We start from the raw sequence: 140,892 nt of genomic DNA, 5'->3' as shown, positions 1-140,892 counted from the left end.
TTGGGAACCGCTTGCGTAGCCCCACACACCTGGGGGCTGCAGGCATTCCTGCTGCCTTCAGCCTCAAAACCACCCTTTCCCACTTGGCCCCGCGCCAGGCACAAAAATGGCCATATGTCTGGAGATTGGTCCCACGCCCAAAGAGCCAGCAGGGAAAACTATGCCTTCTTCTAAAGCTCTTTGGGAACCGCTTGCGTAGCCCCACAGACCTGGGGGCTGCAGGCTTTCCTGGGGCCTTCAGCCTCAAAACCACCCTTTCCCACTTGGCGCCGCACCAGGCACAAAAATGGCCATATGTCTGGAGATTGGTCCCACGCCCAAAGAGCCAGCAGGGAAAACTATGCCTTGTTCTAAAGCTCTTTGGGCACCGCTTGCATAGCCCCACACACCTGCGGGCTGCAGGCTTTCCTGCTGCCTTCAGCCTCAAAACCACCCTTTCCCACTTGGCGCCGCGCCAGGCACAAAAATGGCCATATGGCTGGAGACTGGTCCCACGCCCAAAGAGCCAGCAGGGAAAACTATGCCTTGTTCTAAAGCTCTTTGGGAACCGCTTGCGTAGCCCCACACACCTGGGGGCTGCAGGCCTTCCTGCTGCCTTCAGCCTCAAAACCACCCTTTCCCACTTGGCGCCGCACCAGGCACAAAAATGGCCATATGTCTGGAGACTGGTCCCACGCCCAAAGAGCCAGCAGGGAAAACTATGCCTTCTTCTAAAGCTCTTTGGGAACCGCTTGCGTAGCCCCACAGACCTGGGGGCTGCAGGCTTTCCTGCTGCCTTCAGCCTCAAAACCACCCTTTCCCACTTGGCGCCGCGCCAGGCACAAAAATGGCCATATGTCTGGAGATTGGTCCCACGCCCAAAGAGCCAGCAGGGAAAACTATGCCTTGTTCTAAAGCTCTTTGGGAACCGCTTGCGTAGCCCCACACACCTGGGGGCTGCAGGCTTTCCTGCTGCCTTCAGCCTCAAAATCGCCCTGTCCCACTTGGCGTCGCTCCAGGCACAAAAATGGCCATATGGCTGGAGATGGGTCCCACGCCCAAAGAGCCAGCAGGGAAAACTATGCCTTCTTCTAAAGCTCTTTGGGAACCGCTTGCGTAGCCCCACAGACCTGGGGGCTGCAGGCTTTCCTGCTGCCTTCAGCCTCAAAACCACCCTTTCCCACTTGGCGTCGCTCCAGGCACAAAAATGGCCATATGGCTGGAGATGGGTCCCACGCCCAAAGAGCCAGCAGGGAAAACTATGCCTTCTTCTAAAGCTCTTTGGGAACCGCTTGCATAGCCCCACACACCTGGGGGCTGCAGGCTTTCCTGCTGCCTTCAGCCTCAAAACCACCCTTTCCCACTTGGCGCCGCGCCAGGCACAAAAATGGCCATATGTCTGGAGATTGGTCCCACGCCCAAAGAGCCAGCAGGGAAAACTATGCCTTGTTCTAAAGCTCTTTGGGAACCGCTTGCGTAGCCCCACACACCTGGGGGCTGCAGGCATTCCTGCTGCCTTCAGCCTCACAACCACCCTTTCCCACTTGGCGCCGCGCCAGGCACAAAAATGGCCATATGTCTGGAGACTGGTCCCACGCCCAAAGAGCCAGCAGGGAAAACTATGCCTTCTTCTAAAGCTCTTTGGGAACCGCTTGCGTAGCCCCACAGACCTAGGGACTGCAGGCTTTCCCGCTGCCTTCAGCCTCAAAACCACCCTTTCCCACTTGGCGCCGCGCCAGGCACAAAAATGGCCATATGTCTGGAGATTGGTCCCACGCCCAAAGAGCCAGCAGGGAAAACTATGCCTTGTTCTAAAGCTCTTTGGGAACCGCTTGCGTAGCCCCACACACCTGGGGGCTGCAGGCTTTCCTGCTGCCTTCAGCCTCAAAACCACCCTTTCCCACTTGGCGCCGCGCCAGGCACAAAAATGGCCATATGTCTGGAGATTGGTCCCACGCCCAAAGAGCCAGCAGGGAAAACTATGCCTTGTTCTAAAGCTCTTTGGGAACCGCTTGCGTAGCCCCACACACCTGGGGGCTGCAGGCCTTCCTGCTGCCTTCAGCCTCAAAACCACCCTTTCCCAATTGGCGCCGCACCAGGCACAAAAATGGCCATATGTCTGGAGACTGGTCCCACGCCCAAAGAGCCAGCAGGGAAAACTATGCCTTCTTCTAAAGCTCTTTGGGAACCGCTTGCGTAGCCCCACACACCTGGGGGCTGCAGGCTTTCCTGCTGCCTTCAGCCTCAAAACCGCCCTGTCCCACTTGGCGTCGCTCCAGGCACAAAAATGGCCATATGTCTGGAGATTGGTCCCACGCCCAAAGAGCCAGCAGGGAAAACTATGCCTTGTTCTAAAGCTCTTTGGGAACCGCTTGCGTAGCCCCACACACCTGGGGGGTTCAGGCTTTCCTGCTGCCTTCAGCCTCAAAACCACCCTTTCCCACTTGGCGCCGTGCCAGGCACAAAAATGGCCATATGTCTGGAGACTGGTCCCACGCCCAAAGAGCCAGCAGTGAAAACTATGCCTTCTTCTAAAGCTCTTTGGGAACCGCTTGCGTAGCCCCACACACCTGGGGGCTGCAGGCTTTCCTGCTGCCTTCAGCCTCAAAACCGCCCTGTCCCACTTGGTGTCGCTCCAGGCACAAAAATGGCCATATGTCTGGAGATTGGTCCCACGCCCAAAGAGCCAGCAGGGAAAACTATGCCTTGTTCTAAAGCTCTTTGGGAACCGCTTGCGTAGCCCCACACACCTGGGGGCTGCAGGCTTTCCTGCTGCCTTCAGCCACAAAACCACCCTTTCCCACTTGGCGCCGTGCCAGGCACAAAAATGGCCATATGTCTGGAGACTGGTCCCACGCCCAAAGAGCCAGCAGTGAAAACTATGCCTTCTTCTAAAGCTCTTTGGGAACCGCTTGCGTAGCCCCACACACCTGGGGGCTGCAGGCTTTCCTGCTGCCTTCAGCCTCAAAACCGCCCTGTCCCACTTGGTGTCGCTCCAGGCACGAAAATGGCCATATGTCTGGAGATGGGTCCCACGCCCAAAGAGCCAGCAGGGAAAACTATGCCTTGTTCTAAAGCTCTTTGGGAACCGCTTGCGTAGCCCCACAGACCTGGGGGCTGCAGGCTTTCCCGCTGCCTTCAGCCTCAAAACCACCCTTTCCCACTTGGCGCCGCGCCAGGCACAAAAATGGCCATATGTCTGGAGACTGGTCCCACGCCCAAAGAGCCAGCAGGGAAAACTATGCCTTGTTCTAAAGCTCTTTGGGAACCGCTTGCGTAGCCCCACAGACCTACGGGCTGCAGGCCTTCCTGCTGCCTTCAGCCTCAAACCCACCCTTTTTCACTTGGCGCCGCGTCAGGCACAAAAATGGCCATATGGCTGGAGATTGGTCCCACGCCCAAAGAGCCAGCAGGGAAAACTATGCCTTGTTCTAAAGCTCTTTGGGAACCGCTTGCGTAGCCCCACAGACCTGGGGGCTGCAGGCTTTCCCGCTGCCTTCAGCCTCAAAACCACCCTTTCCCACTTGGCGCAGCGCCAGGCACAAAAATGGCCATATGTCTGGAGACTGGTCCCACGCCCAAAGAGCCAGCAGGGAAAACTATGCCTTGTTCTAAAGCTCTTTGGGAACCGCTTGCGTAGCCCCACAGACCTACGGGATGCAGGCTTTCCTGCTGCCTTCAGCCTCAAACCCACCCTTTTTCACTTGGCCCCGCGCCAGGCACAAAAATGGCCATATGTCTGGAGATTGGTCCCACGCCCAAAGAGCCTTCAGGGAAAACTATGCCTTGTTCTAAAGCTCTTTGGGAACCGCTTGCGTAGCCCCACACACCTGGGGGCTGCAGGCTTTCCTGCTGCCTTCAGCCTCAAAACCACCCTTTCCCACTTGGCGCCGTGCCAGGCACAAAAATGGCCATATGTCTGGAGACTGGTCCCACGCCCAAAGAGCCAGCAGTGAAAACTATGCCTTCTTCTAAAGCTCTTTGGGAACCGCTTGCGTAGCCCCACACACCTGGGGGCTGCAGGCTTTCCTGCTGCCTTCAGCCTCAAAACCGCCCTGTCCCACTTGGTGTCGCTCCAGGCACAAAAATGGCCATATGGCTGGAGATTGGTCCCACGCCCAAAGAGCCAGCAGGGAAAACTATGCCTTGTTCTAAAGCTCTTTGGGAACCGCTTGCGTAGCCCCACACACCTGGGGGCTGCAGGCTTTCCTGCTGCCTTCAGCCACAAAACCACCCTTTCCCACTTGGCGCCGTGCCAGGCACAAAAATGGCCATATGTCTGGAGACTGGTCCCACGCCCAAAGAGCCAGCAGTGAAAACTATGCCTTCTTCTAAAGCTCTTTGGGAACCGCTTGCGTAGCCCCACACACCTGGGGGCTGCAGGCTTTCCTGCTGCCTTCAGCCTCAAAACCGCCCTGTCCCACTTGGTGTCGCTCCAGGCACGAAAATGGCCATATGTCTGGAGATGGGTCCCACGCCCAAAGAGCCAGCAGGGAAAACTATGCCTTGTTCTAAAGCTCTTTGGGAACCGCTTGCGTAGCCCCACAGACCTGGGGGCTGCAGGCTTTCCTGCTGCCTTCAGCCTCAAAACCACCCTTTCCCACTTGGCGCCGCGCCAGGCACAAAAATGGCCATATGTCTGGAGACTGGTCCCACGCCCAAAGAGCCAGCAGGGAAAACTATGCCTTGTTCTAAAGCTCTTTGGGAACCGCTTGCGTAGCCCCACAGACCTACGGGCTGCAGGCCTTCCTGCTGCCTTCAGCCTCAAACCCACCCTTTTTCACTTGGCGCCGCGTCAGGCACAAAAATGGCCATATGGCTGGAGATTGGTCCCACGCCCAAAGAGCCAGCAGGGAAAACTATGCCTTGTTCTAAAGCTCTTTGGGAACCGCTTGCGTAGCCCCACAGACCTGGGGGCTGCAGGCTTTCCCGCTGCCTTCAGGCTCAAAACCACCCTTTCCCACTTGGCGCAGCGCCAGGCACAAAAATGGCCATATGTCTGGAGACTGGTCCCACGCCCAAAGAGCCAGCAGGGAAAACTATGCCTTGTTCTAAAGCTCTTTGGGAACCTCTTGCGTAGCCCCACAGACCTACGGGATGCAGGCTTTCCTGCTGCCTTCAGCCTCAAACCCACCCTTTTTCACTTGGCCCCGCGCCAGGCACAAAAATGGCCATATGTCTGGAGATTGGTCCCACGCCCAAAGAGCCTTCAGGGAAAACTATGCCTTCTTCTAAAGCTCTTTGGGAACCGCTTGCGTAGCCCCACACACCTGGGGGCTGCAGGCTTTCCTGCTGCCTTCAGCCTCAAAACCGCCCTGTCCCACTTGGCGTCGCTCCAGGCACAGAAATGGCCATATGTCTGGAGATTGGTCCCACGCCCAAAGAGCCAGCAGGGAAAACTATGCCTTGTTCTAAAGCTCTTTGGGAACCGCTTGCGTAGCCCCACACACCTGCGGGCTGCAGGCTTTCCTGCTGCCTTCAGCCTCAAAACCACCCTTTCCCACTTGGCGCCGCGCCAGGCACAAAAACGGCCATATGTCTGGAGACTGGTCCCACGCCCAAAGAGCCAGCAGGGAAAACTATGCCTTGTTCTAAAGCTCTTTGGGAACCGCTTGCGTAGCCCCACAGACCTGGGGGCTGCAGGCTTTCCCGCTGCCTTCAGGCTCACAACCACCCTTTCCCACTTGGCGCAGCGCCAGGCACAAAAATGGCCATACGGCTGGAGATTGGTCCCACGCCCAAAGAGCCAGCAGGGAAAACTATGCCTTGTTCTAAAGCTCTTTGGGAACCGCTTGCGTAGCCCCACAGACCTGGGGGCTGCAGGCTTTCCTGCTGCCTTCAGCCTCAAAACCGCCCTGTCCCACTTGGCGTCGCTCCAGGCCCAAAAATGGCCATATGTCTGGAGATTGGTCCCACGCCCAAAGAGCCAGCAGGGAAAACTATGCCTTGTTCTAAAGCTCTTTGGGAACCGCTTGCGTAGCCCCACAGACCTGGGGGCTGCAGGCTTTCCTGCTGCCTTCAGCCTCAAAACCACCCTTTCCCACTTGGCGCCGCACCAGGCACAAAAATGGCCATATGTCTGGAGATGGGTCAAACGCCCAAAGAGCCAGTAGGGAAAACTATGCCTTGTTCTAAAGCTCTTTGGGAACCGCTTGCGTAGCCCCACACACCTGGGGGCTGCAGGCTTTCCTGCTGCCTTCACCCTCAAAACCACCCTTTCCCACTTGGCGCCGCGCCAGGCACAAAAATGGCCATATGTCTGGAGACTGGTCCCACGCCCAAAGAGCCAGCAGGGAAAACTATGCCTTGTTCTAAAGCTCTTTGGGAACCGCTTGCGTAGCCCCACAGACCTACGGGATGCAGGCCTTCCTGCTGCCTTCAGCCTCAAAACCACCCTTTTTCACTTGGCGCCGCGCCAGGCACAAAAATGGCCATATGTCTGGAGATTGGTCCCATGCCCAAAGAGCCAGCAGGGAAAACTATGCCTTGTTCTAAAGCTCTTTGGGAACCGGTTGCATAGCCCCACAGACCTGGGGGCTGCAGGCTTTCCTGCTGCCTTCAGCCTCAAAACCGCCCTGTCCCACTTGGCGTCGCTCCAGGCACAGAAATGGCCATATGTCTGGAGATTGGTCCCACGCCCAAAGAGCCAGCAGGAAAAACTATGCCTTGTTCTAAAGCTCTTTGGGAACCGCTTGCGTAGCCCCACAGACCTGGGGGCTGCAGGCTTTCCTGCTGCCTTCAGCCTCAAAACCACCCTTTCCCACTTGGTGCCGCGCCAGGCACAAAAATGGCCATATGTCTGGAGACTGGTCCCACGCCCAAAGAGCCAGCAGTGAAAACTATGCCTTCTTCTAAAGCTCTTTGGGAACCGCTTGCGTAGCCCCACACACCTGGGGGCTGCAGGCTTTCCTGCTGCCTTCAGCCTCAAAACCGCCCTGTCCCACTTGGTGTCGCTCCAGGCACGAAAATGGCCATATGTCTGGAGATGGGTCCCACGCCCAAAGAGCCAGCAGGGAAAACTATGCCTTGTTCTAAAGCTCTTTGGGAACCGCTTGCGTAGCCCCACACACCTGGGGGCTGCAGGCTTTCCCGCTGCCTTCAACCTCAAAACCACCCTTTCCCACTTGGCGCCGCGCCAGGCACAAAAATGGCCATATGTCTGGTGATGGGTCCCACGCCCAAAGAGCCAGCAGGGAAAACTATGCCTTGTTCTAAAGCTCTTTGGGAACCGCTTGCGTAGCCCCACAGACCTACGGGATGCAGGCTTTCCTGCTGCCTTCAGCCTCAAACCCACCCTTTTTCACTTGGCCCCGCGCCAGGCACAAAAATGGCCATATGTCTGGAGATTGGTCCCACGCCCAAAGAGCCTTCAGGGAAAACTATGCCTTGTTCTAAAGCTCTTTGGGAACCGCTTGCGTAGCCCCACACACCTGGGGGCTGCAGGCTTTCCTGCTGCCTTCAGCCTCAAAACCACCCTTTCCCACTTGGCGCCGTGCCAGGCACAAAAATGGCCATATGTCTGGAGACTGGTCCCACGCCCAAAGAGCCAGCAGTGAAAACTATGCCTTCTTCTAAAGCTCTTTGGGAACCGCTTGCGTAGCCCCACACACCTGGGGGCTGCAGGCTTTCCTGCTGCCTTCAGCCTCAAAACCGCCCTGTCCCACTTGGTGTCGCTCCAGGCACAAAAATGGCCATATGGCTGGAGATTGGTCCCACGCCCAAAGAGCCAGCAGGGAAAACTATGCCTTGTTCTAAAGCTCTTTGGGAACCGCTTGCGTAGCCCCACACACCTGGGGGCTGCAGGCTTTCCTGCTGCCTTCAGCCACAAAACCACCCTTTCCCACTTGGCGCCGTGCCAGGCACAAAAATGGCCATATGTCTGGAGACTGGTCCCACGCCCAAAGAGCCAGCAGTGAAAACTATGCCTTCTTCTAAAGCTCTTTGGGAACCGCTTGCGTAGCCCCACACACCTGGGGGCTGCAGGCTTTCCTGCTGCCTTCAGCCTCAAAACCGCCCTGTCCCACTTGGTGTCGCTCCAGGCACGAAAATGGCCATATGTCTGGAGATGGGTCCCACGCCCAAAGAGCCAGCAGGGAAAACTATGCCTTGTTCTAAAGCTCTTTGGGAACCGCTTGCGTAGCCCCACAGACCTGGGGGCTGCAGGCTTTCCCGCTGCCTTCAGCCTCAAAACCACCCTTTCCCACTTGGCGCCGCGCCAGGCACAAAAATGGCCATATGTCTGGAGACTGGTCCCACGCCCAAAGAGCCAGCAGGGAAAACTATGCCTTGTTCTAAAGCTCTTTGGGAACCGCTTGCGTAGCCCCACAGACCTACGGGCTGCAGGCCTTCCTGCTGCCTTCAGCCTCAAACCCACCCTTTTTCACTTGGCGCCGCGTCAGGCACAAAAATGGCCATATGGCTGGAGATTGGTCCCACGCCCAAAGAGCCAGCAGGGAAAACTATGCCTTGTTCTAAAGCTCTTTGGGAACCGCTTGCGTAGCCCCACAGACCTGGGGGCTGCAGGCTTTCCCGCTGCCTTCAGGCTCAAAACCACCCTTTCCCACTTGGCGCAGCGCCAGGCACAAAAATGGCCATATGTCTGGAGACTGGTCCCACGCCCAAAGAGCCAGCAGGGAAAACTATGCCTTGTTCTAAAGCTCTTTGGGAACCGCTTGCGTAGCCCCACAGACCTACGGGATGCAGGCTTTCCTGCTGCCTTCAGCCTCAAACCCACCCTTTTTCACTTGGCCCCGCGCCAGGCACAAAAATGGCCATATGTCTGGAGATTGGTCCCACGCCCAAAGAGCCTTCAGGGAAAACTATGCCTTCTTCTAAAGCTCTTTGGGAACCGCTTGCGTAGCCCCACACACCTGGGGGCTGCAGGCTTTCCTGCTGCCTTCAGCCTCAAAACCGCCCTGTCCCACTTGGCGTCGCTCCAGGCACAGAAATGGCCATATGTCTGGAGATTGGTCCCACGCCCAAAGAGCCAGCAGGGAAAACTATGCCTTGTTCTAAAGCTCTTTGGGAACCGCTTGCGTAGCCCCACACACCTGCGGGCTGCAGGCTTTCCTGCTGCCTTCAGCCTCAAAACCACCCTTTCCCACTTGGCGCCGCGCCAGGCACAAAAACGGCCATATGTCTGGAGACTGGTCCCACGCCCAAAGAGCCAGCAGGGAAAACTATGCCTTGTTCTAAAGCTCTTTGGGAACCGCTTGCGTAGCCCCACAGACCTGGGGGCTGCAGGCTTTCCCGCTGCCTTCAGGCTCACAACCACCCTTTCCCACTTGGCGCAGCGCCAGGCACAAAAATGGCCATACGGCTGGAGATTGGTCCCACGCCCAAAGAGCCAGCAGGGAAAACTATGCCTTGTTCTAAAGCTCTTTGGGAACCGCTTGCGTAGCCCCACAGACCTGGGGGCTGCAGGCTTTCCTGCTGCCTTCAGCCTCAAAACCGCCCTGTCCCACTTGGCGTCGCTCCAGGCCCAAAAATGGCCATATGTCTGGAGATTGGTCCCACGCCCAAAGAGCCAGCAGGGAAAACTATGCCTTGTTCTAAAGCTCTTTGGGAACCGCTTGCGTAGCCCCACAGACCTGGGGGCTGCAGGCTTTCCTGCTGCCTTCAGCCTCAAAACCACCCTTTCCCACTTGGCGCCGCACCAGGCACAAAAATGGCCATATGTCTGGAGATGGGTCAAACGCCCAAAGAGCCAGTAGGGAAAACTATGCCTTGTTCTAAAGCTCTTTGGGAACCGCTTGCGTAGCCCCACACACCTGGGGGCTGCAGGCTTTCCTGCTGCCTTCACCCTCAAAACCACCCTTTCCCACTTGGCGCCGCGCCAGGCACAAAAATGGCCATATGTCTGGAGACTGGTCCCACGCCCAAAGAGCCAGCAGGGAAAACTATGCCTTGTTCTAAAGCTCTTTGGGAACCGCTTGCGTAGCCCCACAGACCTACGGGATGCAGGCCTTCCTGCTGCCTTCAGCCTCAAAACCACCCTTTTTCACTTGGCGCCGCGCCAGGCACAAAAATGGCCATATGTCTGGAGATTGGTCCCATGCCCAAAGAGCCAGCAGGGAAAACTATGCCTTGTTCTAAAGCTCTTTGGGAACCGGTTGCATAGCCCCACAGACCTGGGGGCTGCAGGCTTTCCTGCTGCCTTCAGCCTCAAAACCGCCCTGTCCCACTTGGCGTCGCTCCAGGCACAGAAATGGCCATATGTCTGGAGATTGGTCCCACGCCCAAAGAGCCAGCAGGAAAAACTATGCCTTGTTCTAAAGCTCTTTGGGAACCGCTTGCGTAGCCCCACAGACCTGGGGGCTGCAGGCTTTCCTGCTGCCTTCAGCCTCAAAACCACCCTTTCCCACTTGGTGCCGCGCCAGGCACAAAAATGGCCATATGTCTGGAGACTGGTCCCACGCCCAAAGAGCCAGCAGTGAAAACTATGCCTTCTTCTAAAGCTCTTTGGGAACCGCTTGCGTAGCCCCACACACCTGGGGGCTGCAGGCTTTCCTGCTGCCTTCAGCCTCAAAACCGCCCTGTCCCACTTGGTGTCGCTCCAGGCACGAAAATGGCCATATGTCTGGAGATGGGTCCCACGCCCAAAGAGCCAGCAGGGAAAACTATGCCTTGTTCTAAAGCTCTTTGGGAACCGCTTGCGTAGCCCCACAGACCTGGGGGCTGCAGGCTTTCCCGCTGCCTTCAGCCTCAAAACCACCCTTTCCCACTTGGCGCCGCGCCAGGCACAAAAATGGCCATATGTCTGGAGACTGGTCCCACGCCCAAAGAGCCAGCAGGGAAAACTATGCCTTGTTCTAAAGCTCTTTGGGAACCGCTTGCGTAGCCCCACAGACCTGGGGGCTGCAGGCCTTCCTGCTGCCTTCAGCCTCAAACCCACCCTTTTTCACTTGGCGCCGCGTCAGGCACAAAAATGGCCATATGGCTGGAGATTGGTCCCACGCCCAAAGAGCCAGCAGGGAAAACTATGCCTTGTTCTAAAGCTCTTTGGGAACCGCTTGCGTAGCCCCACAGACCTGGGGGCTGCAGGCTTTCCCGCTGCCTTCAGGCTCAAAACCACCCTTTCCCACTTGGCGCAGCGCCAGGCACAAAAATGGCCATATGTCTGGAGACTGGTCCCACGCCCAAAGAGCCAGCAGGGAAAACTATGCCTTGTTCTAAAGCTCTTTGGGAACCGCTTGCGTAGCCCCACAGACCTACGGGATGCAGGCTTTCCTGCTGCCTTCAGCCTCAAACCCACCCTTTTTCACTTGGCCCCGCGCCAGGCACAAAAATGGCCATATGTCTGGAGATTGGTCCCATGCCCAAAGAGCCTTCAGGGAAAACTATGCCTTGTTCTAAAGCTCTTTGGGAACCGCTTGCGTAGCCCCACACACCTGGGGGCTGCAGGCTTTCCTGCTGCCTTCAGCCTCAAAACCGCCCTGTCCCACTTGGCGTCGCTCCAGGCACAGAAATGGCCATATGTCTGGAGATTGGTCCCACGCCCAAAGAGCCAGCAGGGAAAACTATGCCTTGTTCTAAAGCTCTTTGGGAACCGCTTGCGTAGCCCCACACACCTGGGGGCTGCAGGCTTTCCTGCTGCCTTCAGCCTCAAAACCGCCCTGTCCCACTTGGCGTCGCTCCAGGCCCAAAAATGGCCATATGTCTGGAGATTGGTCCCACGCCCAAAGAGCCAGCAGGGAAAACTATGCCTTGTTCTAAAGCTCTTTGGGAACCGCTTGCGTAGCCCCACAGACCTGGGGGCTGCAGGCTTTCCTGCTGCCTTCAGCCTCAAAACCACCCTTTCCCACTTGGCGCCGCACCAGGCACAAAAATGGCCATATGTCTGGAGATGGGTCAAACGCCCAAAGAGCCAGTAGGGAAAACTATGCCTTGTTCTAAAGCTCTTTGGGAACCGCTTGCGTAGCCCCACACACCTGGGGGCTGCAGGCTTTCCTGCTGCCTTCACCCTCAAAACCACCCTTTCCCACTTGGCGCCGCGCCAGGCACAAAAATGGCCATATGTCTGGAGACTGGTCCCACGCCCAAAGAGCCAGCAGGGAAAACTATGCCTTGTTCTAAAGCTCTTTGGGAACCGCTTGCGTAGCCCCACAGACCTACGGGATGCAGGCCTTCCTGCTGCCTTCAGCCTCAAAACCACCCTTTTTCACTTGGCGCCGCGCCAGGCACAAAAATGGCCATATGTCTGGAGATTGGTCCCATGCCCAAAGAGCCAGCAGGGAAAACTATGCCTTGTTCTAAAGCTCTTTGGGAACCGGTTGCATAGCCCCACAGACCTGGGGGCTGCAGGCTTTCCTGCTGCCTTCAGCCTCAAAACCGCCCTGTCCCACTTGGCGTCGCTCCAGGCACAGAAATGGCCATATGTCTGGAGATTGGTCCCACGCCCAAAGAGCCAGCAGGAAAAACTATGCCTTGTTCTAAAGCTCTTTGGGAACCGCTTGCGTAGCCCCACAGACCTGGGGGCTGCAGGCTTTCCTGCTGCCTTCAGCCTCAAAACCACCCTTTCCCACTTGGTGCCGCGCCAGGCACAAAAATGGCCATATGTCTGGAGACTGGTCCCACGCCCAAAGAGCCAGCAGGGAAAACTATGCCTTGTTCTAAAGCTCTTTGGGAACCGCTTGCGTAGCCCCACAGACCTGGGGGCTGCAGGCTTTCCTGCTGCCTTCAGCCTCAAAACCACCCTTTCCCACTTGGCGCCGCACCAGGCACAAAAATGGCCATATGTCTGGAGATGGGTCAAACGCCCAAAGAGCCAGTAGGGAAAACTATGCCTTGTTCTAAAGCTCTTTGGGAACCGCTTGCGTAGCCCCACAGACCTGGGGGCTGCAGGCTTTCCTGCTGCCTTCAGCCTCAAAACCACCCTTTCCCACTTGGCGCCGCGCCAGGCACAAAAATGGCCATATGTCTGGAGATGGGTCCCACGCCCAAAGAGCCAGCAGGGAAAACTATGCCTTGTTCTAAAGCTCTTTGGGAACCGCTTGCGTAGCCCCACACATCTGCAGGCTGCAGGCTTTCCTGCTGCCTTCAGCCTCAAAACCACCCTTTCCCACTTGGCGCCGCGTCAGGCACAAAAATGGCCATATGTCTGGAGATTGGTGCCACGCCCAAAGAGCCAGCAGGGAAAACTATGCCTTGTTCTAAAGCTCTTTAGGAACCGCTTGCGTAGCCCCACAGACCTGGGGGCTGCAGGCCTTCCTGCTGCCTTCAGCCTCAAAACCACCCTTTCCCACTTGGCGCCGCGCCAGGCACAAAAATGGCCATATGTCTGGAGACTGGTCCCACGGCCAAAGAGCCAGCAGGGAAAACTATGCCTTCTTCTAAAGCTCTTTGGGAACCGCTTGCGTAGCCCCACACACCTGGGGGCTGCAGGCTTTCCCGCTGCCTTCAGCCTCAAAACCACCCTTTCCCACTTGGCGCCGCGCCAGGCACAAAAATGGCCATATGTCTGGAGATTGGTCCCACGCCCAAAGAGCCAGCAGGGAAAACTATGCCTTGTTCTAAAGCTCTTTGGGAACCACTTGCGTAGCCCCACACACCTGGGGGCTGCAGGCTTTCCTGCTGCCTTCAGCCTCAAAACCACCCTTTCCCACTTGGCACCGCGCCAGGCACAAAAATGGCCATATGTCTGGAGACTGGTCCCACGCCCAAAGAGCCAGCAGGGAAAACTATGCCTTCTTCTAAAGCCCTTTGGGAACCGCTTGCGTAGCCCCACAGACCTGGGGGCTGCAGGCTTTCCTGCTGCCTTCAGCCTCAAAACCACCCTTTCCCAATTGGCGTCGCTCCAGTCACAAAAATGGCCATATGTCTGGAGATGGGTCCCATGCCCAAAGAGCCAGCAGGGAAAACTATGCCTTGTTCTAAAGCTCTTTGGGAACCGCTTGCGTAGCTCCGCAGACCTGGGGGCTGCAGGCTTTCCTGCTGCCTTCAGCCTCAAAACTGCCCTGTCCCACTTGGCGTTGCTCCAGGCTCAAAAATGGCCATATGTCTGGAGACTGGTCCCACGCCCAAAGAGCCAGTAGGGAAAACTATGCCTTGTTCTAAAGCTCTTTGGGAACCGCTTGCGTAGCCCCACAGACCTGGGGGCTGCAGGCTTTCCTGCTGCCTTCAGCCTCAAAACCACCCTTTCCCACTTGGCGTTGCTCCAGGCTCAAAAATGGCCATATGTCTGGAGACTGGTCCCACGCCCAAAGAGCCAGCAGGGAAAACTATGCCTTGTTCTAAAGCTCTTTGGGAACCGCTTGCGTAGCCCCACACACCTGGGGGCTGCAGGCTTTCCTGCTGCCTTCAGCCTTAAAACCACCCTTTCCCACTTGGCGCCGCGCCAGGCCCAAAAATGGCCATATGTCTGGAGACTGGTCCCACGCCCAAAGAGCCATCAGGGAAAACTATGCCTTCTTCTAAAGCTCTTTGGGAACCGCTTGCATAGCCCCACACACCTGGGGGCTGCAGGCTTTCCTGCTGCCTTCAGCCTCAAAACCACCCTTTCCCACTTGGCCCCGCGCCAGTCACAAAAATGGCCATATGTCTGGAGATTGGTCCCACGCCCAAAGAGCCAGCAGGGAAAACTATGCCTTCTACTAAAGCTCTTTGGGAACCGCTTGCGTAGCCCCACAGACCTGGGGGCTGCAGGCTTTCCTGCTGCCTTCAGCCTCAAAACCACCCTTTCCCACTTGGCGCCACGCCAGGCACAAAAATGGCCCTATGTCTGGAGACTGGTCCCACGCCCAAAGAGCCAGCAGGGAAAACTATGCCTTGTTCTAAAGCTCTTTGGGAACCGCTTGCGTAGCCCCACACACCTGGGGGCTGCAGGCCTTCCTGCTGCCTTCAGCCTCAAAACCACCCTTTCCCACTTGGCGCCGCGTCAGGCACAAAAATGGCCATATGTCTGGAGATTGGTCCCACGCCCAAAGAGCCAGGAGGGAAAACTATGCCTTGTTCTAAAGCTCTTTGGGAACCGCTTGCGTAGCCCCACACACCTGCGGGCTGCAGGCTTTCCTGCTGCCTTCAGCCTCAAAACCACCCTTTCCCACTTGGCGCCGCACCAGGCACAAAAATGGCCATATGTCTGAAGATGGGTCCCACGCCCAAAGAGCCAGCAGGGAAAACTATGCCTTCTTCTAAAGCTCTTTGGGAACCGCTTGCGTAGCCCCACACACCTGGGGGCTGCAGGCTTTCCTGCTGCCTTCAGCCTCAAAACCACCCTTTCCCACTTGGCGCCGCGCCAGGCACAAAAATGGCCATATGTCTGGTGAAGGGTCCCACGCCCAAAGAGCCAGCAGGGAAAACTATGCCTTCTACTAAAGCTCTTTGGGAACCGCTTGCGTAGCCCCACACACCTGCGGGCTGCAGGCTTTCCTGCTGCCTTCAGCCTCAAAACCACCCTTTTTCACTTGGCGCCGCGCCAGGCACAAAAATGGCCATATGTCTGGAGACTGGTCCCATGCCCAAAGAGCCAGCAGGGAAAACTATGCCTTGTTCTAAAGCTCTTTGGGAACCGCTTGCGTAGCCCCACACACCTGCGGGCTGCAGGCTTTCCTGCTGCCTTCAGCCTCAAAACCACCCTTTCCCACTTGGCGCCGCGTCAGGCACAAAAATGGCCATATGTCTGGAGATTGGTCCCACGCCCAAAGAGCCAGCAGGGAAAACTATGCCTTGTTCTAAAGCTCTTTGGGAACCGCTTGCGTAGCCCCACACACCTGCGGGCTGCAGGCTTTCCTGCTGCCTTCAGCCTCAAAACCACCCTTTCCCACTTGGCGTCGTTCCAGGCACAAAAATGGCCATATGTCTGAAGATGGGTCCCACGCCCAAAGAGCCAGCAGGGAAAACTATGCCTTGTTCTAAAGCTCTTTGGGAACCGCTTGCGTAGCCCCACACACCTGGGGGCTGCAGGCTTTCCCGCTGCCTTCAACCTCAAAACCACCCTTTCCCACTTGGCGCCGCGCCAGGCACAAAAATGGCCATATGTCTGGTGATGGGTCCCACGCCCAAAGAGCCAGCAGGGAAAACTATGCCTTCTACTAAAGCTCTTTGGGAACCTCTTGCGTAGCCCCACACACCTGGGGGCTGCAGGCCTTCCTGCTGCCTTCAGCCTCAAAACCACCCTTTCCCACTTGGCGCCGCGTCAGGCACAAAAATGGCCATATGTCTGGAGATTGGTCCCACGCCCAAAGAGCCAGCAGGGAAAACTATGCCTTGTTCTAAAGCTCTTTGGGAACCGCTTGCGTAGCCCCACACACCTGCGGGCTGCAGGCTTTCCTGCTGCCTTCAGCCTCAAAACCACCCTTTCCCACTTGGCGTCGTTCCAGGCACAAAAATGGCCATATGTCTGAAGATGGGTCCCACGCCCAAAGAGCCAGCAGGGAAAACTATGCCTTGTTCTAAAGCTCTTTGGGAACCGCTTGCGTAGCCCCACACACCTGGGGGCTGCAGGCCTTCCTGCTGCCTTCAGCCTCAAAACCACCCTTTCCCACTTGGCGCCGCGCCAGGCACAAAAATGGCCATATGTCTGGAGACTTGTCCCACGCCCAAAGAGCCAGCAGGGAAAACTATGCCTTGTTCTAAAGCTCTTTGGGAACCGCTTGCATAGCCCCACACACCTGGGGGCTGCAGGCTTTCCTGCTGCCTTCAGCCTCAAAACCGCCCTGTCCCACTTGGTGTCGCTCCAGGCACGAAAATGGCCATATGTCTGGTGATGGGTCCCACGCCCAAAGAGCCAGCAGGGAAAACTATGCCTTGTTCTAAAGCTCTTTGGGAACCGCTTGCGTAGCCCCACACACCTGGGGGCTGCAGGCTTTCCTGCTGCCTTCAGCCTCAAAACCACCCTTTCCCACTTGGCGCCGCGCCAGGCACAAAAATGGCCATATGTCTGGAGACTGGTCCCACGCCCAAAGAGCCAGCAGGGAAAACTATGCCTTGTTCTAAAGCTCTTTGGGAACCGCTTGCATAGCCCCACACACCTGCGGGCTGCAGGCCTTCCTGCTGCCTTCAGCCTCAAAACCACCCTTTCCCACTTGGCGCCGCGCCAGGCACAAAAATGGCCATATGTCTGGAGATTGGTCCCACGCCCAAAGAGCCAGCAGGGAAAACTATGCCTTGTTCTAAAGCTCTTTGGGAACCGCTTGCGTAGCCCCACACACCTGCGGGCTGCAGGCTTTCCTGCTGCCTTCAGCCTCAAAACCACCCTTTCCCACTTGGCGCCGCGCCAGGCACAAAAGTGGCCATATGTCTGGAGACTGGTCCCACGCCCAAAGAGCCAGCAGGGAAAACTATGCCTTGTTCTAAAGCTCTTTGGGAACCGCTTGCGTAGCCCCACACACCTGGGGGCTGCAGGCCTTCCTGCTGCCTTCAGCCTCAACACCACCCTTTCCCACTTGGCGCCGCACCAGGCACAAAAATGGCCATATGTCTGGAGACTGGTCCCACGCCCAAAGAGCCAGCAGGGAAAACTATGCCTTGTTCTAAAGCTCTTTGGGAACCGCTTGCGTAGCCCCACACACCTGCGGGCTGCAGGCTTTCCTGCTGCCTTCAGCCTCAAAACCACCCTTTCCCACTTGGCGTCGTTCCAGGCACAAAAATGGCCATATGTCTGAAGATGGGTCCCACGCCCAAAGAGCCAGCAGGGAAAACTATGCCTTGTTCTAAAGCTCTTTGGGAACCGCTTGCGTAGCCCCACACACCTGGGGGCTGCAGGCTTTCCCGCTGCCTTCAACCTCAAAACCACCCTTTCCCACTTGGCGCCGCGCCAGGCACAAAAATGGCCATATGTCTGGTGATGGGTCCCACGCCCAAAGAGCCAGCAGGGAAAACTATGCCTTCTACTAAAGCTCTTTGGGAACCGCTTGCGTAGCCCCACAGACCTGGGGGCTGCAGGCTTTCCTGCTGCCTTCAGCCTCAAAACCACCCTTTCCCACTTGGCGCCACGCCAGGCACAAAAATGGCCCTATGTCTGGAGACTGGTCCCACGCCCAAAGAGCCAGCAGGGAAAACTATGCCTTGTTGTAAAGCTCTTTGGGAACCGCTTGCGTAGCCCCACACACCTGGGGGCTGCAGGCCTTCCTGCTGCCTTCAGCCTCAAAACCACCCTTTCCCACTTGGCGCCGCGTCAGGCACAAAAATGGCCATATGTCTGGAGATTGGTCCCACGCCCAAAGAGCCAGGAGGGAAAACTATGCCTTGTTCTAAAGCTCTTTGGGAACCGCTTGCGTAGCCCCACACACCTGCGGGCTGCAGGCTTTCCTGCTGCCTTCAGCCTCAAAACCACCCTTTCCCACTTGGCGCCGCACCAGGCACAAAAATGGCCATATGTCTGAAGATGGGTCCCACGCCCAAAGAGCCAGCAGGGAAAACTATGCCTTCTTCTAAAGCTCTTTGGGAACCGCTTGCGTAGCCCCACACACCTGGGGGCTGCAGGCTTTCCTGCTGCCTTCAGCCTCAAAACCACCCTTTCCCACTTGGCGCCGCGCCAGGCACAAAAATGGCCATATGTCTGGTGAAGGGTCCCACGCCCAAAGAGCCAGCAGGGAAAACTATGCCTTCTACTAAAGCTCTTTGGGAACCGCTTGCGTAGCCCCACACACCTGCGGGCTGCAGGCTTTCCTGCTGCCTTCAGCCTCAAAACCACCCTTTTTCACTTGGCGCCGCGCCAGGCACAAAAATGGCCATATGTCTGGAGACTGGTCCCATGCCCAAAGAGCCAGCAGGGAAAACTATGCCTTGTTCTAAAGCTCTTTGGGAACCGCTTGCGTAGCCCCACACACCTGCGGGCTGCAGGCTTTCCTGCTGCCTTCAGCCTCAAAACCACCCTTTCCCACTTGGCGCCGCGTCAGGCACAAAAATGGCCATATGTCTGGAGATTGGTCCCACGCCCAAAGAGCCAGCAGGGAAAACTATGCCTTGTTCTAAAGCTCTTTGGGAACCGCTTGCGTAGCCCCCCACACCTGCGGGCTGCAGGCTTTCCTGCTGCCTTCAGCCTCAAAACCACCCTTTCCCACTTGGCGTCGTTCCAGGCACAAAAATGGCCATATGTCTGAAGATGGGTCCCACGCCCAAAGAGCCAGCAGGGAAAACTATGCCTTGTTCTAAAGCTCTTTGGGAACCGCTTGCGTAGCCCCACACACCTGGGGGCTGCAGGCTTTCCCGCTGCCTTCAACCTCAAAACCACCCTTTCCCACTTGGCGCCGCGCCAGGCACAAAAATGGCCATATGTCTGGTGATGGGTCCCACGCCCAAAGAGCCAGCAGGGAAAACTATGCCTTCTACTAAAGCTCTTTGGGAACCTCTTGCGTAGCCCCACACACCTGGGGGCTGCAGGCCTTCCTGCTGCCTTCAGCCTCAAAACCACCCTTTCCCACTTGGCGCCGCGTCAGGCACAAAAATGGCCATATGTCTGGAGATTGGTCCCACGCCCAAAGAGCCAGCAGGGAAAACTATGCCTTGTTCTAAAGCTCTTTGGGAACCGCTTGCGTAGCCCCACACACCTGCGGGCTGCAGGCTTTCCTGCTGCCTTCAGCCTCAAAACCACCCTTTCCCACTTGGCGTCGTTCCAGGCACAAAAATGGCCATATGTCTGAAGATGGGTCCCACGCCCAAAGAGCCAGCAGGGAAAACTATGCCTTGTTCTAAAGCTCTTTGGGAACCGCTTGCGTAGCCCCACACACCTGGGGGCTGCAGGCCTTCCTGCTGCCTTCAGCCTCAAAACCACCCTTTCCCACTTGGCGCCGCGCCAGGCACAAAAATGGCCATATGTCTGGAGACTTGTCCCACGCCCAAAGAGCCAGCAGGGAAAACTATGCCTTGTTCTAAAGCTCTTTGGGAACCGCTTGCATAGCCCCACACACCTGGGGGCTGCAGGCTTTCCTGCTGCCTTCAGCCTCAAAACCGCCCTGTCCCACTTGGTGTCGCTCCAGGCACGAAAATGGCCATATGTCTGGTGATGGGTCCCACGCCCAAAGAGCCAGCAGGGAAAACTATGCCTTGTTCTAAAGCTCTTTGGGAACCGCTTGCGTAGCCCCACACACCTGGGGGCTGCAGGCTTTCCTGCTGCCTTCAGCCTCAAAACCACCCTTTCCCACTTGGCGCCGCGCCAGGCACAAAAATGGCCATATGTCTGGAGACTGGTCCCACGCCCAAAGAGCCAGCAGGGAAAACTATGCCTTGTTCTAAAGCTCTTTGGGAACCGCTTGCATAGCCCCACACACCTGCGGGCTGCAGGCCTTCCTGCTGCCTTCAGCCTCAAAACCACCCTTTCCCACTTGGCGCCGCGCCAGGCACAAAAATGGCCATATGTCTGGAGATTGGTCCCACGCCCAAAGAGCCAGCAGGGAAAACTATGCCTTGTTCTAAAGCTCTTTGGGAACCGCTTGCGTAGCCCCACACACCTGCGGGCTGCAGGCTTTCCTGCTGCCTTCAGCCTCAAAACCACCCTTTCCCACTTGGCGCCGCGCCAGGCACAAAAGTGGCCATATGTCTGGAGACTGGTCCCACGCCCAAAGAGCCAGCAGGGAAAACTATGCCTTGTTCTAAAGCTCTTTGGGAACCGCTTGCGTAGCCCCACACACCTGGGGGCTGCAGGCCTTCCTGCTGCCTTCAGCCTCAACACCACCCTTTCCCACTTGGCGCCGCACCAGGCACAAAAATGGCCATATGTCTGGAGACTGGTCCCACGCCCAAAGAGCCAGCAGGGAAAACTATGCCTTGTTCTAAAGCTCTTTGGGAACCGCTTGCGTAGCCCCACACACCTGCGGGCTGCAGGCTTTCCTGCTGCCTTCAGCCTCAAAACCACCCTTTCCCACTTGGCGTCGTTCCAGGCACAAAAATGGCCATATGTCTGAAGATGGGTCCCACGCCCAAAGAGCCAGCAGGGAAAACTATGCCTTGTTCTAAAGCTCTTTGGGAACCGCTTGCGTAGCCCCACACACCTGGGGGCTGCAGGCTTTCCCGCTGCCTTCAACCTCAAAACCACCCTTTCCCACTTGGCGCCGCGCCAGGCACAAAAATGGCCATATGTCTGGTGATGGGTCCCACGCCCAAAGAGCCAGCAGGGAAAACTATGCCTTCTACTAAAGCTCTTTGGGAACCGCTTGCGTAGCCCCACAGACCTGGGGGCTGCAGGCTTTCCTGCTGCCTTCAGCCTCAAAACCACCCTTTCCCACTTGGCGCCGCGCCAGGCACAAAAATGGCCATATGTCTGGAGACTGGTCCCACGCCCAAAGAGCCAGTAGGGAAAACTATGCCTTGTTCTAAAGCTCTTTGGGAACCGCTTGCATAGCCCCACACACCTGGGGGCTGCAGGCCTTCCTGCTGCCTTCAGCCTCAAAACCACCCTTTCCCACTTGGCGCCGCGTCAGGCACAAAAATGGCCATATGTCTGGAGATTGGTCCCACGCCCAAAGAGCCAGCAGGGAAAACTATGCCTTGTTCTAAAGCTCTTTGGGAACCGCTTGCGTAGCCCCACACACCTGCGGGCTGCAGGCTTTCCTGCTGCCTTCAGCCTCAAAACCACCCTTTCCCACTTGGCGTCGTTCCAGGCACAAAAATGGCCATATGTCTGAAGATGGGTCCCACGCCCAAAGAGCCAGCAGGGAAAACTATGCCTTGTTCTAAAGCTCTTTGGGAACCGCTTGCGTAGCCCCACACACCTGGGGGCTGCAGGCCTTCCTGCTGCCTTCAGCCTCAAAACCACCCTTTCCCACTTGGCGCCGCGCCAGGCACAAAAATGGCCATATGTCTGGAGACTTGTCCCACGCCCAAAGAGCCAGCAGGGAAAACTATGCCTTGTTCTAAAGCTCTTTGGGAACCGCTTGCATAGCCCCACACACCTGGGGGCTGCAGGCTTTCCTGCTGCCTTCAGCCTCAAAACCGCCCTGTCCCACTTGGTGTCGCTCCAGGCACGAAAATGGCCATATGTCTGGAGATGGGTCCCACGCCCAAAGAGCCAGCAGGGAAAACTATGCCTTGTTCTAAAGCTCTTTGGGAACCGCTTGCGTAGCCCCACACACCTGGGGGCTGCAGGCTTTCCCGCTGCCTTCAACCTCAAAACCACCCTTTCCCACTTGGCGCCGCGCCAGGCACAAAAATGGCCATATGTCTGGTGATGGGTCCCACGCCCAAAGAGCCAGCAGGGAAAACTATGCCTTCTACTAAAGCTCTTTGGGAACCGCTTGCGTAGCCCCACACACCTGGGGGCTGCAGGCTTTCCTGCTGCCTTCAGCCTCAAAACCACCCTTTCCCACTTGGCGCCGCGCCAGGCACAAAAATGGCCATATGTCTGGAGACTGGTCCCACGCCCAAAGAGCCAGCAGGGAAAACTATGCCTTGTTCTAAAGCTCTTTGGGAACCGCTTGCATAGCCCCACACACCTGCGGGCTGCAGGCCTTCCTGCTGCCTTCAGCCTCAAAACCACCCTTTCCCACTTGGCGCCGCGCCAGGCACAAAAATGGCCATATGTCTGGAGATTGGTCCCACGCCCAAAGAGCCAGCAGGGAAAACTATGCCTTGTTCTAAAGCTCTTTGGGAACCGCTTGCGTAGCCCCACACACCTGCGGGCTGCAGGCTTTCCTGCTGCCTTCAGCCTCAAAACCACCCTTTCCCACTTGGCGCCGCGCCAGGCACAAAAGTGGCCATATGTCTGGAGACTGGTCCCACGCCCAAAGAGCCAGCAGGGGAAACTATGCCTTGTTCTAAAGCTCTTTGGGAACCGCTTGCGTAGCCCCACACACCTGGGGGCTGCAGGCCTTCCTGCTGCCTTCAGCCTCAACACCACCCTTTCCCACTTGGCGCCGCACCAGGCACAAAAATGGCCATATGTCTGGAGACTGGTCCCACGCCCAAAGAGCCAGCAGGGAAAACTATGCCTTGTTCTAAAGCTCTTTGGGAACCGCTTGCGTAGCCCCACACACCTGGGGGCTGCAGGCTTTCCTGCTGCCTTCAGCCTCAAAACCGCCCTGTCCCACTTGGTGTCGCTCCAGGCACGAAAATGGCCATATGTCTGGAGATGGGTCCCACGCCCAAAGAGCCAGCAGGGAAAACTATGCCTTGTTCTAAAGCTCTTTGGGAACCGCTTGCGTAGCCCCACACACCTGGGGGCTGCAGGCTTTCCCGCTGCCTACAGCCTCAAAACCACCCTTTCCCACTTGGCGCCGCGCCAGGCACAAAAATGGCCATATGTCTGGTGATGGGTCCCACGCCCAAAGAGCCAGCAGGGAAAACTATGCCTTGTTCTAAAGCTCTTTGGGAACCGCTTGCGTAGCCCCACACACCTGCGGGCTGCAGGCTTTCCTGCTGCCTTCAGCCTCAAAACCACCCTTTCCCACTTGGCGCCGCGCCAGGCACAAAAATGGCCATATGTCTGGAGACTGGTCCCATGCCCAAAGAGCCAGCAGGGAAAACTATGCCTTGTTCTAAAGCTCTTTGGGAACCGCTTGCGTAGCCCCACACACCTGGGGGCTGCAGGCCTTCCTGCTGCCTTCAGCCTCAAACCCACCCTTTCCCACTTGGCGCCGCGTCAGGCACAAAAATGGCCATATGTCTGGAGATTGGTCCCACGCCCAAAGAGCCAGCAGGGAAAACTATGCCTTGTTCTAAAGCTCTTTGGGAACCGCTTGCGTAGCCCCACACACCTGGGGGCTGCAGGCTTTCCCGCTGCCTTCAGCCTCAAAACCACCCTTTCCCACTTGGCGCCGCGCCAGGCACAAAAATGGCCATATGTCTGGAGACTGGTCCCACGCCCAAAGAGCCAGCAGGGAAAACTATGCCTTGTTCTAAAGCTCTTTGGGAACCGCTTGCGTAGCCCCACAGACCTGGGGGCTGCAGGCTTTCCTGCTGCCTTCAGCCTCAAAACCACCCTTTCCGACTTGGTGCAGCGCCAGGCACAAAAATGGCCATATGTCTGGAGATGGGTCCCACGCCCAAAGAGCCAGCAGGGAAAACTATGCCTTGTTCTAAAGCTCTTTGGGAACCGCTTGCGTAGCCCCACAGACCTGGGGGCTGCAGGCTTTCCCGCTGCCTACAGCCTCAAAACCACCCTTTCCCACTTGGCGCCGTGCCAGGCTCAAAAATGGCCATATGTCTGGAGATTCGTCCCCCGCCCAAAGAGCCAGCAGGGAAAACTATGCCTTGTTCTAAAGCTCTTTGGGAACCGCTTGCGTAGCCCCACACACCTGGGGGCTGCAGGCATTCCTGCTGCCTTCAGCCTCAAAACCACCCTTTCCCACTTGGCCCCGCGCCAGGCACAAAAATGGCCATATGTCTGGAGATTGGTCCCACGCCCAAAGAGCCAGCAGGGAAAACTATGCCTTCTTCTAAAGCTCTTTGGGAACCGCTTGCGTAGCCCCACAGACCTGGGGGCTGCAGGCTTTCCTGCTGCCTTCAGCCTCAAAACCACCCTTTCCCACTTGGCGCCGCGCCAGGCACAAAAATGGCCATATGTCTGGAGATTGGTCCCACGCCCAAACAGCCAGCAGGGAAAACTATGCCTTGTTCTAAAGCTCTTTGGGAACCGCTTGCGTAGCCCCACAGACCTGGGGGCTGCAGGCTTTCCTGCTGCCTTCAGCCTCAAAACCACCCTTTCCCACTTGGCGCCGCGCCAGGCACAAAAATGGCCATATGTCTGGAATCTGGTCCCACGCCCAAAGAGCCAGCAGGGAAAACTATGCCTTGTTCTAAAGCTCTTTGGGAACCGCTTGCGTGGCCCCACACACCTGCGGGCTGCAGGCTTTCCTGCTGCCTTCAGCCTCAAAATCGCCCTGTCCCACTTGGCGTCGCTCCAGGCACAAAAATGGCCATATGTCTGGAGATTGGTCCCCCGCCCAAAGAGCCAGCAGGGAAAACTATGCCTTGTTCTAAAGCTCTTTGGGAACCGCTTGCGTAGCCCCACAGACCTGGGGGCTGCAGGCATTCCTGCTGCCTTCAGCCTCAAAACCACCCTTTCCCACTTGGCCCCGCGCCAGGCACAAAAATGGCCATATGTCTGGAGATTGGTCCCACGCCCAAAGAGCCAGCAGGGAAAACTATGCCTTCTTCTAAAGCTCTTTGGGAACCGCTTGCGTAGCCCCACACACCTGCGGGCTGCAGGCTTTCCTGCTGCCTTCAGCCTCAAAACGGCCCTGTCCCACTTGGCATCGCTCCAGGCACAAAAATGGCCATATGTCTGGAGATAGGTCCCACGCCCAAAGAGCCAGCAGGGAAAACTATGCCTTGTTCTAAAGCTCTTTGGGAACCTCTTGCGTAGCCCCACAGACCTGCGGGCTGCAGGCTTTCCTGCTGCCTTCAGCCTCAATACTACCCTTTCCCACTAGGTGTCGCTCCAGGCACAAAAATGGCCTTATGGCTGGAGATGTGTCCCACACCCAAGGAGCCAGCAGGGAAAACTATGCCTTCTTCTAAAGCTCTTTGGGAACCGCTTGCGTAGCCCCACACACCTGGGGGCTGCAGGCTTTCCTGCTGCCTTCAGCCTCAGTACTACCCTTTCCCACCTGGCGCCGCGCCAGGCACAAAAATGGCCATATGTCTGGAGATTGGTCCCACGCCCAAAGAGCCAGCAGGGGAAACTATGCCTTGTTCTAAAGCTCTTTGGGAACCGCTTGCGTAGCCCCACAGACCTGCGGGCTGCAGGCTTTCCCGCTGCCTTCAGCCTCAAAACCACCCTTTCCCACTTGGCGCCGCACCAGACACAAAAATGGCCATATGTCTGGAGACTGGTCCCACGCCCAAAGAGCCAGCAGGGAAAACTATGCCTTGTTCTAAAGCTCTTTGGGATCCGCTTGCGTGGCCCCACACACCTGCGGGCTGCAGGCTTTCCTGCTGCCTTCAGCCTCAAAATCGCCCTGTCCCACTTGGCGTCGCTCCAGGCACAAAAATGGCCATATGTCTGGAGACTGGTCCCACGCCCAAAGAGCCAGCAGGGAAAACTATGCCTTGTTGTAAAGCTCTTTGGGAACCGCTTGCATAGCCCCACAGACCTGGGGGCTGCAGGCTTTCCTGCTGCCTTCAGCCTCAAAACCACCCTTTCCCACTTGGCGCCGCGCCAGGCACAAAAATGGCCATATGTCTGGAGATTTGTCCCACGCCCAAAGAGCCAGCAGGGAAAACTATGCCTTGTTCTAAAGCTCTTTGGGAACCGCTTGCGTAGCCCCACACACCTGGGGGCTGCAGGCTTTTCTGGCACTTTCAGCCTCAAAACCACCCTTTCCCACATGGCGCCGCGCCAGGCACAAAAATGGCCATATGTCTGGAGATTGGTCCCCCGCCCAAAGAGCCAGCAGGGAAAACTATGCCTTGTTCTAAAGCTCTTTGGGAACCGCTTGCGTAGCCCCACAGACCTGGTGGTTGCAGGCATTCCTGCTGCCTTCAGCCTCAAAACCACCCTTTCCCACTTGGCGCCGTGCCAGGCACAAAAATGGCCATATGTCTGGAGACTGGTCCCACGCCCAAAGAGCCAGCAGGGAAAACTATGCCTTGTTCTAAAGCTCTTTGGGAACCGCTTGCGTAGCCCCACACACCTGGGGGCTGCAGGCTTTCCCGCTGCCTTCAGCCTCAAAACCACCCTTTCCCAATTGGCGCCACGCCAGGCACAAAAATGGCCATATGTCTGGAGATTGGTCCCACGCCCAAAGAGCCAGCAGGGAAAACTATGCCTTGTTCTAAAGCTCTTTGGGAACCGCTTGCGTAGCCCCACACACCTGCGGGCTGCAGGCTTTCCTGCTGCCTTCAGCCTCAAAACCACCCTTTCCCACTTGGCCCCACGCCAGGCACAAAAATGGCCATATGTCTGGAGACTGGTCCCATGCCCAAAGAGCCAGCAGGGAAAACTATGCCTTGTTCTAAAGCTCTTTGGGAACCGCTTGCGTAGCCCCACACACCTGGGGGCTGCAGGCCTTCCTGCTGCCTTCAGCCTCAAACCCACCCTTTTTCACTTGGCGCCGCGCCAGGCACAAAAATGGCCATATGTCTGGAGATTGGTCCCACGCCCAAAGAGCCAGCAGGGAAAACTATGCCTTGTTCTAAAGCTCTTTGGGAACCGCCTGCGTAGCCCCACACACCTGGGGGCTGCAGGCTTTCCCGCTGCCTTCAGCCTCAAAACCACCCTTTCCCACTTGGCGCCGCGCCAGGCACAAAAATGGCCATATGTCTGGATATTCGTCCCCCGCCCAAAGAGCCAGCAGGGAAAACTATGCCTTGTTCTAAAGCTCTTTGGGAACCGCTTGCGTAGCCCCACACACCTGGGGGCTGCAGGCTTTCCTGCTGCCTTCAGCCTCAAAACCACCCTTTCCCACTTGGCGCCACGCCAGGCACAAAAATGGCCATATGTCTGGAGACTGGTCCCACGCCCAAAGAGCCAGCAGGGAAAACTATGCCTTGTTCTAAAGCTCTTTGGGAACCGCTTGCGTAGCCCCACAGACCTGGGGGCTGCAGGCTTTCCTGCTGCCTTCAGCCTCAAAACCACCCTTTCCCACTTGGCGCCGCGCCAGGCACAAAAATGGCCATATGTCTGGAGATTGGTCCCACGCCCAAAGAGCCAGCAGGGAAAACTATGCCTTGTTCTAAAGCTCTTTGGGAACCGCTTGCGTAGCCCCACACACCTGGGGGCTGCAGGCTTTTCTGGCACTTTCAGCCTCAAAACCACCCTTTCCCACATGGCGCCGCGCCAGGCACAAAAATGGCCATATGTCTGGAGATTGGTCCCCCGCCCAAAGAGCCAGCAGGGAAAACTATGCCTTGTTCTAAAGCTCTTTGGGAACCGCTTGCGTAGCCCCAGAGACCTGGGGGCTGCACGCTTTCCTGCTGCCTTCAGCCTCAAAACAACCCTTTCCCACTTTGTACCGTGCCAGGCACAAAAATGGCCATATGTCTGGAGACTGGTCCCACGCCCAAAGAGCCAGCAGGGAAAACTATGCCTTGTTCTAAAGCTCTTTGGGAACCGCTTGCGTAGCCCCACACACCTGGGGGCTGCAGGCTTTCCCGCTGCCTTCAGCCTCAAAACCACCCTTTCCCAATTGGCGCCACGCCAGGCCCAAAAATGGCCATATGTCTGGAGATTGGTCCCACGCCCAAAGAGCCAGCAGGGAAAACTATGCCTTGTTCTAAAGCTCTTTGGGAACCGCTTGCGTAGCCCCACACACCTGCGGGCTGCAGGCTTTCCTGCTGCCTTCAGCCTCAAAACCACCCTTTCCCACTTGGCGCCGCGCCAGGCACAAAAATGGCCATATGTCTGGAGACTGGTCCCACGCCCAAAGAGCCAGCAGGGAAAACTATGCCTTGTTCTAAAGCTCTTTGGGAACCGCTTGCGTAGCCCCACACACCTGGGGGCTGCAGGCTTTCCTGCTGCCTTCAGCCTCAAAACCACCCTTTCCCACTTGGCGCCACGCCAGGCACAAAAATGGCCATATGTCTGGAGATTGGTCCCACGCCCAAAGAGCCAGCAGGGAAAACTATGCCTTGTTCTAAAGCTCTTTGGGAACCGCTTGCGTAGCCCCACACACCTGGGGGCTGCAGGCCTTCCTGCTGCCTTCAGCCTCAAAACCACCCTTTCCCACTTGGCCCCGCGCCAGGCACAAAAATGGCCATATGTCTGGAGACTGGTCCCACGCCCAAAGAGCCAGCAGGGAAAACTATGCCTTCTTCTAAAGCTCTTTGGGAACCGCTTGCGTAGCCCCACACACCTGGGGGCTGCAGGCTTTCCTGCTGCCTTCAGCCTCAAAACGGCCCTGTCCCACTTGGCGTCGCTCCAGGCACAAAAATGGCCATATGGCTGGAGATTGGTCCCACGCCCAAAGAGCCAGCAGGGAAAACTATGCCTTGTTCTAAAGCTCTTTGGGAACCGCTTGCGTAGCCCCACACACCTGCGGGCTGCAGGCTTTTCTGGCACTTTCAGCCTCAAAACCACCCTTTCCCACATAGCGCCGCACCAGGCACAAAAATGGCCATATGTCTGGTGATGGGTCCCACGCCCAAAGAGCCAGCAGGGAAAACTATGCCTTGTTCTAAAGCTCTTTGGGAACCGCTTGCGTAGCCCCACACACCTGCGGGCTGCAGGCTTTCCTGCTGCCTTCAGCCTCAAAACCACCCTTTCCCACTTGGCGCCATGCCAGGCACAAAAATGGCCATATGTCTGGAGATTGGTCCCACGCCCAAAGAGCCAGCAGGGAAAACTATGCCTTGTTCTAAAGCTCTTTGGGAACCGCTTGCGTAGCCCCACAGACCTGGGGGCTGCAGGCTTTCCTGCTGCCTTCAGCCTCAAAACCACCCTTTCCCACTTGGCGCCACGCCAGGCACAAAAATGGCCATATGTCTGGAGATTGGTCCCACGCCCAAAGAGCCAGCAGGGAAAACTATGCCTTGTTCTAAAGCTCTTTGGGAACCGCTTGCGTAGCCCCACACACCAGGGGGCTGCAGGCTTTCCTGCTGCCTTCAGCCTCAAAACCACCCTTTCCCACTTGGCGCCGCGCCAGGCACAAAAATGGCCATATGTCTGGAGATTGGTCCCACGCCCAAAGAGCCACCAGGGAAAACTATGCCTTGTTCTAAAGCTCTTTGGGAACCGCTTGCGTAGCCCCACACACCTGCGGGCTGCAGGCTTTCCTGCTGCCTTCAGCCTCAAAACCACCCTTTCCCACTTGGCGCCGCGCCAGGCACAAAAATGGCCATATGTCTGGAGACTGGTCCCACGCCCAAAGAGCCAGCAGGGAAAACTATGCCTTGTTCTAAAGCTCTTTGGGAACCGCTTGCGTAGCCCCACACACCTGGGGGCAGCAGGCCTTCCTGCTGCCTTCAGCCTCAAAACCACCCTTTCCCACTTGGCGCCGCACCAGGCACAAAAATGGCCATATGTCTGGAGACTGGTCCCACGCCCAAAGAGCCAGCAGGGAAAACTATGCCTTCTTCTAAAGCTCTTTGGGAACCGCTTGCGTAGCCCCACAGACCTGGGGGCTGCAGGCTTTCCTGCTGCCTTCAGCCTCAAAACCACCCTTTCCGACTTGGTGCAGCGCCAGGCACAAATATCCCCATACGGCTGGAAATGGGTCCCACGTCCAAAGAGCCTTCAGGGAAAACTATGCCTTGTTCTAAAGCTCTTTGGGAACCGCTTGCGTAGCCCCACACACCTGCGGGCTGCAGTTTTTTCTGGCACTTTCAGCCTCAAAACCACCCTTTCCCACATGGCGCCGCGCCAGGCACAAAAATGGCTATATGTCTGGAGATTGGTCCCACGCCCAAAGAGCCAGCAGGGAAAACTATGCCTTGTTCTAAAGCTCTTTGGGAACCGCTTGCGTAGCCCCACACACCTGGGGGCTGCAGGCTTTCCTGCTGCCTTCAGCCTCAAAACCACCCTTTCCCACTTGGCGCCGCGCCAGGCACAAAAATGGCCATATGTCTGGAGACTGGTCCCACGCCCAAGGAGCCAGCAGGGAAAACTATGCCTTGTTCTAAAGCTCTTTGGGAACCGCTTGCGTAGCCCCACACACCTGCGGGCTGCAGGCTTTCCTGCTGCCTTCAGCCTCAAAACGGCCCTGTCCCACTTGGCGTGGCTCCAGGCACAAAAATGGCCATATGTCTGGAGATTGGTCCCACGCCCAAAGAGCCAGCAGGGAAAACTATGCCTTGTTCTAAAGCTCTTTGGGAACCGCTTGCGTAGCCCCACAGACCTGGGGGCTGCAGGCTTTCCTGCTGCCTTCAGCCTCAAACCCACCCTTTTTCACTTAGCGCCGCGCCAGGCACAAAAATGGCCATATGTCTGGTGATGGGTCCCACGCCCAAAGAGCCAGCAGGGAAAACTATGCCTTGTTCTAAAGCTCTTTGGGAACCGCTTGCGTAGCCCCACACACCTGGGGGCTGCAGGCTTTCCCGCTGCCTTCAGCCTCAAAACCACCCTTTCCCACTTGGCGCCGCGCCAGGCACAAAAATGGCCATATGTCTGGAGATTCGTCCCCCGCCCAAAGAGCCAGCAGGGAAAACTATGCCTTGTTCTAAAGCTCTTTGGGAACCGCTTGCATAGCCCCACAGACCTGGGGGCTGCAGGCTTTCCTGCTGCCTTCAGCCTCAAAACCACCCTTTCCCACTTGGCGCCACGCCAGGCACAAAAATGGCCATATGTCTGGAGATTGGTCCCACGCCCAAAGAGCCAGCAGGGAAAACTATGCCTTGTTCTAAAGCTCTTTGGGAACCGCTTGCGTAGCCCCACAGACCTGGGGGCTGCAGGCCTTCCTGCTGCCTTCAGCCTCAAAACCACCCTTTTTCACTTGGCGCCGCGCCAGGCACAAAAATGGCCATATGTCTGGAGACTGGTCCCACGCCCAAAGAGCCAGCAGGGAAAACTATGCCTTGTTCTAAAGCTCTTTGGGAACCGCTTGCATAGCCCCACAGACCTGGGGGCTGCAGGCTTTCCTGCTGCCTTCAGCCTCAAAACCACCCTTTCCCACTTGGTGCAGCGCCAGGCACAAAAATGGCCATATGTCTGGAGATTGGTCCCACGCCCAAAGAGCCAGCAGGGAAAACTATGCCTTGTTCTAAAGCTCTTTGGAACCACTTGCGTAGCCCCACAGACCTGGGGGCTGCAGGCTTTCCTGCTGCCTTCAGCCTCAATACTACCTTTCCCACTAGGTGTCGCTCCAGGCACAAAAATGGCCTTATGGCTGGAGATGTGTCCCACACCCAAGGAGCCAGCAGGGAAAACTATGCCTTGTTCTAAAGCTCTTTGGAACCACTTGCGTAGCCCCACAGACCTGCGGGCTGCAGGCTTTCCTGCTGCCTTCAGCCTCAAAACCACCCTTTCCCACTTGGCGCTGCGCCAGGCACAAAAATGGCCATATGTCTGGAGATTGGTCCCACGCCCAAAGAGCCAGCAGGGAAAACTATGCCTTGTTCTAAAGCTCTTTGGGAACCGCTTGCGTAGCCCCACAGACCTGGGGGCTGCAGGCTTTCCTGCTGCCTTCAGCCTCAAAACCACCCTTTCCCACTTGGCGCCGTGCCAGGCACAAAAATGGCCATACGGCTGGAGATTGGTCCCACGCCCAAAGAGCCAGCAGGGAAAACTATGCCTTGTTCTAAAGCTCTTTGGGAACCGCTTGCGTAGCCCCACAGACCTGGGGGCTGCAGGCTTTTCTGCTGCCTTCAGCCTCAAAACCACCCTTTCCCACTTGGCGCCGCACCAGGCACAAAAATGGCCATACGGCTGGAAATGGGTCCCACGTCCAAAGAGCCTTCAGGGAAAACTATGCCTTGTTCTAAAGCTTTTGGGAACCGCTTGCGTAGCCCCACAGACATGGGGGCTGCAGGCTTTCTTGCTGCCTTCAGCCTCAATACTACCCTTTCCCACTAGGTGTCGCTCCAGGCACAAAAATGGCCTTATGGCTGGAGATGTGTCCCACACCCAAGGAGCCAGCAGGGAAAACTATGCCTTCTTCTAAAGCTCTTTGGGAACCGCTTGCGTAGCCCCACAGACCTGGGGGCTGCAGGCTTTCCTGCTGCCTTCAGCCTCAAAACCACCCTTTCCCACTTGGCGCCGCGCCAGGCAGAAAAATGGCCATATGTCTGGAGACTGGTCCCACGCCCAAAGAGCCAGCAGGGAAAACTATGCCTTGTTCTAAAGCTCTTTGGGAACCGCTTGCGTAGCCCCACACACCTGCGGGCTGCAGGCCTTCCTGCTGCCTTCAGCCTCAAAACCGCCCTGTCCCACTTGGCGTCGCTCCAGGCACAAAAATGGCCATATGTCTGGAGATTGGTCCCACGCCCAAAGAGCCAGCAGGGAAAACTATGCCTTGTTCTAAAGCTCTTTGGGAACCGCTTGCGTAGCCCCACACACCTGTGGGCTGCAGGCTTTCCTGCTGCCTTCAGCCTCAAAACCACCCTTTCCCACTTGGCGCCACGCCAGGCACAAAAATGGCCATATGTCTGAAGATGGGTCCCACGCCCAAAGAGCCAGCAGGGAAAACTATGCCTTGTTCTAAAGCTCTTTGGGAACCGCTTGCGTAGCCCCACACACCTGCGGGCTGCAGGCCTTCCTGCTGCCTTCAGCCTCAAACCCACCCTTTTTCACTTAGCGCCGCGCCAGGCACAAAAATGGCCATATGTCTGGATATTGGTCCCACGCCCAAAGAGCCAGCAGGGAAAACTATGCCTTGTTCTAAAGCTCTTTGGGAACCGCTTGCGTAGCCCCACACACCTGGGGGCTGCAGGCTTTCCCGCTGCCTTCAGCCTCAAAACCACCCTTTCCCACTTGGCGCCGCGCCAGGCACAAAAATGGCCATATGTCTGGAGATTCGTCCCCCGCCCAAAGAGCCAGCAGGGAAAACTATGCCTTGTTCTAAAGCTCTTTGGGAACCGCTTGCATAGCCCCACAGACCTGGGGGCTGCAGGCTTTCCTGCTGCCTTCAGCCTCAAAACCACCCTTTCCCACTTGGCGCCACGCCAGGCACAAAAATGGCCATATGTCTGGAGATTGGTCCCACGCCCAAAGAGCCAGCAGGGAAAACTATGCCTTGTTCTAAAGCTCTTTGGGAACCGCTTGCGTAGCCCCACAGACCTGGGGGCTGCAGGCCTTCCTGCTGCCTTCAGCCTCAAAACCACCCTTTCCCACTTGGCGCCGCGCCAGGCACAAAAATGGCCATATGTCTGGAGATTCGTCCCACGCCCAAAGAGCCAGCAGGGAAAACTATGCCTTGTTCTAAAGCTCTTTGGGAACCGCTTGCGTAGCCCCACAGACCTGGGGGCTGCAGGCTTTCCTGCTGCCTTCAGCCTCAAAACCACCCTTTCCCACTTGGCGCCGTGCCAGGCACAAAAATGGCCATACGGCTGGAAATGGGTCCCACGTCCAAAGAGCCTTCAGGGAAAACTATGCCTTGTTCTAAAGCTCTTTGGGAACCGCTTGCGTAGCCCCACAGACCTGGGGGCTGCAGGATTTTGTGGCACTTTCAGCCTCAAAACCACCCTTTCCCAAATGGCGCCGCGCCAGGCACAAAAATGGCCATATGTCTGGAGACTGGTCCCACGCCCAAAGAGCCAGCAGGGAAAACTATGCCTTGTTCTAAAGCTCTTTGGGAACCGCTTGCGTAGCCCCACACACCTGCGGGCTGCAGGCTTTCCTGCTGCCTTCAGCCTCAAAACCACACTGTCCCACTTGGCGTCGCTCCAGGCACAAAAATGGCCATATGTCTGGAGATTGGTCCCACGCCCAAAGAGCCAGCAGGGAAAACTATGCCTTGTTCTAAAGCTCTTTGGGAACCGCTTGCGTAGCCCCACAGACCTGGGGGCTGCAGGCTTTCCTGCTGCCTTCAGCCTCAAAACCACCCTTTCCCACTTGGCGCTGCGCCAGGCACAAAAATGGCCATACGGCTCGACATGGGTCCCACGCCCAAAGAGCCTTCAGGGAAAACTATGCCTTGTTCTAAAGCTTTTGGGAACCGCTTGCGTAGCCCCACAGACCTGGGGGCTGCAGGCTTTCCTGCTGCCTTCAGCCTCAATACTACCCTTTCCCACTAGGTGTCGCTCCAGGCACAAAAATGGCCTTATGGCTGGAGATGTGTCCCACACCCAAGGAGCCAGCAGGGAAAACTATGCCTTCTTCTAAAGCTCTTTGGAACCACTTGCGTAGCCCCACAGACCTGGGGGCTGCAGGCTTTCCTGCTGCCTTCAGCCTCAAAACCACCCTTTCCCACTTGGCGCCGCGCCAGGCACAAAAATGGCCATATGTCTGGAGACTGGTCCCACGCCCAAAAAGCCAGCAGGGAAAACTATGCCTTGTTCTAAAGCTCTTTGGGATCCGCTTGCGTGGCCCCACACACCTGCGGGCTGCAGGCTTTCCTGCTGCCTTCAGCCTCAAAATTGCCCTGTCCCACTTGGCGTCGCTCCAGGCACAAAAATGGCCATATGTCTGGAGATAGGTCCCACGCCCAAAGAGCCAGCAGGGAAAAATATGCCTTGTTCTAAAGCTCTTTGGGAACCGCTTGCATAGCCCCACACACCTGGGGGCTGCAGGCTTTCCCGCTGCCTTCAGCCTCAAAACCACCCTTTCCCACTTGGCGCCGCGCCAGGCACAAAAATGGCCATATGTCTGGAGATTGGTCCCACGCCCAAAGAGCCAGCAGGGAAAACTATGCCTTGTTCTAAAGCTCTTTGGGAACCGCTTGCGTAGCCCCACAGACCTGGGGGTTGCAGGCATTCCTGCTGCCTTCAGCCTCAAAACTGCCCTGTCCCACTTGGCGCTGCGCCAGGCACAAAAATGGCCATACGGCTGGACATGGGTCCCACGTCCAAAGAGCCTTCAGGGAAAACTATGCCTTGTTCTAAAGCTTTTGGGAACCGCTTGCGTAGCCCCACACACCTGGGGGCTGCAGGCTTTCCTGCTGCCTTCAGCCTCAATACTACCCTTTCCCACTAGGTGTCGCTCCAGGCACAAAAATGGCCTTATGGCTGGAGATGTGTCCTACACCCAAGGAGCCAGCAGGGAAAACTATGCCTTGTTCTAAAGCTCTTTGGAACCACTTGCGTAGCCCCACAGACCTGGGGGCTGCAGGCTTTCCTGCTGCCTTCAGCCTCAAAACCACCCTTTCCCACTTGGCGCCGCGCCAGGCACAAAAATGGCCATATGTCTGGAGATTGGTCCCACGCCCAAAGAGCCAGCAGGGGAAACTATGCCTTGTTCTAAAGCTCTTTGGGAACCGCTTGCGTAGCCCCACACACCTGGGGGCTGCAGGCTTTCCTGCTGCCTTCAGCCTCAAAACCACCCTTTCCCACTTGGTGCCGCGCCAGGCACAAAAATGGCCATATGTCTGGAGACTGGTCCCACGCCCAAAAAGCCAGCAGGGAAAACTATGCCTTGTTCTAAAGCTCTTTGGGATCCGCTTGCGTAGCCCCACAGACCTGGGGGCTGCAGGCTTTCCTGGGGCCTTCAGCCTCAAAACCACCCTTTCCCACTTGGCGCCGCGCCAGGCACAAAAATGGCCATATGTCTGGAGATAGGTCCCACGCCCAAAGAGCCAGCAGGGAAAAATATGCCTTGTTCTAAAGCTCTTTGGGAACCGCTTGCATAGCCCCACACACCTGGGGGCTGCAGGCTTTCCCGCTGCCTTCAGCCTCAAAACCACCCTTTCCCACTTGGCGCCGCGCCAGGCACAAAAATGGCCATATGTCTGGAGATTCGTCCCCCGCCCAAAGAGCCAGCAGGGAAAACTATGCCTTGTTCTAAAGCTCTTTGGGAACCGCTTGCGTAGCCCCACACACCTGGGGGCTGCAGGCTTTTCTGGCACTTTCAGCCTCAAAACCACCCTTTCCCACATGGCGCCGCGCCAGGCACAAAAATGGCCATATGTCTGGAGATTGGTCCCACGCCCAAAGAGCCAGCAGGGAAAACTATGCCTTGTTCTAAAGCTCTTTGGGAACCGCTTGCGTAGCCCCACAGACCTGGGGGCTGCAGGCTTTCCTGCTGCCTTCAGCCTCAAAACCACCCTTTCCCACTTGGCGCTGCGCCAGGCACAAAAATGGCCATACGGCAGGAAATGGGTCCCACGTCCAAAGAGCCTTCAGGGAAAACTATGCCTTGTTCTAAAGCTCTTTGGGAACCGCTTGCGTAGCCCCACAGACCAGGAGGCTGCAGGCTTTCCTGCTGCCTTCAGCCTCAATACTACCCTTTCCCACTAGGTGTCGCTCCAGGCACAAAAATGGCCTTATGGCTGGAGATGTGTCCTACACCCAAGGAGCCAGCAGGGAAAACTATGCCTTGTTCTAAAGCTCTTTGGAACCACTTGCGTAGCCCCACAGACCTGGGGGCTGCAGGCTTTCCTGCTGCCTTCAGCCTCAAAACCACCCTTTCCCACTTGGCGCCGCGCCAGGCACAAAAATGGCCATATGTCTGGAGATTGGTCCCACGCCCAAAGAGCCAGCAGGGGAAACTATGCCTTGTTCTAAAGCTCTTTGGGAACCGCTTGCGTAGCCCCACACACCTGGGGGCTGCAGGCTTTCCTGCTGCCTTCAGCCTCAAAACCACCCTTTCCCACTTGGTGCCGCGCCAGGCACAAAAATGGCCATATGTCTGGAGACTGGTCCCACGCCCAAAAAGCCAGCAGGGAAAACTATGCCTTGTTCTAAAGCTCTTTGGGATCCGCTTGCGTAGCCCCACAGACCTGGGGGCTGCAGGCTTTCCTGGGGCCTTCAGCCTCAAAACCACCCTTTCCCACTTGGCGCCGCGCCAGGCACAAAAATGGCCATATGTCTGGAGATAGGTCCCACGCCCAAAGAGCCAGCAGGGAAAAATATGCCTTGTTCTAAAGCTCTTTGGGAACCGCTTGCATAGCCCCACACACCTGGGGGCTGCAGGCTTTCCCGCTGCCTTCAGCCTCAAAACCACCCTTTCCCACTTGGCGCCGCGCCAGGCACAAAAATGGCCATATGTCTGGAGATTCGTCCCCCGCCCAAAGAGCCAGCAGGGAAAACTATGCCTTGTTCTAAAGCTCTTTGGGAACCGCTTGCGTAGCCCCACACACCTGGGGGCTGCAGGCTTTTCTGGCACTTTCAGCCTCAAAACCACCCTTTCCCACATGGCGCCGCGCCAGGCACAAAAATGGCCATATGTCTGGAGATTGGTCCCACGCCCAAAGAGCCAGCAGGGAAAACTATGCCTTGTTCTAAAGCTCTTTGGGAACCGCTTGCGTAGCCCCACAGACCTGGGGGCTGCAGGCTTTCCTGCTGCCTTCAGCCTCAAAACCACCCTTTCCCACTTGGCGCTGCGCCAGGCACAAAAATGGCCATACGGCAGGAAATGGGTCCCACGTCCAAAGAGCCTTCAGGGAAAACTATGCCTTGTTCTAAAGCTCTTTGGGAACCGCTTGCGTAGCCCCACAGACCAGGAGGCTGCAGGCTTTCCTGCTGCCTTCAGCCTCAGTAATACCCTTTCCCACTAGGTGTCGCTCCAGGCACAAAAATGGCCTTATGGCTGGAGATGTGTCCCACACCCAAGGAGCCAGCAGGGAAAACTATGCCTTCTTCTAAAGCTCTTTGGAACCACTTGCGTAGCCCCACAGACCTGGGGGCTGCAGGCTTTCCTGCTGCCTTCAGCCTCAGTACTACCCTTTCCCACTTGGCGCCGCGCCAGGCACAAAAATGGCCATATGTCTGGAGATTGGTCCCACGCCCAAAGAGCCAGCAGGGAAAACTATGCCTTGTTCTAAAGCTCTTTGGGAACCGCCTGCGTAGCCCCACAGACCTGGGGGCTGCAGGCTTTCCTGCTGCCTTCAGCCTCAAAACCACCCTTTCCCACTTGGTGCCGCGCCAGGCACAAAAATGGCCATATGTCTGGAGACTGGTCCCACGCCCAAAGAGCCAGCAGGGAAAACTATGCCTTGTTCTAAAGCTCTTTGGGAACCGCTTGCGTGGCCCCACACACCTGCGGGCTGCAGGCTTTCCTGCTGCCTTCAGCCTCAAAATCGCCCTGTCCCACTTGGCGCCGCACCAGGCACAAAAATGGCCATATGTCTTGAGACTGGTCCCACGCCCAAAGAGCCAGCAGGGAAAACTATGCCTTGTTCTAAAGCTCTTTGGGAACCGCTTGCGTAGCCCCACAGACCTGGGGGCTGCAGGCTTTCCTGCTGCCTTCAGCCTCAAAACCACCCTTTCCCACTTGGCGCCACGCCAGGCACAAAAATGGCCATATGTCTGGAGACTGGTCCCACGCCCAAAGAGCCAGCAGGGAAAACTATGCCTTGTTCTAAAGCTCTTTGGGAACCGCTTGCGTAGCCCCACACACCTGGGGGCTGCAGGCCTTCCTGCTGCCTTCAGCCTCAAAACCACCCTTTCCCACTTGGCGCCGCGCCAGGCACAAAAATGGCCATATGTCTGGAGATAGGTCCCACGCCCAAAGAGCCAGCAGGGAAAAATATGCCTTGTTCTAAAGCTCTTTGGGAACCGCTTGCATAGCCCCACACACCTGGGGGCTGCAGGCTTTCCCGCTGCCTTCAGCCTCAAAACCACCCTTTTCCACTTGGCGCCGCGCCAGGCACAAAAATGGCCATATGTCTGGAGATTCGTCCCCCGCCCAAAGAGCCAGCAGGGAAAACTATGCCTTGTTCTAAAGCTCTTTGGGAACCGCTTGCGTAGCCCCACACACCTGGGGGCTGCAGGCTTTTCTGGCACTTTCAGCCTCAAAACCACCCTTTCCCACATGGCGCCGCGCCAGGCACAAAAATGGCCATATGTCTGGAGATTGGTCCCACGCCCAAAGAGCCTTCAGGGAAAACTATGCCTTGTTCTAAAGCTCTTTGGGAACCGCTTGCGTAGCCCCACAGACCTGGGGGCTGCAGGCCTTCCTGCTGCCTTCAGCCTCAAAACCACCCTTTCCCACTTGGCGCCGCGCCAGGCACAAAAATGGCCATATATCTGGAGACTGGTCCCACGCCCAAAGAGCCAGCAGGGAAAACTATGCCTTCTTCTAAAGCTCTTTGGGAACCGCTTGCGTAGCCCCACACACCTGGGGGCTGCAGGCTTTCCTGCTGCCTTCAGCCTCAAAACCGCCCTGTCCCACTTGGCGTCTCTCCAGGCACAAAAATGGCCATATGTCTGGAGATTGGTCCCACGCCCAAAGAGCCAGCAGGGAAAACTATGCCTTGTTCTAAAGCTCTTTGGGAACCGCTTGCGTAGCCCCACAGACCTGGGGGCTGCAGGCTTTCCTGCTGCCTTCAGCCTCAAAACCACCCTTTCCCACTTGGCGCTGCGCCAGGCACAGAAATGGCCATATGTCTGGAGATTGGTCCCACGTCCAAAGAGCCTTCAGGGAAAACTATGCCTTGTTCTAAAGCTCTTTGGGAACCGCTTGCGTAGCCCCACAGACCAGGGGGCTGCAGGCTTTCCTGCTGCCTTCAGCCTCAGTAATACCCTTTCCCACTAGGTGTCGCTCCAGGCACAAAAATGGCCTTATGGCTGGAGATGTGTCCCACACCCAAAGAGCCAGCAGGGAAAACTATGCCTTCTTCTATAGCTCTTTGGGAACCGCTTCCATACCACCCACAGACCTGGGGGCTGCAGGCTTTCCTGCTGCCTTCAGCCTCAGTACTACCCTTTCCCACTTGGCGCCGCGCCAGGCACAAAAATGGCCATATGTCTGGAGATTGGTCCCACGCCCAAAGAGCCAGCAGGGAAAACTATGCCTTGTTCTAAAGCTCTTTGGGAACCGCCTGCGTAGCCCCACAGACCTGGGGGCTGCAGGCTTTCCTGCTGCCTTCAGCCTCAAAACCACCCTTTCCCACTTGGCGCCGCGCCAGGCACAAAAATGGCCATATGTCTGGAGACTGGTCCCACGCCCAAAGAGCCAGCAGGGAAAACTATGCCTTGTTCTAAAGCTCTTTGGGAACCGCTTGCGTGGCCCCACACACCTGCGGGCTGCAGGCTTTCCTGCTGCCTTCAGCCTCAAAATCGCCCTGTCCCACTTGGCGCCGCGCCAGGCACAAAAATGGCCATATGTCTGGAGACTGGTCCCACGCCCAAAGAGCCAGCAGGGAAAACTATGCCTTGTTCTAAAGCTCTTTGGGAACCGCTTGCGTAGCCCCACAGACCTGGGGGCTGCAGGCTTTCCTGCTGCCTTCAGCCTCAAAACCACCCTTTCCCACTTGGCGCCACGCCAGGCACAAAAATGGCCATATGTCTGGAGACTGGTCCCACGCCCAAAGAGCCAGCAGGGAAAACTATGCCTTCTTCTAAAGCTCTTTGGGAACCGCTTGCGTAGCCCCACAGACCTGGGGGCTGCAGGCTTTCCTGGGGCCTTCAGCCTCAAAACCACCCTTTCCCACTTGGCGCCGCGCCAGGCACAAAAATGGCCATATGTCTGGAGATTGGTCCCACGCCCAAAGAGCCAGCAGGGAAAACTATGCCTTGTTCTAAAGCTCTTTGGGAACCGCTTGCATAGCCCCACACACCTGGGGGCTGCAGGCTTTCCTGCTGCCTTCAGCCTCAAAACCACCCTTTCCCACTTGGCACCGCGCCAGGCACAAAAATGGCCATATGTCTGGAGATTCGTCCCCCGCCCAAAGAGCCAGCAGGGAAAACTATGCCTTGTTCTAAAGCTCTTTGGGAAACGCTTGCGTAGCCCCACAGACCTGGGGGCTGCAGGCTTTCCTGCTGCCTTCAGCCTCAAAACCACCCTTTCCCACTTGGCGCCGCGCCAGGCACAAAAATGGCCATATGTCTGGAGACTGGTCCCACGCCCAAAGAGCCAGCAGGGAAAACTATGCCTTGTTCTAAAGCTCTTTGGGAACCGCTTGCGTAGCCCCACACACCTGGGGGCTGCAGGCCTTCCTGCTGCCTTCAGCCTCAAAACAACCCTTTCCCACTTGGCGCTGCGCCAGGCACAAAAATGGCCATACGGCTGGAAATGGGTCCCACGTCCAAAGAGCCTTCAGGGAAAACTATGCCTTGTTCTAAAGCTTTTGGGAACCGCTTGCGTAGCCCCACAGACCTGGGGGCTGCAGGCTTTCCTGCTGCCTTCAGCCTCAAAACCACCCTTTCCCACTAGGTGTCGCTCCAGGCACAAAAATGGCCTTATGGCTGGAGATGTGTCCCACACCCAAGGAGCCAGCAGGGAAAACTATGCCTTGTTCTAAAGCTCTTTGGAACCACTTGCGTAGCCCCACACACCTGGGGGCTGCAGGCTTTCCTGCTGCCTTCAGCCTCAAAACCGCCCTGTCCCACTTGGCGTCGCTCCAGGCACAGAAATGGCCATATGTCTGGAGATTGGTCCCACGCCCAAAGAGCCAGCAGGGAAAACTATGCCTTGTTCTAAAGCTCTTTGGGAACCGCTTGCGTAGCCCCACAGACCTGGGGGCTGCAGGCTTTCCTGCTGCCTTCAGCCTCAAAACCACCCTTTCCCACTTGGCGCCACGCCTGGCTCAAAAATGGCCATATGTCTGGAGACTGGTCCCACGCCCAAAGAGCCAGCAGGGAAAACTATGCCTTGTTCTAAAGCTCTTTGGGAACCGCTTGCGTAGCCCCACAGACCTGGGGGCTGCAGGCTTTCCTGCTGCCTTCAGCCTCACAACCACCCTTTCCCACTTGGCGCCGCGCCAGGCCCAAAAATGGCCCTATGTCTGGAGATGGGTCCCACGCCCAAAGAGCCAGCAGGGAAAACTATGCCTTGTTCTAAAGCTCTTTGGGAATCACTTGCGTAGCCCCACAGACCTGCGGGCTGCAGGCTTTTCTGGCACTTTCAGCCTCAAAACCACCCTTTCCCACTTGGCGCCGCGCCAGGCACAAAAATGGCCATATGTCTGGAGATTGGTCCCACGCCCAAAGAGCCAGCAGGGAAAACTATGCCTTGTTCTAAAGCTCTTTGGGAACCGCTTGCATAGCCCCACACACCTGGGGGCTGCAGGCTTTCCTGCTGCCTTCAGCCTCAAAACCACCCTTTCCCACTTGGCGCCGCGCCAGGCACAAAAATGGCCATATGTCTGGAGATTCGTCCCCCGCCCAAAGAGCCAGCAGGGAAAACTATGCCTTGTTCTAAAGCTCTTTGGGAAACGCTTGCGTAGCCCCACAGACCTGGGGGCTGCAGGCTTTCCTGCTGCCTTCAGCCTCAAAACCACCCTTTCCCACTTGGCGCCGCGCCAGGCACAAAAATGGCCATATGTCTGGAGACTGGTCCCACGCCCAAAGAGCCAGCAGGGAAAACTATGCCTTGTTCTAAAGCTCTTTGGGAACCGCTTGCGTAGCCCCACACACCTGGGGGCTGCAGGCCTTCCTGCTGCCTTCAGCCTCAAAACAACGCTTTCCCACTTGGCGCTGCGCCAGGCACAAAAATGGCCATACGGCTGGAAATGGGTCCCACGTCCAAAGAGCCTTCAGGGAAAACTATGCCTTGTTCTAAAGCTCTTTGGGAACCGCTTGCGTAGCCCCACAGACCTGGGGGCTGCAGGCTTTCCTGCTGCCTTCAGCCTCAAAAGCACCCTTTCCCACTAGGTGTCGCTCCAGGCACAAAAATGGCCTTATGGCTGGAGATGTGTCCCACACCCAAGGAGCCAGCAGGGAAAACTGTGCCTTGTTCTAAAGCTCTTTGGGAACCGCTTGCGTAGCCCCACACACCTGGGGGCTGCAGGCTTTCCTGCTGCCTTCAGCCTCAAAACCGCCCTGTCCCACTTGGCGTCGCTCCAGGCACAGAAATGGCCATATGTCTGGAGATTGGTCCCACGCCCAAAGAGCCAGCAGGGAAAACTATGCCTTGTTCTAAAGCTCTTTGGGAACCGCTTGCGTAGCCCCACAGACCTGGGGGCTGCAGGCTTTCCTGCTGCCTTCAGCCTCAAAACCACCCTTTCCCACTTGGCGCCACGCCTGGCTCAAAAATGGCCATATGTCTGGTGATGGGTCCCACGCCCAAAGAGCCAGCAGGGACAACTATGCCTTGTTCTAAAGCTCTTTGGGAACCGCTTGCGTAGCCCCACAGACCTGGGGGCTGCAGGCTTTCCTGCTGCCTTCAGCCTCACAACCACCCTTTCCCACTTGGCGCCGCGCCAGGCCCAAAAATGGCCCTATGTCTGGAGATGGGTCCCACGCCCAAAGAGCCAGCAGGGAAAACTATGCCTTGTTCTAAAGCTCTTTGGGAATCACTTGCGTAGCCCCACAGACCTGCGGGCTGCAGGCTTTTCTGGCACTTTCAGCCTCAAAACCACCCTTTCCCACTTGGCGCCGCGCCAGGCACAAAAATGGCCATATGTCTGGAGATTGGTCCCACGCCCAAAGAGCCAGCAGGGAAAACTATGCCTTGTTCTAAAGCTCTTTGGGAACCGCTTGCGTAGCCCCACACACCTGGGGGCTGCAGGCATTCCTGCTGCCTTCAGCCTCAAAACAACCCTTTCCCACTTGGCGCCGCGCAAGGCACAAAAATGGCCATATGTCTGGAGACTGGTCCCACGCCCAAAGAGCCAGCAGGGAAAACTATGCCTTCTTCTAAAGCTCTTTGGGAACCGCTTGCGTAGCCCCACACACCTGGGGGCTGCAGGCTTTCCTGCTGCCTTCAGCCTCAAAACCGCCCTGTCCCACTTGGCGTCGCTCCAGGCACAAAAATGGCCATATGTCTGGAGACTGGTCCCACGCCCAAAGAGCCAGCAGGGAAAACTATGCCTTGTTCTAAAGCTCTTTGGGAACCGCTTGCGTAGCCCCACAGACCTGGGGGCTGCAGGCTTTCCTGCTGCCTTCAGCCTCAAAACAACCCTTTCCCACTTGGCGCCGTGCCAGGCACAAAAATGGCCATATGTCTGGAGACTGGTCCCACGCCCAAGGAGCCAGCAGGGAAAACTATGCCTTGTTCTAAAGCTCTTTGGGAACCGCTTGCGTAGCCCCACACACCTGCGGGCTGCAGGCTTTCCTGCTGCCTTCAGCCTCAAAACCGCCCTGTCCCACTTGGCGTCGCTCCAGGCACAAAAATGGCCATATGTCTGGACATTGGTCCCATGCCCAAAGAGCCAGCAGGGAAAACTATGCCTTCTACTAAAGCTCTTTGGGAACCGCTTGCGTAGCCCCACACACCTGGGGGCTGCAGGCTTTCCTGCTGCCTTCAGCCTCAAAACCACCCTTTCCCACTTGGCGCTGCGCCAGGCACAAAAATGGCATTACGGCTGGAAATGGGTCCCACGCCCAAAGAGCCAGCAGGGAAAACTATGCCTTGTTCTAAAGCTCTTTGGGAACCGCTTGCGTAGCCCCACAGACCTGGGGGCTGCAGGCTTTCCTGCTGCCTTCAGCCTCAATACTACCCTTTCCCACTAGGTGTCGCTCCAGGCACAAAAATGGCCTTATGGCTGGAGATGTGTCCCACACCCAAGGAGCCAGCAGGGAAAACTATGCCTTCTTCTAAAGCTCTTTGGGAACCGCTTGCGTAGCCCCACAGACCTGGGGCCTACAGGCTTTCCTGCTGCCTTCAGCCTCAAAATCGCCCTGTCCCACTTGGCGTCGCTCCAGGCACAAAAATGGCCATATGTCTGGAGATAGGTCCCACGCCCAAAGAGCCAGCAGGGAAAAATATGCCTTGTTCTAAAGCTCTTTGGGAACCGCTTGCGTAGCCCCACAGACCTGGGGGCTGCAGGCTTTCCTGCTGCCTTCAGCCTCAAAACCACCCTTTCCCACTTGGCACCGCGCCAGGCACAAAAATGGCCATATGTCTGGTGATGGGTCCCACGCCCAAAGAGCCAGCAGGGAAAACTATGCCTTGTTCTAAAGCTCTTTGGGAACCGCTTGCGTAGCCCCACAGACCTGGGGGCTGCAGGCTTTCCTGCTGCCTTTAGCCTCAAAAACACCCTTTCCCACTTGGCGCCGCGCCAGGCACAAAAATGGCCATATGTCTGGAGATTCGTCCCACGCCCAAAGAGCCAGCAGGGAAAACTATGCCTTGTTCTAAAGCTCTTTGGGAACCGCTTGCGTGGCCCCACACACCTGGGGGCTGCAGGCTTTCCTGCTGCCTTCAGCCTCAAAACCACCCTTTCCCACTTGGCGTCGCTTCAGGCACAAAAATGGCCATATGTCTGGTGATGGGTCCCACGCCCAAAGAGCCAGCAGGGAAAACTATGCCTTGTTCTAAAGCTCTTTGGGAACCGCTTGCGTAGCCCCACACACCTGCGGGCTGCAGGCTTTCCTGCTGCCTTCAGCCTCAAAACCACCCTTTCCCACTTGGCGCCTCACCAGGCACAAAAATGGCCATATGTCTGGAGACTGGTCCCACGCCCAAAGAGCCAGCAGGGAAAACTATGCCTTGTTCTAAAGCTCTTTGGGAACCGCTTGCGTAGCCCCACACACCTAGGGGCTGCAGGCTTTCCTGCTGCCTTCAGCCTCAAAACCACCCTTTCCCACTTGGCGCTGCGCCAGGCACAAAAATGGCATTACGGCTGGAAATGGGTCCCACGTCCAAAGAGCCTTCAGGGAAAACTATGCCTTGTTCTAAAGCTCTTTGGGAACCGCTTGCGTAGCCCCACAGACCTGGGGGCTGCAGGCTTTCCTGCTGCCTTCAGCCTCAATACTACCCTTTCCCACTAGGTGTCGGTCCAGGCACAAAAATGGCCTTATGGCTGGAGATGTGTCCCACACCCAAGGAGCCAGCAGGGAAAACTATGCCTTCTTCTAAAGCTCTTTGGGAACCGCTTGCATAGCCCCACAGACCTGGGGGCTGCAGGCTTTCCTGCTGCCTTCAGCCTCAAAATCGTCCTGTCCCACTTGGCGTCGCTCCAGGCACAAAAATGGCCATATGTCTGGAGATTGGTCCCACGCCCAAAGAGCCAGCAGGGAAAAATATGCCTTGTTCTAAAGCTCTTTGGGAACCGCTTGCGTAGCCCCACAGACCTGGGGGCTGCAGGCTTTCCTGCTGCCTTCAGCCTCAAAACCACCCTTTCCCACTTGGCGCCGCGCCAGGCACAAAAATGGCCATATGTCTGGAGATTGGTCCCACGCCCAAAGAGCCAGCAGGGAAAACTATGCCTTGTTCTAAAGCTCTTTGGGAAACGCTTGCGTAGCCCCACAGACCTGGGGGCTGCAGGCTTTCCTGCTGCCTTCAGCCTCAAAACCACCCTTTCCCACTTGGCGCCGCGCCAGGCACAAAAATGGCCATATGTCTGGAGACTTGTCCCACGCCCAAAGAGCCAGCAGGGAAAACTATGCCTTGTTCTAAAGCTCTTTGGGAACCGCTTGCGTGGCCCCACACACCTGGGGGCTGCAGGCTTTCCTGCTGCCTTCAGCCTCAAAATCGCCCTGTCCCACTTGGCGTCGCTCCAGGCACAAAAATGGCCATATGTCTGGAGACGGGTCCCACGCCCAAAGAGCCAGCAGGGGAAACTATGCCTTGTTCTAAAGCTCTGTGGGAACCGCTTGCGTAGCCCCACACACCTGGGGGCTGCAGGCTTTCCTGCTGCCTTCAGCCTCAAAATCGCCCTGTCCCACTTGGCGTCGCTCCAGGCACAAAAATGGCCATATGTCTGGAGATAGGCCCCACGCCCAAAGAGCCAGCAGGGAAAACTATGCCTTCTTCTAAAGCTCTTTGGGAACCGCTTGCGTAGCCCCACAGACCTGGGGGCTGCAGACTTTCCTGCTGCCTTCAGCCTCAAAACCACCCTTTCCCACTTGGCGCCGCGCCAGGCACAAAAATGGCCATATGTCTGGTGATGGGTCCCACGCCCAAAGAGCCAGCAGGGAAAACTATGCCTTGTTCTAAAGCTCTTTGGGAACCGCTTGCGTAGCCCCACACACCTGGGGGCTGCAGGCTTTCCTGCTGCCTTCAGCTTCAAAACCACCCTTTCCCACTTGGCGCCGCGCCAGGCACAAAAATGGCCATATGTCTGGAGACTTGTCCCACGACCATAGAGCCAGCAGGGAAAACTATGCCTTGTTCTAAAGCTCTTTGGGAACCGCTTGCGTAGCCCCACACACCTGGGGGCTGCAGGCTTTCCTGCTGCCTTCAGCCTCAAAATCGCCCTGTCCCACTTGGCGTCGCTTCAGGCACAAAAATGGCCATATGTCTGGAGACTGGTCCCACGCCCAAAGAGCCAGCAGGGAAAACTATGCCTTGTTCTAAAGCTCTTTGTGATCCGCTTGCGTGGCCCCACACACCTGGGGGCTGCAGGCTTTCCTGCTGCCTTCAGCCTCAAAATCGCCCTGTCCCACTTGGCGTCGCTCCAGGCACAAAAATGGCCATATGTCTGGAGACTGGTCCCACGCCCAAAGAGCCAGCAGGGAAAACTATGCCTTGTTCTAAAGCTCTTTGGGAACCGCTTGCGTAGCCCCACAGACCTGGGGGCTGCAGGCTTTCCTGCTGCCTTCAGCCTCAAAACCACCCTTTCCCACTTGGCGCTGCGCCAGGCACAAAAATGGCCATATGTCTGGAGACTGGTCCCACGCCCAAAGAGCCAGCAGGGAAACTTTTGCCTTGTTCTAAAGCTCTTTGGGAAACGCTTGCGTAGCCCCACACACCTAGGGGCTGCAGGATTTCCCGCTGCCTTCAGCCTCAAAACCGCCCTGTCCCACTTGGCGCCACGCCAGGCACAAAAATGGCCATATGTCTGGAGATTGGTCCCACGCCCAAAGAGCCAGCAGGGAAAACTATGCCTTGTTCTAAAGCTCTTTGGGAACCGCTTGCGTAGCCCCACACACCTGCGGGCTGCAGGCTTTCCTGCTGCCTTCAGCCTCAAAACCACCCTTTCCCACTTGGCGCCGCGCCAGGCACAAAAATGGCCATATGTCTGGTGATGGGTCCCACGCCCAAAGAGCCAGCAGGGAAAACTATGCCTTGTTCTAAAGCTCTTTGGGAACCGCTTGCGTAGCCCCACACACCTGGGGGCTGCAGGCTTTCCTGCTGCCTTCAGCCTCAAAACCGCCCTGTCCCACTTGGCGTCGCGCCAGGCACAAAAATGGCCATATGTCTGGAGACATGTCCCACGACCATAGAGCCAGCAGGGAAAACTATGCCTTGTTCTAAAGCTCTTTGGGAACCGCTTGCGTGGCCCCAAACACCTGGGGGCTGCAGGCTTTCCTGCTGCCTTCAGCCTCAAAACCACCCTTTCCCACTTGGTGCCGCGCCAGGCACAAAAATGGCCATATGTCTGGAGACATGTCCCACGACCATAGAGCCAGCAGGGAAAACTATGCCTTGTTCTAAAGCTCTTTGGGAACCACTTGCGTAGCCCCACACACCAGGGGGCTGCAGGCTTTCCTGCTGCCTTCAGCCTCAAAACGGCCCTGTCCCACTTGGCGTCGCTCCAGGCACAAAAATGGCCATATGTCTGGAGATTGGTCCCACGCCCAAAGAGCCAGCAGGGAAAACTATGCCTTGTTCTAAAGCTCTTTGGGAACCGCTTGCGTAGCCCCACAGACCTGGGGGCTGCAGGCTTTCCTGCTGCCTTCAGCCTCAAAACCACCCTTTCCCACTTGGCGCCGCGCCAGGCACAAAAATGGCCATATGTCTGGAGACTGGTCCCACGCCCAAAGAGCCAGCAGGGAAAACTATGCCTTGTTCTAAAGCTCTTTGGGAACCGCTTGCGTGGCCCCACACACCTAGGGGCTGCAGGATTTCCTGCTGCCTTCAGCCTCAAAATCGCCCTGTCCCACTTGGCGTCGCTCCAGGCACAAAAATGGCCATATGTCTGGAGATTGGTCCCACGCCCAAAGAGCCAGCAGGGAAAACTATGCCTTGTTCTAAAGCTCTTTGGGAACCGCTTGCGTAGCCCCACACACCTGGGGGCTGCAGGCTTTCCTGCTGCCTTCAGCCTCAAAATCGCCCTGTCCCACTTGGCGTCGCTTCAGGCACAAAAATGGCCATATGTCTGGAGATTGGTCCCACGACCAAAGAGCCAGCAGGGAAAACTATGCCTTGTTCTAAAGCTCTTTGGGAACCTCTTGCGTAGCCCCACACACCTGGGGGCTGCAGGCTTTCCTGCTGCCTTCAGCCTCAAAACCACCCTTTCCCACTTGGCGCCGCGCCAGGCACAAAAATGGCCATATGTCTGGAGACTGGTCCCACGCCCAAAGAGCCAGCAGGGAAAACTATGCCTTCTTCTAAAGCTCTTTGGGAACCGCTTGCGTAGCCCCACAGACCTGGGGGCTGCAGGCTTTCCTGCTGCCTTCAGCCTCACAACCACCCTTTCCCACTTGGCGCCGCGCCAGGCACAAAAATGGCCATATGTCTGGAGACTGGTCCCACGCCCAAAGAGCCAGCAGGGAAAACTATGCCTTCTACTAAAGCTCTTTGGGAACCGCTTGCGTGACCCCACACACCTGGGGGCTGCAGGCTTTCCTGCTGCCTTCAGCCTCAAAATCGCCCTTTCCCACTTGGCGTCGCTCCAGGCACAAAAATGGCCATATGTCTGGAGACAGGTCCCACGCCCAAAGAGCCAGCAGGGAAAACTATGCCTTGTTCTAAAGCTCTTTGGGAACCGCTTGCGTAGCCCCACACACCTGGGGGCTGCAGGCTTTCCTGCTGCCTTCAGCCTCAAAATCGCCCTGTCCCACTTGGCGTCGCTTCAGGCACAAAAATGGCCATATGTCTGGAGACTGGTCCCACGCCCAAAGAGCCAGCAGGGAAAACTATGCCTTGTTCTAAAGCTCTTTGGGAACCGCTTGCGTAGCCCCACAGACCTGCGGGCTGCAGGCTTTCCTGCTGCCTTCAGCCTCAAAACCACCCTTTCCCACTTGGCGCCGCGCCAGGCACAAAAATGGCCATATGTCTGGAGACTGGTCCCACGCCCAAAGAGCCAGCAGGGAAAACTATGCCTTGTTCTAAAGCTCTTTGGGAACCGATTGCGTAGCCCCACACACCTAGGGGCTGCAGGATTTCCTGTTGCCTTCAGCCTCAAAACCACCCTTTCCCACTTGGCGCCACGCCAGGCACAAAAATGGCCATATGTCTGGAGATTGGTCCCACGCCCAAAGAGCCAGCAGGGAAAGCTATGCCTTCTTCTAAAGCTCTTTGGGAACCGCTTGCGTAGCCCCACACACCTGGGGGCTGCAGGCTTTCCTGCTGCCTTCAGCCTCAAAATCGCCCTGTCCCACTTGGCGTCGCTCCAGGCACAAAAATGGCCATATGTCTGGAGACTGGTCCCACGCCCAAAGAGCCAGCAGGGAAAACTATGCCTTGTTCTAAAGCTCTTTGGGAACCGCTTGCGTAGCCCCACACACCTGGGGGCTGCAGGCTTTCCTGCTGCCTTCAGCCTCAAAATCGCCCTGTCCCACTTGGCGTCGCTTCAGGCACAAAAATGGCCATATGTCTGGAGACTGGTCCCACGCCCAAAGAGCCAGCAGGGAAAACTATGCCTTGTTCTAAAGCTCTTTGGGAACCGCTTGCGTAGCCCCACAGACCTGCGGGCTGCAGGCTTTCCTGCTGCCTTCAGCCTCAAAACCACCCTTTCCCACTTGGCGCCGCGCCAGGCACAAAAATGGCCATATGTCTGGAGACTGGTCCCACGCCCAAAGAGCCAGCAGGGAAAACTATGCCTTGTTCTAAAGCTCTTTGGGAACCGCTTGCGTAGCCCCACACACCTAGGGGCTGCAGGATTTCCTGCTGCCTTCAGCCTCAAAACCAACCTTTCCCACTTGGCGCCACGCCAGGCACAAAAATGGCCATATGTCTGGAGATTGGTCCCACGCCCAAAGAGCCAGCAGGGAAAGCTATGCCTTCTTCTAAAGCTCTTTGGGAACCGCTTGCGTAGCCCCACACACCTGGGGGCTGCAGGCTTTCCTGCTGCCTTCAGCCTCAAAATCGCCCTGTCCCACTTGGCGTCGCTCCAGGCACAAAAATGGCCATATGTCTGGAGACTGGTCCCACGCCCAAAGAGCCAGGAGGGAAAACTATGCCTTGTTCTAAAGCTCTTTGGGAACCGATTGCGTAGCCCCACACACCTAGGGGCTGCAGGATTTCCTGTTGCCTTCAGCCTCAAAACCACCCTTTCCCACTTGGCACCGCGCCAGGCGCAAAAATGGCCATATGTCTGGAGATTGGTCCCACGCCCAAAGAGCCAGCAGGGAAAACTATGCCGTGTTCTAAAGCTCTTTGGGAACCGCTTGCGTAGCCCCACACACCTGGGGGCTGCAGGCTTTCCTGCTGCCTTCAGCCTCAAAATCGCCCTGTCCCACTTGGCGTCGCTTCAGGCACAAAAATGGCCATATGTCTGGAGACTGGTCCCACGCCCAAAGAGCCAGCAGGGAAAACTATGCCGTGTTCTAAAGCTCTTTGGGAACCGCTTGCGTGGCCCCACACACCTGCGGGCTGCAGGCTTTCCTGCTGCCTTCAGCCTCAAAACCACCCTTTCCCACTTGGCGCCGCGCCAGGCCCAAAAATGGCCATATGTCTGGAGACTGGTCCCACGCCCAAAGAGCCAGCAGGGAAAACTATGCCTTGTTCTAAAGCTCTTTGGGAACCGCTTGCGTAGCCCCACAGACCTGGGGGCTGCAGGCTTTCCCGCTGCCTTCAGCCTCAAAACCACCCTTTCCCACTTGGCGCTGCGCCAGGCACAAAAATGGCCATATGTCTGGAGACTGGTCCCACGCCCAAAGAGCCAGCAGGGAAACTTTTGTCTTGTTCTAAAGCTCTTTGGGAACCGCTTGCGTGGCCCCAAACACCTGGGGGCTGCAGGCTTTCCTGCTGCCTTCAGCCTCAAAACCACCCTTTCCCACTTGGCGCCGCGCCAGGCACAAAAATGGCCATATGTCTGGAGACTGGTCCCACGCCCAAAGAGCCAGCAGGGAAAACTATGCCTTGTTCTAAAGCTCTTTGGGAACCGCTTGCATAGCCCCACACACCTGCGGGCTGCAGGCTTTCCTGCTGCCTTCAGCCTCAAAATCGCCCTGTCCCACTTGGCGTCGCGCCAGGGCCAAAAATGGCCATATGTCTGGAGATTGGTCCCATGCCCAAAGAGCCAGCAGGGAAAACTATGCCTTGTTCTAAAGCTCTTTGGGAACCGCTTGCGTAGCCCCACACACCTGCGGGCTGCAGGCTTTCCTGCTGCCTTCAGCCTCAAAATCGCCCTGTCCCACTTGTCGTCGCTTCAGGCACAAAAATGGCCATATGTCTGGAGATTGGTCCCACGCCCAAAGAGCCAGCAGGGAAAACTATGCCTTGTTCTAAAGCTCTTTGGGAACCGCTTGCGTAGCCCCACACACCTGGGGGCTGCAGGCTTTCCTGCTGCCTTCAGCCTCAAAACCACCCTTTCCCACTTGGCGCCATGCCAGGCACAAAAATGGCCATATGTCTGGAGACTGGTCCCACGCCCAAAGAGCCAGCAGGGAAAACTATGCCTTGTTCTAAAGCTCTTTGGGAACCGCTTGCGTGACCCCACACACCTGGGGGCTGCAGTCTTTCCTGCTGCCTTCAGCCTCAAAACCACCCTTTCCCACTTGGCGCCACGCCAGGCACAAAAATGGCCATATGTCTGGAGATTGGTCCCACGCCCAAAGAGCCAGCAGGGAAAACTATGCCTTCTTCTAAAGCTCTTTGGGAACCGCTTGCGTAGCCCCACACACCTGGGGGCTGCAGGCTTTCCTGCTGCCTTCAGCCTCAAAACCACCCTTTCCCACTTGGCGCTGCGCCAGGCACAAAAATGGCCATATGTCCGGAGACTGGTCCCACGCCCAAAGAGCCAGCAGGGAAAACTATGCCTTGTTCTAAAGCTCTTTGGGAACCGCTTGCGTAGCCCCACAGACCTGGGGGCTGCAGGCTTTCCTGCTGCCTTCAGCCTCAAAATCGCCCTGTCCCACTTGGCGTCGCTCCAGGCACAAAAATGGCCATATGTCTGGAGACTGGTCCCACGCCCAAAGAGCCAGCAGGGAAAAATATGCCTTGTTCTAAAGCTCTTTGGGAACCGCTTGCGTAGCCCCACACACCTGGGGGCTGCAGGCTTTCCTGCTGCCTTCAGCCTCAAAACCACCCTTTCCCACTTGGCGCCGCGCCAGGCACAAAAATGGCCATATGTCTGGAGACGGGTCCCACGCCCAAAGAGCCAGCAGGGGAAACTATGCCTTGTTCTAAAGCTCTTTGGGAACCGCTTGTGTAGCCCCACACACCTGGGGGCTGCAGGCTTTCCTGCTGCCTTCAGCCACAAAATCGCCCTGTCCCACTTGGCGTCGCTCCAGGCACAAAAATGGCCATATGTCTGGAGATAGGCCCCACGCCCAAAGAGCCAGCAGGGAAAAATATGCCTTGTTCTAAAGCTCTTTGGGAACCGCTTGCGTAGCCCCACAGACCTGGGGGCTGCAGGCTTTCCTGCTGCCTTCAGCCTCACAACCACCCTTTCCCACTTGGCGCCGCGCCAGGCACAAAAACGGCCATATGTCTGGAGACTGGTCCCACGCCCAAAGAGCCAGCAGGGAAAACTATGCCTTGTTCTAAAGCTCTTTGGGAACCGCTTGCGTGACCCCACACACCTGGGGGCTGCAGGCTTTCCTGCTGCCTTCAGCCTCAAAACCACCCTTTCCCACTTGGCGCCGCGCCAGGCACAAAAATGGCCATATGTCTGGAGACGGGTCCCACGCCCAAAGAGCCAGCAGGGGAAACTATGCCTTGTTCTAAAGCTCTTTGGGAACCGCTTGTGTAGCCCCACACACCTGGGGGCTGCAGGCTTTCCTGCTGCCTTCAGCCACAAAATCGCCCTGTCCCACTTGGCGTCGCTCCAGGCACAAAAATGGCCATATGTCTGGAGATAGGCCCCACGCCCAAAGAGCCAGCAGGGAAAAATATGCCTTGTTCTAAAGCTCTTTGGGAACCGCTTGCGTAGCCCCACAGACCTGGGGGCTGCAGGCTTTCCTGCTGCCTTCAGCCTCACAACCACCCTTTCCCACTTGGCGCCGCGCCAGGCACAAAAACGGCCATATGTCTGGAGACTGGTCCCACGCCCAAAGAGCCAGCAGGGAAAACTATGCCTTGTTCTAAAGCTCTTTGGGAACCGCTTGCGTGACCCCACACACCTGGGGGCTGCAGGCTTTCCTGCTGCCTTCAGCCTCAAAATCGCCCTGTCCCACTTGGCGTCGCTCCAGGCACAAAAATGGCCATATGTCTGGAGACTGGTCCCACGCCCAAAGAGCCAGCAGGGAAAACTATGCCTTCTTCTAAAGCTCTTTGGGAACCGCTTGCGTAGCCCCACACACCTGGGGGCTGCAGGCTTTCCTCCTGCCTTCAGCCTCAAAATCGCCCTGTCCCACTTGGCGTCGCTTCAGGCACAAAAATGGCCATATGTCTGGAGACTGGTCCCACGCCCAAAGAGCCAGCAGGGAAAACTATGCCTTGTTCTAAAGCTCTTTGGGAACCGCTTGCATAGCCCCACAGACCTGGGGGCTGCAGGCTTTCCTGCTGCCTTCAGCCTCAAAACCACCCTTTCCCACTTGGCGCCGCGCCAGGCACAAAAATGGCCATATGTCTGGAGACTGGTCCCACGCCCAAAGAGCCAGCAGGGAAAAACTATGCCTTGTTCTAAAGCTCTTTGGGAACCGATTGCGTAGCCCCACACACCTAGGGGCTGCAGGATTTCCTGTTGCCTTCAGCCTCAAAACCACCCTTTCCCACTTGGCGCCACGCCAGGCACAAAAATGGCCATATGTCTGTAGATTGGTCCCACGCCCAAAGAGCCAGCAGGGAAAACTATGCCTTGTTCTAAAGCTCTTTGGGAACCGCTTGCGTAGCCCCACACACCTGGGGGCTGCAGGATTTCCTGCTGCCTTCAGCCTCAAAATCGCCCTGTCCCACTTGGCGTCGCTTCAGGCACAAAAATGGCCATATGTCTGGAGACATGTCCCACGACCATAGAGCCAGCAGGGAAAACTATGCCTTCTTCTAAAGCTCTTTGGGAACCGCTTGCGTGACCCCACACACCTGCGGGCTGCAGGCTTTCCTGCTGCCTTCAGCCTCAAAACCACCCTGTCCCACTTGGCGTCGCTCCAGGCACAAAAATGGCCATATGTCTGGAGATTGGTCCCACGCCCAAAGAGCCAGCAGGGAAAACTATGCCTTCTTCTAAAGCTCTTTGGGAACCGCTTGCGTAGCCCCACACACCTGGGGGCTGCAGGCTTTCCTGCTGCCTTCAGCCTCAAAACCACCCTTTCCCACTTGGCGCTGCGCCAGGCACAAAAATGGCCATATGTCTGGAGACTGGTCCCACGCCCAAAGAGCCAGCAGGGAAAACTATGCCTTGTTCTAAAGCTCTTTGGGAAACGCTTGCGTAGCCCCACACACCTGCGGGCTGCAGGCTTTCCTGCTGCCTTCAGCCTCAAAACCACCCTTTCCCACTTGGCGCCACGCCAGGCACAAAAATGGCCATATGTCTGGAGATTGGTCCCACGCCCAAAGAGCCAGCAGGGAAAACTATGCCTTCTTCTAAAGCTCTTTGGGAACCGCTTGCGTAGCCCCACACACCTGGGGGCTGCAGGCTTTCCTGCTGCCTTCAGCCTCAAAACCACCCTTTCCCACTTGGCGCCGCGCCAGGCACAAAAATGGCCATATGTCTGGAGACTGGTCCCACGCCCAAAGAGCCAGCAGGGAAAACTATGCCTTGTTCTAAAGCTCTTTGGGAACCGCTTGCGTAGCCCCACACACCTGCGGGCTGCAGGCTTTCCTGCTGCCTTCAGCCTCAAAATCGCCCTGTCCCACTTGGCGTCGCGCCAGGCACAAAAATGGCCATATGTCTGGAGACTGGTCCCACGCCCAAAGAGCCAGCAGGGAAAACTATGCCTTGTTCTAAAGCTCTTTGGGAACCGCTTGCGTGGCCCCACACACCTGGGGGCTGCAGGCTTTCCTGCTGCCTTCAGCCTCAAAACCACCCTTTCCCACTTGGCGCCGCGCCAGGGCCAAAAATGGCCATATGTCTGGAGACTGGTCCCACGCCCAAAGAGCCAGCAGGGAAAACTATGCCTTGTTCTAAAGCTCTTTGGGAACCGCTTGCGTAGCCCCACACACCTGGGGGCTGCAGGCTTTCCTGCTGCCTTCAGACTGAAAATCACCCTTTCCCACTTGGTGCCGCGCCAGGCACAAAAATGGCCATATGTCTGGAGACATGTCCCACGACCATAGAGCCAGCAGGGAAAACTATGCCTTGTTCTAAAGCTCTTTGGGAACCGCATGCGTAGCCCCACACACTTGGGGGCTGCAGGCTTTCCTGCTGCCTTCAGCCTCAAAACCGCCCTGTCCCTCTTGGCGTCGCTCCAGGCACAAAAATGGCCATATGTCTGGAGATTGGTCCCACGCCCAAAGAGCCAGCAGGGAAAACTATGCCTTGTTCTAAAGCTCTTTGGGAACCGCTTGCGTAGCCCCACAGACCTGGGGGCTGCAGGCTTTCCTGCTGCCTTCAGCCTCAAAACCACCCTTTCCCACTTGGCGCCACGCCAGGCACAAAAATGGCCATATGTCTGGAGACTGGTCCCACGCCCAAAGAGCCAGCAGGGAAAACTATGCCTTGTTCTAAAGCTCTTTGGGAACCGCTTGCGTGGCCCCACAGACCTGGGGGCTGCAGGCTTTCCTGCTGCCTTCAGCCTGAAAATCGCCCTGTCCCACTTGGCGTCGCTCCAGGCACAAAAATGGCCATATGTCTGGAGATTGGTCCCACGCCCAAAGAGCCAGCAGGGAAAACTATGCCTTGTTCTAAAGCTCTTTGGGAACCGCTTGCGTAGCCCCACACACCTGGGGGCTGCAGGCTTTCCTGCTGCCTTCAGCCTCAAAACCACCCTTTCCCACTTGGCGCCATGCCAGGCACAAAAATGGCCATATGTCTGGAGACTGGTCCCACGCCCAAAGAGCCAGCAGGGAAAACTATGCCTTGTTCTAAAGCTCTTTGGGAACCGCTTGCGTGACCCCACACACCTGGGGGCTGCAGGCTTTCCTGCTGCCTTCAGCCTCAAAACCACCCTTTCCCACTTGGCGCCACGCCAGGCACAAAAATGGCCATATATCTGGAGATTGGTCCCACGCCCAAAGAGCCAGCAGGGAAAACTATGCCTTCTTCTAAAGCTCTTTGGGAACCGCTTGCGTAGCCCCACACACCTGGGGGCTGCAGGCTTTCCTGCTGCCTTCAGCCTCAAAATCGCCCTATCCCACTTGGCGTCGCTCCAGGCACAAAAATGGCCATATGTCTGGAGACGGGTCCCATGCCCAAAGAGCCAGCAGGGAAAACTATGCCTTGTTCTAAAGCTCTTTGGGAACCGCTTGTGTAGCCCCACACACCTGGGGGCTGCACGCTTTCCTGCTGCCTTCAGCCTCAAAACCACCCTTTCCCACTTGGCGCCGCGCCAGGCACAAAAATGGCCATATGTCTGGAGATTGGTCCCACGCCCAAAGAGCCAGCAGGGGAAACTATGCCTTGTTCTAAAGCTCTTTGGGAACCGCTTGCGTGACCCCACACACCTGGGGGCTGCACGCTTTCCTGCTGCCTTCAGCCTCAAAACCACCCTTTCCCACTTGGCGCCACGCCAGGCACAAAAATGGCCATATGTCTGGAGATTGGTCCCACGCCCAAAGAGCCAGCAGGGAAAACTATGCCTTCTTCTAAAGCTCTTTGGGAACCGCTTGCGTAGCCCCACACACCTGGGGGCTGCAGGCTTTCCTGCTGCCTTCAGCCTCAAAACCACCCTTTCCCACTTGGCGCTGCGCCAGGCACAAAAATGGCCATATGTCCGGAGACTGGTCCCACGCCCAAAGAGCCAGCAGGGAAAACTATGCCTTGTTCTAAAGCTCTTTGGGAACCGCTTGCGTAGCCCCACAGACCTGGGGGCTGCAGGCTTTCCTGCTGCCTTCAGCCTCAAAATCGCCCTGTCCCACTTGGCGTCGCTCCAGGCACAAAAATGGCCATATGTCTGGAGACTGGTCCCACGCCCAAAGAGCCAGCAGGGAAAAATATGCCTTGTTCTAAAGCTCTTTGGGAACCGCTTGCGTAGCCCCACAGACCTGGGGGCTGCACGCTTTCCTGCTGCCTTCAGCCTCAAAACCACCCTTTCCCACTTGGCGTCGCTTGAGGCACAAAAATGGCCATATGTCTGGAGACTGGTCCCACGCCCAAAGAGCCAGGAGGGAAAACTATGCCTTGTTCTAAAGCTCTTTGGGAACCGCTTGCGTGGCCCCACACACCTGCGGGCTGCAGGCTTTCCTGCTGCCTTCAGCCTCAAAATCGCCCTGTCCCACTTGGCGTCGCTCCAGGCACAAAAATGGCCATATGTCTGGAGACTGGTCCCACGCCCAAAGAGCCAGCAGGGAAAACTATGCCTTGTTCTAAAGCTCTTTGGGAACCGCTTGCGTAGCCCCACACACCTGCGGGCTGCAGGCTTTCCTGCTGCCTTCAGCCTCAAAACCACCCTTTCCCACTTGGCGCCGCGCCAGGCACAAAAATGGCCATATGTCTGGAGACTGGTCCCACGCCCAAAGAGCCAGCAGGGAAAACTATGCCTTGTTCTAAAGCTCTTTGGGAACCGCTTGCGTAGCCCCACACACCTGGGGGCTGCAGGATTTCCTGTTGCCTTCAGCCTCAAAACCACCCTTTCCCACTTGGCGCTGCGCCAGGCACAAAAATGGCCATATGTCTGGAGACTGGTCCCACGCCCAAAGAGCCAGCAGGGAAAAATATGCCTTGTTCTAAAGCTCTTTGGGAACCGCTTGCATAGCCCCACAGACCTGGGGGCTGCAGGCTTTCCTGCTGCCTTCAGCCTCAAAACCACCCTTTCCCACTTGGCGCCGCGCCAGGCACAAAAATGGCCATATGTCTGGAGACGGGTCCCATGCCCAAAGAGCCAGCAGGGAAAACTATGCCTTGTTCTAAAGCTCTTTGGGAACCGCTTGTGTAGCCCCACACACCTGGGGGCTGCAGGCTTTCCTGCTGCCTTCAGCCTCAAAATCGCCCTGTCCCACTTGGCGTCGCTCCAGGCACAAAAATGGCCATATGTCTGGAGATAGGCCCCACGCCCAAGGAGCCAGCAGGGAAAAATATGCCTTGTTCTAAAGCTCTTTGGGAACCGCTTGCGTGACCCCACACACCTGGGGGCTGCAGGCTTTCCTGCTGCCTTCAGCCTCAAAATCGCCCTGTCCCACTTGGCGTCGCTCCAGGCACAAAAATGGCCATATGTCTGGAGACTGGTCCCACGCCCAAAGAGCCAGCAGGGAAAACTATGCCTTCTTCTAAAGCTCTTTGGGAACCGCTTGCGTAGCCCCACACACCTGGGGGCTGCAGGCTTTCCTGCTGCCTTCAGCCTCAAAACCACCCTTTCCCACTTGGCGCCACGCCAGGCACAAAAATGGCCATATGTCTGGAGACTGGTCCCACACCCAAAGAGCCAGCAGGGAAAACTATGCCTTGTTCTAAAGCTCTTTGGGAACCGCTTGCGTAGCCCCACACACCTGGGGGCTGCAGGCTTTCCTGCTGCCTTCAGCCTCAAAATCGCCCTGTCCCACTTGGCGCCGCGCCAGGCACAAAAATGGCCATATGTCTGGAGATTGGTCCCACGCCCAAAGAGCCAGCAGGGAAAACTATGCCTTGTTCTAAAGCTCTTTGGGAACCGCTTGCGTAGCCCCACACACCTGGGGGCTGCAGGCTTTCCTGCTGCCTTCAGCCTCAAAATCGCCCTGTCCCACTTGGCGCCGCGCCAGGCACAAAAATGGCCATATGTCTGGAGACTGGTCCCACGCCCAAAGAGCCAGCAGGGAAAACTATGCCTTGTTCTAAAGCTCTTTGGGAACCACTTGCGTGGCCCCACACACCTGGGGGCTGCAGGCTTTCCTGCTGCCTTCAGCCTCAAAATCGCCCTGTCCCACTTGGCGTCGCTTCAGGCACAAAAATGGCCATATGTCTGGAGACTGGTCCCACGCCCAAAGAGCCAGCAGGGAAAAATATGCCTTGTTCTAAAGCTCTTTGGGAACCGCTTGCGTAGCCCCACACACCTGGGGGCTGCAAGCTTTCCTGCTGCCTTCAGCCTCAAAACCACCCTTTCCCACTTGGCGCCGCGCCAGGCACAAAAATGGCCATATGTCTGGAGACGGGTCCCACGCCCAAAGAGCCAGCAGGGGAAACTATGCCTTGTTCTAAAGCTCTTTGGGAACCGCTTGTGTAGCCCCACACACCTGGGGGCTGCAGGCTTTCCTGCTGCCTTCAGCCTCAAAACCACCCTTTCCCACTTGGCGCCGCGCCAGGCACAAAAATGGCCATATGTCTGGTGATGGGTCCCACACCCAAAGAGCCAGCAGGGAAAACTATGCCTTGTTCTAAAGCTCTTTGGGAACCGCTTGCGTAGCCCCACACACCTGCGGGCTGCAGGCTTTCCTGCTGCCTTCAGCCTCAAAACCACCCTTTCCCACTTGGCGCCATGCCAGGCACAAAAATGGCCATATGTCTGGAGACTGGTCCCACGCCCAAAGAGCCAGCAGGGAAAACTATGCCTTGTTCTAAAGCTCTTTGGGAACCGCTTGCGTGACCCCACACACCTGGGGGCTGCAGGCTTTCCTGCTGCCTTCAGCCTCAAAACCACCCTTTCCCACTTGGCGCCACGCCAGGCACAAAAATGGCCATATATCTGGAGATTGGTCCCACGCCCAAAGAGCCAGCAGGGAAAACTATGCCTTCTTCTAAAGCTCTTTGGGAACCGCTTGCGTAGCCCCACACACCTGGGGGCTGCAGGCTTTCCTGCTGCCTTCAGCCTCAAAATCGCCCTATCCCACTTGGCGTCGCTCCAGGCACAAAAATGGCCATATGTCTGGAGACGGGTCCCATGCCCAAAGAGCCAGCAGGGAAAACTATGCCTTGTTCTAAAGCTCTTTGGGAACCGCTTGTGTAGCCCCACACACCTGGGGGCTGCACGCTTTCCTGCTGCCTTCAGCCTCAAAACCACCCTTTCCCACTTGGCGCCGCGCCAGGCACAAAAATGGCCATATGTCTGGAGATTGGTCCCACGCCCAAAGAGCCAGCAGGGGAAACTATGCCTTGTTCTAAAGCTCTTTGGGAACCGCTTGCGTGACCCCACACACCTGGGGGCTGCAGGCTTTCCTGCTGCCTTCAGCCTCAAAACCACCCTTTCCCACTTGGCGCCACGCCAGGCACAAAAATGGCCATATGTCTGGAGATTGGTCCCACGCCCAAAGAGCCAGCAGGGAAAACTATGCCTTCTTCTAAAGCTCTTTGGGAACCGCTTGCGTAGCCCCACACACCTGGGGGCTGCAGGCTTTCCTGCTGCCTTCAGCCTCAAAACCACCCTTTCCCACTTGGCGCTGCGCCAGGCACAAAAATGGCCATATGTCCGGAGACTGGTCCCACGCCCAAAGAGCCAGCAGGGAAAACTATGCCTTGTTCTAAAGCTCTTTGGGAACCGCTTGCGTAGCCCCACAGACCTGGGGGCTGCAGGCTTTCCTGCTGCCTTCAGCCTCAAAATCGCCCTGTCCCACTTGGCGTCGCTCCAGGCACAAAAATGGCCATATGTCTGGAGACTGGTCCCACGCCCAAAGAGCCAGCAGGGAAAAATATGCCTTGTTCTAAAGCTCTTTGGGAACCGCTTGCGTAGCCCCACAGACCTGGGGGCTGCACGCTTTCCTGCTGCCTTCAGCCTCAAAACCACCCTTTCCCACTTGGCGTCGCTTGAGGCACAAAAATGGCCATATGTCTGGAGATTGGTCCCACGCCCAAAGAGCCAGGAGGGAAAACTATGCCTTGTTCTAAAGCTCTTTGGGAACCGCTTGCGTGGCCCCACACACCTGCGGGCTGCAGGCTTTCCTGCTGCCTTCAGCCTCAAAATCGCCCTGTCCCACTTGGCGTCGCTCCAGGCACAAAAATGGCCATATGTCTGGAGACTGGTCCCACGCCCAAAGAGCCAGCAGGGAAAACTATGCCTTGTTCTAAAGCTCTTTGGGAACCGCTTGCGTAGCCCCACATACCTGCGGGCTGCAGGCTTTCCTGCTGCCTTCAGCCTCAAAACCACCCTTTCCCACTTGGCGCCGCGCCAGGCACAAAAATGGCCATATGTCTGGAGACTGGTCCCACGCCCAAAGAGCCAGCAGGGAAAACTATGCCTTGTTCTAAAGCTCTTTGGGAACCGCTTGCGTAGCCCCACACACCTGGGGGCTGCAGGATTTCCTGTTGCCTTCAGCCTCAAAACCACCCTTTCCCACTTGGCGCTGCGCCAGGCACAAAAATGGCCATATGTCTGGAGACTGGTCCCACGCCCAAAGAGCCAGCAGGGAAAAATATGCCTTGTTCTAAAGCTCTTTGGGAACCGCTTGCATAGCCCCACAGACCTGGGGGCTGCAGGCTTTCCTGCTGCCTTCAGCCTCAAAACCACCCTTTCCCACTTGGCGCCGCGCCAGGCACAAAAATGGCCATATGTCTGGAGACGGGTCCCATGCCCAAAGAGCCAGCAGGGAAAACTATGCCTTGTTCTAAAGCTCTTTGGGAACCGCTTGTGTAGCCCCACACACCTGGGGGCTGCAGGCTTTCCTGCTGCCTTCAGCCTCAAAATCGCCCTGTCCCACTTGGCGTCGCTCCAGGCACAAAAATGGCCATATGTCTGGAGATAGGCCCCACGCCCAAGGAGCCAGCAGGGAAAAATATGCCTTGTTCTAAAGCTCTTTGGGAACCGCTTGCGTGACCCCACACACCTGGGGGCTGCAGGCTTTCCTGCTGCCTTCAGCCTCAAAATCGCCCTGTCCCACTTGGCGTCGCTCCAGGCACAAAAATGGCCATATGTCTGGAGACTGGTCCCACGCCCAAAGAGCCAGCAGGGAAAACTATGCCTTCTTCTAAAGCTCTTTGGGAACCGCTTGCGTAGCCCCACACACCTGGGGGCTGCAGGCTTTCCTGCTGCCTTCAGCCTCAAAACCACCCTTTCCCACTTGGCGCCACGCCAGGCACAAAAATGGCCATATGTCTGGAGACTGGTCCCACACCCAAAGAGCCAGCAGGGAAAACTATGCCTTGTTCTAAAGCTCTTTGGGAACCCCTTGCGTAGCCCCACACACCTGGGGGCTGCAGGCTTTCCTGCTGCCTTCAGCCTCAAAATCGCCCTGTCCCACTTGGCGCCGCGCCAGGCACAAAAATGGCCATATGTCTGGAGACTGGTCCCACGCCCAAAGAGCCAGCAGGGAAAACTATGCCTTGTTCTAAAGCTCTTTGGGAACCACTTGCGTGGCCCCACACACCTGGGGGCTGCAGGCTTTCCTGCTGCCTTCAGCCTCAAAATCGCCCTGTCCCACTTGGCGTCGCTTCAGGCACAAAAATGGCCATATGTCTGGAGACTGGTCCCACGCCCAAAGAGCCAGCAGGGAAAAATATGCCTTGTTCTAAAGCTCTTTGGGAACCGCTTGCGTAGCCCCACACACCTGGGGGCTGCAAGCTTTCCTGCTGCCTTCAGCCTCAAAACCACCCTTTCCCACTTGGCGCCGCGCCAGGCACAAAAATGGCCATATGTCTGGAGACGGGTCCCACGCCCAAAGAGCCAGCAGGGGAAACTATGCCTTGTTCTAAAGCTCTTTGGGAACCGCTTGCGTAGCCCCACACACCTGGGGGCTGCAGGCTTTCCTGCTGCCTTCAGCCTCAAAACCACCCTTTCCCACTTGGCGCCGCGCCAGGCACAAAAATGGCCATATGTCTGGTGATGGGTCCCACACCCAAAGAGCCAGCAGGGAAAACTATGCCTTGTTCTAAAGCTCTTTGGGAACCGCTTGCGTAGCCCCACACACCTGCGGGCTGCAGGCTTTCCTGCTGCCTTCAGCCTCAAAACCACCCTTTCCCACTTGGCGCCGCGCCAGGCACAAAAATGGCCATATGTCTGGAGACTTGTCCCACGCCCAAAGAGCCAGCAGGGAAAACTATGCCTTGTTCTAAAGCTCTTTGGGAACCGCTTGCGTGACCCCACAGACCTGGGGGCTGCAGGCTTTCCTGCTGCCTTCAGCCTCAAAATCGCCCTGTCCCACTTGGCGTCGCTCCAGGCACAAAAATGGCCATATGTCTGGAGACTGGTCCCACGCCCAAAGAGCCAGGAGGGAAAACTATGCCTTGTTGTAAAGCTCTTTGGGAACCGCTTGCGTGACCCCACACACCTGGGTGCTGCAGGCTTTCCTGCTGCCTTCAGCCTCAAAATCGCCCTGTCCCACTTGGCGCCGCGCCAGGCACAAAAATGGCAATATGTCTGGAGATTGGTCCCACGCCCAAAGAGCCAGCAGGGAAAACTATGCCTTCTTCTAAAGCTCTTTGGGAACCGCTTGCGTAGCCCCACACACCTGGGGGCTGCAGGCTTTCCTGCTGCCTTCAGCCTCAAAACCACCCTTTCCCACTTGGCGCTGCGCCAGGCACAAAAATGGCCATATGTCCGGAGACTGGTCCCACGCCCAAAGAGCCAGCAGGGAAAACTATGCCTTGTTCTAAAGCTCTTTGGGAACCGCTTGCGTAGCCCCACAGACCTGGGGGCTGCAGGCTTTCCTGCTGCCTTCAGCCTCAAAATCGCCCTGTCCCACTTGGCGTCGCTCCAGTCACAAAAATGGCCATATGTCTGGAGACTGGTCCCACGCCCAAAGAGCCAGCAGGGAAAAATATGCCTTGTTCTAAAGCTCTTTGGGAACCGCTTGCGTAGCCCCACAGACCTGGGGGCTGCACGCTTTCCTGCTGCCTTCAGCCTCAAAACCACCCTTTCCCACTTGGCGTCGCTTGAGGCACAAAAATGGCCATATGTCTGGAGACTGGTCCCACGCCCAAAGAGCCAGGAGGGAAAACTATGCCTTGTTCTAAAGCTCTTTGGGAACCGCTTGCGTGGCCCCACACACCTGCGGGCTGCAGGCTTTCCTGCTGCCTTCAGCCTCAAAATCGCCCTGTCCCACTTGGCGTCGCTCCAGGCACAAAAATGGCCATATGTCTGGAGACTGGTCCCACGCCCAAAGAGCCAGCAGGGAAAACTATGCCTTGTTCTAAAGCTCTTTGGGAACCGCTTGCGTAGCCCCACACACCTGCGGGCTGCAGGCTTTCCTGCTGCCTTCAGCCTCAAAACCACCCTTTCCCACTTGGCGCCGCGCCAGGCACAAAAATGGCCATATGTCTGGAGACTGGTCCCACGCCCAAAGAGCCAGCAGGGAAAACTATGCCTTGTTCTAAAGCTCTTTGGGAACCGCTTGCGTAGCCCCACACACCTGGGGGCTGCAGGATTTCCTGTTGCCTTCAGCCTCAAAACCACCCTTTCCCACTTGGCGCTGCGCCAGGCACAAAAATGGCCATATGTCTGGAGACTGGTCCCACGCCCAAAGAGCCAGCAGGGAAAAATATGCCTTGTTCTAAAGCTCTTTGGGAACCGCTTGCATAGCCCCACAGACCTGGGGGCTGCAGGCTTTCCTGCTGCCTTCAGCCTCAAAACCACCCTTTCCCACTTGGCGCCGCGCCAGGCACAAAAATGGCCATATGTCTGGAGATTGGTCCCACGCCCAAAGAGCCAGCAGGGAAAACTATGCCTTGTTCTAAAGCTCTTTGGGAACCGCTTGCGTAGCCCCACACACCTGCGGGCTGCAGGCTTTCCTGCTGCCTTCAGCCTCAAAACCACCCTTTCCCACTTGGCGCCGCGCCAGGCACAAAAATGGCCATATGTCTGGAGACTGGTCCCACGCCCAAAGAGCCAGCAGGGAAAACTATGCCTTGTTCTAAAGCTCTTTGGGAACCGCTTGCGTAGCCCCACACACCTGCGGGCTGCAGGCTTTCCTGCTGCCTTCAGCCTCAAAACCACCCTTTCCCACTTGGCGCCGCGCCAGGCACAAAAATGGCCATATGTCTGGAGACTTGTCCCACGCCCAAAGAGCCAGCAGGGAAAACTATGCCTTGTTCTAAAGCTCTTTGGGAACCGCTTGCGTGACCCCACACACCTGGGTGCTGCAGGCTTTCCTGCTGCCTTCAGCCTCAAAATCGCCCTGTCCCACTTGGCGTCGCTCCAGGCACAAAAATGGCCATATGTCTGGAGACTGGTCCCACGCCCAAAGAGCCAGGAGGGAAAACTATGCCTTGTTGTAAAGCTCTTTGGGAACCGCTTGCGTGACCCCACACACCTGGGTGCTGCAGGCTTTCCTGCTGCCTTCAGCCTCAAAATCGCCCTGTCCCACTTGGCGCCGCGCCAGGCACAAAAATGGCAATATGTCTGGAGACTGGTCCCACGCCCAAAGAGCCAGGAGGGAAAACTATGCCTTGTTGTAAAGCTCTTTGGGAACCGCTTGCGTAGCCCCACACACCTGGGGGCTGCAGGCTTTCCTGCTGCCTTCAGCCTCAAAACCACCCTTTCCCACTTGGCGCCGTGCCAGGCACAAAAATGGCCATATGTCTGGTGATGGGTCCCACGCCCAAAGAGCCAGCAGGGAAAACTATGCCTTGTTCTAAAGCTCTTTGGGAACCGCTTGCGTAGCCCCACACACCTGGGGGCTGCAGGCTTTCGTGCTGCCTTCAGCCTCAAAATCGCCCTGTCCCACTTGGCGCCGCGCCAGGCCCAAAAATGGCCCTATGTCTGGAGACTGGTCCCACGCCCAAAGAGCCAGCAGGGAAAACTATGCCTTGTTCTAAAGCTCTTTGGGAACCGCTTGTGTAGCCCCACACACCTGGGGGCTGCAGGCTTTCCTGCTGCCTTCAGCCTCAAAACCACCCTTTCCCACTTGGCGTCGCTTCAGGCACAAAAATGGCCATATGTCTGGTGATGGGTCCCACGCCCAAAGAGCCAGCAGGGAAAACTATGCCTTGTTCTAAAGCTCTTTGGGAACCTCTTGCGTAGCCCCACACACCTGCGGGCTGCAGGCTTTCCTGCTGCCTTCAGCCTCAAAACCACCCTTTCCCACTTGGCGCCACGCCAGGCATAAAAATGGCCATATGTCTGGAGATTGGTCCCACGCCCAAAGAGCCAGCAGGGAAAACTATGCCTTCTTCTAAAGCTCTTTGGGAACCGCTTGCGTAGCCCCACACACCTGCGGGCTGCAGGCTTTCCTGCTGCCTTCAGCCTCAAAATCGCCCTGTCCCACTTGGCGTCGCTTCAGGCACAAAAATGGCAATATGTCTGGAGACTGGTCCCACGCCCAAAGAGCCAGCAGGGAAAACTATGCCTTGTTGTAAAGCTCTTTGGGAACCGCTTGCGTAGCCCCACAGACCTGGGGGCTGCAGGCTTTCCTGCTGCCTTCAGCCTCAAAACCACCCTTTCCCACTTGGCGCCGTGCCAGGCACAAAAATGGCCATATGTCTGGAGATTGGTCCCACGCCCAAAGAGCCAGCAGGGAAAACTATGCCTTGTTCTAAAGCTCTTTGGGAACCGCTTGCGTAGCCCCACACACCTGGGGGCTGCAGGCTTTCCTGCTGCCTTCAGCCTCAAAACCACCCTTTCCCACTTGGCGCCGCGCCAGGCACAAAAATGGCCATATGTCTGGAGATTGGTCCCACGCCCAAAGAGCCAGCAGGGAAAACTATGCCTTGTTCTAAAGCTCTTTGGGAACCGCTTGCGTAGCCCCACAGACCTGGGGGCTGCAGGCTTTCCTGCTGCCTTCAGCCTCAAAATCGCCCTGTCCCACTTGGCGTCGCTCCAGGCACAAAAATGGCCATATGTCTGGAGACTGGTCCCACGCCCAAAGAGCCAGCAGGGAAAAATATGCCTTGTTCTAAAGCTCTTTGGGAACCGCTTGCGTAGCCCCACAGACCTGGGGGCTGCACGCTTTCCTGCTGCCTTCAGCCTCAAAACCACCCTTTCCCACTTGGCGTCGCTTGAGGCACAAAAATGGCCATATGTCTGGAGACTGGTCCCACGCCCAAAGAGCCAGCAGGGAAAACTATGCCTTGTTCTAAAGCTCTTTGGGAACCGCTTGCGTGGCCCCACACACCTGCGGGCTGCAGGCTTTCCTGCTGCCTTCAGCCTCAAAATCGCCCTGTCCCACTTGGCGTCGCTCCAGGCACAAAAATGGCCATATGTCTGGAGACTGGTCCCACGCCCAAAGAGCCAGCAGGGAAAACTATGCCTTGTTCTAAAGCTCTTTGGGAACCGCTTGCGTAGCCCCACACACCTGCGGGCTGCAGGCTTTCCTGCTGCCTTCAGCCTCAAAACCACCCTTTCCCACTTGGCGCCGCGCCAGGCACAAAAATGGCCATATGTCTGGAGACTGGTCCCACGCCCAAAGAGCCAGCAGGGAAAACTATGCCTTGTTCTAAAGCTCTTTGGGAACCGCTTGCGTAGCCCCACACACCTGCGGGCTGCAGGCTTTCCTGCTGCCTTCAGCCTCAAAACCACCCTTTCCCACTTGGCGCCGCGCCAGGCACAAAAATGGCCATATGTCTGGAGACTTGTCCCACGCCCAAAGAGCCAGCAGGGAAAACTATGCCTTGTTCTAAAGCTCTTTGGGAACCGCTTGCGTGACCCCACACACCTGGGTGCTGCAGGCTTTCCTGCTGCCTTCAGCCTCAAAATCGCCCTGTCCCACTTGGCGTCGCTCCAGGCACAAAAATGGCCATATGTCTGGAGACTGGTCCCACGCCCAAAGAGCCAGGAGGGAAAACTATGCCTTGTTGTAAAGCTCTTTGGGAACCGCTTGCGTGACCCCACACACCTGGGTGCTGCAGGCTTTCCTGCTGCCTTCAGCCTCAAAATCGCCCTGTCCCACTTGGCGCCGCGCCAGGCACAAAAATGGCAATATGTCTGGAGACTGGTCCCACGCCCAAAGAGCCAGGAGGGAAAACTATGCCTTGTTGTAAAGCTCTTTGGGAACCGCTTGCGTAGCCCCACACACCTGGGGGCTGCAGGCTTTCCTGCTGCCTTCAGCCTCAAAACCACCCTTTCCCACTTGGCGCCGTGCCAGGCACAAAAATGGCCATATGTCTGGTGATGGGTCCCACGCCCAAAGAGCCAGCAGGGAAAACTATGCCTTGTTCTAAAGCTCTTTGGGAACCGCTTGCGTAGCCCCACACACCTGGGGGCTGCAGGCTTTCGTGCTGCCTTCAGCCTCAAAATCGCCCTGTCCCACTTGGCGCCGCGCCAGGCCCAAAAATGGCCCTATGTCTGGAGACTGGTCCCACGCCCAAAGAGCCAGCAGGGAAAACTATGCCTTGTTCTAAAGCTCTTTGGGAACCGCTTGTGTAGCCCCACACACCTGGGGGCTGCAGGCTTTCCTGCTGCCTTCAGCCTCAAAACCACCCTTTCCCACTTGGCGTCGCTTCAGGCACAAAAATGGCCATATGTCTGGTGATGGGTCCCACGCCCAAAGAGCCAGCAGGGAAAACTATGCCTTGTTCTAAAGCTCTTTGGGAACCTCTTGCGTAGCCCCACACACCTGCGGGCTGCAGGCTTTCCTGCTGCCTTCAGCCTCAAAACCACCCTTTCCCACTTGGCGCCACGCCAGGCATAAAAATGGCCATATGTCTGGAGATTGGTCCCACGCCCAAAGAGCCAGCAGGGAAAACTATGCCTTCTTCTAAAGCTCTTTGGGAACCGCTTGCGTAGCCCCACACACCTGCGGGCTGCAGGCTTTCCTGCTGCCTTCAGCCTCAAAATCGCCCTGTCCCACTTGGCGTCGCTTCAGGCACAAAAATGGCAATATGTCTGGAGACTGGTCCCACGCCCAAAGAGCCAGCAGGGAAAACTATGCCTTGTTGTAAAGCTCTTTGGGAACCGCTTGCGTAGCCCCACAGACCTGGGGGCTGCAGGCTTTCCTGCTGCCTTCAGCCTCAAAACCACCCTTTCCCACTTGGCGCCGTGCCAGGCACAAAAATGGCCATATGTCTGGAGATTGGTCCCACGCCCAAAGAGCCAGCAGGGAAAACTATGCCTTGTTCTAAAGCTCTTTGGGAACCGCTTGCGTAGCCCCACACACCTGGGGGCTGCAGGCTTTCCTGCTGCCTTCAGCCTCAAAACCACCCTTTCCCACTTGGCGCCGCGCCAGGCACAAAAATGGCCATATGTCTGGAGATTGGTCCCACGCCCAAAGAGCCAGCAGGGAAAACTATGCCTTGTTCTAAAGCTCTTTGGGAACCGCTTGCGTAGCCCCACAGACCTGGGGGCTGCAGGCTTTCCTGCTGCCTTCAGCCTCAAAATCGCCCTGTCCCACTTGGCGTCGCTCCAGGCACAAAAATGGCCATATGTCTGGAGACTGGTCCCACGCCCAAAGAGCCAGCAGGGAAAAATATGCCTTGTTCTAAAGCTCTTTGGGAACCGCTTGCGTAGCCCCACAGACCTGGGGGCTGCACGCTTTCCTGCTGCCTTCAGCCTCAAAACCACCCTTTCCCACTTGGCGTCGCTTGAGGCACAAAAATGGCCATATGTCTGGAGACTGGTCCCACGCCCAAAGAGCCAGCAGGGAAAACTATGCCTTGTTCTAAAGCTCTTTGGGAACCGCTTGCGTGGCCCCACACACCTGCGGGCTGCAGGCTTTCCTGCTGCCTTCAGCCTCAAAATCGCCCTGTCCCACTTGGCGTCGCTCCAGGCACAAAAATGGCCATATGTCTGGAGACTGGTCCCACGCCCAAAGAGCCAGCAGGGAAAACTATGCCTTGTTCTAAAGCTCTTTGGGAACCGCTTGCGTAGCCCCACACACCTGCGGGCTGCAGGCTTTCCTGCTGCCTTCAGCCTCAAAACCACCCTTTCCCACTTGGCGCCGCGCCAGGCACAAAAATGGCCATATGTCTGGAGACTGGTCCCACGCCCAAAGAGCCAGCAGGGAAAACTATGCCTTGTTCTAAAGCTCTTTGGGAACCGCTTGCGTAGCCCCACACACCTGGGGGCTGCAGGATTTCCTGTTGCCTTTAGCCTCAAAACCACCCTTTCCCACTTGGCGCTGCGCCAGGCACAAAAATGGCCATATGTCTGGAGACTGGTCCCACGCCCAAAGAGCCAGCAGGGAAAAATATGCCTTGTTCTAAAGCTCTTTGGGAACCGCTTGCATAGCCCCACAGACCTGGGGGCTGCACGCTTTCCTGCTGCCTTCAGCCTCAAAACCACCCTTTCCCACTTGGCGCCGCGCCAGGCACAAAAATGGCCATATGTCTGGAGACGGGTCCCATGCCCAAAGAGCCAGCAGGGAAAACTATGCCTTGTTCTAAAGCTCTTTGGGAACCGCTTGTGTAGCCCCACACACCTGCGGGCTGCAGGCTTTCCTGCTGCCTTCAGCCACAAAATCGCCCTGTCCCACTTGGCGTCGCTCCAGGCACAAAAATGGCCATATGTCTGGAGATAGGCCCCACGCCCAAGGAGCCAGCAGGGAAAAATATGCCTTGTTCTAAAGCTCTTTGGGAACCGCTTGCGTGACCCCACACACCTGGGGGCTGCAGGCTTTCCTGCTGCCTTCAGCCTCAAAATCGCCCTGTCCCACTTGGCGTCGCTCCAGGCACAAAAATGGCCATATGTCTGGAGACTGGTCCCACGCCCAAAGAGCCAGCAGGGAAAACTATGCCTTCTTCTAAAGCTCTTTGGGAACCGCTTGCGTAGCCCCACAGACCTGGGGGCTGCAGGCTTTCCTGCTGCCTTCAGCCTCAAAACCACCCTTTCCCACTTGGCGCCACGCCAGGCACAAAAATGGCCATATGTCTGGAGACTGGTCCCACGCCCAAAGAGCCAGCAGGGAAAACTATGCCTTGTTCTAAAGCTCTTTGGGAACCGCTTGCGTGGCCCCACACACCTGGGGGCTGCAGGCTTTCCTGCTGCCTTCAGCCTCAAAACCACCCTTTCCCACTTGGCGCCGTGCCAGGCACAAAAATGGCCATATGTCTGGTGATGGGTCCCACGCCCAAAGAGCCAGCAGGGAAAACTATGCCTTGTTCTAAAGCTCTTTGGGAACCGCTTGCGTAGCCCCACAGACCTGGGGGCTGCAGGCTTTCCTGCTGCCTTCAGCCTCAAAATCGCCCTGTCCCACTTGGCGCCGCGCCAGGCACAAAAATGGCCATATGTCTGGAGATTGGTCCCACGCCCAAAGAGCCAGCAGGGAAAACTATGCCTTGTTCTAAAGCTCTTTGGGAACCACTTGCGTGGCCCCACACACCTGGGGGCTGCAGGCTTTCCTGCTGCCTTCAGCCTCAAAATCGCCCTGTCCCACTTGGCGTCGCTTCAGGCACAAAAATGGCCATATGTCTGGAGACTGGTCCCACGCCCAAAGAGCCAGCAGGGAAAAATATGCCTTGTTCTAAAGCTCTTTGGGAACCGCTTGCGTAGCCCCACAGACCTGGGGGCTGCAGGCTTTCGTGCTGCCTTCAGCCTCAAAACCACCCTTTCCCACTTGGCGCCGCGCCAGGCACAAAAATGGCCATATGTCTGGAGACGGGTCCCACGCCCAAAGAGCCAGCAGGGAAAACTATGCCTTGTTCTAAAGCTCTTTGGGAACCGCTTGTGTAGCCCCACACACCTGGGGGCTGCAGGCTTTCCTGCTGCCTTCAGCCTCAAAACCACCCTTTCCCACTTGGCGCCGCGCCAGGCACAAAAATGGCCATATGTCTGGTGATGGGTCCCACACCCAAAGAGCCAGCAGGGAAAACTATGCCTTGTTCTAAAGCTCTTTGGGAACCGCTTGCGTAGCCCCACACACCTGCGGGCTGCAGGCTTTCCTGCTGCCTTCAGCCTCAAAACCACCCTTTCCCACTTGGCGCCGCGCCAGGCACAAAAATGGCCATATGTCTGGAGACTTGTCCCACGCCCAAAGAGCCAGCAGGGAAAACTATGCCTTGTTCTAAAGCTCTTTGGGAACCGCTTGCGTGACCCCACACACCTGGGTGCTGCAGGCTTTCCTGCTGCCTTCAGCCTCAAAATCGCCCTGTCCCACTTGGCGTCGCTCCAGGCACAAAAATGGCCATATGTCTGGAGATTGGTCCCACGCCCAAAGAGCCAGCAGGGAAAATTATGCCTTCTTCTAAAGCTCTTTGGGAACCGCTTGCGTAGCCCCACACACCTGGGGGCTGCAGGCTTTCCCGCTGCCTTCAGCCTCAAAACCACCCTTTCCCACTTGGCGCTGCGCCAGGCACAAAAATGGCCATATGTCTGGAGACTGGTCCCACGCCCAAAGAGCCAGCAGGGAAACTTTTGTCTTGTTCTAAAGCTCTTTGGGAACCGCTTGCGTGGCCCCAAACACCTGGGGGCTGCAGGCTTTCCTGCTGCCTTCAGCCTCAAAACCACCCTTTCCCACTTGGCGCCGCGCCAGGCACAAAAATGGCCATATGTCTGGAGACTGGTCCCACGCCCAAAGAGCCAGCAGGGAAAACTATGCCTTGTTCTAAAGCTCTTTGGGAACCGCTTGCATAGCCCCACACACCTGCGGGCTGCAGGCTTTCCTGCTGCCTTCAGCCTCAAAATCGCCCTGTCCCACTTGGCGTCGCGCCAGGGCCAAAAATGGCCATATGTCTGGAGATTGGTCCCATGCCCAAAGAGCCAGCAGGGAAAACTATGCCTTGTTCTAAAGCTCTTTGGGAACCGCTTGCGTAGCCCCACACACCTGGGGGCTGCAGGCTTTCCTGCTGCCTTCAGCCTCAAAATCGCCCTGTCCCACTTGTCGTCGCTTCAGGCACAAAAATGGCCATATGTCTGGAGATTGGTCCCACGCCCAAAGAGCCAGCAGGGAAAACTATGCCTTGTTCTAAAGCTCTTTGGGAACCGCTTGCGTAGCCCCACACACCTGGGGGCTGCAGGCTTTCCTGCTGCCTTCAGCCTCAAAACCACCCTTTCCCACTTGGCGCCATGCCAGGCACAAAAATGGCCATATGTCTGGAGACTGGTCCCACGCCCAAAGAGCCAGCAGGGAAAACTATGCCTTGTTCTAAAGCTCTTTGGGAACCGCTTGCGTGACCCCACACACCTGGGGGCTGCAGTCTTTCCTGCTGCCTTCAGCCTCAAAACCACCCTTTCCCACTTGGCGCCACGCCAGGCACAAAAATGGCCATATGTCTGGAGATTGGTCCCACGCCCAAAGAGCCAGCAGGGAAAACTATGCCTTCTTCTAAAGCTCTTTGGGAACCGCTTGCGTAGCCCCACACACCTGGGGGCTGCAGGCTTTCCTGCTGCCTTCAGCCTCAAAACCACCCTTTCCCACTTGGCGCTGCGCCAGGCACAAAAATGGCCATATGTCCGGAGACTGGTCCCACGCCCAAAGAGCCAGCAGGGAAAACTATGCCTTGTTCTAAAGCTCTTTGGGAACCGCTTGCGTAGCCCCACAGACCTGGGGGCTGCAGGCTTTCCTGCTGCCTTCAGCCTCAAAATCGCCCTGTCCCACTTGGCGTCGCTCCAGGCACAAAAATGGCCATATGTCTGGAGACTGGTCCCACGCCCAAAGAGCCAGCAGGGAAAAATATGCCTTGTTCTAAAGCTCTTTGGGAACCGCTTGCGTAGCCCCACACACCTGGGGGCTGCAGGCTTTCCTGCTGCCTTCAGCCTCAAAACCACCCTTTCCCACTTGGCGCCGCGCCAGGCACAAAAATGGCCATATGTCTGGAGACGGGTCCCACGCCCAAAGAGCCAGCAGGGGAAACTATGCCTTGTTCTAAAGCTCTTTGGGAACCGCTTGCGTGACCCCACACACCTGGGGGCTGCAGGCTTTCCTGCTGCCTTCAGCCTCAAAACCACCCTTTCCCACTTAGCGTCGCTCCAGGCACAAAAATGGCCATATGTCTGGAGATTGGTCCCACGCCCAAAGAGCCAGCAGGGAAAACTATGCCTTGTTCTAAAGCTCTTTGGGAACCGCTTGCGTAGCCCCACACACCTGGGGGCTGCAGGCTTTCCTGCTGCCTTCAGCCTCAAAACCACCCTTTCCCACTTGGCGTCGCTTCAGGCACAAAAATGGCCATATGTCTGGAGATTGGTCCCACGCCCAAAGAGCCAGCAGGGAAAACTATGCCTTGTTCTAAAGCTCTTTGGGAACCGCTTGCGTAGCCCCACACACCTGGGGGCTGCAGGCTTTCCTGCTGCCTTCAGCCTCAAAACCACCCTTTCCCACTTGGCGCCGCGCCAGGCACAAAAATGGCCATATGTCTGGAGACTGGTCCCACGCCCAAAGAGCCAGCAGGGAAAACTATGCCTTCTTCTAAAGCTCTTTGGGAACCGCTTGCGTAGCCCCACACACCTGGGGGCTGCAGGCTTTCCTGCTGCCTTCAGCCTCAAAACCACCCTTTCCCACTTGGCGCCGCGCCAGGCACAAAAATGGCCATATGTCTGGAGACGGGTCCCACGCCCAAAGAGCCAGCAGGGGAAACTATGCCTTGTTCTAAAGCTCTTTGGGAACCGCTTGTGTAGCCCCACACACCTGGGGGCTGCAGGCTTTCCTGCTGCCTTCAGCCACAAAATCGCCCTGTCCCACTTGGCGTCGCTCCAGGCACAAAAATGGCCATATGTCTGGAGATAGGCCCCACGCCCAAAGAGCCAGCAGGGAAAAATATGCCTTGTTCTAAAGCTCTTTGGGAACCGCTTGCGTAGCCCCACAGACCTGGGGGCTGCAGGCTTTCCTGCTGCCTTCAGCCTCACAACCACCCTTTCCCACTTGGCGCCGCGCCAGGCACAAAAACGGCCATATGTCTGGAGACTGGTCCCACGCCCAAAGAGCCAGCAGGGAAAACTATGCCTTGTTCTAAAGCTCTTTGGGAACCGCTTGCGTGACCCCACACACCTGGGGGCTGCAGGCTTTCCTGCTGCCTTCAGCCTCAAAATCGCCCTGTCCCACTTGGCGTCGCTCCAGGCACAAAAATGGCCATATGTCTGGAGACTGGTCCCACGCCCAAAGAGCCAGCAGGGAAAACTATGCCTTCTTCTAAAGCTCTTTGGGAACCGCTTGCGTAGCCCCACACACCTGGGGGCTGCAGGCTTTCCTCCTGCCTTCAGCCTCAAAATCGCCCTGTCCCACTTGGCGTCGCTTCAGGCACAAAAATGGCCATATGTCTGGAGACTGGTCCCACGCCCAAAGAGCCAGCAGGGAAAACTATGCCTTGTTCTAAAGCTCTTTGGGAACCGCTTGCATAGCCCCACAGACCTGGGGGCTGCAGGCTTTCCTGCTGCCTTCAGCCTCAAAACCACCCTTTCCCACTTGGCGCCGCGCCAGGCACAAAAATGGCCATATGTCTGGAGACTGGTCCCACGCCCAAAGAGCCAGCAGGGAAAAACTATGCCTTGTTCTAAAGCTCTTTGGGAACCGATTGCGTAGCCCCACACACCTAGGGGCTGCAGGATTTCCTGTTGCCTTCAGCCTCAAAACCACCCTTTCCCACTTGGCGCCACGCCAGGCACAAAAATGGCCATATGTCTGTAGATTGGTCCCACGCCCAAAGAGCCAGCAGGGAAAACTATGCCTTGTTCTAAAGCTCTTTGGGAACCGCTTGCGTAGCCCCACACACCTGGGGGCTGCAGGATTTCCTGCTGCCTTCAGCCTCAAAATCGCCCTGTCCCACTTGGCGTCGCTTCAGGCACAAAAATGGCCATATGTCTGGAGACATGTCCCACGACCATAGAGCCAGCAGGGAAAACTATGCCTTGTTCTAAAGCTCTTTGGGAACCGCTTGCGTGACCCCACACACCTGCGGGCTGCAGGCTTTCCTGCTGCCTTCAGCCTCAAAACCACCCTGTCCCACTTGGCGTCGCTCCAGGCACAAAAATGGCCATATGTCTGGAGATTGGTCCCACGCCCAAAGAGCCAGCAGGGAAAACTATGCCTTCTTCTAAAGCTCTTTGGGAACCGCTTGCGTAGCCCCACACACCTGGGGGCTGCAGGCTTTCCTGCTGCCTTCAGCCTCAAAACCACCCTTTCCCACTTGGCGCTGCGCCAGGCACAAAAATGGCCATATGTCTGGAGACTGGTCCCACGCCCAAAGAGCCAGCAGGGAAAACTATGCCTTGTTCTAAAGCTCTTTGGGAAACGCTTGCGTAGCCCCACACACCTGCGGGCTGCAGGCTTTCCTGCTGCCTTCAGCCTCAAAACCACCCTTTCCCACTTGGCGCCACGCCAGGCACAAAAATGGCCATATGTCTGGAGATTGGTCCCACGCCCAAAGAGCCAGCAGGGAAAACTATGCCTTCTTCTAAAGCTCTTTGGGAACCGCTTGCGTAGCCCCACACACCTGGGGGCTGCAGGCTTTCCTGCTGCCTTCAGCCTCAAAACCACCCTTTCCCACTTGGTGCAGCGCCAGGCACAAAAATGGCCATATGTCTGGAGACTGGTCCCACGCCCAAAGAGCCAGCAGGGAAAACTATGCCTTGTTCTAAAGCTCTTTGGGAACCGCTTGCGTAGCCCCACACACCTGCGGGCTGCAGGCTTTCCTGCTGCCTTCAGCCTCAAAATCGCCCTGTCCCACTTGGCGTCGCGCCAGGCACAAAAATGGCCATATGTCTGGAGACTGGTCCCACGCCCAAAGAGCCAGCAGGGAAAACTATGCCTTGTTCTAAAGCTCTTTGGGAACCGCTTGCGTGGCCCCACACACCTGGGGGCTGCAGGCTTTCCTGCTGCCTTCAGCCTCAAAACCACCCTTTCCCACTTGGCGCCGCGCCAGGGCCAAAAATGGCCATATGTCTGGAGACTGGTCCCACGCCCAAAGAGCCAGCAGGGAAAACTATGCCTTGTTCTAAAGCTCTTTGGGAACCGCTTGCGTAGCCCCACACACCTGGGGGCTGCAGGCTTTCCTGCTGCCTTCAGACTGAAAATCACCCTTTCCCACTTGGTGCCGCGCCAGGCACAAAAATGGCCATATGTCTGGAGACATGTCCCACGACCATAGAGCCAGCAGGGAAAACTATGCCTTGTTCTAAAGCTCTTTGGGAACCGCATGCGTAGCCCCACACACTTGGGGGCTGCAGGCTTTCCTGCTGCCTTCAGCCTCAAAACCGCCCTGTCCCTCTTGGCGTCGCTCCAGGCACAAAAATGGCCATATGTCTGGAGATTGGTCCCACGCCCAAAGAGCCAGCAGGGAAAACTATGCCTTGTTCTAAAGCTCTTTGGGAACCGCTTGCGTAGCCCCACAGACCTGGGGGCTGCAGGCTTTCCTGCTGCCTTCAGCCTCAAAACCACCCTTTCCCACTTGGCGCCACGCCAGGCACAAAAATGGCCATATGTCTGGAGACTGGTCCCACGCCCAAAGAGCCAGCAGGGAAAACTATGCCTTGTTCTAAAGCTCTTTGGGAACCGCTTGCGTGGCCCCACAGACCTGGGGGCTGCAGGCTTTCCTGCTGCCTTCAGCCTGAAAATCGCCCTGTCCCACTTGGCGTCGCTCCAGGCACAAAAATGGCCATATGTCTGGAGATTGGTCCCACGCCCAAAGAGCCAGCAGGGAAAACTATGCCTTGTTCTAAAGCTCTTTGGGAACCGCTTGCGTAGCCCCACACACCTGGGGGCTGCAGGCTTTCCTGCTGCCTTCAGCCTCAAAACCACCCTTTCCCACTTGGCGCCATGCCAGGCACAAAAATGGCCATATGTCTGGAGACTGGTCCCACGCCCAAAGAGCCAGCAGGGAAAACTATGCCTTGTTCTAAAGCTCTTTGGGAACCGCTTGCGTGACCCCACACACCTGGGGGCTGCAGGCTTTCCTGCTGCCTTCAGCCTCAAAACCACCCTTTCCCACTTGGCGCCACGCCAGGCACAAAAATGGCCATATATCTGGAGATTGGTCCCACGCCCAAAGAGCCAGCAGGGAAAACTATGCCTTCTTCTAAAGCTCTTTGGGAACCGCTTGCGTAGCCCCACACACCTGGGGGCTGCAGGCTTTCCTGCTGCCTTCAGCCTCAAAATCGCCCTATCCCACTTGGCGTCGCTCCAGGCACAAAAATGGCCATATGTCTGGAGACGGGTCCCATGCCCAAAGAGCCAGCAGGGAAAACTATGCCTTGTTCTAAAGCTCTTTGGGAACCGCTTGTGTAGCCCCACACACCTGGGGGCTGCACGCTTTCCTGCTGCCTTCAGCCTCAAAACCACCCTTTCCCACTTGGCGCCGCGCCAGGCACAAAAATGGCCATATGTCTGGAGATTGGTCCCACGCCCAAAGAGCCAGCAGGGGAAACTATGCCTTGTTCTAAAGCTCTTTGGGAACCGCTTGCGTGACCCCACACACCTGGGGGCTGCAGGCTTTCCTGCTGCCTTCAGCCTCAAAACCACCCTTTCCCACTTGGCGCCACGCCAGGCACAAAAATGGCCATATGTCTGGAGATTGGTCCCACGCCCAAAGAGCCAGCAGGGAAAACTATGCCTTCTTCTAAAGCTCTTTGGGAACCGCTTGCGTAGCCCCACACACCTGGGGGCTGCAGGCTTTCCTGCTGCCTTCAGCCTCAAAACCACCCTTTCCCACTTGGCGCTGCGCCAGGCACAAAAATGGCCATATGTCCGGAGACTGGTCCCACGCCCAAAGAGCCAGCAGGGAAAACTATGCCTTGTTCTAAAGCTCTTTGGGAACCGCTTGCGTAGCCCCACAGACCTGGGGGCTGCAGGCTTTCCTGCTGCCTTCAGCCTCAAAATCGCCCTGTCCCACTTGGCGTCGCTCCAGGCACAAAAATGGCCATATGTCTGGAGACTGGTCCCACGCCCAAAGAGCCAGCAGGGAAAAATATGCCTTGTTCTAAAGCTCTTTGGGAACCGCTTGCGTAGCCCCACAGACCTGGGGGCTGCACGCTTTCCTGCTGCCTTCAGCCTCAAAACCACCCTTTCCCACTTGGCGTCGCTTGAGGCACAAAAATGGCCATATGTCTGGAGACTGGTCCCACGCCCAAAGAGCCAGGAGGGAAAACTATGCCTTGTTCTAAAGCTCTTTGGGAACCGCTTGCGTGGCCCCACACACCTGCGGGCTGCAGGCTTTCCTGCTGCCTTCAGCCTCAAAATCGCCCTGTCCCACTTGGCGTCGCTCCAGGCACAAAAATGGCCATATGTCTGGAGACTGGTCCCACGCCCAAAGAGCCAGCAGGGAAAACTATGCCTTGTTCTAAAGCTCTTTGGGAACCGCTTGCGTAGCCCCACACACCTGCGGGCTGCAGGCTTTCCTGCTGCCTTCAGCCTCAAAACCACCCTTTCCCACTTGGCGCCGCGCCAGGCACAAAAATGGCCATATGTCTGGAGACTGGTCCCACGCCCAAAGAGCCAGCAGGGAAAACTATGCCTTGTTCTAAAGCTCTTTGGGAACCGCTTGCGTAGCCCCACACACCTGGGGGCTGCAGGATTTCCTGTTGCCTTCAGCCTCAAAACCACCCTTTCCCACTTGGCGCTGCGCCAGGCACAAAAATGGCCATATGTCTGGAGACTGGTCCCACGCCCAAAGAGCCAGCAGGGAAAAATATGCCTTGTTCTAAAGCTCTTTGGGAACCGCTTGCATAGCCCCACAGACCTGGGGGCTGCAGGCTTTCCTGCTGCCTTCAGCCTCAAAACCACCCTTTCCCACTTGGCGCCGCGCCAGGCACAAAAATGGCCATATGTCTGGAGACGGGTCCCATGCCCAAAGAGCCAGCAGGGAAAACTATGCCTTGTTCTAAAGCTCTTTGGGAACCGCTTGTGTAGCCCCACACACCTGGGGGCTGCAGGCTTTCCTGCTGCCTTCAGCCTCAAAATCGCCCTGTCCCACTTGGCGTCGCTCCAGGCACAAAAATGGCCATATGTCTGGAGATAGGCCCCACGCCCAAGGAGCCAGCAGGGAAAAATATGCCTTGTTCTAAAGCTCTTTGGGAACCGCTTGCGTGACCCCACACACCTGGGGGCTGCAGGCTTTCCTGCTGCCTTCAGCCTCAAAATCGCCCTGTCCCACTTGGCGTCGCTCCAGGCACAAAAATGGCCATATGTCTGGAGACTGGTCCCACGCCCAAAGAGCCAGCAGGGAAAACTATGCCTTCTTCTAAAGCTCTTTGGGAACCGCTTGCGTAGCCCCACACACCTGGGGGCTGCAGGCTTTCCTGCTGCCTTCAGCCTCAAAACCACCCTTTCCCACTTGGCGCCACGCCAGGCACAAAAATGGCCATATGTCTGGAGACTGGTCCCACACCCAAAGAGCCAGCAGGGAAAACTATGCCTTGTTCTAAAGCTCTTTGGGAACCGCTTGCGTAGCCCCACACACCTGGGGGCTGCAGGCTTTCCTGCTGCCTTCAGCCTCAAAATCGCCCTGTCCCACTTGGCGCCGCGCCAGGCACAAAAATGGCCATATGTCTGGAGATTGGTCCCACGCCCAAAGAGCCAGCAGGGAAAACTATGCCTTGTTCTAAAGCTCTTTGGGAACCGCTTGCGTAGCCCCACACACCTGGGGGCTGCAGGCTTTCCTGCTGCCTTCAGCCTCAAAATCGCCCTGTCCCACTTGGCGCCGCGCCAGGCACAAAAATGGCCATATGTCTGGAGACTGGTCCCATGCCCAAAGAGCCAGCAGGGAAAACTATGCCTTGTTCTAAAGCTCTTTGGGAAACGCTTGCGTGGCCCCACACACCTGGGGGCTGCAGGCTTTCCTGCTGCCTTCAGCCTCAAAATCGCCCTGTCCCACTTGGCGTCGCTTCAGGCACAAAAATGGCCATATGTCTGGAGACTGGTCCCACGCCCAAAGAGCCAGCAGGGAAAAATATGCCTTGTTCTAAAGCTCTTTGGGAACCGCTTGCGTAGCCCCACACACCTGGGGGCTGCAAGCTTTCCTGCTGCCTTCAGCCTCAAAACCACCCTTTCCCACTTGGCGCCGCGCCAGGCACAAAAATGGCCATATGTCTGGTGATGGGTCCCACGCCCAAAGAGCCAGCAGGGGAAACTATGCCTTGTTCTAAAGCTCTTTGGGAACCGCTTGTGTAGCCCCACACACCTGGGGGCTGCAGGCTTTCCTGCTGCCTTCAGCCTCAAAACCACCCTTTCCCACTTGGCGCCGCGCCAGGCACAAAAATGGCCATATGTCTGGTGATGGGTCCCACACCCAAAGAGCCAGCAGGGAAAACTATGCCTTGTTCTAAAGCTCTTTGGGAACCGCTTGCGTAGCCCCACACACCTGCGGGCTGCAGGCTTTCCTGCTGCCTTCAGCCTCAAAACCACCCTTTCCCACTTGGCGCCATGCCAGGCACAAAAATGGCCATATGTCTGGAGACTGGTCCCACGCCCAAAGAGCCAGCAGGGAAAACTATGCCTTGTTCTAAAGCTCTTTGGGAACCGCTTGCGTGACCCCACACACCTGGGGGCTGCAGGCTTTCCTGCTGCCTTCAGCCTCAAAACCACCCTTTCCCACTTGGCGCCACGCCAGGCACAAAAATGGCCATATATCTGGAGATTGGTCCCACGCCCAAAGAGCCAGCAGGGAAAACTATGCCTTCTTCTAAAGCTCTTTGGGAACCGCTTGCGTAGCCCCACACACCTGGGGGCTGCAGGCTTTCCTGCTGCCTTCAGCCTCAAAATCGCCCTATCCCACTTGGCGTCGCTCCAGGCACAAAAATGGCCATATGTCTGGAGACGGGTCCCATGCCCAAAGAGCCAGCAGGGAAAACTATGCCTTGTTCTAAAGCTCTTTGGGAACCGCTTGTGTAGCCCCACACACCTGGGGGCTGCACGCTTTCCTGCTGCCTTCAGCCTCAAAACCACCCTTTCCCACTTGGCGCCGCGCCAGGCACAAAAATGGCCATATGTCTGGAGATTGGTCCCACGCCCAAAGAGCCAGCAGGGGAAACTATGCCTTGTTCTAAAGCTCTTTGGGAACCGCTTGCGTGACCCCACACACCTGGGGGCTGCAGGCTTTCCTGCTGCCTTCAGCCTCAAAACCACCCTTTCCCACTTGGCGCCACGCCAGGCACAAAAATGGCCATATGTCTGGAGATTGGTCCCACGCCCAAAGAGCCAGCAGGGAAAACTATGCCTTCTTCTAAAGCTCTTTGGGAACCGCTTGCGTAGCCCCACACACCTGGGGGCTGCAGGCTTTCCTGCTGCCTTCAGCCTCAAAACCACCCTTTCCCACTTGGCGCTGCGCCAGGCACAAAAATGGCCATATGTCCGGAGACTGGTCCCACGCCCAAAGAGCCAGCAGGGAAAACTATGCCTTGTTCTAAAGCTCTTTGGGAACCGCTTGCGTAGCCCCACAGACCTGGGGGCTGCAGGCTTTCCTGCTGCCTTCAGCCTCAAAATCGCCCTGTCCCACTTGGCGTCGCTCCAGGCACAAAAATGGCCATATGTCTGGAGACTGGTCCCACGCCCAAAGAGCCAGCAGGGAAAAATATGCCTTGTTCTAAAGCTCTTTGGGAACCGCTTGCGTAGCCCCACAGACCTGGGGGCTGCACGCTTTCCTGCTGCCTTCAGCCTCAAAACCACCCTTTCCCACTTGGCGTCGCTTGAGGCACAAAAATGGCCATATGTCTGGAGACTGGTCCCACGCCCAAAGAGCCAGGAGGGAAAACTATGCCTTGTTCTAAAGCTCTTTGGGAACCGCTTGCGTGGCCCCACACACCTGCGGGCTGCAGGCTTTCCTGCTGCCTTCAGCCTCAAAATCGCCCTGTCCCACTTGGCGTCGCTCCAGGCACAAAAATGGCCATATGTCTGGAGACTGGTCCCACGCCCAAAGAGCCAGCAGGGAAAACTATGCCTTGTTCTAAAGCTCTTTGGGAACCGCTTGCGTAGCCCCACACACCTGCGGGCTGCAGGCTTTCCTGCTGCCTTCAGCCTCAAAACCACCCTTTCCCACTTGGCGCCGCGCCAGGCACAAAAATGGCCATATGTCTGGAGACTGGTCCCACGCCCAAAGAGCCAGCAGGGAAAACTATGCCTTGTTCTAAAGCTCTTTGGGAACCGCTTGCGTAGCCCCACACACCTGGGGGCTGCAGGATTTCCTGTTGCCTTCAGCCTCAAAACCACCCTTTCCCACTTGGCGCCGCGCCAGGCACAAAAATGGCCATATGTCTGGAGACTGGTCCCACGCCCAAAGAGCCAGCAGGGAAAAATATGCCTTGTTCTAAAGCTCTTTGGGAACCGCTTGCATAGCCCCACAGACCTGGGGGCTGCAGGCTTTCCTGCTGCCTTCAGCCTCAAAACCACCCTTTCCCACTTGGCGCCGCGCCAGGCACAAAAATGGCCATATGTCTGGAGACGGGTCCCATGCCCAAAGAGCCAGCAGGGAAAACTATGCCTTGTTCTAAAGCTCTTTGGGAACCGCTTGTGTAGCCCCACACACCTGGGGGCTGCAGGCTTTCCTGCTGCCTTCAGCCTCAAAACCACCCTTTCCCACTTGGCGCCGCGCCAGGCACAAAAATGGCCATATGTCTGGTGATGGGTCCCACACCCAAAGAGCCAGCAGGGAAAACTATGCCTTGTTCTAAAGCTCTTTGGGAACCGCTTGCGTAGCCCCACACACCTGCGGGCTGCAGGCTTTCCTGCTGCCTTCAGCCTCAAAACCACCCTTTCCCACTTGGCGCCATGCCAGGCACAAAAATGGCCATATGTCTGGAGACTGGTCCCACGCCCAAAGAGCCAGCAGGGAAAACTATGCCTTGTTCTAAAGCTCTTTGGGAACCGCTTGCGTAGCCCCACACACCTGCGGGCTGCAGGCTTTCCTGCTGCCTTCAGCCTCAAAACCACCCTTTCCCACTTGGCGCCATGCCAGGCACAAAAATGGCCATATGTCTGGAGACTGGTCCCACGCCCAAAGAGCCAGCAGGGAAAACTATGCCTTGTTCTAAAGCTCTTTGGGAACCGCTTGCGTGACCCCACACACCTGGGGGCTGCAGGCTTTCCTGCTGCCTTCAGCCTCAAAACCACCCTTTCCCACTTGGCGCCACGCCAGGCACAAAAATGGCCATATATCTGGAGATTGGTCCCACGCCCAAAGAGCCAGCAGGGAAAACTATGCCTTCTTCTAAAGCTCTTTGGGAACCGCTTGCGTAGCCCCACACACCTGGGGGCTGCAGGCTTTCCTGCTGCCTTCAGCCTCAAAATCGCCCTATCCCACTTGGCGTCGCTCCAGGCACAAAAATGGCCATATGTCTGGAGACGGGTCCCATGCCCAAAGAGCCAGCAGGGAAAACTATGCCTTGTTCTAAAGCTCTTTGGGAACCGCTTGTGTAGCCCCACACACCTGGGGGCTGCACGCTTTCCTGCTGCCTTCAGCCTCAAAACCACCCTTTCCCACTTGGCGCCGCGCCAGGCACAAAAATGGCCATATGTCTGGAGATTGGTCCCACGCCCAAAGAGCCAGCAGGGGAAACTATGCCTTGTTCTAAAGCTCTTTGGGAACCGCTTGCGTGACCCCACACACCTGGGGGCTGCAGGCTTTCCTGCTGCCTTCAGCCTCAAAACCACCCTTTCCCACTTGGCGCCACGCCAGGCACAAAAATGGCCATATGTCTGGAGATTGGTCCCACGCCCAAAGAGCCAGCAGGGAAAACTATGCCTTCTTCTAAAGCTCTTTGGGAACCGCTTGCGTAGCCCCACACACCTGGGGGCTGCAGGCTTTCCTGCTGCCTTCAGCCTCAAAACCACCCTTTCCCACTTGGCGCTGCGCCAGGCACAAAAATGGCCATATGTCCGGAGACTGGTCCCACGCCCAAAGAGCCAGCAGGGAAAACTATGCCTTGTTCTAAAGCTCTTTGGGAACCGCTTGCGTAGCCCCACAGACCTGGGGGCTGCAGGCTTTCCTGCTGCCTTCAGCCTCAAAATCGCCCTGTCCCACTTGGCGTCGCTCCAGGCACAAAAATGGCCATATGTCTGGAGACTGGTCCCACGCCCAAAGAGCCAGCAGGGAAAAATATGCCTTGTTCTAAAGCTCTTTGGGAACCGCTTGCGTAGCCCCACAGACCTGGGGGCTGCACGCTTTCCTGCTGCCTTCAGCCTCAAAACCACCCTTTCCCACTTGGCGTCGCTTGAGGCACAAAAATGGCCATATGTCTGGAGACTGGTCCCACGCCCAAAGAGCCAGGAGGGAAAACTATGCCTTGTTCTAAAGCTCTTTGGGAACCGCTTGCGTGGCCCCACACACCTGCGGGCTGCAGGCTTTCCTGCTGCCTTCAGCCTCAAAATCGCCCTGTCCCACTTGGCGTCGCTCCAGGCACAAAAATGGCCATATGTCTGGAGACTGGTCCCACGCCCAAAGAGCCAGCAGGGAAAACTATGCCTTGTTCTAAAGCTCTTTGGGAACCGCTTGCGTAGCCCCACACACCTGCGGGCTGCAGGCTTTCCTGCTGCCTTCAGCCTCAAAACCACCCTTTCCCACTTGGCGCCGCGCCAGGCACAAAAATGGCCATATGTCTGGAGACTGGTCCCACGCCCAAAGAGCCAGCAGGGAAAACTATGCCTTGTTCTAAAGCTCTTTGGGAACCGCTTGCGTAGCCCCACACACCTGGGGGCTGCAGGATTTCCTGTTGCCTTCAGCCTCAAAACCACCCTTTCCCACTTGGCGCTGCGCCAGGCACAAAAATGGCCATATGTCTGGAGACTGGTCCCACGCCCAAAGAGCCAGCAGGGAAAAATATGCCTTGTTCTAAAGCTCTTTGGGAACCGCTTGCATAGCCCCACAGACCTGGGGGCTGCAGGCTTTCCTGCTGCCTTCAGCCTCAAAACCACCCTTTCCCACTTGGCGCCGCGCCAGGCACAAAAATGGCCATATGTCTGGAGATGGGTCCCATGCCCAAAGAGCCAGCAGGGAAAACTATGCCTTGTTCTAAAGCTCTTTGGGAACCGCTTGTGTAGCCCCACACACCTGGGGGCTGCAGGCTTTCCTGCTGCCTTCAGCCTCAAAATCGCCCTGTCCCACTTGGCGTCGCTCCAGGCACAAAAATGGCCATATGTCTGGAGATAGGCCCCACGCCCAAGGAGCCAGCAGGGAAAAATATGCCTTGTTCTAAAGCTCTTTGGGAACCGCTTGCGTGACCCCACACACCTGGGGGCTGCAGGCTTTCCTGCTGCCTTCAGCCTCAAAATCGCCCTGTCCCACTTGGCGTCGCTCCAGGCACAAAAATGGCCATATGTCTGGAGACTGGTCCCACGCCCAAAGAGCCAGCAGGGAAAACTATGCCTTCTTCTAAAGCTCTTTGGGAACCGCTTGCGTAGCCCCACACACCTGGGGGCTGCAGGCTTTCCTGCTGCCTTCAGCCTCAAAACCACCCTTTCCCACTTGGCGCCACGCCAGGCACAAAAATGGCCATATGTCTGGAGACTGGTCCCACACCCAAAGAGCCAGCAGGGAAAACTATGCCTTGTTCTAAAGCTCTTTGGGAACCGCTTGCGTAGCCCCACACACCTGGGGGCTGCAGGCTTTCCTGCTGCCTTCAGCCTCAAAATCGCCCTGTCCCACTTGGCGCCGCGCCAGGCACAAAAATGGCCATATGTCTGGAGATTGGTCCCACGCCCAAAGAGCCAGCAGGGAAAACTATGCCTTGTTCTAAAGCTCTTTGGGAACCGCTTGCGTAGCCCCACACACCTGGGGGCTGCAGGCTTTCCTGCTGCCTTCAGCCTCAAAATCGCCCTGTCCCACTTGGCGCCGCGCCAGGCACAAAAATGGCCATATGTCTGGAGACTGGTCCCACGCCCAAAGAGCCAGCAGGGAAAACTATGCCTTGTTCTAAAGCTCTTTGGGAACCACTTGCGTGGCCCCACACACCTGGGGGCTGCAGGCTTTCCTGCTGCCTTCAGCCTCAAAATCGCCCTGTCCCACTTGGCGTCGCTTCAGGCACAAAAATGGCCATATGTCTGGAGACTGGTCCCACGCCCAAAGAGCCAGCAGGGAAAAATATGCCTTGTTCTAAAGCTCTTTGGGAACCGCTTGCGTAGCCCCACACACCTGGGGGCTGCAAGCTTTCCTGCTGCCTTCAGCCTCAAAACCACCCTTTCCCACTTGGCGCCGCGCCAGGCACAAAAATGGCCATATGTCTGGAGACGGGTCCCACGCCCAAAGAGCCAGCAGGGGAAACTATGCCTTGTTCTAAAGCTCTTTGGGAACCGCTTGTGTAGCCCCACACACCTGGGGGCTGCAGGCTTTCCTGCTGCCTTCAGCCTCAAAACCACCCTTTCCCACTTGGCGCCGCGCCAGGCACAAAAATGGCCATATGTCTGGTGATGGGTCCCACACCCAAAGAGCCAGCAGGGAAAACTATGCCTTGTTCTAAAGCTCTTTGGGAACCGCTTGCGTAGCCCCACACACCTGCGGGCTGCAGGCTTTCCTGCTGCCTTCAGCCTCAAAACCACCCTTTCCCACTTGGCGCCGCGCCAGGCACAAAAATGGCCATATGTCTGGAGACTTGTCCCACGCCCAAAGAGCCAGCAGGGAAAACTATGCCTTGTTCTAAAGCTCTTTGGGAACCGCTTGCGTGACCCCACACACCTGGGTGCTGCAGGCTTTCCTGCTGCCTTCAGCCTCAAAATCGCCCTGTCCCACTTGGCGTCGCTCCAGGCACAAAAATGGCCATATGTCTGGAGACTGGTCCCACGCCCAAAGAGCCAGGAGGGAAAACTATGCCTTGTTGTAAAGCTCTTTGGGAACCGCTTGCGTGACCCCACACACCTGGGTGCTGCAGGCTTTCCTGCTGCCTTCAGCCTCAAAATCGCCCTGTCCCACTTGGCGCCGCGCCAGGCACAAAAATGGCAATATGTCTGGAGACTGGTCCCACGCCCAAAGAGCCAGGAGGGAAAACTATGCCTTGTTGTAAAGCTCTTTGGGAACCGCTTGCGTAGCCCCACACACCTGGGGGCTGCAGGCTTTCCTGCTGCCTTCAGCCTCAAAACCACCCTTTCCCACTTGGCGCCGTGCCAGGCACAAAAATGGCCATATGTCTGGTGATGGGTCCCACGCCCAAAGAGCCAGCAGGGAAAACTATGCCTTGTTCTAAAGCTCTTTGGGAACCGCTTGCGTAGCCCCACACACCTGGGGGCTGCAGGCTTTCGTGCTGCCTTCAGCCTCAAAATCGCCCTGTCCCACTTGGCGCCGCGCCAGGCCCAAAAATGGCCCTATGTCTGGAGACTGGTCCCACGCCCAAAGAGCCAGCAGGGAAAACTATGCCTTGTTCTAAAGCTCTTTGGGAACCGCTTGTGTAGCCCCACACACCTGGGGGCTGCAGGCTTTCCTGCTGCCTTCAGCCTCAAAACCACCCTTTCCCACTTGGCGTCGCTTCAGGCACAAAAATGGCCATATGTCTGGTGATGGGTCCCACGCCCAAAGAGCCAGCAGGGAAAACTATGCCTTGTTCTAAAGCTCTTTGGGAACCTCTTGCGTAGCCCCACAGACCTGGGGGCTGCAGGCTTTCCTGCTGCCTTCAGCCTCAAAACCACCCTTTCCCACTTGGCGCCACGCCAGGCATAAAAATGGCCATATGTCTGGAGACTGGTCCCACGCCCAAAGAGCCAGCAGGGAAAACTATGCCTTCTTCTAAAGCTCTTTGGGAACCGCTTGCGTAGCCCCACACACCTGCGGGCTGCAGGCTTTCCTGCTGCCTTCAGCCTCAAAATCGCCCTGTCCCACTTGGCGCCGCGCCAGGCACAAAAATGGCAATATGTCTGGAGACTGGTCCCACGCCCAAAGAGCCAGCAGGGAAAACTATGCCTTGTTGTAAAGCTCTTTGGGAACCGCTTGCGTAGCCCCACAGACCTGGGGGCTGCAGGCTTTCCTGCTGCCTTCAGCCTCAAAACCACCCTTTCCCACTTGGCGCCGTGCCAGGCACAAAAATGGCCATATGTCTGGAGATTGGTCCCACGCCCAAAGAGCCAGCAGGGAAAACTATGCCTTGTTCTAAAGCTCTTTGGGAACCGCTTGCGTAGCCCCACACACCTGGGGGCTGCAGGCTTTCCTGCTGCCTTCAGCCTCAAAACCACCCTTTCCCACTTGGCGCCGCTCCAGGCACAAAAATGGCCATATGTCTGGAGACTGGTCCCACGCCCAAAGAGCCAGCAGGGAAAAATATGCCTTGTTCTAAAGCTCTTTGGGAACCGCTTGCGTAGCCCCACAGACCTGGGGGCTGCACGCTTTCCTGCTGCCTTCAGCCTCAAAACCACCCTTTCCCACTTGGCGTCGCTTGAGGCACAAAAATGGCCATATGTCTGGAGACTGGTCCCACGCCCAAAGAGCCAGCAGGGAAAACTATGCCTTGTTCTAAAGCTCTTTGGGAACCGCTTGCGTGGCCCCACACACCTGCGGGCTGCAGGCTTTCCTGCTGCCTTCAGCCTCAAAATCGCCCTGTCCCACTTGGCGTCGCTCCAGGCACAAAAATGGCCATATGTCTGGAGACTGGTCCCACGCCCAAAGAGCCAGCAGGGAAAACTATGCCTTGTTCTAAAGCTCTTTGGGAACCGCTTGCGTAGCCCCACACACCTGCGGGCTGCAGGCTTTCCTGCTGCCTTCAGCCTCAAAACCACCCTTTCCCACTTGGCGCCGCGCCAGGCACAAAAATGGCCATATGTCTGGAGACTGGTCCCACGCCCAAAGAGCCAGCAGGGAAAACTATGCCTTGTTCTAAAGCTCTTTGGGAACCGCTTGCGTAGCCCCACACACCTGGGGGCTGCAGGATTTCCTGTTGCCTTTAGCCTCAAAACCACCCTTTCCCACTTGGCGCTGCGCCAGGCACAAAAATGGCCATATGTCTGGAGACTGGTCCCACGCCCAAAGAGCCAGCAGGGAAAAATATGCCTTGTTCTAAAGCTCTTTGGGAACCGCTTGCATAGCCCCACAGACCTGGGGGCTGCACGCTTTCCTGCTGCCTTCAGCCTCAAAACCACCCTTTCCCACTTGGCGCCGCGCCAGGCACAAAAATGGCCATATGTCTGGAGACGGGTCCCATGCCCAAAGAGCCAGCAGGGAAAACTATGCCTTGTTCTAAAGCTCTTTGGGAACCGCTTGTGTAGCCCCACACACCTGCGGGCTGCAGGCTTTCCTGCTGCCTTCAGCCACAAAATCGCCCTGTCCCACTTGGCGTCGCTCCAGGCACAAAAATGGCCATATGTCTGGAGATAGGCCCCACGCCCAAGGAGCCAGCAGGGAAAAATATGCCTTGTTCTAAAGCTCTTTGGGAACCGCTTGCGTGACCCCACACACCTGGGGGCTGCAGGCTTTCCTGCTGCCTTCAGCCTCAAAATCGCCCTGTCCCACTTGGCGTCGCTCCAGGCACAAAAATGGCCATATGTCTGGAGACTGGTCCCACGCCCAAAGAGCCAGCAGGGAAAACTATGCCTTCTTCTAAAGCTCTTTGGGAACCGCTTGCGTAGCCCCACAGACCTGGGGGCTGCAGGCTTTCCTGCTGCCTTCAGCCTCAAAACCACCCTTTCCCACTTGGCGCCACGCCAGGCACAAAAATGGCCATATGTCTGGAGACTGGTCCCACGCCCAAAGAGCCAGCAGGGAAAACTATGCCTTGTTCTAAAGCTCTTTGGGAACCGCTTGCGTGGCCCCACACACCTGGGGGCTGCAGGCTTTCCTGCTGCCTTCAGCCTCAAAACCACCCTTTCCCACTTGGCGCCGTGCCAGGCACAAAAATGGCCATATGTCTGGTGATGGGTCCCACGCCCAAAGAGCCAGCAGGGAAAACTATGCCTTGTTCTAAAGCTCTTTGGGAACCGCTTGCGTAGCCCCACAGACCTGGGGGCTGCAGGCTTTCCTGCTGCCTTCAGCCTCAAAATCGCCCTGTCCCACTTGGCGCCGCGCCAGGCACAAAAATGGCCATATGTCTGGAGATTGGTCCCACGCCCAAAGAGCCAGCAGGGAAAACTATGCCTTGTTCTAAAGCTCTTTGGGAACCACTTGCGTGGCCCCACACACCTGGGGGCTGCAGGCTTTCCTGCTGCCTTCAGCCTCAAAATAGCCCTGTCCCACTTGGCGTCGCTTCAGGCACAAAAATGGCCATATGTCTGGAGACTGGTCCCACGCCCAAAGAGCCAGCAGGGAAAAATATGCCTTGTTCTAAAGCTCTTTGGGAACCGCTTGCGTAGCCCCACAGACCTGGGGGCTGCAGGCTTTCGTGCTGCCTTCAGCCTCAAAACCACCCTTTCCCACTTGGCGCCGCGCCAGGCACAAAAATGGCCATATGTCTGGAGACGGGTCCCACGCCCAAAGAGCCAGCAGGGAAAACTATGCCTTGTTCTAAAGCTCTTTGGGAACCGCTTGTGTAGCCCCACACACCTGGGGGCTGCAGGCTTTCCTGCTGCCTTCAGCCTCAAAACCACCCTTTCCCACTTGGCGCCGCGCCAGGCACAAAAATGGCCATATGTCTGGTGATGGGTCCCACACCCAAAGAGCCAGCAGGGAAAACTATGCCTTGTTCTAAAGCTCTTTGGGAACCGCTTGCGTAGCCCCACACACCTGCGGGCTGCAGGCTTTCCTGCTGCCTTCAGCCTCAAAACCACCCTTTCCCACTTGGCGCCGCGCCAGGCACAAAAATGGCCATATGTCTGGAGACTTGTCCCACGCCCAAAGAGCCAGCAGGGAAAACTATGCCTTGTTCTAAAGCTCTTTGGGAACCGCTTGCGTGACCCCACACACCTGGGTGCTGCAGGCTTTCCTGCTGCCTTCAGCCTCAAAATCGCCCTGTCCCACTTGGCGTCGCTCCAGGCACAAAAATGGCCATATGTCTGGAGACTGGTCCCACGCCCAAAGAGCCAGGAGGGAAAACTATGCCTTGTTGTAAAGCTCTTTGGGAACCGCTTGCGTGACCCCACACACCTGGGTGCTGCAGGCTTTCCTGCTGCCTTCAGCCTCAAAACCACCCTTTCCCACTTGGCGCCGCGCCAGGCACAAAAATGGCAATATGTCTGGAGACTGGTCCCACGCCCAAAGAGCCAGGAGGGAAAACTATGCCTTGTTCTAAAGCTCTTTGGGAACCGCTTGCGTAGCCCCACACACCTGGGGGCTGCAGGCTTTCCTGCTGCCTTCAGCCTCAAAACCACCCTTTCCCACTTGGCGCCGTGCCAGGCACAAAAATGGCCATATGTCTGGTGATGGGTCCCACGCCCAAAGAGCCAGCAGGGAAAACTATGCCTTGTTCTAAAGCTCTTTGGGAACCGCTTGCGTAGCCCCACACACCTGGGGGCTGCAGGCTTTCCTGCTGCCTTCAGCCTCAAAATCGCCCTGTCCCACTTGGCGCCGCGCCAGGCCCAAAAATGGCCCTATGTCTGGAGACTGGTCCCACGCCCAAAGAGCCAGCAGGGAAAACTATGCCTTGTTCTAAAGCTCTTTGGGAACCGCTTGTGTAGCCCCACACACCTGGGGGCTGCAGGCTTTCCTGCTGCCTTCAGCCTCAAAACCACCCTGTCCCACTTGGCGTCGCTTCAGGCACAAAAATGGCCATATGTCTGGTGATGGGTCCCACGCCCAAAGAGCCAGCAGGGAAAACTATGCCTTGTTCTAAAGCTCTTTGGGAACCTCTTGCGTAGCCCCACACACCTGGGGGCTGCAGGCTTTCCTGCTGCCTTCAGCCTCAAAACCACCCTTTCCCACTTGGCGCCGCGCCAGGCACAAAAATGGCCATATGTCTGGAGACTTGTCCCACGCCCAAAGAGCCAGCAGGGAAAACTATGCCTTGTTCTAAAGCTCTTTGGGAACCGCTTGCGTGACCCCACACACCTGGGTGCTGCAGGCTTTCCTGCTGCCTTCAGCCTCAAAATCGCCCTGTCCCACTTGGCGTCGCTCCAGGCACAAAAATGGCCATATGTCCGGAGACTGGTCCCACGCCCAAAGAGCCAGGAGGGAAAACTATGCCTTGTTGTAAAGCTCTTTGGGAACCGCTTGCGTGACCCCACACACCTGGGTGCTGCAGGCTTTCCTGCTGCCTTCAGCCTCAAAACCACCCTTTCCCACTTGGCGCCGCGCCAGGCACAACAATGGCAATATGTCTGGAGACTGGTCCCACGCCCAAAGAGCCAGGAGGGAAAACTATGCCTTGTTCTAAAGCTCTTTGGGAACCGCTTGCGTAGCCCCACACACCTGGGGGCTGCAGGCTTTCCTGCTGCCTTCAGCCTCAAAACCACCCTTTCCCACTTGGCGCCGTGCCAGGCACAAAAATGGCCATATGTCTGGTGATGGGTCCCACGCCCAAAGAGCCAGCAGGGAAAACTATGCCTTGTTCTAAAGCTCTTTGGGAACCGCTTGCGTAGCCCCACACACCTGGGGGCTGCAGGCTTTCCTGCTGCCTTCAGCCTCAAAATCGCCCTGTCCCACTTGGCGCCGCGCCAGGCCCAAAAATGGCCCTATGTCTGGAGACTGGTCCCACGCCCAAAGAGCCAGCAGGGAAAACTATGCCTTGTTCTAAAGCTCTTTGGGAACCGCTTGTGTAGCCCCACACACCTGGGGGCTGCAGGTTTTCCTGCTGCCTTCAGCCTCAAAACCACCCTGTCCCACTTGGCGTCGCTTCAGGCACAAAAATGGCCATATGTCTGGTGATGGGTCCCATGCCCAAAGAGCCAGCAGGGAAAACTATGCCTTGTTCTAAAGCTCTTTGGGAACCTCTTGCGTAGCCCCACACACCTGGGGGCTGCAGGCTTTCCTGCTGCCTTCAGCCTCAAAAACCACCCTTTCCCACTTGGCGCCACGCCAGGCACAAAAATGGCCATATGTCTGGAGATTGGTCCCACGCCCAAAGAGCCAGCAGGGAAAACTATGCCTTCTTCTAAAGCTCTTTGGGAACCGCTTGCGTAGCCCCACACACCTGCGGGCTGCAGGCTTTCCTGCTGCCTTCAGCCTCAAAATCGCCCTGTCCCACTTGGCGCCGCGCCAGGCACAAAAATGGCCATATGTCTGGAGACTGGTCCCACGCCCAAAGAGCCAGCAGGGAAAACTATGCCTTGTTGTAAAGCTCTTTGGGAACCGCTTGCGTAGCCCCACAGACCTGGGGGCTGCAGGCTTTCCTGCTGCCTTCAGCCTCAAAACCACCCTTTCCCACTTGGCGCCGTGCCAGGCACAAAAATGGCCATATGTCTGGTGATGGGTCCCACGCCCAAAGAGCCAGCAGGGAAAACTATGCCTTGTTCTAAAGCTCTTTGGGAACCGCTTGCGTAGCCCCACAGACCTGGGGGCTGCAGGCTTTCCTGCTGCCTTCAGACTGAAAACCACCCTTTCCCACTTGGTGCCGCGCCAGGCACAAAAATGGCCATATATCTGGTGATAGGTCCCACGCCCAAAGAGCCAGCAGGGAAAACTATGCCTTGTTCTAAAGCTCTTTGGGAACCGCTTGCGTAGCGCCACACACCTGGGGGCTGCAGGCTTTCCTGCTGCCTTCAGACTGAAAACCACCCTTTCCCACTTGGCGCCGCGCCAGGCACAAAAATGGCCATATGTCTGGAGACTGGTCCCACGCCCAAAGAGCCAGCAGGGAAAACTATGCCTTCTTCTAAAGCTCTTTGGGAACCGCTTGCGTAGCCCCACACACCTGGGGGCTGCAGGATTTCCTGCTGCCTTCAGCCTCAAAACCACCCTTTCCCACTTGGCGCCGCGCCAGGCACAAAAATGGCCATATGTCTGGAGACTGGTCCCACGCCCAAAGAGCCAGCAGGGAAAACTATGCCTTGTTCTAAAGCTCTTTGGGAACCGCTTGCGTAGCCCGACAGACCTGGGGGCTGCAGGCTTACCCGCTGCCTTCAGCCTCAAAACGGCCCTGTCCCACTTGGCGTCGCTCCACGCACAAAAATGGCCATATGTCTGGAGATTGGTCCCACGCCCAAAGAGCCAGCAGGGAAAACTATGCCTTGTTCTAAAGCTCTTTGGGAACCGCTTGCGTGGCCCCACAGACCTGGGGGCTGCAGGCTTTCCCGCTGCCTTCAGCCTCAAAACCACCCTTTCCCACTTGGCGCCGCGCCAGGCACAAAAATGGCCATATGTCTGGTGATGGGTCCCACGCCCAAAGAGCCAGCAGGGAAAACTATGCCTTGTTCTAAAGCTCTTTGGGAACCGCTTGCGTAGCCCCACAGACCTGGGGGCTGCAGGCTTTCCTGCTGCCTTCAGGCTCAAAACCACCCTTTCCCACTTGGCGCCGCGCCAGGCACAAAAATGGCCATATGTCTGGAGACTGGTCCCACGCCCAAAGAGCCAGCAGGGAAAACTATGCCTTGTTCTAAAGCTCTTTGGGAACCGCTTGCGTAGCCCCACAGACCTGGGGGCTGCAGGCTTTCCTGCTGCCTTCAGCCTCAAAACGGCCCTGTCCCACTTGGCGTCGCTCCAGGCACAAAAATGGCCATATGTCTGGAGATTGGTCCCACGCCCACAGAGCCAGCAGGGAAAACTATGCCTTGTTCTAAAGCTCTTTGGGAACCTCTTGCGTAGCCCTACAGACCTGGGGGCTGCAGGCTTACCCGCTGCCTTCAGCCTCAAAACCACCCTTTCCCACTTGGCGCCGCGCCAGGCACAAAAATGGCCATATATCTGGTGATAGGTCCCACGCCCAAAGAGCCAGCAGGGAAAACTATGCCTTGTTCTAAAGCTCTTTGGGAACCGCTTGCGTAGCCCCACACACCTGGGGGCTGCAGGCTTTCCTGCTGCCTTCAGACTGAAAACCACCCTTTCCCACTTGGCGCCGCGCCAGGCACAAAAATGGCCATATGTCTGGAGACTGGTCCCACGCCCAAAGAGCCAGCAGGGAAAACTATGCCTTGTTCTAAAGCTCTTTGGGAACCGCTTGCGTAGCCCCACAGACCTGGGGGCTGCAGGCTTTCCTGCTGCCTTCAGCCTCAAAACCACCCTTTCCCACTTGGCGCCGCGCCAGGCCCAAAAATGGCCATATGTCTGGAGACTGGTCCCACGCCCAAAGAGCCAGCAGGGAAAACTATGCCTTCTTCTAAAGCTCTTTGGGAACCACTTGCGTAGCCCCACACACCTGGGGGCTGCAGGCTTTCCTGCTGCCTTCAGCCTCAAAACCGCCCTGTCCCACTTGGCGTTGCTCCAGGCTCAAAAATGGCCATATGTCTGGAGATGGGTCCCACGCCCAAAGAGCCAGCAGGGAAAACTATGCCTTGTTCTAAAGCTCTTTGGGAACCTCTTGCGTAGCCCTACAGACCTGCGGGCTGCAGGCTTACCCGCTGCCTTCAGCCTCAAAACCACCCTTTCCCACTTGGCGCCGCGCCAGGCACAAAAATGGCCATATATCTGGTGATAGGTCCCACGCCCAAAGAGCCAGCAGGGAAAACTATGCCTTGTTCTAAAGCTCTTTGGGAACCGCTTGCGTAGCCCCACACACCTGGGGGCTGCAGGCTTTCCTGCTGCCTTCAGACTGAAAACCACCCTTTCCCACTTGGCGCCGCGCCAGGCACAAAAATGGCCATATGTCTGGAGACTGGTCCCACGCCCAAAGAGCCAGCAGGGAAAACTATGCCTTGTTCTAAAGCTCTTTGGGAACCTCTTGTGTAGCGCTACAGACCTGGGGGCTGCAGGCTTTCCTGCTGCCTTCAGCCTCAAAACCACCCTTTCCCACTTGGCGTTGCTCCAGGCACAAAAATGGCCATATGTCTGGAGACTGGTCCCACGCCCAAAGAGCCAGCAGGGAAAACTATGCCTTCTACTAAAGCTCTTTGGGAACCGCTTGTGTAGCCCCACAGACCTGGGGGCTGCAGGCTTTCCTGCTGCCTTCAGCCTCAAAACCACCCTTTCCCACTTGGCGCCGCGTCAGGCAAAAAAATGGCCATATGGCTGGTGATGGGTCCCACGCCCAAAGAGCCAGCAGGGAAAACTATGCCTTGTTCTAAAGCTCTTTGGGAACCGCTTGCATAGCCCCACACACCTGGGGGCTGCAGGCTTTCCTGCTGCCTTCAGCCTCAAAACCACCCTTTCCCACTTGGCGCCGCGCCAGGCACAAAAATGGCCATATGTCTGGAGACTGGTCCCACGCCCAAAGAGCCAGCAGGGAAAACTATGCCTTGTTCTAAAGCTCTTTGGGAACCGCTTGCGTAGCCCCACACACCTGGGGGCTGCAGGCTTTCCTGCTGCCTTCAGCCTCAAAAACGCCCTGTCCCACTTGGCGTTGCTCCAGGCACAAAAATGGCCATATGTCTGGAGATGGGTCCCACGCCCAAAGAGCCAGCAGGGAAAACTATGCCTTGTTCTAAAGCTCTTTGGGAACCTCTTGCGTAGCCCTACAGACCTGGGGGCTGCAGGCTTTCCCGCTGCTTTCAGCCTTAAAACCACCCTTTCCCACTTGGCGCCGCGCCAGGCCCAAAAATGGCAATATGTCTGGAGACTGGTCCCACGCCCAAAGAGCCAGCAGGGAAAAATATGCCTTGTTCTAAAGCTCTTTGGGAACCGCTTGAGTAGCCCCACACACCTGGGGGCTGCAGGCTTTCCTGCTGCCTTCAGCCTCAAAACCACCCTTTCCCTCTTGGCACCACGCCAGGCCCAAAAATGGCCATATGTCTGGAGACTGGTCCCACGCCCAAAGAGCCCGCAGGGAAAACTATGCCTTGTTCTAAAGCTCTTTGGGAACCGCTTGCGTAGCCCCACACACCTGGGGGCTGCAGGCTTTCCTGCTGCCTTCAGCCTCAAAACCGCCCTGTCCCACTTGGCGTCGCTCCAGGCACAAAAATGGCCATATGTCTGGAGATTGGTCCCACGCCCAAAGAGCCAGCAGGGAAAACTATGCCTTGTTCTAAAGCTCTTTGGGAACCTGTTGCGTAGCCCCACAGACCTGGGGGCTGCAGGCTTTCCCCCTGCCTTCAGCCTTAAAACCACCCTTTCCCAATTGGCGCCACGCCAGGCACAAAAATGGCCATATGTCTGGAGACTGGTCCCACGCCCAAAGAGCCAGCAGGGAAAACTATGCCTTGTTCTAAAGCTCTTTGGGAACCGCTTGCGTAGCCCCACACACCTGGGGGCTGCAGGATTTCCCGCTGCCTTCAGCCTTAAAACCACCCTTTCCCACTTGGCGCCGTGCCAGGCACAAAAATGGCCATATGTCTGGAGACTGGTCCCACGCCCAAAGAGCCAGCAGGGAAAACTATGCCTTGTTCTAAAGCTCTTTGGGAACCGCTTGAGTAGCCCCACACACCTGCGGGCTGCAGGCTTTCCTGCTGCCTTCAGCCTCAAAACCACCCTTTCCCACTTGGCGCCGCGCCAGGCACAAAAATGGCCATATGTCTGGAGACTGGTCCCACGCCCAAAGAGCCAGCAGGGAAAACTATGCCTTGTTCTAAAGCTCTTTGGGAACCGCTTGCGTAGCCCCACACACCTGGGGGCTGCAGGATTTCCTGCTGCCTTCAGCCTCAAAACCACCCTTTCCCACTTGGCGCCCCGCCAGGCACAAAAATGGCCATATGTCTGGAGACTGGTCCCACGCCCAAAGAGCCACCAGGGAAAACTATGCCTTGTTCTAAAGCTCTTTGGGAACCGCTTGCGTGGCCCCACACACCTGGGGGCTGCAGGCTTTCCTGCTGCCTTCAGCCTCAAAACGGCCCTGTCCCACTTGGCGTCGCGCCAGGCACAAAAATGGCCATATATCTGGTGATAGGTCCCACGCCCAAAGAGCCAGCAGGGAAAACTATGCCTTGTTCTAAAGCTCTTTGGGAACCGCTTGCGTAGCCCCACACACCTGGGGGCTGCAGGCTTTCCTGCTGCCTTCAGCCTCAAAATCGCCCTGTCCCACTTGGCGTCGCTCCAGGCACAAAAATGGCCATATGTCTGGACATTGGTACCACGCCCAAAGAGCCAGCAGGGAAAACTATGCCTTGTTCTAAAGCTCTTTGGGAACCTCTTGCGTAGCCCTACAGACCTGCGGGCTGCAGGCTTACCCGCTGCCTTCAGCCTCAAAACCACCCTTTCCCACTTGGCGCCGCGCCAGGCACAAAAATGGCCATATATCTGGTGATAGGTCCCACGCCCAAAGAGCCAGCAGGGAAAACTATGCCTTGTTCTAAAGCTCTTTGGGAACCGCTTGCGTAGCCCCACACACCTGGGGGCTGCAGGCTTTCCTGCTGCCTTCAGACTGAAAACCACCCTTTCCCACTTGGCGCCGCGCCAGGCACAAAAATGGCCATATGTCTGGAGATTGGTCCCACGCCCAAAGAGCCAGCAGGGAAAACTATGCCTTGTTCTAAAGCTCTTTGGGAACCTCTTGTGTAGCGCTACAGACCTGGGGGCTGCAGGCTTTCCTGCTGCCTTCAGCCTCAAAACCACCCTTTCCCACTTGGCGTTGCTCCAGGCACAAAAATGGCCATATGTCTGGAGACTGGTCCCACGCCCAAAGAGCCAGCAGGGAAAACTATGCCTTGTTCTAAAGCTCTTTGGGAACCGCTTGCATAGCCCCACACACCTGGGGGCTGCAGGCTTTCCTGCTGCCTTCAGCCTCAAAACCACCCTTTCCCACTTGGCGCCGCGCCAGGCACAAAAATGGCCATATGTCTGGAGACTGGTCCCACGCCCAAAGAGCCAGCAGGGAAAACTATGCCTTGTTCTAAAGCTCTTTGGGAACCGCTTGCGTAGCCCCACACACCTGGGGGCTGCAGGCTTTCCTGCTGCCTTCAGCCTCAAAAACGCCCTGTCCCACTTGGCGTTGCTCCAGGCACAAAAATGGCCATATGTCTGGAGATGGGTCCCACGCCCAAAGAGCCAGCAGGGAAAACTATGCCTTGTTCTAAAGCTCTTTGGGAACCTCTTGCGTAGCCCTACAGACCTGGGGGCTGCAGGCTTTCCCGCTGCCTTCAGCCTTAAAACCACCCTTTCCCACTTGGCGCCGCGCCAGGCCCAAAAATGGCAATATGTCTGGAGACTGGTCCCACGCCCAAAGAGCCAGCAGGGAAAAATATGCCTTGTTCTAAAGCTCTTTGGGAACCGCTTGAGTAGCCCCACACACCTGGGGGCTGCAGGCTTTCCTGCTGCCTTCAGCCTCAAAACCACCCTTTCCCTCTTGGCACCACGCCAGGCCCAAAAATGGCCATATGTCTGGAGACTGGTCCCACGCCCAAAGAGCCCGCAGGGAAAACTATGCCTTGTTCTAAAGCTCTTTGGGAACCGCTTGCGTAGCCCCACACACCTGGGGGCTGCAGGCTTTCCTGCTGCCTTCAGCCTCAAAACCGCCCTGTCCCACTTGGCGTCGCTCCAGGCACAAAAATGGCCATATGTCTGGAGATTGGTCCCACGCCCAAAGAGCCAGCAGGGAAAACTATGCCTTGTTCTAAAGCTCTTTGGGAACCTGTTGCGTAGCCCCACAGACCTGGGGGCTGCAGGCTTTCCCCCTGCCTTCAGCCTTAAAACCACCCTTTCCCAATTGGCGCCACGCCAGGCACAAAAATGGCCATATGTCTGGAGACTGGTCCCACGCCCAAAGAGCCAGCAGGGAAAACTATGCCTTGTTCTAAAGCTCTTTGGGAACCGCTTGCGTAGCCCCACAGACCTGGGGGCTGCAGGATTTCCCGCTGCCTTCAGCCTTAAAACCACCCTTTCCCACTTGGCGCTGCGCCAGGCACAAAAATGGCCATATGTCTGGAGACTGGTCCCACGCCCAAAGAGCCAGCAGGGAAAACTATGCCTTGTTCTAAAGCTCTTTGGGAACCGCTTGAGTAGCCCCACACACCTGCGGGCTGCAGGCTTTCCCGCTGCCTTCAGCCTCAAAACCACCCTTTCCCACTTGGCGCCGCGCCAGGCACAAAAATGGCCATATGTCTGGAGACTGGTCCCACAGCCAAAGAGCCAGCAGGGAAAACTATGCCTTGTTCTAAAGCTCTTTGGGAACCGCTTGCGTAGCCCCACACACCTGGGGGCTGCAGGATTTCCTGCTGCCTTCAGCCTCAAAACCACCCTTTCCCACTTGGCACCCCGCCAGGCACAAAAATGGCCATATGTCTGGAGACTGGTCCCACGCCCAAAGAGCCACCAGGGAAAACTATGCCTTGTTCTAAAGCTCTTTGGGAACCGCTTGCATAGCCCCACAGACCTGGGGGCTGCAGGCTTTCCTGCTGCCTTCAGCCTCAAAACGGCCCTGTCCCACTTGGCGTCGCTCCAGGCACAAAAATGGCCATATGTCTGGAGACTGGTCCCACGCCCGAAGAGCCAGCAGGGAAAAATATGCCTTGTTCTAAAGCTCTTTGGGAACCTCTTGCGTAGCCCTACAGACCTGGGGGCTGCAGGCTTACCCGCTGCCTTCAGCCTCAAAACCACCCTTTCCCACTTGGCGCCACGCCAGGCACAAAAATGGCCATATATCTGGTGATAGGTCCCACGCCCAAAGAGCCAGCAGGGAAAACTATGCCTTGTTCTAAAGCTCTTTGGGAACCGCTTGCGTAGCCCCACACACCTGGGGGCTGCAGGCTTTCCTGCTGCCTTCAGCCTCAAAACGGCCCTGTCCCACTTGGCGTCGCTCCAGGCACAAAAATGGCCATATGTCTGGAGATTGGTCCCACGCCCAAAGAGCCAGCAGGGAAAACTATGCCTTGTTCTAAAGCTCTTTGGGAACCGCTTGTGTAGCCCCACACACCTGGGGGCTGCAGGCTTTCCAGCTGCCTTCAGCCTCAAAACCACCCTTTCCCACTTGGCGCCGCGCCAGGCACAAAAATGGCCATATGTCTGGTGATGGGTCCCACGCCCAAAGAGCCAGCAGGGAAAACTATGCCTTGTTCTAAAGCTCTTTGGGAACCGCTTGAGTAGCCCCACAAACCTGCGGGCTGCAGGCTTTCCTGCTGCCTTCAGCCTCAAAACCACCCTTTCCCACTTGGCGCCGCGCCAGGCACAAAAATGGCCATATGTCTGGAGACTGGTCCCACGCCCAAAGAGCCAGCAGGGAAAACTATGCCTTGTTCTAAAGCTCTTTGGGAACCGCTTGCGTAGCCCCACAGACCTGGGGGCTGCAGGCTTTCCTGCTGCCTTCAGCCTCAAAACCACCCTTTCCCACTTGGCGCCGCGCCAGGCACAAAAATGGCCATATATCTGGTGATAGGTCCCACACCCAAAGAGCCAGCAGGGAAAACTATGCCTTGTTCTAACGCTCTTTGGGAACCGCTTGTGTAGCCCCACACACCTGGCGGCTGCAGCCTTTCCCGCTGCCTTCAGCCTCAAAACCACCCTTTCCCACTTGGCGCCGCGCCAGGCACAAAAATGGCCATATGTCTGGTGATGGGTCCCACGCCCAAAGAGCCAGCAGGGAAAACTATGCCTTGTTCTAAAGCTCTTTGGGAACCGCTTGCGTAGCCCTACAGACCTGGGGGCTGCAGGCTTTCCCGCTGCCTTCAGCCTTAAAACCACCCTTTCCCACTTGGCGCCGCGCCAGGCACAAAAATGGCCATATGTCTGGAGACTGGTCCCACGCCCAAAGAGCCAGCAGGGAAAACTATGCCTTGTTCTAAAGCTCTTTGGGAACCGCTTGTGTAGCCCCACACACCTGGGGGCTGCAGGCTTTCCTGCTGCCTTCAGCCTCAAAACCACCCTGTCCCACTTGGCGTTGCTCCAGGCACAAAAATGGCCATATGTCTGGAGATGGGTCCCACGCCCAAACAGCCAGCAGGGAAAACTATGCCTTGTTCTAAAGCTCTTTGGGAACCTCTTGCGTAGCCCTACAGACCTGGGGGCTGCAGGCTTTCCCGCTGCCTTCAGCCACAAAACCACCCTTTCCCACTTGGCGCCGCGCCAGGCCCAAAAATGGCCATATGTCTGGAGACTGGTCCCACGCCCAAAGAGCCAGCAGGGAAAACTATGCCTTGTTCTAAAGCTCTTTGGGAACCGCTTGAGGAGCCCCACACACCTGGGGGCTGCAGGCTTTCCTGCTGCCTTCAGCCTCAAAACCACCCTTTCCCACTTGGCGCCGTGCCAGGCCCAAAAATGGCCATATGTCTGGAGACTGGTCCCACGCCCAAAGAGCCCGCAGGGAAAACTATGCCTTCTTCTAAAGCTCTTTGGGAACCGCTTGCGTAGCCCCACACACCTGGGGGCTGCAGGCTTTCCTGCTGCCTTCAGCCTCAAAACCGCCCTGTCCCACTTGGCGTCGCTCCAGGCACAAAAATGGCCATATGTCTGGAGACTGGTCCCACGCCCAAAGAGCCAGCAGGGAAAACTATGCCTTGTTCTAAAGCTCTTTGGGAACCGCTTGCGTAGCCCCACACACCTGGGGGCTGCAGGCTTTCCTGCTGCCTTCAGCCTCAAAACCACCCTTTCCCACTTGGCGCCGTGCCAGGCACAAAAATGGCCATATGTCTGGAGATTGGTCCCACGCCCAAAGAGACAGCAGGGAAAACTATGCCTTGTTCTAAAGCTCTTTGGGAACCGCTTGCGTAGCCCCACACACATGGGGGCTGCAGGCTTTCCTGCTGCCTTCAGCCTCAAAACCACCCTGTCCCACTTGGTGCAGAGCAAGGCACAAAAATGGCCATATGTCTGGAGATTGGTCCCACGCCCAAAGAGCCAGCAGGGAAAACTATGCCTTGTTCTAAAGCTCTTTGGGAACCGCTTGCGTGGCCCCACAGACCTGGGGGCTGCAGGCTTTCCTGCTGCCTTCAGCCTCAAAATCGTCCTGTCCCACTTGGCGTCGCTCCAGGCACAAAAATGGCCATATGTCTGGAGATTGGTCCCACGCCCAAAGAGCCAGCAGGGAAAACTATGCCTTCTACTAAAGCTCTTTGGGAACCGCTTGTGTAGCCCCACAGACCTGGGGGCTGCAGGCTTTCCTGCTGCCTTCAGCCTCAAAACCACCCTTTCCCACTTGGCGCCGCGTCAGGCACAAAAATGGCCATATGGCTGGTGATGGGTCCCACGCCCAAAGAGCCAGCAGGGAAAACTATGCCTTGTTCTAAAGCTCTTTGGGAACCGCTTGCATAGCCCCACACACCTGGGGGCTGCAGGCTTTCCTGCTGCCTTCAGCCTCAAAACCACCCTTTCCCACTTGGCGCCGTGCCAGGCACAAAAATGGCCATATGTCTGGAGACTGGTCCCACGCCCAAAGAGCCAGCAGGGAAAACTATGCCTTGTTCTAAAGCTCTTTGGGAACCGCTTGCGTAGCCCCACACACCTGGGGGCTGCAGGCTTTCCTGCTGCCTTCAGCCTCAAAAACGCTCTGTCCCACTTGGCGTTGCTCCAGGCACAAAAATGGCCATATGTCTGGAGATGGGTCCCACGCCCAAAGAGCCAGCAGGGAAAACTATGCCTTGGTCTAAAGCTCTTTGGGAACCTCTTGCGTAGCCCTACAGACCTGGGGGCTGCAGGCTTTCCCGCTGCCTTCAGCCTTAAAACCACCCTTTCCCACTTGGCGCCGCGCCAGGCCCAAAAATGGCAATATGTCTGGAGACTGGTCCCACGCCCAAAGAGCCAGCAGGGAAAAATATGCCTTGTTCTAAAGCTCTTTGGGAACCTGTTGCGTAGCCCCACACACCTGGGGGCTGCAGGCTTTCCTGCTGCCTTCAGCCTCAAAACCACCCTTTCCCTCTTGGCACCACGCCAGGCCCAAAAATGGCCATATGTCTGGAGACTGGTCCCACGCCCAAAGAGCCCGCAGGGAAAACTATGCCTTCTTCTAAAGCTCTTTGGGAACCGCTTGCGTAGCCCCACACACCTGGGGGCTGCAGGCTTTCCTGCTGCCTTCAGCCTCAAAACCGCCCTGTCCCACTTGGCGTCGCTCCAGGCACAAAAATGGCCATATGTCTGGAGATTGGTCCCACGCCCAAAGAGCCAGCAGGGAAAACTATGCCTTGTTCTAAAGCTCTTTGGGAACCTGTTGCGTAGCCCCACAGACCTGGGGGCTGCAGGCTTTCCCCCTGCCTTCAGCCTTAAAACCACCCTTTCCCAATTGGCGCCACGCCAGGCACAAAAATGGCCATATGTCTGGAGACTGGTCCCACGCCCAAAGAGCCAGCAGGGAAAACTATGCCTTGTTCTAAAGCTCTTTGGGAACCGCTTGCGTAGCCCCACACACCTGGGGGCTGCAGGATTTCCCGCTGCCTTCAGCCTTAAAACCACCCTTTCCCACTTGGCGCCGCGCCAGGCACAAAAATGGCCATATGTCTGGTGATGGGTCCCACGCCCAAAGAGCCAGCAGGGAAAAGTATGCCTTGTTCTAAAGCTCTTTGGGAACCGCTTGCGTAGCCCCACACACCTAGGGGCTGCAGGCTTTCCTGCTGCCTTCAGCCTCAAAACCACCCTGTCCCACTTGGCGTTGCTCCAGGCTCAAAAATGGCCATATGTCTGGAGATGGGTCCCACGCCCAAAGAGCCAGCAGGGAAAACTATGCCTTGTTCTAAAGCTCTTTGGGAACCGCTTGCGTAGCCCCACAGACCTGGGGGCTGCAGGCTTTCCCGCTGCCTTCAGCCTTAAAACCACCCTGTCCCACTTGGTGTCGCTTCAGGCACAAAAATGGCCATATGTCTGGAGATTGGTCCCACGCCCAAAGAGCCAGCAGGGAAAACTATGCCTTGTTCTAAAGCTCTTTGGGAACCGCTTGCGTAGCCCCACACACCTGGGGGCTGCAGGCTTTCCCGCTGCCTTCAGCCTTAAAACCACCCTTTCCCAATTGGCGCCACGCCAGGCACAAAAATGGCCATATGTCTGGAGATGGGTCCTACGCCCAAAGAGCCAGCAGGGAAAACTATGCCTTGTTCTAAAGCTCTTTGGGAACCGCTTGCGTAGCCCCACACACCTGGGGGCTGCAGGCTTTCCTGCTGCCTTCAGCCTCAAAATCACCCTTTCCCACTTGGTGCCGCGCCAGGCACAAAAATGGCCATATATCTGGAGACTGGTCCCACGTCCAAAGAGCCAGCAGGGAAAACTATGCCTTGTTCTAAAGCTCTTTGGGAACCGCTTGCGTGGCCCCACAGACCTGGGGGCTGCAGGCTTTCCTGCTGCCTTCAGCCTCAAAATCGTCCTGTCCCACTTGGCGTCGCTCCAGGCACAAAAATGGCCATATGTCTGGAGATTGGTCCCACGCCCAAAGAGCCAGCAGGGAAAACTATGCCTTCTACTAAAGCTCTTTGGGAACCGCTTGTGTAGCCCCACAGACCTGGGGGCTGCAGGCTTTCCTGCTGCCTTCAGCCTCAAAACCACCCTTTCCCACTTGGCGCCGCGTCAGGCACAAAAATGGCCATATGGCTGGTGATGGGTCCCACGCCCAAAGAGCCAGCAGGGAAAACTATGCCTTGTTCTAAAGCTCTTTGGGAACCGCTTGCATAGCCCCACACACCTGGGGGCTGCAGGCTTTCCTGCTGCCTTCAGCCTCAAAACCACCCTTTCCCACTTGGCGCCGCGCCAGGCACAAAAATGGCCATATGTCTGGAGACTGGTCCCACGCCCAAAGAGCCAGCAGGGAAAACTATGCCTTGTTCTAAAGCTCTTTGGGAACCGCTTGCGTAGCCCCACACACCTGGGGGCTGCAGGCTTTCCTGCTGCCTTCAGCCTCAAAAACGCCCTGTCCCACTTGGCGTCGCTCCAGGCACAAAAATGGCCATATGTCTGGAGATGGGTCCCACGCCCAAAGAGCCAGCAGGGAAAACTATGCCTTGTTCTAAAGCTCTTTGGGAACCTCTTGCGTAGCCCCACAGACCTGGGGGCTGCAGGCTTTCCTGCTGCCTTCAGCCTTAAAACCACCCTTTCCCACTTGGCGCCGCGCCAGGCCCAAAAATGGCAATATGTCTGGAGACTGGTCCCACGCCCAAAGAGCCAGCAGGGAAAAATATGCCTTGTTCTAAAGCTCTTTGGGAACCGCTTGAGTAGCCCCACACACCTGGGGGCTGCAGGCTTTCCTGCTGCCTTCAGCCTCAAAACCACCCTTTCCCACTTGGCGCCGCGCCAGGCACAAAAATGGCCATATGTCTGGAGATTGGTCCCACGCCCAAAGAGCCAGCAGGGAAAACTATGCCTTGTTCTAAAGCTCTTTGGGAACCTCTTGCGTAGCCCCACAGACCTGGGGGCTGCAGGCTTTCCTGCTGCCTTCAGCCTCAAAATCACCCTTTCCCACTTGGTGCCGCGCCAGGCACAAAAATGGCCATATATCTGGAGACTGGTCCCACGTCCAAAGAGCCAGCAGGGAAAACTATGCCTTGTTCTAAAGCTCTTTGGGAACCGCTTGAGTAGCCCCACACACCTGGGGGCTGCAGGCTTTCCTGCTGCCTTCAGCCTCAAAACCACCCTTTCCCACTTGGCGCCGCGCCAGGCACAAAAATGGCCATATGTCTGGAGATTGGTCCCACGCCCAAAGAGCCAGCAGGGAAAACTATGCCTTGTTCTAAAGCTCTTTGGGAACCTCTTGCGTAGCCCCACAGACCTGGGGGCTGCAGGCTTTCCTGCTGCCTTCAGCCTCAAAATCGTCCTGTCCCACTTGGCGTCGCTCCAGGCACAAAAATGGCCATATGTCTGGAGATTGGTCCCACGCCCAAAGAGCCAGCAGGGAAAACTATGCCTTCTACTAAAGCTCTTTGGGAACCGCTTGTGTAGCCCCACAGACCTGGGGGCTGCAGGCTTTCCTGCTGCCTTCAGCCTCAAAACCACCCTTTCCCACTTGGCGCCGCGTCAGGCACAAAAATGGCCATATGGCTGGTGATGGGTCCCACGCCCAAAGAGCCAGCAGGGAAAACTATGCCTTGTTCTAAAGCTCTTTGGGAACCGCTTGCATAGCCCCACACACCTGGGGGCTGCAGGCTTTCCTGCTGCCTTCAGCCTCAAAACCACCCTTTCCCACTTGGCGCCGCGCCAGGCACAAAAATGGCCATATGTCTGGAGACTGGTCCCACGCCCAAAGAGCCAGCAGGGAAAACTATGCCTTGTTCTAAAGCTCTTTGGGAACCGCTTGCGTAGCCCCACACACCTGGGGGCTGCAGGCTTTCCTGCTGCCTTCAGCCTCAAAAACGCCCTGTCCCACTTGGCGTCGCTCCAGGCACAAAAATGGCCATATGTCTGGAGATGGGTCCCACGCCCAAAGAGCCAGCAGGGAAAACTATGCCTTGTTCTAAAGCTCTTTGGGAACCTCTTGCGTAGCCCTACAGACCTGGGGGCTGCAGGCTTTCCCGCTGCCTTCAGCCTTAAAACCACCCTTTCCCACTTGGCGCCGCGCCAGGCCCAAAAATGGCAATATGTCTGGAGACTGGTCCCACGCCCAAAGAGCCAGCAGGGAAAAATATGCCTTGTTCTAAAGCTCTTTGGGAACCGCTTGAGTAGCCCCACACACCTGGGGGCTGCAGGCTTTCCTGCTGCCTTCAGCCTCAAAACCACCCTTTCCCTCTTGGCACCACGCCAGGCCCAAAAATGGCCATATGTCTGGAGACTGGTCCCACGCCCAAAGAGCCCGCAGGGAAAACTATGCCTTGTTCTAAAGCTCTTTGGGAACCGCTTGCGTAGCCCCACACACCTGGGGGCTGCAGGCTTTCCTGCTGCCTTCAGCCTCAAAACCGCCCTGTCCCACTTGGCGTCGCTCCAGGCACAAAAATGGCCATATGTCTGGAGATTGGTCCCACGCCCAAAGAGCCAGCAGGGAAAACTATGCCTTGTTCTAAAGCTCTTTGGGAACCTGTTGCGTAGCCCCACAGACCTGGGGGCTGCAGGCTTTCCCCCTGCCTTCAGCCTTAAAACTACCCTTTCCCACTTGGCGCCGTGCCAGGCACAAAAATGGCCATATGTCTGGAGACTGGTCCCACGCCCAAAGAGCCAGCAGGGAAAACTATGCCTTGTTCTAAAGCTCTTTGGGAACCGCTTGCGTAGCCCCACACACCTGCGGGCTGCAGGCTTTCCCGCTGCCTTCAGCCTCAAAACCACCCTTTCCCACTTGGCGCCACGCCAGGCACAAAAATGGCCATATGTCTGGAGACTGGTCCCACAGCCAAAGAGCCAGCAGGGAAAACTATGCCTTGTTCTAAAGCTCTTTGGGAACCGCTTGCGTAGCCCCACACACCTGGGGGCTGCAGGATTTCCTGCTGCCTTCAGCCTCAAAACCACCCTTTCCCACTTGGCGCCCCGCCAGGCACAAAAATGGCCATATGTCTGGAGACTGGTCCCACGCCCAAAGAGCCACCAGGGAAAACTATGCCTTGTTCTAAAGCTCTTTGGGAACCGCTTGCGTAGCCCCACAGACCTGGGGGCTGCAGGCTTTCCTGCTGCCTTCAGCCTCAAAACGGCCCTGTCCCACTTGGCGTCGCTCCAGGCACAAAAATGGCCATATGTCTGGAGATTGGTCCCACGCCCAAAGAGCCAGCAGGGAAAAATATGCCTTGTTCTAAAGCTCTTTGGGAACCGCTTGTGTAGCCCCACACACCTGGGGGCTGCAGGCTTTCCTGCTGCCTTCAGCCTCAAAACCACCCTTTCCCACTTGGCGCCGCGCCAGGCACAAAAATGGCCATATGTCTGGAGATGGGTCAAACGCCCAAAGAGCCAGCAGGGAAAACTATGCCTTGTTCTAAAGCTCTTTGGGAACCGCTTGAGTAGCCCCACAAACCTGCGGGCTGCAGGCTTTCCTGCTGCCTTCAGCCTCAAAACCACCCTTTCCCACTTGGCGCCGCGCCAGGCACAAAAATGGCCATATGTCTGGAGACTGGTCCCACGCCCAAAGAGCCAGCAGGGAAAACTATGCCTTGTTCTAAAGCTCTTTGGGAACCGCTTGCGTAGCCCCACAGACTTGGGGGCTGCAGGCTTTCCCGCTGCCTTCAGCCTTAAAACCACCCTTTCCCACTTGGCGCCGCGCCAGGCACAAAAATGGCCATATGTCTGGAGACTGGTCCCACGCCCAAAGAGCCAGCAGGGAAAACTATGCCTTGTTCTAAAGCTCTTTGGGAACCGCTTGCGTAGCCCCACACACCTGGGGGCTGCAGGCTTTCCTGCTGCCTTCAGCCTCAAAACCACCCTTTCCCACTTGGCGCCGTGCCAGGCACAAAAATGGCCATATGTCTGGAGACTGGTCCCACGCCCAAAGAGACAGCAGGGAAAACTATGCCTTGTTCTAAAGCTCTTTGGGAACCGCTTGCGTAGCCCCACACACCTGGGGGCTGCAGGCTTTCCTGCTGCCTTCAGCCTCAAAATCGCCCTGTCCCACTTGGTGTCGCTTCAGGCACAAAAATGGCCATATGTCTGGAGATTGGTCCCACGCCCAAAGAGCCAGCAGGGAAAACTATGCCTTGTTCTAAAGCTCTTTGGGAACCGCTTGCGTAGCCCCACACACCTGGGGGCTGCAGGCTTTCCCGCTGCCTTCAGCCTCAAAACCACCCTTTCCCAATTGGCGCCACGCCAGGCACAAAAATGGCCATATGTCTGGAGATGGGTCCCACGCCCAAAGAGCCAGCAGGGAAAACTATGCCTTGTTCTAAAGCTCTTTGGGAACCGCTTGCGTAGCCCCACACACCTGGGGGCTGCAGGCTTTCCTGCTGCCTTCAGCCTCAAAACCACCCTTTCCCACTTGGCGCCGCGCCAGGCACAAAAATGGCCATATGTCTGGAGATTGGTCCCACACCCAAAGAGCCAGCAGGGAAAACTATGCCTTGTTCTAAAGCTCTTTGGGAACCGCTTGCGTAGCCCCACAGACCTGGGGGCTGCAGGCTTTCCTGCTGCCTTCAGCCTCAAAATCACCCTTTCCCACTTGGTGCCGCGCCAGGCACAAAAATGGCCATATATCTGGAGACTGGTCCCACGTCCAAAGAGCCAGCAGGGAAAACTATGCCTTGTTCTAAAGCTCTTTGGGAACCGCTTGCGTGGCCCCACACACCTGGGGGCTGCAGGCTTTCCTGCTGCCTTCAGCCTCAAAATCGTCCTGTCCCACTTGGCGTCGCTCCAGGCACAAAAATGGCCATATGTCTGGAGATTGGTCCCACGCCCAAAGAGCCAGCAGGGAAAAATATGCCTTGTTCTAAAGCTCTTTGGGAACTGCTTGCGTAGCCCCACACACCTGGGGGCTGCAGGCTTTCCTGCTGCCTTCAGCCTCAAAACCACCCTTTCCCACTTGGCGCCGCGCCAGGCACAAAAATGGCCATATGTCTGTAGATTGGTCCCACGCCCAAAGAGCCAGCAGGGAAAACTATGCCTTGTTCTAAAGCTCTTTGGGAACCGCTTGCGTAGCCCCACAGACCTGGAGGCTGCAGGCTTTCCTCCTGCCTTCAGCCTCAAAACCACCCTTTCCCACTTGGCGCCACGCCAGGCACAAAAATGGCCATATGTCTGGAGACTGGTCCCACGCCCAAAGAGCCAGGAGGGAAAACTATGCCTTGTTCTAAAGCTCTTTGGGAACCGCTTGCGTAGCCCCACACACCTGGGGGCTGCAGGCTTTCCTGCTGCCTTCAGCCTCAAAACCACCCTTTCCCACTTGGCGTCGCTCCAGGCACAAAAATGGCCATATGTCTGGAGACTGGTCCCACGCCCAAAGAGCCAGCAGGGAAAACTATGCCTTGTTGTAAAGCTCTTTGGGAACCGCTTGTGTAGCCCCACACACCTGGGGGCTGCAGGCTTTCCTGCTGCCTTCAGCCTCAAAACCACCCTGTCCCACTTGGCGTTGCTCCAGGCACAAAAATGGCCATATGTCTGGAGATGGGTCCCACGCCCAAACAGCCAGCAGGGAAAACTATGCCTTGTTCTAAAGCTCTTTGGGAACCTCTTGCGTAGCCCTACAGACCTGGGGGCTGCAGGCTTTCCCGCTGCCTTCAGCCTTAAAACCACCCTTTCCCACTTGGCGCCGCGCCAGGCACAAAAATGGCCATATGTCTGGAGACTGGTCCCACGCCCAAAGAGCCAGCAGGGAAAACTATGCCTTGTTCTAAAGCTCTTTGGGAACCGCTTGCGTAGCCCCACAGACCTGGGGGCTGCAGGCTTTCCTGCTGCCTTCAGCCTCAAAATCGTCCTGTCCCACTTGGCGTCGCTCCAGGCACAAAAATGGCCATATGTCTGGAGACTGGTCCCACGCCCAAAGAGCCAGCAGGGAAAACTATGCCTTGTTCTAAAGCTCTTTGGGAACCGCTTGCGTAGCCCCACACACCTGGGGGCTGCAGGCTTTCCTGCTGCCTTCAGCCTCAAAACCACCCTGTCCCACTTGGTGTCGCTTCAGGCACAAAAATGGCCATATGTCTGGAGATTGGTCCCACGCCCAAAGAGCCAGCAGGGAAAACTATGCCTTGTTATAAAGCTCTTTGGGAACCGCTTGCGTAGCCCCACACACCTGGGGGCTGCAGGCTTTCCCGCTGCCTTCAGCCTTAAAACCACCCTTTCCCAATTGGCGCCACGCCAGGCACAAAAATGGCCATATGTCTGGAGATGGGTCCCACGCCCAAAGAGCCAGCAGGGAAAACTATGCCTTGTTCTAAAGCTCTTTGGGAACCGCTTGCGTAGCCCCACACACCTAGGGGCTGCAGGATTTCCTGCTGCCTTCAGCCTCAAAACCACCCTTTCCCACTTGGCGCCGCGCCAGGCACAAAAATGGCCATATGTCTGGAGATTGGTCCCACGCCCAAAGAGCCAGCAGGGAAAACTATGCCTTGTTCTAAAGCTCTTTGGGAACCGCTTGCGTAGCCCCACACACCTGGGGGCTGCAGGCTTTCCCGCTGCCTTCAGCCTCAAAATCACCCTTTCCCACTTGGTGCCGCGCCAGGCACAAAAATGGCCATATATCTGGTGATAGGTCCCACGCCCAAAGAGCCAGCAGGGAAAACTATGCCTTGTTCTAAAGCTCTTTGGGAACCGCTTGCGTAGCCCCACAGACCTGGGGGCTGCAGGCTTTCCTGCTGCCTTCAGCCTCAAAATCGCCCTGTCCCACTTGGCGTCGCTTCAGGCACAAAAATGGCCATATGTCTGGAGATTGGTCCCATGCCCAAAGAGCCTTCAGGGAAAACTATGCCTTGTTCTAAAGCTCTTTGGGAACTGCCTGCGTAGGCCCACAGACCTGGGGGCTGCAGGCTTTCCTGCTGCCTTCAGCCTCAAAACCACCCTTTCCCACTTGGCGCCGCGCCAGGCACAAAAATGGCCATATGTCTGGTGATGGGTCCCACGCCCAAAGAGCCAGCAGGGAAAACTATGCCTTGTTCTAAAGCTCTTTGGGAACCGCTTGCGTAGCCCCACACACCTGGGGGCTGCAGGCTTTCCTGCTGCCTTCAGCCTCAAAACCACCCTTTCCCACTTGGCGCCGCGCCAGGCACAAAAATGGCCATATGTCTGGAGATTGGTCCCACGCCCAAAGAGCCAGCAGGGAAAACTATGCCTTGTTCTAAAGCTCTTTGGGAACCGCTTGCGTAGCCCCACACACCTGGGGGCTGCAGGCTTTCCTGCTGCCTTCAGCCTCAAAACCACCCTTTCCCACTTGGCGCTGCGCCAGGCACAAAAATGGCCATATGTCTGGAGACTGGTCCCACGCCCAAAGAGCCAGCAGGGAAAACTATGCCTTGTTCTAAAGCTCTTTGGGAACCGCTTGCGTAGCCCCACACACCTGCGGGCTGCAGGCTTTCCTGCTGCCTTCAGCCTCAAAACCACCCTTTCCCACTTGGCGCCGCGCCAGGCACAAAAATGGCCATATGTCTGGAGATTGGTCCCACGCCCAAAGAGCCAGCAGGGAAAACTATGCCTTATTCTAAAGCTCTTTGGGAACCGCTTGCGTAGCCCCACAGACCTGGGGGCTGCAGGCTTTCCTGCTGCCTTCAGCCTCAAAACCACCCTTTCCCACTTGGCGCTGCGCCAGGCACAAAAATGGCCATATGTCTGGAGACTGGTCCCACGCCCAAAGAGCCAGCAGGGAAAACTATGCCTTGTTCTAAAGCTCTTTGGGAACCGCTTGCGTAGCCCCACACACCTGCGGGCTGCAGGCTTTCCTGCTGCCTTCAGCCTCAAAATCGCCCTTTCCCACTTGGCGTCGCTCCAGGCACAAAAATGGCCATATGTCTGGAGATTGGTCCCACGCCCAAAGAGCCAGCAGGGAAAACTATGCCTTGTTCTAAAGCTCTTTGGGAACCGCTTGCGTAGCCCCACACACCTGCGGGCTGCAGGCTTTCCTGCTGCCTTCAGCCTCAAAACCACCCTTTCCCACTTGGCGCCGCGCCAGGCACAAAAATGGCCATATGTCTGGAGACTGGTCCCACGCCCAAAGAGCCAGCAGGGAAAACTATGCCTTGTTCTAAAGCTCTTTGGGAACCGCTTGCGTAGCCCCACACACCTGGGGGCTGCAGGATTTCCTGCTGCCTTCAGCCTCAAAACCACCCTTTCCCACTTGGCGCCACGCCAGGCACAAAAATGGCCATATGTCTGGAGATTGGTCCCACGCCCAAAGAGCCAGCAGGGAAAACTATGCCTTGTTCTAAAGCTCTTTGGGAACCGCTTGCGTAGCCCCACACACCTCGGGGCTGCAGGCTTTCCTGCTGCCTTCAGCCTCAAAACCACCCTTTCCCACTTGGCGCTGCGCCAGGCACAAAAATGGCCATATGTCCAGAGACTGGTCCCACGCCCAAAGAGCCAGCAGGGAAAACTATGCCTTGTTCTAAAGCTCTTTGGGAACCGCTTGCGTAGCCCCACACACCTGCGGGCTACAGGCTTTCCTGCTGCCTTCAGCCTCAAAATCGCCCTGTCCCACTTGGCGTCGCTTCAGGCACAAAAATGGCCATATGTCTGGAGACTGGTCCCACGCCCAAAGAGCCAGCAGGGAAAACTATGCCTTGTTCTAAAGCTCTTTGGGAACCGCTTGCGTAGCCCCACAGACCTGGGGACTGCAGGCTTTCCTGCTGCCTTCAGCCTCAAAACCACCCTTTCCCACTTGGCGCCGCGCCAGGCACAAAAATGGCCATATATCTGGAGACTGGTCCCACGCCCAAAGAGCCAGCAGGGAAAACTATGCCTTGTTCTAAAGCTCTTTGGGAACCGCTTGCGTAGCCCCACAGACCTGGGGGCTGCAGGCTTTCCTGCTGCCTTCAGCCTTAAAACCACCCTTTCCCAATTGGCACCACGCCAGGCACAAAAATGGCCATATGTCTGGAGACTGGTCCCACGCCCAAAGAGCCAGCAGGGAAAACTATGCCTTGTTCTAAAGCTCTTTGGGAACCGCTTGCGTAGCCCCACACACCTAGGGGCTGCAGGATTTCCCGCTGCCTTCAGCCTCAAAACCACCCTTTCCCACTTGGCGCCGCGCCAGGCACAAAAATGGCCATATGTCTGTAGATTGGTCCCACGCCCAAAGAGCCAGCAGGGAAAACTATGCCTTGTTCTAAAGCTCTTTGGGAACCTCTTGCGTAGCCCTACAGAACTGGGGGCTGCAGGCTTTCCCGCTGCCTTCAGCCTTAAAACCACCCTTTCCCACTTGGCGCCGCGCCAGGCACAAAAATGGCCATATGTCTGGAGACTGGTCCCACACCCAAAGAGCCAGCAGGGAAAACTATGCCTTGTTCTAAAGCTCTTTGGGAACCGCTTGCGTAGCCCCACAGACCTGGGGGCTGCAGGCTTTCCTGCTGCCTTCAGCCTCAAAACCGCCCTTTCCCACTTGGCGCCGCGCCAGGCACAAATATGGCCATATATCTGGTGATAGGTCCCACGCCCAAAGAGCCAGCAGGGAAAACTATGCCTTGTTCTAAAGCTCTTTGGGAACCGCTTGCGTAGCCCCACACACCTGGGGGCTGCAGGATTTCCTGCTGCCTTCAGCCTCAAAACGGCCCTGTCCCACTTGGCGTCGCTCCAGGCACAAAAATGGCCATATGTCTGGAGATTGGTCCCACGCCCAAAGAGCCAGCAGGGAAAACTATGCCTTGTTCTAAAGCTCTTTGGGAACCTCTTGCGTAGCCCTACAGACCTGGGGGCTGCAGGCTTTCCTGCTGCCTTCAGCCTCAAAACCACCCTTTCCCACTTGGCGCCGCGCCAGGCACAAAAATGGCCATATATCTGGTGATAGGTCCCACGCCCAAAGAGCCAGCAGGGAAAACTATGCCTTCTTCTAAAGCTCTTTGGGAACCGCTTGTGTAGCCCCACACACCTGGGGGCTGCAGGCTTTCCTGCTGCCTTCAGCCTCAAAATCGCCCAGTCCCACTTGGCGTCGCTTCAGGCACAAAAATGGCCATATGTCTGGAGACTGGTCCCACGCCCAAAGAGCCAGCAGGGAAAACTATGCCTTGTTCTAAAGCTCTTTGGGAACCGCTTGCGTAGCCCCACACACCTGGGGGCTGCAGGCTTTCCTGCTGCCTTCAGACTGAAAACCACCCTTTCCCACTTGGCGTCGCTCCAGGCACAAAAATGGCCATATGTCTGGAGATTGGTCCCACGCCCAAAGAGCCAGCAGGGAAAACTATGCCTTGTTCTAAAGCTCTTTGGGAACCGCTTGCGTAGCCCCACAGACCTGGGGGCTGCAGGCTTTCCTGCTGCGTTCAGCCTTAAAACCACCCTTTCCCAATTGGCACCACGCCAGGCACAAAAATGGCCATATGTCTGGAGACTGGTCCCACGCCCAAAGAGCCACCAGGGAAAACTATGCCTTGTTCTAAAGCTCTTTGGGAACCGCTTGCGTAGCCCCACACACCTAGGGGCTGCAGGATTTCCCGCTGCCTTCAGCCTCAAAACCACCCTTTCCCACTTGGCGCCGCGCCAGGCACAAAAATGGCCATATGTCTGGAGATTGGTCCCACGCCCAAAGAGCCAGCAGGGAAAACTATGCCTTGTTCTAAAGCTCTTTGGGAACCTCTTGCGTAGCGCTACAGACCTGGGGGCTGCAGGCTTTCCCGCTGCCTTCAGCCTTAAAACCACCCTTTCCCACTTGGCGCCGCGCCAGGCACAAAAATGGCCATATATCTGGAGATTGGTCCCACACCCAAAGAGCCAGCAGGGAAAACTATGCCTTGTTCTAAAGCTCTTTGGGAACCGCTTGCGTAGCCCCACACACCTGGGGGCTGCAGGCTTTCCTGCTGCCTTCAGCCTCAAAACCACCCTTTCCCACTTGGCGCCGCGCCAGGCACAAAAATGGCCATATATCTGGTGATAGGTCCCACGCCCAAAGAGCCAGCAGGGAAAACTATGCCTTGTTCTAAAGCTCTTTGGGAACCGCTTGCGTAGCCCCACACACCTGGGGGCTGCAGGCTTTCCTGCTGCCTTCAGCCTCAAAACGGCCCTGTCCCACTTGGCGTCACTCCAGGCACAAAAATGGCCATATGTCTGGAGATTGGTCCCACGCCCAAAGAGCCAGCAGGGAAAACTATGCCTTGTTCTAAAGCTCTTTGGGAACCGCTTGCGTAGCCCCACACACCTGCGGGCTGCAGGCTTACCCGCTGCCTTCAGCCTCAAAACCACCCTTTCCCACTTGGCGCTGCGCCAGGCACAAAAATGGCCATATATCTGGTGATAGGTCCCACGCCCAAAGAGCCAGCAGGGAAAACTATGCCTTCTTCTAAAGCTCTTTGGGAACCACTTGCGTAGCCCCACAGACCTGGGGGCTGCAGGCTTTCCTGCTCCCTTCAGACTGAAAACCACCCTTTCCCACTTGGCGCCGCGCCAGGCACAAAAATGGCCATATGTCTGGAGACTGGTCCCACGCCCAAAGAGCCAGCAGGGAAAACTATGCCTTGTTCTAAAGCTCTTTGGGAACCGCTTGTGTAGCCCCAAAGACCTGGGGGCTGCAGGCTTTCCTGCTGCCTTCAGCCTCAAAATTGCCCAGTCCCACTTGGCGTCGCTTCAGACACAAAAATGGCCATATGTCTGGAGACTGGTCCCACGCCCAAAGAGCCAGCAGGGAAACCTATGCCTTGTTCTAAAGCTCTTTGGGAACCGCTTGCGTAGCCCCACACACCTGGGGGCTGCAGGCTTTCCTGCTGCCTTCAGCCTCAAAACCACCCTTTCCCACTTGGCGTCGCTCCAGGCACAAAAATGGCCATATGTCTGGAGACTGGTCCCACGCCCAAAGAGCCAGCAGGGAAACCTATGCCTTGTTCTAAAGCTCTTTGGGAACCGCTTGCGTAGCCCCACACACCTGGGGGCTGCAGGCTTTCCTGCTGCCTTCAGCCTCAAAACCACCCTTTCCCACTTGGCGCTGCGCCAGGCACAAAAATGGCCATATGTCTGGAGATTGGTCCCACGCCCAAAGAGCCAGCAGGGAAAACTATGCCTTCTTCTAAAGCTCTTTGGGAACCGCTTGCGTAGCCCCACAGACCTGGGGGCTGCAGGCTTTCCTGCTGCCTTCAGCCTCAAAACCACCCTTTCCCACTTGGCGCCGCGCCAGGCACAAAAATGGCCATATGTCCGGAGACTGGTCCCACGCCCAAAGAGCCAGCAGGGAAAACTATGCCTTGTTCTAAAGCTCTTTGGGAACCGCTTGCGTAGCCCCACACACCTGCGGGCTGCAGGCTTTCCTGCTGCCTTCAGCCTCAAAATCGCCCTGTCCCACTTGGCGCCGCGCCAGGCACAAAAACGGCCATATGTCTGGAGACTGGTCCCACGCCCAAAGAGCCAGCAGGGAAAACTATGCCTTGTTCTAAAGCTCTTTGGGAACCGCTTGCGTGGCCCCACAGACCTGGGGGCTGCAGGCTTTCCTGCTGCCTTCAGCCTCAAAACCACCCTTTCCCACTTGGCGCCGCGCCAGGCACAAAAATGGCCATATGTCTGGAGACTGGTCCCACGCCCAAAGAGCCAGCAGGGAAAACTATGCCTTGTTCTAAAGCTCTTTGGGAACCGCTTGCGTGGCCCCACACACCTGCGGGCTGCAGGCTTTCCTGCTGCCTTCAGCCTCAAAACCACCCTGTCCCACTTGGCGTTGCTCCAGGCTCAAAAATGGCCATATGTCTGGAGATTGGTCCCACGCCCAAAGAGCCAGCAGGGAAAACTATGCCTTGTTCTAAAGCTCTTTGGGAACCTCTTGCGTAGCCCCACAGACCTGGGGGCTGCAGGCTTTCCCGCTGCCTTCAGCCTTAAAAACACCCTTTCCCACTTGGCGCCGCACCAGGCACAAAAATAGCCATATATCTGGTGATAGGTCCCACGCCCAAAGAGCCAGCAGGGAAAACTATGCCTTGTTCTAAAGCTCTTTGGGAACCGCTTGCGTAGCCCCACACACCTGGGGGCTGCAGGCTTTCCTGCTGCCTTCAGACTGAAAACCACCCTTTCCCACTTGGCGTCGCTCCAGGCACAAAAATGGCCATATGTCTGGAGATTGGTCCCACGCCCAAAGAGCCAGCAGGGAAAACTATGCCTTGTTCTAAAGCTCTTTGGGAACCGCTTGCGTAGCCCCACACACCTGCGGGCTGCAGGCTTTCCTGCTGCCTTCAGCCTCAAAACCACCCTTTCCCACTTGGCGCCGCGCCAGGCACAAAAATGGCCATATATCTGGTGATAGGTCCCACGCCCAAAGAGCCAGCAGGGAAAACTATGCCTTGTTCTAAAGCTCTTTGGGAACCGCTTGCGTAGCCCCACACACCTGGGGGCTGCAGGCTTTCCTGCTGCCTTCAGCCTCAAAACGGCCCTGTCCCACTTGGCGTCGCTCCAGGCACAAAAATGGCCATATGTCTGGAGATTGGTCCCACGCCCAAAGAGCCAGCAGGGAAAACTATGCCTTGTTCTAAAGCTCTTTGGGAACCTCTTGCGTAGCCCTACAGACCTGGGGGCTGCAGGCTTACCCGCTGCCTTCAGCCTCAAAACCACCCTTTCCCACTTGGCGCCGCGCCAGGCACAAAAATGGCCATATATCTGGTGATAGGTCCCACGCCCAAAGATCCAGCAGGGAAAACTATGCCTTCTTCTAAAGCTCTTTGGGAACCGCTTGCGTAGCCCCACAGACCTGGGGGCTGCAGGCTTTCCTGCTCCCTTCAGACTGAAAACCACCCTTTCCCACTTGGCGCCGCGCCAGGCACAAAAATGGCCATATGTCTGGAGACTGGTCCCACGCCCAAAGAGCCAGCAGGGAAAACTATGCCTTGTTCTAAAGCTCTTTGGGAACCGCTTGTGTAGCCCCAAAGACCTGGGGGCTGCAGGCTTTCCTGCTGCCTTCAGCCTCAAAATTGCCCAGTCCCACTTGGCGTCGCTCCAGGCACAAAAATGGCCATATGTCTGGAGACTGGTCCCACGCCCAAAGAGCCAGCAGGGAAACCTATGCCTTGTTCTAAAGCTCTTTGGGAACCGCTTGCGTAGCCCCACACACCTGGGGGCTGCAGGCTTTCCTGCTGCCTTCAGCCTCAAAACCACCCTTTCCCACTTGGCGCTGCGCCAGGCACAAAAATGGCCATATGTCTGGAGATTGGTCCCACGCCCAAAGAGCCAGCAGGGAAAACTATGCCTTCTTCTAAAGCTCTTTGGGAACCGCTTGCGTAGCCCCACAGACCTGGGGGCTGCAGGCTTTCCTGCTGCCTTCAGCCTCAAAACCACCCTTTCCCACTTGGCGCCGCGCCAGGCACAAAAATGGCCATATGTCCGGAGACTGGTCCCACGCCCAAAGAGCCAGCAGGGAAAACTATGCCTTGTTCTAAAGCTCTTTGGGAACCGCTTGCGTAGCCCCACACACCTGCGGGCTGCAGGCTTTCCTGCTGCCTTCAGCCTCAAAATCGCCCTGTCCCACTTGGCGCCGCGCCAGGCACAAAAACGGCCATATGTCTGGAGACTGGTCCCACGCCCAAAGAGCCAGCAGGGAAAACTATGCCTTGTTCTAAAGCTCTTTGGGAACCGCTTGCGTGGCCCCACAGACCTGGGGGCTGCAGGCTTTCCTGCTGCCTTCAGCCTCAAACCCACCCTTTCCCACTTGGCGCCGCGCCAGGCCCAAACATGGCCATATGTCTGGAGACTGGTCCCACGCCCAAAGAGCCAGCAGGGAAAACTATGCCTTGTTCTAAAGCTCTTTGGGAACCGCTTGCGTAGCCCCACACACCTGCGGGCTGCAGGCTTTCCTGCTGCCTTCAGCCTCAAAACCACCCTGTCCCACTTGGCGTTGCTCCAGGCTCAAAAATGGCCATATGTCTGGAGATGGGTCCCACACCCAAAGAGCCAGCAGGGAAAACTATGCCTTGTTCTAAAGCTCTTTGGGAACCTCTTGCGTAGCCCCACAGACCTGGGGGCTGCAGGCTTTCCCGCTGCCTTCAGCCTTAAAACCACCCTTTCCCACTTGGCGCCGCACCAGGCACAAAAATGGCCATATATCTGGTGATAGGTCCCACGCCCAAAGAGCCAGCAGGGAAAACTATGCCTTGTTCTAAAGCTCTTTGGGAACCGCTTGCGTAGCCCCACAGACCTGGGGGCTGCAGGCTTTCCTGCTGCCTTCAGACTGAAAACCACCCTTTCCCACTTGGCGTCGCTCCAGGCACAAAAATGGCCATATGTCTGGAGACTGGTCCCACGCCCAAAGAGCCAGCAGGGAAAACTATGCCTTGTTCTAAAGCTCTTTGGGAACCGCTTGCGTAGCCCCACACACCTGCGGGCTGCAGGCTTTCCTGCTGCCTTCAGACTCAAAACGGCCCTGTCCCACTTGGCGTCGCTCCAGGCACAAAAATGGCCATATGTCTGGAGATTGGTCCCACGCCCAAAGAGCCAGCAGGGAAAACTATGCCTTGTTCTAAAGCTCTTTGGGAACCTCTTGCGTAGCCCTACAGACCTGGGGGCTGCAGGCTTTCCTGCTGCCTTCAGCCTCAAAACCACCCTTTCCCACTTGGCACCGCGCCAGGCACAAAAATGGCCATATATCTGGTGATAGCTCCCATGCCCAAAGAGCCAGCAGGGAAAACTATGCCTTGTTCTAAAGCTCTTTGGGAACCGCTTGCGTAGCCCCACAGACCTGGGGGCTGCAGGCTTTCCTGCTGCCTTCAGACTGAAAACCACCCTTTCCCACTTGGCGCCGCGCCAGGCACAAAAATGGCCATATGTCTGGAGACTGGTCCCACGCCCAAAGAGCCAGCAGGGAAAACTATGCCTTGTTCTAAAGCTCTTTGGGAACCGCTTGCGTAGCCCCACAGACCTGGGCGCTGCAGGCTTTCCCACTGCCTTCAGCCTCAAAACCACCCTTTCCCACTTGGCACCGCGCCAGGCACAAAAATGGCCATATATCTGGTGATAGGTCCCATGCCCAAAGAGCCAGCAGGGAAAACTATGCCTTGTTCTAAAGCTCTTTGGGAACCGCTTGCGTAGCCCCACAGACCTGGGGGCTGCAGGCTTTCCTGCTGCCTTCAGACTGAAAACCACCCTTTCCCACTTGGCGCCGCGCCAGGCACAAAAATGGCCATATGTCTGGAGACTGGTCCCACGCCCAAAGAGCCAGCAGGGAAAACTATGCCTTGTTCTAAAGCTCTTTGGGAACCGCTTGCGTAGCCCCACAGACCTGGGCGCTGCAGGCTTTCCCACTGCCTTCAGCCTCAAAACGGCCCTTTCCCACTTGGCGTCGCTCCAAGCACAAAAATGGCCATATGTCTGGAGACTGGTCCCACGCCCAAAGAGCCAGCAGGGAAAACTATGCCTTCTACTAAAGCTCTTTGGGAACCGCTTGTGTAGCCCCACACACCTGCGGGCTGCAGGCTTTCCTGCTGTCTTCAGCCTCAAAACCACCCTTTCCCACTTGGCGCCGTGCCAGGCTCAAAAATGGCCATATGTCTGGAGACTGGTCCCACGCCCAAAGAGCCAGCAGGGAAAACTATGCCTTGTTCTAAAGCTCTTTGGGAACCTCTTGCGTAGCCCTACAGACCTGGGGGCTGCAGGCTTTCCCGCTGCCTTCAGCCTTAAAACCACCCTTTCCCACTTGGCCCCGCGCCAGGCACAAAAATGGCCATATGTCTGGAGACTGGTCCCACGCCCAAAGAGCCAGCAGGGAAAACTATGCCTTGTTCTAAAGCTCTTTGGGAACCGCTTGAGTAGCCCCACACACCTGCGGGCTGCAGGCTTTCCTGCTGCCTTCAGCCTCAAAACCACCCTTTCCCACTTGGCGCCGCGCCAGGCACAAAAATGGCCATATGTCTGGAGACTGGTCCCACGCCCAAAGAGCCAGCAGGGAAAACTATGCCTTGTTCTAAAGCTCTTTGGGAACCGCTTGCGTAGCCCCACACACCTGGGGGCTGCAGGCTTTCCTGCTGCCTTCAGCCTCAAAACCGCCCTGTCCCACTTGGCGTCGCTCCAGGCACAAAAATGGCCATATGTCTGGAGATTGGTCCCACGCCCAAAGAGCCAGCAGGGAAAACTATGCCGTGTTCTAAAGCTCTTTGGGAACCGCTTGCGTAGCCCCACAGACCTGGGGGCTGCAGGCTTTCCTGCTGCCTTCAGCCTTAAAACTACCCATTCCCAATTGGCGCCACGAAAGGCACAAAAATGGCCATATGTCTGGAGACTGGTCCCACGCCCAAAGAGCCAGCAGGGAAAACTATGCCTTGTTCTAAAGCTCTTTGGGAAACGCTTGCGTAGCCCCAGACACCTAGGGGCTGCAGGATTTCCTGCTGCCTTCAGCCTCAAAACCACCCTTTCCCACTTGGCGCCGCGCCAGGCACAAAAATGGCCATATGTCTGGAGATTGGTCCCACGCCCAAAGAGCCAGCAGGGAAAACTATGCCTTGTTGTAAAGCTCTTTGGGAACCTCTTGCGTAGCCCCACAGACCTGGGGGCTGCAGGCTTTCCTGCTGCCTTCAGCCTCAAAACCACCCTTTCCCACTTGGCGTCGCTCCAGGCACAAAAATGGCCATATGTCTGGAGATTGGTCCCACGCCCAAAGAGCCAGCAGGGAAAACTATGCCTTGTTCTAAAGCTCTTTGGGAACCTCTTGCGTAGCCCCACAGACCTGGGGGCTGCAGGCTTTCCCGCTGCCTTCAGCCTCAAAACCACCCTTTCCCAATTGGCGCCACGCCAGGCACAAAAATGGCCATATGTCTGGAGACTGGTCCCACGCCCAAAGAGCCAGCAGGGAAAACTATGCCTTGTTCTAAAGCTCTTTGGGAACCTCTTGCGTAGCCCCACAGACCTGGGGGCTGCAGGCTTTCCTGCTGCCTTCAGCCTCAAAACGGCCCTGTCCCACTTGGCGTTGCTCCAGGCTCAAAAATGGCCATATGTCTGGAGATGGGTCCCACGCCCAAAGAGCCAGCAGGGAAAACTATGCCTTGTTCTAAAGCTCTTTGGGAACCGGTTGCATAGCCCCACAGACCTGGGGGCTGCAGGCTTTCCCGCTGCCTTCAGCCTTAAAACCACCCTTTCCCACTTGGCGCCGCGCCAGGCACAAAAATGGCCATATGTCTGGAGACTGGTCCCACGCCCAAAGAGCCAGCAGGGAAAACTATGCCTTCTTCTAAAGCTCTTTGGGAACCGCTTGCGTAGCCCCACAGACCTGGGGGCTGCAGGCTTTCCTGCTGTCTTCAGCCTCAAAATCAACCTTTCCCACTTGGTGCCGTGCCAGGCACAAAAATGGCCATATGTCTGGAGATTGGTCCCACGTCCAAAGAGCAAGCAGGGAAAACTATGCCTTGTTGTAAAGCTCTTTGGGAACCGCTTGCGTAGCCCCACAGACCTGGGGGCTGCAGGCTTTCCTGCTGCCTTCAGCCTCAAAACCACCCTTTCCCACTTGGCGCCGCGCCAGGCACAAAAATGGCCATATGTCTGGAGATTGGTCCCACGCCCAAAGAGCCAGCAGGGAAAACTATGCCTTGTTCTAAAGCTCTTTGGGAACCGCTTGCGTAGCCCCACACACCAGGGGGCTGCAGGCTTTCCTGCTGCCTTCAGCCTCAAAACCACCCTTTTTCACTTGGCGCCGCGCCAGGCACAAAAATGGCCATATGTCTGGAGACGGGTCCCACGCCCAAAGAGACAGCAGGGAAAACTATGCCTTGTTCTAAAGCTCTTTGGAAACCGCTTGCGTAGCCCCACACACCTGGGGGCTGCATGCTTTCCTGCTGCCTTCAGCCTCAAAACCACCCTTTCCCACTTGGCGCTGCGCCAGGCACAAAAATGGCCATATGTCTGGAGACTGGTCCCACGCCCAAAGAGCCAGCAGGGAAAACTATGCCTTCTTCTAAAGCTCTTTGGGAACCGCTGGCGTAGCCCCACAGACCTGGGGGCTGCAGGCTTTCCTGCTGCCTTCAGCCTCAAAATCACCCTTTCCCACTTGGTGCCGCGCCAGGCACAAAAATGGCCATATGTCTGGAGATTGGTCCCACGGCCAAAGAGCCAGCAGGGAAAACTATGCCTTGTTCTAAAGCTCTTTGGGAACCTCTTGCGTAGCCCTACAGACCTGGGGGCTGCAGGCTTACCCGCTGCCTTCAGCCTCAAAACCGCCCTGTCCCACTTGGCGCCGCGCCAGGCACAAAAATGGCCATATATCTGGTGATAGGTCCCACGCCCAAAGAGCCAGCAGGGAAAACTATGCCTTCTTCTAAAGCTCTTTGGGAACCGCTTGCGTAGCCCCACAGACCTGGGGGCTGCAGGCTTTCCTGCTGCCTTCAGACTGAAAACCACCCTTTCCCACTTGGCGCCGCGCCAGGCACAAAAATGGCCATATGTCTGGAGACTGGTCCCACGCCCAAAGAGCCAGCAGGGAAAACTATGCCTTGTTCTAAAGCTCTTTGGGAACCGCTTGTGTAGCCCCAAAGACCTGGGGGCTGCAGGCTTTCCTGCTGCCTTCAGCCTCAAAACCACCCTTTCCCACTTGGCGCCGCGCCAGGCACAAAAATGGCCATATGTCTGGAGATTGGTCCCACGCCCAAAGAGCCAGCAGGGAAAACTATGCCTTGTTCTAAAGCTCTTTGGGAACCGCTTGCGTAGCCCCACACACCAGGGGGCTGCAGGCTTTCCTGCTGCCTTCAGCCTCAAAACCACCCTTTTTCACTTGGCGCCACGCCAGGCACAAAAATGGCCATATGTCTGGAGACTGGTCCCACGCCCAAAGAGACAGCAGGGAAAACTATGCCTTGTTCTAAAGCTCTTTGGGAACCGCTTGCGTAGCCCCACACACCTGGGGGCTGCATGCTTTCCTGCTGCCTTCAGCCTTAAAACCACCCTTTCCCACTTGGCGCTGCGCCAGGCACAAAAATGGCCATATGTCTGGAGACTGGTCCCACGCCCAAAGAGCCAGCAGGGAAAACTATGCCTTCTTCTAAAGCTCTTTGGGAACCGCTGGCGTAGCCCCACAGACCTGGGGGCTGCAGGCTTTCCTGCTGCCTTCAGCCTCAAAATCACCCTTTCCCACTTGGTGCCGCGCCAGGCACAAAAATGGCCATATGTCTGGAGATTGGTCCCACGGCCAAAGAGCCAGCAGGGAAAACTATGCCTTGTTCTAAAGCTCTTTGGGAACCTCTTGCGTAGCCCTACAGACCTGGGGGCTGCAGGCTTACCCGCTGCCTTCAGCCTCAAAACCGCCCTGTCCCACTTGGCGCCGCGCCAGGCACAAAAATGGCCATATATCTGGTGATAGGTCCCACGCCCAAAGAGCCAGCAGGGAAAACTATGCCTTCTTCTAAAGCTCTTTGGGAACCGCTTGCGTAGCCCCACAGACCTGGGGGCTGCAGGCTTTCCTGCTGCCTTCAGACTGAAAACCACCCTTTCCCACTTGGCGCCGCGCCAGGCACAAAAATGGCCATATGTCTGGAGACTGGTCCCACGCCCAAAGAGCCAGCAGGGAAAACTATGCCTTCTTCTAAAGCTCTTTGGGAACCGCTTGTGTAGCCCCAAAGACCTGGGGGCTGCAGGCTTTCCTGCTGCCTTCAGCCTCAAAATCACCCAGTCCCACTTGGCGTCGCTTCAGACACAAAAATGGCCATATGTCTGGAGACTGGTCCCACGCCCAAAGAGCCAGCAGGGAAAACTATGCCTTGTTCTAAAGCTCTTTGGGAACCGCTTGCGTAGCCCCACACACCTGGGGGCTGCAGGCTTTCCTGCTGCCTTCAGCCTCAAAACCACCCTTTCCCACTTGGCGCTGCGCCAGGCACAAAAATGGCCATATGTCTGGAGACTGGTCCCACGCCCAAAGAGCCAGCAGGGAAACCTATGCCTTGTTCTAAAGCTCTTTGGGAACCGCTTGCGTAGCCCCACACACCTGGGGGCTGCAGGCTTTCCTGCTGCCTTCAGCCTCAAAACCACCCTTTCCCACTTGGCGCTGCGCCAGGCACAAAAATGGCCATATGTCTGGAGATTGGTCTCACACCCAAAGAGCCAGCAGGGAAAACTATGCCTTCTTCTAAAGCTCTTTGGGAACCGCTTGCGTAGCCCCACAGACCTGGGGGCTGCAGGCTTTCCTGCTGCCTTCAGCCTCAAAACCACCCTTTCCCACTTGGCGCCGCGCCAGGCACAAAAATGGCCATATGTCCGGAGACTGGTCCCACGCCCAAAGAGCCAGCAGGGAAAACTATGCCTTGTTCTAAAGCTCTTTGGGAACCGCTTGCGTAGCCCCACACACCTGGGGGCTGCAGGCTTTCCTGCTGCCTTCAGCCTCAAAATCGCCCTGTCCCACTTGGCGCCACGCCAGGCACAAAAACGGCCATATGTCTGGTGATGGGTCCCACGCCCAAAGAGCCAGCAGGGAAAACTATGCCTTGTTCTAAAGCTCTTTGGGAACCGCTTGCGTGGCCCCACACACCTGGGGGCTGCAGGCTTTCCTGCTGCCTTCAGCCTCAAAACCACCCTTTCCCACTTGGCGCTGCGCCAGGCCCAAACATGGCCATATGTCTGGAGACTGGTCCCACGCCCAAAGAGCCAGCAGGGAAAACTATGCCTTGTTCTAAAGCTCTTTGGGAACCGCTTGCGTAGCCCCACACACCTGCGGGCTGCAGGCTTTCCTGCTGCCTTCAGCCTCAAAACCACCCTTTCCCACTTGGCGTTGCTCCAGGCTCAAAAATGGCCATATGTCTGGAGATGGGTCCCACGCCCAAAGAGCCAGCAGGGAAAACTATGCCTTGTTCTAAAGCTCTTTGGGAACCTCTTGCGTAGCCCCACAGACCTGGGGGCTGCAGGCTTTCCCGCTGCCTTCAGCCTTAAAACCACCCTTTCCCACTTGGCGCCGCGCCAGGCACAAAAATGGCCATATATTTGGTGATAGGTCCCACGCCCAAAGAGCCAGCAGGGAAAACTATGCCTTGTTCTAAAGCTCTTTGGGAACCGCTTGCGTAGCCCCACAGACCTGGGGGCTGCAGGCTTTCCTGCTGCCTTCAGACTGAAAACCACCCTTTCCCACTTGGCGTCGCTCCAGGCACAAAAATGGCCATATGTCTGGAGACTGGTCCCACGCCCAAAGAGCCAGCAGGGAAAACTATGCCTTGTTCTAAAGCTCTTTGGGAACCGCTTGCGTAGCCCCACACACCTGCGGGCTGCAGGCTTTCCTGCTGCCTTCAGCCTCAAAACGGCCCTGTCCCACTTGGCGTCGCTCCAGGCACAAAAATGGCCATATGTCTGGAGATTGGTCCCACGCCCAAAGAGCCAGCAGGGAAAACTATGCCTTGTTCTAAAGCTCTTTGGGAACCTCTTGCGTAGCCCTACAGACCTGGGGGCTGCAGGCTTTCCTGCTGCCTTCAGCCTCAAAACCACCCTTTCCCACTTGGCACCGCGCCAGGCACAAAAATGGCCATATGTCTGGTGATAGGTCCCATGCCCAAAGAGCCAGCAGGGAAAACTATGCCTTGTTCTAAAGCTCTTTGGGAACCGCTTGCGTAGCCCCACAGACCTGGGGGCTGCAGGCTTTCCTGCTGCCTTCAGACTGAAAACCACCCTTTTTCACTTGGCGCCGTGCCAGGCACAAAAATGGCCATATGTCTGGAGACTGGTCCCACGCCCAAAGAGCCAGCAGGGAAAACTATGCCTTGTTCTAAAGCTCTTTGGGAACCGCTTGCGTAGCCCCACAGACCTGGGCGCTGCAGGCTTTCCCACTGCCTTCAGCCTCAAAACGGCCCTTTCCCACTTGGCGTCGCTCCAGGCACAAAAATGGCCATATGTCTGGAGACTGGTCCCACGCCCAAAGAGCCAGCAGGGAAAACTATGCCTTCTACTAAAGCTCTTTGGGAACCGCTTGTGTAGCCCCACACACCTGCGGGCTGCAGGCTTTCCTGCTGTCTTCAGCCTCAAAACCACCCTTTCCCACTTGGCGCCGCGCCAGGCTCAAAAATGGCCATATGTCTGGAGATGGGTCCCACGCCCAAAGAGCCAGCAGGGAAAACTATGCCTTGTTCTAAAGCTCTTTGGGAACCTCTTGCGTAGCCCTACAGACCTGGGGGCTGCAGGCTTTCCCGCTGCCTTCAGCCTTAAAACCACCCTTTCCCACTTGGCCCCGCGCCAGGCACAAAAATGGCCATATGTCTGGAGACTGGTCCCCCGCCCAAAGAGCCAGCAGGGAAAACTATGCCTTGTTCTAAAGCTCTTTGGGAACCGCTTGCGTAGCCCCACACACCTGGGGGCTGCAGGCTTTCCTGCTGCCTTCAGCCTCAAAACCGCCCTGTCCCACTTGGCGTCGCTCCAGGCACAAAAATGGCCATATGTCTGGAGATTGGTCCCACGCCCAAAGAGCCAGCAGGGAAAACTATGCCTTGTTCTAAAGCTCTTTGGGAACCGCTTGCGTAGCCCCACAGACCTGGGGGCTGCAGGCTTTCCCGCTGCCTTCAGCCTTAAAACCACCCATTCCCAATTGGCGTCGCTCCAGGCACAAAAATGGCCATATGTCTGGAGATTGGTCCCACGCCCAAAGAGCCAGCAGGGAAAACTATGCCTTGTTCTAAAGCTCTTTGGGAAACGCTTGCGTAGCCCCATACACCTAGGGGCTGCAGGCTTTCCTGCTGCCTTCAGCCTCAAAACCACCCTTTCCCACTTGGCGCCGCGCCAGGCACAAAAATGGCCATATGTCTGGAGATTGGTCCCACGCCCAAAGAGCCAGCAGGGAAAACTATGCCTTGTTGTAAAGCTCTTTGGGAACCTCTTGCGTAGCGCTACAGACCTGGGGGCTGCAGGCTTTCCCGCTGCCTTCAGCCTCAAAACCACCCTTTCCCACTTGGCGCCGCGCCAGGCACAAAAATGGCCATATGTCTGGAGACTGGTCCCACGCCCAAAGAGCCAGCAGGGAAAACTATGCCTTGTTCTAAAGCTCTTTGGGAACCGCTTGCGTAGCCCCACACACCTGGGGGCTGCAGGCTTTCCTGCTGCCTTCAGCCTCAAAACCACCCTTTCCCACTTGGCGTCGCTCCAGGCACAAAAATGGCCATATGTCTGGAGATTGGTCCCACGCCCAAAGAGCCAGCAGGGAAAACTATGCCTTGTTCTAAAGCTCTTTGGGAACCTCTTGCGTAGCCCCACAGACCTGGGGGCTGCAGGCTTACCCGCTGCCTTCAGCCTCAAAACGGCCCTGTCCCACTTGGCGTTGCTCCAGGCTCAAAAATGGCCATATGTCTGGAGATGGGTCCCACGCCCAAAGAGCCAGCAGGGAAAACTATGCCTTGTTCTAAAGCTCTTTGGGAACCGCTTGCATAGCCCCACACACCTGGGGGCTGCAGGCTTTCCCGCTGCCTTCAGCCTTAAAACCACCCTTTCCCAATTGGCGCCACGCCAGGCACAAAAATGGCCATATGTCTGGAGACTGGTCCCACGCCCAAAGAGCCAGCAGGGAAAACTATGCCTTGTTCTAAAGCTCTTTGGGAACCGCTTGCGTAGCCCCACACACCTGGGGGCTGCAGGCTTTCCTGCTGCCTTCAGCCTCAAAATCGCCCTGTCCCACTTGGCGTCGCTTCAGGCCCAAAAATGGCCATATGTCTGGAGACTGGTCCCACGCCCAAAGAGCCAGCAGGGAAAACTATGCCTTGTTCTAAAGCTCTTTGGGAACCGCTTGCGTAGCCCCACAGACCTGGGGGCTGCAGGCTTTCCTGCTGCCTTCAGACTGAAAACCACCCTTTCCCACTTGGCGCTGCGCCAGGCACAAAAATGGCCATATGTCTGGAGACTGGTCCCACGCCCAAAGAGCCAGCAGGGAAACCTATGCCTTGTTCTAAAGCTCTTTGGGAACCGCTTGCGTAGCCCCACACACCTGGGGGCTGCAGGCTTTCCTGCTGCCTTCAGCCTCAAAATCGCCCTGTCCCACTTGGCGCCGCGCCAGGCACAAAAACGGCCATATGTCTGGAGACTGGTCCCACGCCCAAAGAGCCAGCAGGGAAAACTATGCCTTGTTCTAAAGCTCTTTGGGAACCTCTTGCGTAGCCCCACAGACCTGGGGGCTGCAGGCTTACCCGCTGCCTTCAGCCTCAAAACGGCCCTGTCCCACTTGGCGTTGCTCCAGGCTCAAAAATGGCCATATGTCTGGAGATTGGTCCCACGCCCAAAGAGCCAGCAGGGAAAACTATGCCTTGTTCTAAAGCTCTTTGGGAACCGCTTGCATAGCCCCACACACCTGGGGGCTGCAGGCTTTCCCGCTGCCTTCAGCCTTAAAACCACCCTTTCCCACTTGGCGCCGCGCCAGGCACAAAAATGGCCATATGTCTGGAGACTGGTCCCACGCCCAAAGAGCCAGCAGGGAAAACTATGCCTTGTTCTAAAGCTCTTTGGGAACCGCTTGCGTAGCCCCACACACCTGGGGGCTGCAGGCTTTCCTGCTGCCTTCAGCCTCAAAATCGCCCTGTCCCACTTGGCGTCGCTTCAGGCCCAAAAATGGCCATATGTCTGGAGACTGGTCCCACGCCCAAAGAGCCAGCAGGGAAAACTATGCCTTGTTCTAAAGCTCTTTGGGAACCGCTTGCGTAGCCCCACACACCTGGGGGCTGCAGGCTTTCCTGCTGCCTTCAGCCTCAAAACCACCCTTTCCCACTTGGCGCTGCGCCAGGCACAAAAATGGCCATATGTCTGGAGACTGGTCCCACGCCCAAAGAGCCAGCAGGGAAACCTATGCCTTGTTCTAAAGCTCTTTGGGAACCGCTTGCGTAGCCCCACAGACCTGGGGGCTGCAGGCTTTCCTGCTGCCTTCAGCCTCAAAACCACCCTTTCCCACTTGGCGCCGCGCCAGGCACAAAAATGGCCATATGTCCGGAGACTGGTCCCACGCCCAAAGAGCCAGCAGGGAAAACTATGCCTTGTTCTAAAGCTCTTTGGGAACCGCTTGCGTAGCCCCACACACCTGGGGGCTGCAGGCTTTCCTGCTGCCTTCAGCCTCAAAATCGCCCTGTCCCACTTGGCGCCGCGCCAGGCACAAAAACGGCCATATGTCTGGAGACTGGTCCCACGCCCAAAGAGCCAGCAGGGAAAACTATGCCTTGTTCTAAAGCTCTTTGGGAACCGCTTGCGTGGCCCCACACACCTGGGGGCTGCAGGCTTTCCTGCTGCCTTCAGCCTCAAAACCACCCTTTCCCACTTGGCGCCGCGCCAGGCACAAAAATGGCCATATGTCCGGAGATTGGTCCCACGCCCAAAGAGCCAGCAGGGAAAACTATGCCTTGTTCTAAAGCTCTTTGGGAACCGCTTGCGTAGCCCCACACACCTGGGGGCTGCAGGCTTTCCTGCTGCCTTCAGCCTCAAAATCGCCCTGTCCCACTTGGCGCCGCGCCAGGCACAAAAATGGCCATATATCTGGAGACTGGTCCCACGCCCAAAGAGCCAGCAGGGAAAACTATGCCTTGTTCTAAAGCTCTTTGGGAACCGCTTGCGTAGCCCCACACACCTGGGGGCTGCAGGCTTTCCTGCTGCCTTCAGCCTCAAAATCGCCCTGTCCCACTTGGCGTCGCTCCAGGCACAAAAATGGCCATATGTCTGGAGACTGGTCCCACGCCCAAAGAGCCAGCAGGGAAAACTATGCCTTCTTCTAAAGCTCTTTGGGAACCGCTTGCGTAGCCCCACAGACCTGGGGGCTGCAGGCTTTCCTGCTGCCTTCAGCCTCAAAACCACCCTTTCCCACTTGGCGCCACGCCAGGCACAAAAATGGCCATATGTCTGGAGATTGGTCCCACGGCCAAAGAGCCAGCAGGGAAAACTATGCCTTCTTCTAAAGCTCTTTGGGAACCGCTTGCGTAGCCCCACACACCTGGGGGCTGCAGGCTTTCCTGCTGCCTTCAGCCTCAAAACCACCCTTTCCCACTTGGCGCCGCGCCAGGCACAAAAATGGCCATATGTCTGGAGACTGGTCCCACGCCCAAAGAGCCAGCAGGGAAAACTATGCCTTGTTCTAAAGCTCTTTGGGAACCGCTTGCGTAGCCCCACACACCTGCGGGCTGCAGGCTTTCCTGCTGCCTTCAGCCTCAAAACCACCCTTTCCCACTTGGCGCCGCGCCAGGCTCAAAAATGGCCATATGTCTGGAGATGGGTCCCACGCCCAAAGAGCCAGCAGGGAAAAATATGCCTTGTTCTAAAGCTCTTTGGGAACCTCTTGCGTAGCCCTACAGACCTGGGGGCTGCAGGCTTTCCCGCTGCCTTCAGCCTTAAAACCACCCTTTCCCACTTGGCCCCGCGCCAGGCACAAAAATGGCCATATGTCTGGAGACTGGTCCCACGCCCAAAGAGCCAGCAGGGAAAACTATGCCTTGTTCTAAAGCTCTTTGGGAACCGCTTGAGTAGCCCCACACACCTGCGGGCTGCAGGCTTTCCTGCTGCCTTCAGCCTCAAAACCACCCTTTCCCACTTGGCGCCGCGCCAGGCACAAAAATGGCCATATGTCTGGAGACTGGTCCCACGCCCAAAGAGCCAGCAGGGAAAACTATGCCTTGTTCTAAAGCTCTTTGGGAACCGCTTGCGTAGCCCCACAGACCTGGGGGCTGCAGGCTTTCCTGCTGCCTTCAGCCTCAAAACCGCCCTGTCCCACTTGGCGTCGCTCCAGGCACAAAAATGGCCATATGTCTGGAGATTGGTCCCACGCCCAAAGAGCCAGCAGGGAAAACTATGCCTTGTTCTAAAGCTCTTTGGGAACCGCTTGCGTAGCCCCACAGACCTGGGGGCTGCAGGCTTTCCCGCTGCCTTCAGCCTTAAAACCACCCATTCCCAATTGGCGCCACGAAAGGCACAAAAATGGCCATATGTCTGGAGACTGGTCCCACGCCCAAAGAGCCAGCAGGGAAAACTATGCCTTGTTCTAAAGCTCTTTGGGAAACGCTTGCGTAGCCCCACACACCTAGGGGCTGCAGGATTTCCTGCTGCCTTCAGCCTCAAAACCACCCTTTCCCACTTGGCGCCGCGCCAGGCACAAAAATGGCCATATGTCTGGAGATTGGTCCCACGCCCAAAGAGCCAGCAGGGAAAACTATGCCTTGTTCTAAAGCTCTTTGGGAACCTCTTGCGTAGCGCTACAGACCTGGGGGCTGCAGGCTTTCCCGCTGCCTTCAGCCTCAAAACCACCCTTTCCCACTTGGCGCCGCGCCAGGCACAAAAATGGCCATATGTCTGGAGACTGGTCCCACGCCCAAAGAGCCAGCAGGGAAAACTATGCCTTGTTCTAAAGCTCTTTGGGAACCGCTTGCGTAGCCCCACACACCTGGGGGCTGCAGGCTTTCCTGCTGCCTTCAGCCTCAAAACCACCCTTTCCCACTTGGCGTCGCTCCAGGCACAAAAATGGCCATATGTCTGGAGATTGGTCCCACGCCCAAAGAGCCAGGAGGGAAAAATATGGCTTGTTGTAAAGATCTTTGGGAACCGCTTGCGTAGCCCCACAGACCTGGGGGCTGCAGGCTTTCCCGCTGCCTTCAGCCTCAAAACCACCCTTTCCCACTTGGCGTCGCTTCAGACACAAAAATGGCCATATGTCTGGAGACTGGTCCCACGCCCAAAGAGCCAGCAGGGAAAACTATGCCTTGTTCTAAAGCTCTTTGGGAACCTCTTGCGTAGCCCCACAGACCTGGGGGCTGCAGGCTTACCCGCTGCCTTCAGCCTCAAAATCACCCTTTCCCACTTGGCGTCGCTCCAGGCACAAAAATGGCCATATGTCTGGAGACTGGTCCCACGCCCAAAGAGCCAGCAGGGAAAACTATGCCTTGTTCTAAAGCTCTTTGGGAACCGCTTGCATAGCCCCACACACCTGGGGGCTGCAGGCTTTCCCGCTGCCTTCAGCCTTAAAACCACCCTTTCCCAATTGGCGCCACGCCAGGCACAAAAATGGCCATATGTCTGGAGACTGGTCCCACGCCCAAAGAGCCAGCAGGGAAAACTATGCCTTGTTCTAAAGCTCTTTGGGAACCGCTTGCGTAGCCCCACACACCTGGGGGCTGCAGGCTTTCCTGCTGCCTTCAGCCTCAAAATCGCCCTGTCCCACTTGGCGTCGCTTCAGGCCCAAAAATGGCCATATGTCTGGAGACTGGTCCCACGCCCAAAGAGCCAGCAGGGAAAACTATGCCTTCTTCTAAAGCTCTTTGGGAACCGCTTGCGTAGCCCCACAGACCTGGGGGCTGCAGGCTTTCCTGCTGCCTTCAGACTGAAAACCACCCTTTCCCACTTGGCGCCGCGCCAGGCACAAAAATGGCCATATGTCTGGAGACTGGTCCCACGCCCAAAGAGCCAGCAGGGAAAACTATGCCTTGTTCTAAAGCTCTTTGGGAACCGCTTGTGTAGCCCCAAAGACCTGGGGGCTGCAGGCTTTCCTGCTGCCTTCAGCCTCAAAATCGCCCAGTCCCACTTGGCGTCGCTTCAGACACAAAAATGGCCATATGTCTGGAGACTGGTCCCACGCCCAAAGAGCCAGCAGGGAAAACTATGCCTTGTTCTAAAGCTCTTTGGGAACCGCTTGCGTAGCCCCACACACCTGGGGGCTGCAGGCTTTCCTGCTGCCTTCAGCCTCAAAACCACCCTTTCCCACTTGGCGCTGCGCCAGGCACAAAAATGGCCATATGTCTGGAGACTGGTCCCACGCCCAAAGAGCCAGCAGGGAAACCTATGCCTTGTTCTAAAGCTCTTTGGGAACCGCTTGCGTAGCCCCACAGACCTGGGGGCTGCAGGCTTTCCTGCTGCCTTCAGCCTCAAAACCACCCTTTCCCACTTGGCGCCGCGCCAGGCACAAAAATGGCCATATGTCCGGAGACTGGTCCCACGCCCAAAGAGCCAGCAGGGAAAACTATGCCTTGTTCTAAAGCTCTTTGGGAACCGCTTGCGTAGCCCCACACACCTGGGGGCTGCAGGCTTTCCTGCTGCCTTCAGCCTCAAAACCACCCTTTCCCACTTGGCGCCGCGCCAGGCACAAAAATGGCCATATGTCCGGAGATTGGTCCCACGCCCAAAGAGCCAGCAGGGAAAACTATGCCTTGTTCTAAAGCTCTTTGGGAACCGCTTGCGTAGCCCCACACACCTGGGGGCTGCAGGCTTTCCTGCTGCCTTCAGCCTCAAAATCGCCCTGTCCCACTTGGCGCCGCGCCAGGCACAAAAATGGCCATATATCTGGAGACTGGTCCCACGCCCAAAGAGCCAGCAGGGAAAACTATGCCTTGTTCTAAAGCTCTTTGGGAACCGCTTGCGTAGCCCCACACACCTGGGGGCTGCAGGCTTTCCTGCTGCCTTCAGCCTCAAAATCGCCCTGTCCCACTTGGCGTCGCTCCAGGCACAAAAATGGCCATATGTCTGGAGACTGGTCCCACGCCCAAAGAGCCAGCAGGGAAAACTATGCCTTCTTCTAAAGCTCTTTGGGAACCGCTTGCGTAGCCCCACAGACCTGGGGGCTGCAGGCTTTCCTGCTGCCTTCAGCCTCAAAACCACCCTTTCCCACTTGGCGCCACGCCAGGCACAAAAATGGCCATATGTCTGGAGATTGGTCCCACGGCCAAAGAGCCAGCAGGGAAAACTATGCCTTCTTCTAAAGCTCTTTGGGAACCGCTTGCGTAGCCCCACACACCTGGGGGCTGCAGGCTTTCCTGCTGCCTTCAGCCTCAAAACCACCCTTTCCCACTTGGCGCCGCGCCAGGCACAAAAATGGCCATATGTCTGGAGACTGGTCCCACGCCCAAAGAGCCAGCAGGGAAAACTATGCCTTGTTCTAAAGCTCTTTGGGAACCGCTTGCGTAGCCCCACACACCTGCGGGCTGCAGGCTTTCCTGCTGCCTTCAGCCTCAAAACCACCCTTTCCCACTTGGCGCCGCGCCAGGCTCAAAAATGGCCATATGTCTGGAGATGGGTCCCACGCCCAAAGAGCCAGCAGGGAAAACTATGCCTTGTTCTAAAGCTCTTTGGGAACCTCTTGCGTAGCCCTACAGACCTGGGGGCTGCAGGCTTTCCCGCTGCCTTCAGCCTTAAAACCACCCTTTCCCACTTGGCCCCGCGCCAGGCACAAAAATGGCCATATGTCTGGAGACTGGTCCCACGCCCAAAGAGCCAGCAGGGAAAACTATGCCTTGTTCTAAAGCTCTTTGGGAACCGCTTGAGTAGCCCCACACACCTGCGGGCTGCAGGCTTTCCTGCTGCCTTCAGCCTCAAAACCACCCTTTCCCACTTGGCGCCGCGCCAGGCACAAAAATGGCCATATGTCTGGAGACTGGTCCCACGCCCAAAGAGCCAGCAGGGAAAACTATGCCTTGTTCTAAAGCTCTTTGGGAACCGCTTGCGTAGCCCCACAGACCTGGGGGCTGCAGGCTTTCCTGCTGCCTTCAGCCTCAAAACCGCCCTGTCCCACTTGGCGTCGCTCCAGGCACAAAAATGGCCATATGTCTGGAGATTGGTCCCACGCCCAAAGAGCCAGCAGGGAAAACTATGCCTTGTTCTAAAGCTCTTTGGGAACCGCTTGCGTAGCCCCACAGACCTGGGGGCTGCAGGCTTTCCCGCTGCCTTCAGCCTCAAAACCACCCATTCCCAATTGGCGCCACGAAAGGCACAAAAATGGCCATATGTCTGGAGACTGGTCCCACGCCCAAAGAGCCAGCAGGGAAAACTATGCCTTGTTCTAAAGCTCTTTGGGAAACGCTTGCGTAGCCCCACACACCTAGGGGCTGCAGGATTTCCTGCTGCCTTCAGCCTCAAAACCACCCTTTCCCACTTGGCGCCGCGCCAGGCACAAAAATGGCCATATGTCTGGAGATTGGTCCCACGCCCAAAGAGCCAGCAGGGAAAACTATGCCTTGTTGTAAAGCTCTTTGGGAACCTCTTGCGTAGCGCTACAGACCTGGGGGCTGCAGGCTTTCCCGCTGCCTTCAGCCTCAAAACCACCCTTTCCCACTTGGCGCCACGCCAGGCACAAAAATGGCCATATGTCTGGAGACTGGTCCCACGCCCAAAGAGCCAGCAGGGAAAACTATGCCTTGTTCTAAAGCTCTTTGGGAACCGCTTGCGTAGCCCCACACACCTGGGGGCTGCAGGCTTTCCTGCTGCCTTCAGCCTCAAAACCACCCTTTCCCACTTGGCGTCGCTCCAGGCACAAAAATGGCCATATGTCTGGAGATTGGTCCCACGCCCAAAGAGCCAGCAGGGAAAAATATGGCTTGTTGTAAAGATCTTTGGGAACCGCTTGCGTAGCCCCACAGACCTGGGGGCTGCAGGCTTTCCCGCTGCCTTCAGCCTCAAAACCACCCTTTCCCACTTGGCGTCGCTTCAGACACAAAAATGGCCATATGTCTGGAGACTGGTCCCACGCCCAAAGAGCCAGCAGGGAAAACTATGCCTTGTTCTAAAGCTCTTTGGGAACCTCTTGCGTAGCCCCACAGACCTGGGGGCTGCAGGCTTACCCGCTGCCTTCAGCCTCAAAATCACCCTTTCCCACTTGGCGTCGCTCCAGGCACAAAAATGGCCATATGTCTGGAGATGGGTCCCACGCCCAAAGAGCCAGCAGGGAAAACTATGCCTTGTTCTAAAGCTCTTTGGGAACCACTTGCATAGCCCCACACACCTGGGGGCTGCAGGCTTTCCCGCTGCCTTCAGCCTTAAAACCACCCTTTCCCAATTGGCGCCACGCCAGGCACAAAAATGGCCATATGTCTGGAGACTGGTCCCACGCCCAAAGAGCCAGCAGGGAAAACTATGCCTTGTTCTAAAGCTCTTTGGGAACCGCTTGCGTAGCCCCACACACCTGGGGGCTGCAGGCTTTCCTGCTGCCTTCAGCCTCAAAATCGCCCTGTCCCACTTGGCGTCGCTTCAGGCCCAAAAATGGCCATATGTCTGGAGACTGGTCCCACGCCCAAAGAGCCAGCAGGGAAAACTATGCCTTCTTCTAAAGCTCTTTGGGAACCGCTTGCGTAGCCCCACAGACCTGGGGGCTGCAGGCTTTCCTGCTGCCTTCAGACTGAAAACCACCCTTTCCCACTTGGCGCCGCGCCAGGCACAAAAATGGCCATATGTCCGGAGACTGGTCCCACGCCCAAAGAGTCAGCAGGGAAAACTATGCCTTGTTCTAAAGCTCTTTGGGAACCGCTTGCGTAGCCCCACACACCTGGGGGCTGCAGGCTTTCCTGCTGCCTTCAGCCTCAAAATCGCCCTGTCCCACTTGGCGCCGCGCCAGGCACAAAAATGGCCATATGTCTGGAGACTGGTCCCACGCCCAAAGAGCCAGCAGGGAAAACTATGCCTTGTTCTAAAGCTCTTTGGGAACCGCTTGCGTAGCCCCACACACCTGGGGGCTGCAGGCTTTCCTGCTGCCTTCAGCCTCAAAATCGCCCTGTCCCACTTGGCGTCGCTCCAGGTACAAAAATGGCCATATGTCTGGAGACTGGTCCCACGCCCAAAGAGCCAGCAGGGAAAACTATGCCTTCTTCTAAAGCTCTTTGGGAACCGCTTGCGTAGCCCCACAGACCTGGGGGCTGCAGGCTTTCCTGCTGCCTTCAGCCTCAAAATCACCCTTTCCCACTTAGTGCCGCCGCAGGCACAAAAATGGCCATATGTCTGGAGACTGGTCCCACGTCCAAAGAGCAAGCAGGGAAAACTATGCCTTGTTCTAAAGCTCTTTGGGAACCGCTTGCGTAGCCCCACAGACCTGGGGGCTGCAGGCTTTCCTGCTGCCTTCAGCCTCAAAACCACCCTTTCCCACTTGGCGCCATGCCAGGCACAAAAATGGCCATATGTCTGGAGATTGGTCCCACGGCCA

Source organism: Larus michahellis, chromosome W, assembly GCF_964199755.1.
Source record: "Larus michahellis chromosome W, bLarMic1.1, whole genome shotgun sequence".
In the NCBI taxonomy this organism is placed as follows: domain Eukaryota; kingdom Metazoa; phylum Chordata; class Aves; order Charadriiformes; family Laridae; genus Larus; species Larus michahellis.
The sequence above is the reverse complement of the archived record's forward strand: the minus strand, read 5'-3'. Positions refer to the sequence as shown.